The 144,179-nt window shown below is 37.2% G+C and overlaps 2 protein-coding genes and 2 long non-coding RNA genes across 4 annotated transcripts; 1 reads left to right on the plus strand and 3 right to left on the minus strand.

Moving 5' to 3' along the window:
* Positions 1–33,693: 33,693 nt before the first annotated feature.
* Positions 33,694–54,125, minus strand: LOC145241277 (uncharacterized). The gene is made up of 2 exons (XR_013862529.1): positions 53,077–54,125; positions 33,694–36,210 (listed from the first exon to the last, which is right to left on the minus strand). It is a non-coding gene; the product is annotated as an uncharacterized LOC145241277 (long non-coding RNA).
* A 28,696-nt stretch (positions 54,126–82,821) lies between these two features.
* Positions 82,822–102,376, minus strand: LOC145241278 (uncharacterized). The gene is made up of 3 exons (XR_013862530.1): positions 102,267–102,376; positions 89,985–90,158; positions 82,822–83,037 (listed from the first exon to the last, which is right to left on the minus strand). It is a non-coding gene; the product is annotated as an uncharacterized LOC145241278 (long non-coding RNA).
* On the minus strand, positions 86,137–89,977 carry LOC145241276 (uncharacterized). The gene has a single exon (XM_080104016.1). It carries the CDS (start codon positions 89,326–89,328, stop codon positions 87,940–87,942), a length of 1,389 nt encoding a protein of 462 aa, XP_079960142.1. The 5' UTR covers positions 89,329–89,977; the 3' UTR covers positions 86,137–87,939.
* A 34,842-nt stretch (positions 102,377–137,218) lies between the features above and the next one.
* Positions 137,219–137,626, plus strand: LOC145241676 (uncharacterized). The gene has a single exon (XM_080104803.1). It carries the CDS (start codon positions 137,219–137,221, stop codon positions 137,624–137,626), a length of 408 nt encoding a protein of 135 aa, XP_079960929.1.
* The last annotated feature ends 6,553 nt before the right edge of the window (positions 137,627–144,179 follow it).

Raw genomic sequence — 144,179 nt, forward strand, 5'->3', positions numbered from 1 at the left:
TCTGATATCGTCAGAACACCAAGGTACGCATTCTGATCACTTTCACAGTCATCCGAGCTTGGTTTAATTTCATGCAGCCTTCTCGTGTGGCAGCACCGAGCATAGTGGCCAACCTATCACAATTGTGGCAGGTGGCTGAAATGGCAGGACACGTGTGTCTCTGATGTTTCGCTTTGTTACCACAGCGGTGGCACTCAGCCTCTAGTCTATGCTGCTGCATGCGCTCATTTTTTTTTTTTGTTGATTCTCATAGTGCAGTTCTCGCCATGTCATGTGTTTACCCTGACCTTGTCAGCGAATTCTATTGTAACTACCATAGTAGACTGCAATATTATTGTCGGCCGAATCTTCACCAACGATGTGTTCTAGAGACCGCAAGAGATACTGTTGTGATTTTATTGTTTCACTCTGTCGTGCGCATCTGATGGCCCCGTCCAAGGTGAGGTCTGGAATCATTTGCAGACAGTGATAGCTTAAGATCTGTGCACCCAACTACAATTCTGTCACGAATTAATTCCTCGTGCAGTTCTCAAAAATTGCAGTTTTTAGCTAGTGTGTGGAGATTAGTGATGAATGAATCAATGGACTCACCTTCCTCTTGACACCTCTGGTTGAATCTGGCCCGTTCGTAAATTATGTTTGTGTCGCCTTTGAAATGGTCATTGGACTTTGCTACCACTATATTGAAGTTATGGGCTTCCTCGGGTGCAAGTTTGAATGTGGCGAAAATGTCTTCGGCTTTATCACCCATACAATATATTAAGGTGTCCACCTGACAAGGACTTGGTTTTTCATCAAGGCTGGACACTGTCCAGTAACGGTTGAACCATCGTATCCATTTTTCCCATAACTCAGGTTAGTCGAACAGAAAGGGTTCTGGTGGGCTCACGTGGCTATTCATTCTGAGGGGTTCTTATGGAATTTCACTTCTTTTTTTTAACGGCTCTAAGGCTCGGTATTTAGTATAAGTCTTTCCCCGTATTTTGCTCACATTTGTTTGTAAATCCCTTGTTCTGACGCCATGCTTTGTTATGTTTCTATTAATAACAACAGGACAAGGATATATCATCGTTCAAACCAACATGGCCGACTGACCAAGTTTATATATTCACGTTTATGTCCGAGAGTTTACATTATAAAACATTGAACAAAGGGGGGGGGCAACTCCCACCGATCCAAGGGACATAACAGTATGATGACTCTGTCTGCATACATTAAAGCCTGTGAACAAATAGAAAATGGTGAAAGTTTTTAGCTTTTCTTTGGCTTTTCATTTAACTGCACCTGTTTTTTCATTTGTACAATGAATTAATCTGTTTCTGCTGCCTTATTGATGTCATCTAGAGTCACTGGTAACTCTCGAATCGTGTTGCACAGCAGTCCAGAGAGTTCTTTTACCTCTCTCGATGCAGCTATCATTATGTCCTCTAAAGGTACTGCACACTTTCGAATCAGTCTGGATAGTCCATCTTCGTGTCCGATATTTTTGGATGAAATGTACTCGATTTTAAAATTATTGCTCAACAGAATTATGCTCCATCGTTGAAGTATGTTTGCAGTGTCAGTGGGTATGCCATTAGAGCCAAAAATGGTCAACAAGGGCTTGTTGTCAGTCTGCAAGATAAAAATCCTGCCATGATTTAATCTATGGAAGTTTTTAATTGCATAAATGATTGCAAAACTTTTTTTGCAATTTGCAAATAGTTTCTTTCTTTAGATAAAAGTGATCTGGGAGCATGAACTATTGGCTTCGTTGATCTGTCTTCAAGTCTATAAAGAAATACTGCTCCTATTCCGTAATCTTACGTCACAATCAATTCCTTCTGTGGATCAAAGTGTGTTAGTGCTAAATCAGATAGTAGGCATTTCTTTACTCTCTTCAAATGCACTTTGACACTCCTTTGACCAAATCCACTTGTCTTTTTTTAACAATTCGTTAACTATGTATTATTATTATGTATCAACTTATGTATTTTGGGGATATAAATAGCATAATATTGTGCTAAACCCCCCAAAAATGATTGTAATTGCGCAACATTGTTAGGTGCTGGCATCTTCTCAATGGTTTCTATTCTCTTGGTCTTCTGCCTCGACTATCAATGGTTTGACCAAGATATTTTATTTGTTTTAAAAAAAAATTCATATTTTTTTGGCACTCAGTGTGAAACCAAATTCCTCAATTCTTTGGAAAACTGCTCTGATGTGCTCCTTATGTTCCTGCACATTTTTACTCTTTACAAGAATGTCATCCAAATATGCAATTGCAAACCTAAATTGGCAAACATTGTGTCCATCATTTGCTGAAATAACGCTGGAGCTACTTTCAAACCAAAAGGGAGCCTTTTAAGTCTGAAGAGTCTTAAATAGGTATTAATATACAAATACTTTGAACATTCTTCACTAACTGAAGATAAGCTTCAGATAAATCAATTTCAGAGAAAAACTTTTCCTCAATTGAGCTTTGTAAAAATGTCTTCAGGGGATGGGAGTGGATAACTATGATCCATCAGACAGTTATTAAAGCCTGTAGAAACATCAGTACATACCCGAATCTTCTTATTTTTCTTTTTAACATACACAATGGGGCTTGCCCACTCAAAATAGTTAACTTTTTCGACTACGCCAATTTTCCAGCAATCTTTGTAGTTCAATTCCAATATGTTATTTTGAAGAAAATGACGTGTTTCTTTTTGGTTTAAAAACAGGTTTCACATTTTGTTTTAGCTCAGAATTCACTTCAGTCTTCGTGCACCTACCTAACTTCTCAGAAAAAAAAAACATGGGGAATTCACTTTTTAAGACAGTAAGAAAATTCTCATTTTGTTTGAAATTGTTTTCCAGATACACTAACACTGTTACAAAATGAATTTATGGGTAGCTTCCATAAATCAAACAAAACGATCCAATCAATTCTTAAGAGGCAAGAATTTAATCGGTCAGTTCTTTTGCCAGAATTCTTGTAAACTGATACTATAGGAGCAGTTTTCCAGCAGTCAGGAAAGCAAGACTCGTTGAGGCATTTGTTGTATAGTTTGGAGAGGACTGGAGCAACCTTGGCGGAGCATTTTTTTTAATAGCACAGCTGGGATGAGATCGGGTCCACATACTTTTGAGGTGTCTAGGTTTTTTATGATAACATGTACTTGAGAAGGAGCGATTTTCAGATCATCTAGTATGTCATCTGTCCACAAAAGAAAAGTAAGGGAGGGAATGGTTTGCTGGGTCCAATGTGGAGTTTGAGGCAAATCGACTGGCAAGTATGTTAGCATTCTCAGTTGTTGTGCAAACAACCTCATGATTATTGGATGTTGTTGGGGGGATTGTTGATTGCCCATTATTTACTACACTGTTGTAGATTTCCCAGAAATCACGGGTTCCTAATTTCAGTATATTTTCTCTTTGCTGTTGCTATTTCTTTTTTACAATTATTTCTAGCTTCTATAAACTTTTGTCTGTTTGTACTGGACTGATTTCAGTTAAATCTGCGGTATGCACGCTACTTTTGGGCAATGGCAACTGCATAAGTAGAAATAAACCATTGAGGAGAGTGGGGTTTGCTATAGAATTTCTGCATGGGAATATGTGCTTCAATTACTGTTTTAAACTCAAACAAAACAAATATGCCTCCTCCCTTGGGGCTTACATTCACGAATATCTGCTGGTTTAGAATTCTTTTTTTTTTTTTACATGGAAGTCACCACTTATCAAGGCCCGGAGGCCACTCAGGGATAAGGGTTATTGCGTGTACAGTAATCACTGGGACAATATCGTAGTAATCGTTAGTAATGGAGATCTGATAAAGTGTCAATTACTTTAGGGGACGGCTTATCAGAAACTTGTTTATGTTTGACTTGAAGACATCCAAGTTGTAGTCAGGTGGGAAACAGGCAAATGGAACAGAGTTCCACGGGTGTGCACTTCTAAGAAAGAAACTTTGTTCATGGAAGCTACGTTTTGATTAGGGCACAAATAAAGAGTAGGGAAAATTACTGACAGTGGTTTCAGCTACACGGGTGTTTTTCGTGAAAGGGGGGGGGGCAGAGATTGGAGCTCAGATGAGCACTTTAGATAACGTAATTTAGATTTTTTATAAATTTCACTATGCAAACCTATAGAGTGATATTAAAAGTTGGAATTATTTGAAATTCGGGTATTTATAATATTTTTGCACCCTAAATCTTATTTAGACAGAAAAAAATTATTTTGTTCAAAAACCTTTTTTCTTTTTTTTTTTTTTTAAATAGGCACTTCTGCATGTCAATGACATGACGCGAATGTGTGCATTTTAGTTTCAAGAACGGCCGGTAGAGGGCGTTTGTCAGTCTAGAACAAGGTCGATAACTCATACTTTTATTTTGATATGTGTTTATACAATCTTACTGTGAAGAAAAAAAACGAAAAAAAAAACCAATCTTTCTGTACAAAAAAAGTATTCTTAAACTGGCACAGCAAAGGTTCACGGTTTTAATATTTTTAATTATTATTAGTTATTAAAAGCATAAGACAACAATACACTTTGTTTAATTTTCGAAGTTGTTTTATTTTGTATATATGAATTTATATTTTGTTACGTGGTTAATTACTGCAGATTTTATTGTTTTATTTTGTTATTTTTTTCTGTTAAGGCAATAATACAATTTCTTATAATTGTTCCGTTTTTCTGTTAAATAAATAGTTATAAATATATAAAAATGTATATTCGATTTGTTTAATTTATTTAATCCAGTGACGGTGTAAAATACTGATATGACCCTTCTAGAGCTGTCGAACTTACTTTCGACTTTGCCGGGCGTAAGTGCAAGACTGCCAGTTTAAGAATACTTTTTTTTGTACAGAGAGATTGTTGTTTTTTTTTTCTTTTTATATCTGTGCCTAAATCAAAACGTGGATTCCATGAACAAAGCTTCTTTCTTAGAGCTGCACGAGTGCACGCCTGTGGAACTCTGTTTCGTCTGCCTGCTTCCCACCTGACTACAACTTGGATGTTTTCAAGTCCAACGTTAACAAATTCCTAATGACACTTCATCAAATCTCCACACTAACGTAATGTACTTGCAATAACCCTTATCCCTGAGTGGCTTCCGGGCCTTGATAAGTGATGATCACTGTGTAAAAAAAAAAAAAAAAAAAAAACGCGTCGCAAATTTACTGTTTGCATGGTATTAACCCCTGAACCCTCGCACTATTTTGTGCCAACTCACCGCCATCTTTATGGAGGGGAGGGTTATTCAATTATAGAACTCGTAAAAAAGGTGCTTGCCCCCCCCACAAATTTACCGTAAGTAGCGCACCGACATACATCGAGCAGAAGAACTGTTTAATTTTTCACAAAAATTCTATTTACATTGGAGCCGGGGCCGTGGAGGGGCGGGGGCTGGGGGGACGGGTGTGTTGTCGGAATTTATCTTGCTTCCAGATAAATTCGACGCTAAAGTAACTAGGCTGAAAAAAATGCATGAAACAAAAGAGGGGGAGGGGTAAAGAATGAAATATAAAGGTCTTCATTTGAAACGAAGAAGAAACTTTATTTACAATAAGTTGCAAATTTTTCCCTTTGCGGGCATTAAACTTAAACGCCAAGGTAACATATGAAAAAAGTAACATGTAATGAAAAAATAACAACACTGCTGGTTCTTATAAAGAAGTTGTGTGTATCCATTAACGAATACAACAAGAATATACAAAATAGTAGTATCTCCTAATCACACTCGCATATGAAATTAATTTTAGGAGCGTACTCACAATTGAAAGCCAGTTAGGCACGTGCCTTTTTCTTTTTTTTTGTTTAAAGTTCTTTTAGAATTTTCCTTCCCTCCATGTTGCATGAAAACCGTAGACACACATGCATTACAGGAGCAAGACCGGATAGGAAATTCCATAATACCTTGTCACATAAAAGGTATTTTCTTTAAATCCCACTCCTTGTAAAATAAATACGTGCAAAACCGCAGCCACGTAGTTAATTTCCAGAAGTCTGTCTCGTCACAGCCGGGTATTAACTTCTTGCCGGGTTTACTTCTTTGAAGAGGTTCATCAAAATTCCATTTTCAGCGCCGGGCAATGAACAACACGTTCACTCTCCTCGTCAGCAGAATTTCAAAAGAGAACGAAATATGCGCTGAGCTCGTGACGTCATTACAGAGCTAGCATTTCTCTTTTCTCCAAATTAAAGGGAGTTTCGTACAAACCGAAAATATACGAAACTAAAAATCATAATGGATACAAAATACAAAAAATCATATGTAAGAACCAGATAAAAAATAATAAACGTAAACAGGGGGGGATGCACCATTATTGGTACAAAAAAAATTCCAACATTCTCCCCCAACAGGAAATGGCAGTCAACCTACAGTTGGATGACACCTATAAAATTTACAATACAAAAAAAAATTTTTCTTCATATATACATATACTACACAATGTATGGTCAGGAGCTCTCCAGGAAACACATATTAGAACAAAAAAGCAGAAAAATTCAAATAGGCTCATTCTATAAAATTTCACATGAAAACATTTATGTTTTTGGTTAGAACAGAGGAGTACATAACCAAATTCAAAAATTTAAAACTAATGCTACGATGCTAAGTCACAACAAATGTTTGAACTGAGAATATTATGCCAGGTAATTGACTATTTGTATATAAGACTATAAAGGTTTGAGAAGTTCACTTACCATCCAACCTCCTCATCCTTCTATTATCTCTGGCGAACACCAAAATATCTCAGCTCCCTCGTAACTACAAGAGCCCAGTGAGATCCACACCGGTGCTACAAGAGGGGCGAATCCAATCAACCCTATCCCTTGATAAGTTCTTCAACTTGGTGGGATGAAGTAAAACTGAAACCCAAATTCTGCACAAATTATGCAAGGCAATTGCAGTTTAAACGCCTGCATAGCTATATACATATAGCTAAACAAACAAAGTTGAGTATAGGTGTCAGAAATACCTAGATAGCTGGAGATGTAATATTTATGGAAGACTCCTATCAAGGAGAGATCTAATCTTCTTGTGTTCAGCACTGAAACAAACATCTCAGCATTAGAAAAATCATTTCTAACTAAGTATAGAATGGTTCTGAGCGCCTCAGAAACACCCCTGGACAAATCAAGCTTGACTTCGATAGCTCTTGCAATACTGCAGTAGGCTACGTCAAGGCAGATCTTTACAAAATATTCAAAACCAATAACACCTGCATGTGACTCCCAAGCAGGAACCGTTCTATTTAAAGGAGCCACTTCATAGAATGAGGGTTCTGCAAGTGATATCTGCACAACATATATCCTACACTCTCATAGGAACTCAGAGAAGCTGAACTACACACCATGTAGTCAGCAAATTCAACAAGATTCCTCATGGGATTCTTTATCGAGTTACACTCAACCTGAATCTGGACGCCCCTGCCAACTTGAGTTCACGTAACTCTTCAAAAACCATTCTCCTGGTTTTTACACGTTCACAGGTGGATATAGTGCTTTCTGCCCTATACCCTTGATGGAGAATTTCTCTCCCAATGCTAACATTAGCACTTAAAGTGCAAAAAACTTGCACTTTCACACAGGATAGACTCCTGTCCTTTAACTACTGACCATTATCAGAACCACATGACCGGAGTAATATCCCACTGACATGATTAAGCTCCTCGGTATTCTGACAAGGTTGTGGAAGATAACCACACATGCGAGTTTTCGAACTCACATGGTTAGAGGGCAAAACAATTCCAACATCCCATGGAAATCCCTCCATAAATTTCATAATATTCATGCCCACACTTACCAAGTTGTGGACACGACTGGTATCCTTCATGATACCTGGGAATCTCACTCCCAATACCTTTTTCTTTAGAATACTACAGGCAAACTGCCCGCCAGAAAAATCAAACTTCAGCGCCTGACTACACAGGTAACGTACCGGTGATTAGGGAAATTAGTTCCTAGGGTTCCAGATTATTTTTCCACCTAAACTACAGTCTTGCCCGGGCGTAAGTGCAAGAGAAGACTGCCCATTTTTATACTGTAAAAAAAAACAAAAAAAAAAAACAAATAATTCAAAAAGAATCTAGAAATGTTTCATGTTTTTCCCATACTTTTTTTATTTTCAGTTATTAATCACTCATGAAAAGATACTATTAAAACTTTTAAATTATGTTTTGATATTGGTAATGTTGAAGATTTGCCTTCCTTTGTTTACAAAGCCATTTGGCGGAAGTGATGTCTGACATATTTTTAGCTACGGATGTCCAAAACTGAATAGAATGAACATTTTTTTTTTTAGAAGTTTTATTTAAACAGTGTTGGAATTTTTTTGTGCAAATAATAGTGCCCCCCCCGTTTACATTTATTATTTTTTATCTGGTTCTTATATTTGATTTTTTGTATTTCGTATCTTTTATGATTCTTAGTTTCGTATATTTTGGGTTTGTACGAAACTACCTTTAATTTGAAGAAAAGGGAAATCCTTGATGACGTCACAAGCACAGCGCAAATTTCGGTCTCTTTTGAAATTCTGGCGACGAGGATATTGGACGTTCGTTTCATTGCCCGGCACTGAAAATGGAATTTTGACAAGCCTTCTTCAAAGAAGAGAACCCGGCAAGAATACCCTAGACATGCGACGAGGCATGCTTCTGAAAACTATCTACATGGCTATGGTCTGCACGTATTTGGAAGGAGTGTAATTTAAAAAAATCAAACTTTATTTTGCGTGGCTATGGTTTGCACGTAAATGGAAGGAGAGAAATTTCTAAAAGGACTTTAAACGAGAAAAAAAGAAAAAGGCACGTGCCTGACTGGCTTTCAATTTGTGAGTACACTCCTAAAATTTATTACATATGAGAGTGTGATTAGGAACTACTATTTTGAATCTTATTATTGTGTTCGTTCATGGATACGACATTTTAATATAAGAATCAGTGTTGTTTTCTTCATTATATGTTACCTTGGCGTTCTTTGAAGTTAATGACCGCAAAGGCAAAAATTTGCAACTAATTTTATTGTAAATAAAATCTCTTCTTTGTTTTGAAACAAGACCTTTATATTTTATTCGTTAAACTCCCCACCCACCCTACTTTTTATTTCATGCTTTTATTTTTTTCAGACTAGTTACTTTCACGTCAAATTTATCTGGAAACAAGATAAATTTCCGACAAGTCTTTATTTGAACTTGATGGACTTTTTTTATTATTATTATTAGATTTATGAACTGTTTCCCCCATTAATGTTTATGAACGTTTACCTAACTTTTATAAAAGTTAGGCAAACGTCGGTATCGAAATTTTGAAATCAAAGTTAGTTTTATTTAAAAAAAAAAAAAAAAAAGGTGTTTTAAACTTTATTTGAACTTTTCAACAAACTTTTACATACATAAAAATAGACTTTATAGATAAATTATAATAAATTTTTTTTAATATATTTAACAAAAAGGTTTTTTTGTTGTTGTTGTTGGCATTTCTCATATATTTAATCAAACATCATAAAAAAAACCGTATCCAATACATGATATTCCCAAAATAATTCTTTGTTTATTTGAACTTTTTAACAAATTTTTGCATACATAAAAAAAAGACTTTATTGATCTTTTATAACATGAAATTTAAAAATTTCTTTAAAGAAAAAGTTTTTGTTTTTTTCATTTGTGCTGACAAAAAAGAACTCTCTAACTTCTTTTAACTTCCGTTTCTACTCTCCGGAAGTGAGTTACTTCCCTTGAGTATTTCCTTCTTTTCTCTTCCTTTCCTTAAAATAACAGATCTCGTTTCCCGGGTCTGTTCTTAGTAAAATAAAGCTTCTTAAAGTTCACTCCATATCGAAGTTTTCATTACAATTTATTTTACTAAGAACAACTAAAACACAAACAATGGAGAAGTTCCTGAAACCTGAATGGCTGGATTTGGATCCCACAAAAATGGACGCTGTCGACACGTGGATACACTGGAAGCGGTCATTCACGATATTCCTAGAAGCGGTTAACGGTCCACCCCTTACGGACGAGTCAAAATTAAACCTGTTGATCAACTTGGCGTCTCCGACAATACATAAATATATCTTGGACATCAACGACTATTGGACAGCCATGAACGCCCTTGAGGAGGTTTTTGTTCAACCCAAAAACGTCATCTTCTGTCGGCATTTATTGGCTACTCATCGACAACGGACAAATGAAAGTGTGGACCAGTATCTACAGTCATTGAAAGAACTTGCCAAGGACTGTGAATTCCAGGCCGTTGTCATGCCGTGTTAAGCATGTATGTGTAATAATAAGACAAGAACATGTGTGTTTGGTTGTAAGAAAGGAACTGAATAATGGCGCCCGCTTTATTGATTGATTGCTATGCGCATGCGTGAGTGCATACAAAAGTTGGATCAGGAAACCGAGATGAAAGGGTCCATATAAAAATAGCTGAAACGAAAGGCGATATCATTACATCTCCCTTTCTCTGAAAACAAAGATGACTTATGCATGTAAAACATGTAACGTGCATCCAGGAGATAAGCGCCCGCGTGTTTGCGTGTTGTGTGGGTACGTGGGAGAGACGGATGAGGGGAAAAAGACTTACCTCGAGACCAGCTCAGCGTTACCGACCAAAAATAGAAAAGAGGGACCAAGATGGCGACCGCCGTCTTTTGTAAAGTATGATGTCTCGCAAAGTCACACGAATTCTCGGAATATGCAAATTTAGCCGGCCTAGAACGACGATAAAAGCGGGTGAGGGGAAAGACGTGGGGGAGTGACGATTGAGTTGGCTGGGGAATCGTGTGGCTGTTGCTTCTTGTGCCGTGTTGAGGATATCTTACCGTGTTAAAGAGAGAGTCAGCGCAAGCTTGAATTTTTCCTTACATTTTTTTTCTTACAAGCTATTTCGGCCATTTGGCCTCTAGGACTATGACCGAGTCGAAATTTGACTTAAAGCTCCTACCCGAGTTTGACGGGACCACGTCCATCGTCGACTGGGTTGAAAGGGTCGAGCTGACGTGCGACCTTTGTGAGGTGAAAAGGGTACACACTGTAATTCCCCTGAGATTGGCTGGGGGTGCCTTGAGTGTATATCAGCAACTCAGTGCTGCCGAAAAGGGAGATGTCACCGCAATTAAAGCTGCGCTGTACAAGGCATTTGCCATGGATCCTTGTACGGCCTATGAAAAATTTGCTTCCCGAAAACTTCTACCGGAGGAAAGCGTGGACGTTTTCTTCGCTGAGTTAAAGAAACTCGCAGTTCTGTTCGGTGGAGGGGTGTCGGAGCGGACGCTTGCGTACGCGTTTGTGGCGGGCCTTCCCACTCGGGTGAAGCAGCTACTGAGAGCCTCAACCAGCGTTTCAACAACGACCATGGAACACTTGATGGAATGTGCTCGAGCCATCATCAAAGATGAGGAGGACCTGGGGGAACCAGTTGTGATGGCGACACAGACAGGCCAGATTGGCGCTCGGGAGATTCCGAATCAGAACCCTGCAAGCAATGGGAAATGTTTTCGCTGTGGCCGACGCGGACATTTTGCAAGGAATTGCACCAACAGGGGGCGTGTGCGCTGTTTTAAGTGTGGCGGTTTGGGGCATCTAGCCCAAAACTGTGCGGGAAACGTATCAGGGGAGAGGACGTCAGCGCCGCTCTGCTCCCCGAGCAAAATTTGAACAAGGCGCAACCAGTAATAACCGTCTACGTAAACAGGATACCCTGCTCAGCACTTCTTGACTCAGGCTGTTCGCATACTATAGTGAGCACCAGGCTGTGTCCAAGTTGGACTAAGAGGAAGATCAAAGTCACCACGATAGGAGGCGAGACCCAGACATGCTGTGGAGCTGGAACTGTCAAGATCTACACGGACACCGGTGCAGCCACTAAGATCAATGTGCTCGTGACCCAAGGAAATCTCCTGGGGTTTGACCTGTTGCTCGGATACGATGCCATCAAGGCGCTGGGGGGAGTCGCAATTCATCGGGATGGAAAGGTGCGATTCTTAGAGGCCCCAGTGTGTGCAGCGCTCCGTATCGATCGGCCGGATTTTACAGTGGACTACGACTCGCGCAAGAGGGCCTGGATTGCATCTTGGAAGTGGACCGAGGGAATGGCACCGACTAAACTCAAGAATGGGGTTGCAGAGTACCCTATACCCAGTGAGGCCCGAGCAGAATACGAACGGGAACTAAAGGCGTGGATCCAAGATGGCTGGTTAATCCCCTACCCTGAGGACAAGCTTGGGCCTCCGAAGGGTCTAATACCCTTGATGGCAGTAGTCCAGCATAACAAGTCGAAAGTACGGCCCGTGCTGGACTATAGGGAGCTTAACAAGCATATTGAAGCCTACACTGCCGATGCTGACGTATGCGCCAGTAAGTTGAGGGAATGGCGTCAGAAAGGCACTAATGTCTCAATATTGGATTTACGAAAAGCCTATTTACAGGTGCGAGTTGATGAGACGTTGTGGCCGTTCCAGACAGTTTGGTTCCAGGGGCAGAGGTACTGCCTTACACGCCTTGGCTTCGGCCTAAATGTGGCACCACAGATCATGAAGACTATTGTCAACACAGTATTGTCCCAAGAAAAGCCCATGAGGGACTCAACGTCAGCTTACATTGATGACGTATACGTCAATGAAGATGTACAGTCTGCGTCGTGTGTCAAAGAAAAGTTGGCTCAGTTTGGTCTGGAATGCAAGAATCCCGAACGTTTAAGGGAAGGAGCACGTGTATTGGGATTGGATGTTTATGAAGAGGATGGCACCCTACAATGGAGGCGTGGCAGTGAAATTCCAAGCATCCCCAACCTCGTTACAAGGCGGACCGTTTTTTCTTGGTGTGGAAAACTTGTTGGTCACTTACCGGTCTGTGGCTGGCTCCGCGCAGCTGTTGGTGTGATTAAACGCAGAGCAAATTTAACAACCACGGGTTGGGATGACATATCCGATGATGTCCTACTAACTCTGATGATTAAAGAGACACTGGAGAGAGTGAACAAGAAGGACCCTGCCTGTGGGCGGTGGTGTGTTAACGGAGACAACGTAGGTGTGTGGGTTGATGCCAGTTCTTTGGCGTTGGGAGTATCGTTGGAGCAAGGAGGAAACGTGTTCGAGGATGCGTGTTGGCTGTGGCCCGTAACAGATTCTCAGCATATCAACCTGGCAGAGCTGGACACTGTTGTAAAGGGGGTAAATCTGGCCCTGCAGTGGCAGTCTAAGAAGTTGACCTTGTACACAGATTCTCTCTGTGTCTACCACTGGGTGTCTGACACACTTTCAGGACGGACACGAATCCGTACCAAGGCAGCAAGCGAAATGTTAATACGGAGAAGGCTAGACACGCTAAAAAACCTGGTATCTGAGTATGGGCTATCACTGAGCGTCACTCTGGTGCCATCACATTGTAATCGTGCTGACCAACTGACCCCTGTACCTCACAAATGGTATGAAGCCGCGAAGATGGGAATGGAGATTACTGCTCGATCTTGTGCAGTTGCAATCGACCCATGTCAAATACAAAAAATTCATGCACAGAGCGGACATCCGGGTATCAAGAGGACCCTTTATTTTGTGAAGCGTGCATACCCAGCAGTGACCAAGATGGATGTCAGACAGATCGTCAGAAATTGTGAGGCTTGCCAGTCTATTGATCCTGCACCAGAGCGATGGCAGAAGGGTCGCTTGGAAGTTGAGAGTGTGTGGCAGCGGCTGGCCATGGATATTACCCATTACAGTGGCAAGCCCTTTCTAACTCTCATTGATTGCGGGCCTACGAGATTTGCGGTGTGGCGGCAGATGACCAGACAGGATTCAGCAAATGTTGTTCGCCACCTATCATCCATTTTTTTTGAGCGAGGTGCGCCGGAAGAGCTCCTGACTGACAATGATGCAGCGTTTTGTAGCCAGCAAGTCCGGCAGTTGTTAGATGAGTGGGGCGTCCGTCTACGGTTGCGATGTGCGCATGTGCCATCAGGAAATGGCATTGCTGAAAGAAGCCATCGCAGCATCAAGAGAATTGCTGCCAGGAAGCGATGTACTATTGCGGAAGCAACATATTGGTACAACATTACGCCAAAGGACGGGACGTCCCCTTCAACCGCACCTGCGAATGCTATTTACACGTACCGAGTCGGAGTGAAGGGAATCAACACTACGCAGCCAACCGACAAGGGAACATATAACAGATATGAAGTGGGAGATCCAGTGTGGGTGCGGCCTCCAGGAAATCGGTGCACCGACAAGTTTAAGCGAGGACACATATCTGGAGTGATTAGCCAGCAGTCTGTTTTGGAACCCCACGACATGTGCGAGATCTTCGCCCAGCTACCGAGGTGCATCATACAACTACAGAAGAAAGCAGTGAAGCGTCTAGCGATGAGCTGCCGATGCACGGATTCAGTGAGCCCCTTCCAGAGACTGATAGCGATACTTCATCTGATGAGGCGGAACCAGATCCAGAGCCCGAATCTGAAACAGTGAATGTACCTCTTCGCAGAAGCACACGCACTAAAAGGCCACCCCCCCAGTGCTCTCTATGTGATCATCAGATCAGGGGGGAGTGTAACGTGCATCCAGGAGATAAGCGCCCGCGTGTTTGCGTGTTGTGTGGGTACGTGGGAGAGACGGATGAGGGGAAAAAGACTTACCTCGAGACCAGCTCAGCGTTACCGACCAAAAATAGAAAAGAGGGACCAAGATGGCGACCGCCGTCTTTTGTAAAGTATGATGTCTCGCAAAGTCACACGAATTCTCGGAATATGCAAATTTAGCCGGCCTAGAACGACGATAAAAGCGGGTGAGGGGAAAGACGTGGGGAAGTGACGATTGAGTTGGCTGGGGAATCGTGTGGCTGTTGCTTCTTGTGCTGTGTTGAGGATATCTTACCGTGTTAAAGAGAGAGTCGGCGCCATCTTGAATTTTTCCTTACATTTTTTTTCTTACAAAACAAAGCAAAGAAAATGGAGAGACTGGTTCAGGGTAGACTGCCAGAACAGCTGCAGCGAAGCAGGGGATTATTTTGCCCCATGAGATGCTTGCTGGGAGGTTATGAGTGTTTGCTCATCACAAGTTCATTTTTGATGGTGGTCGTACTACGGGTACATTTTTGAGTGTCATTTGATATGTTTGGGGATGCACACACAAGTGGATCCACAGACGTCGCACATTTTTGTGGAGCTGTGTTGGGGAGGTCTTGCGACATTTGTGGGGTAGGCGTCACTGGAATACCTCTTATGTGTTGTCGGTTTCTTCGCAGCACATGCCCATTGACATTCTCCAGGAGATAGGAGCGGTGACCATCTACCTGGGATACTACAGTCGCTGGGTCCCAGCTTCCAGACACAGGATTCTGTACCCTTACCCGTTGACCATGGTATAGGGGTGGTAGATCCTCCTTAAGTGCATGTCGGTCAAAATACCTCTTTTGGTTCTGCTGGCGTTGTTGGAATGCGCTGTATATCTGATCCTGATCATGGTTGTCGTTTCTGATTTTGGTGATCAGTGGAGATTGGATTCGTCTACCCATGAGTAGTTGTGCAGGGCTTGGTATGACACTTGAAATTGGGGTGCAGCGCCAGTGCAGCAGAGCGATCTCAGGAGTTGTTCCTGACTGTTTGGCTTTCTTGAGAATATTCTTAATAGTCCTTATTTGACGTTCTATGAAGCCATTCCCTTGTGGTCTCCGAGGTGACGTGGTCTCATGATGGAAGCCCCATTCTTTGGCGAATTCGCGGTAGAGATGACGTGAAAAGTGTGGTCCGTTATCGCTGACTATCTTTGATGGTATGCCAAACTCTGAGAAGATTTGGCGTGTGATGTTCACTATGACACTGCTTGGTGAATGATCAGGTAGGCGTTTGACTATAGGATACTGTCACGCTGTGTTAGCTCGTGTTGTGTGGTTGGTTAATAGAGAGAAACGAAAAGACGCGTGTTGTTAGTTTTAAATATAAAACATGGAGGCCTTTATTTCCAGTGCGCATGCGTGGTTGTTACAAAACAAGGATTGTCATGAAACGAAATGATAACGTTGTTACAAAACTAGGATTGTAATGAAACGAAACGATAACATCGTTACATCCCCCCCTTTACCAATATGAATATTATGATATTGAGCATATTCAATATATGATAAAAGGTAAGGGCTAATTCAGGGTAGACTGCCTGAATAGCTACAGCGAAGAGAGGATTATTCTGCCCCATGAATTGCTTGCTATACTTCTCTAGAAAATGTTCACAAGGTCATTTTTGATGGTGGTCGTACCATCCTGCCACTGCGAGTGTATTGTTGGGAGTCTCTTTGTGGAGACTGAGTTGTACATGCAGGTGGTTCTGCAAATGTTACATGCTTTGGCGTTTGTGGTGGTGTTGGCCTTATTGGAGCACTCCTAATATGCTGCCGGTTTCTCCGTATCATATATCCGTTTGCAGTTTGTAGGAGATATGATCGGGGACCATCTGCTTGATAAGCTACGGTTGCTAAGTCCCAGTTTCCGTGTGTAGGGTTTTGTGCTCTTACCCTCTGGCCAGGATATAAAGGTGGTAGGTCTTCCTTGAGCGCATGCTGGTCAAAATATTTCTTTTGCTTGTGTTGCCTTTGTTTAAAAGCATCATATATTTGATCCTGATCTTGGTGGTTGTTTTCTATTTTTGTTGCAATTGGGGATTGGATTCGTCTACCCATGAGTAGCTGTGCGGGGCTGGGTATGGCGTTTGAGATAGGTGTGCAGCGCCAGTGCAATAATGCAATTTCGGGTGTTGTCCTAGATTGCTTGGCCTTTTTGAGGATGGTCTTGATGGTCCTTATCTGGCGCTCTATGAAACCATTTCCCTGTGGTCTTCGAGGTGAGGTGGTCTGATGGTTGAAACCCCATTCTGTGGCAAATTCGTGGTAAAGGGCGCTTGAGAAGTGCGGCCCGTTGTCACTAACCACTTTTGACGGTATGCCAAACTCCGCGAAGGTTTGTTGCGTTATTTTTATGACAACACTCCTTGGTGAGTGGACAGGTAACTGTTTGATAACAGGGTACTTGGAGTAGTAGTCTGCTATGATCAGCCATTGATGTCCATGGAGCTCGAAAAGGTCTGTTCCAACTACATCCCATGGCTTTGTCGGAATGTCGTGCTGCAGAAGAGGCTCTGACATTTGTGATGGCTGATGTTGTTGACAGATGCTACATGAGCTTGTGAATTGTTCGATGTCTCTGTTTATATTTTTCCAATAGACAGTGTCTTTGGCTAGGAGTTTGGTTTTCTCCTGTCCTAAGTGAGCGGTGTGGAGTTGCTTTAGGATATCTTCTTGGAGGGTCTGAGGAATGACAATTTGTTGTCCTTTAAGGATAAGGCCGTCATCAATTGATAGCTGATCTCTTAGGCTCCAGAATTCTCTGATATCGGTAGGCAGTTGCTTGATTGTCTCAGGCCATCCCATGACAATGGTATCTCTTAGCTGGTTAAGCAGAGGATCAGCTGTTGTGCAGTCTCTCAGTTTTTCAATGCGGTCAGCAGAGAAACAAATGGTGTCAACTCGAACATCCAGATCGATAGGGTCCGAATTACCAGGTGATGGCAGGCGTGATAACCCATCAGCCAATATGTTTTCGGATCCCTTGTTGTAGGATAATCTGAAATTATATCCCTGTAGCTGGATGAGCATTCGTTGTAGGTGAGCTGGAGCTGAGGTGAGAGGTTTGTCAATGATCGTGACAAGAGGTTTGTGGTCAGTGACAATTTGGAAACCATGACCGTATAAATATGTGTGGAATCTATGTGTGCCAAACACGCTTGCCAGTAGTTCCCGCTCGATACATGCGTATCATTGTTCTGTTTGTGTCAGACTCTTGCTTGCGTATAAGACAGGCATTAAATTGCCAGCTGAGTCTGGTTGTAGAAGCGCTGCTCCTATTCCATGAAGACTTGCGTCACAGTGTAAGTAGATTGGGCGCTTGGGGTCAAAGTAGTGAAGCAGGGACGTTTCAGACACTTCACTCTTCAGGTTTTTGAAAACCGTCTGGTGGTGTTGCTCCCACTGGAATTCTGACTCTTTGTGAAGTAAGTCACGTAATACAGTGGTTTTTGAGCTGAAATCCTTAATAAAGCGGGATAGGTATGTCATTACACCTAGAAACTGTTGCAGTTCTTTTTTATTGCGTGGTTCTGGCATTTCCTGTAGGTCTCGTACCTTTGCTGGGTCAGGTTTCATTCCAGAATGGGTGTATATATTTCCGAAGAAGGAGATTTCCTGGCGTTTTATCTCGCATTTCTTGGAATTCATTGTGAGGCCCTTTTGTGTGGCGACTTACATGAGGTGCCTTAGGTTGTTGTCATGTTCATGTTCTGTTGAGCCTTATACAACAATATCATCCGCTATACCGCATGCTCCTGTGCACTTCTCAAGTATTCTGTCCATCTCGAGCTGGTAGATGTCTTGGCTCACGTTTAAACCAAATGGAAGTCGTTGGAAGCAGTACCTTCCAAATGGTGTTTGAAAAGTGGTCAGGATCTGGCTTTCCTGGTCAAGCTTTATAGACTAGTATCCTGCCTTAGCATCCAGTTTTGAGAAGTATTTTGCACCTGCAAACCGGTGATTGAGTTCCTCAACTGTTGGGATTTGATGATACGGCCGCATTAGGGCTTTGTTTAGTGCCCTTGGGTCTAAGCAGACCCTTATTGTGTTGTCGCGTTTGGTTACATATGTAAGGGAGCTTACCCAGTCAGTTGGCTCCTCAATACGACGAATGACATTCTGTGACTCCATCTTGTCTAGTTCAGCCTTGATCTTCTCCCGCATGGCTATTGGCGTTCTTCTTGGTGCGTCTATGTGGCATGGAGTGTTAGGGTTGACAGTGAGCTTGTGTGTTTTCTTGAACTCCCCAATGCGGTCGAATCTGTCGGGGTATAAACACATCAGATCATCTATGCTGTTGATAGGTTGTTGCTGAATGGATATGGCACAGTTCATTGTCACAACGTTGAAGGCTACAGATGTTGGCAGGCCCAGTATAGCTGGTCCTGGAGTGTTGACCACATAAAATTGAGTGTTGAGCCATGAAGAGTCCTTGTATTTGCACCTGATGTTTGTGGTGCCATGGCATTTGATTTCAGTGTTGTTGTATGCTGTCAGTACGCATTTCGTTGGGTTTAGTGATCCAGGTATTGGGTTTCCGGCTTCGTTTATGGCGGAGGGGCACATACTGCAGAATATGCGTAAAGGTAGTGTGTTTGCCTGTGCACCCGTGTCTACCTTCAGTTTGAGGCTGTGCCTACCTGGGTGGCCTGTCAATATAACGTTGATATTGACAAACGCTTCATTTTGTGTTGTTTTTTGTTTGTGCAGTGGATGTTCACTGTTAATAGTGCTGAATGTGAGGTGCTCCATCGCTGCATGTAGTTTTGTTGTGGCTCGGTCGTCATGTTCAGCAATGCTGTCGACTTTTCGGCCTGTTCCATGTTGTCTGTACCTTGGCTGGCTGCGGCTTTTGTGCCAGGGTTTTTCTTGTTTCCTGGGTCTGAGTCTCGCTGAGAAGCACGATTTGGCCCAATGGCCCATTTTCTCGCAGGAGCTGCATATATCGTTCTTGGCAGGGCAATGCTCCTTGCCAAAACGGTGGTCCCGTCCACAATTTTTACACAAATTGCTGGTATTTCTGTTGCCTTTCTGGCGTTCACGACCAATGCGATTTATGGTGTCTATCTGTGACAGGCCATGTAGTTGGTGTAATTTGTTTATATACACGGCTGAAGCCTCATATGTGCGTGCTAATTTCACAGCCTCTTCTATTGTGTAGCCCTTCGGCTTGTTCAACAGTTCCTTTTGTAAGTCCGGTATGGGCGTGTTGGCTATCAGTATTTCTACTAAACGTTCGTTCATTTCATGGGCTGTGAAATCGCATTTCTTCGCCTGTAAGCGACACCTGTTTAGAAATATGTCTGTCGTCTCGGTAGGTTTTTGTTGGTATCTACTGAGTTCGAGCCTACATATACAGTGGTTGGTTGCCGGTTCCAGCTGCTCCAAAAATGCGTTGAAAATTTTGTTGGCATCTCTCCGGTCTTCGTTTGACATAGACCAACTGTTGTATCTACGAATTCCTTCCTCGCCAGTTGCGAGTAGAATGATAGGCACTTTCTCTTCTTCTTTAGTTCCCTTCACTGTGAAATAAAGTTCCAAACGTTGTTGGAATATCTTGAATGACTCTGCAGTGTTAGGCGAATCCCAGTCGAGAATGGGAACTAGTATCGATATATTAGCCATAGTAGTAGTAGTGTTGTTGCGAGCTTCAATGAGCGTGTGTGTGTGTGTGTGTTTTACGAAGTTTTGGTTCGAAAAGAAAAGAGAAAAAAAAATATATATATATATATAATGTCTTACTTTTATCGTTGTTTTATTTTATTTTTCCCTTTATCTCGCCGCTGTCACCATGTCACGCTGTGTTAGCTCGTGTTGTGTGGTTGGTTAATAGAGAGAAACAAAAAGACGCGTGTTGTTAGTTTTAAATATAAAACATGGAGGCCTTTATTTCCAGTGCGCATGCGTGGTTGTTACAAAACAAGGATTGTCATGAAACGAAATGATAACGTTGTTACAAAACTAGGATTGTAACGAAACGATAACATTGTTACAGAAACTTTGAGTAATAGTCAGCTATGATCAACCATTGACTTCCGTGGAGATCAAACAGGTGTGTGCCAACTACGTCCCATGGCTTTGTTGGGATGTCATGTTGCATTAGCGGCTCTTGCATTTGGGAGGGCTGATGCTGTTGACAGATACTGCATGACTTTGTGAACTGTTCAATGTCTTTGTTTATGTTTACCCAATGAACAGTGTCCTTGGCAAGGAGTTTTGTTTTCTCTTGTCCTAAATGAGCAGCATGTAGTTGTTCTAATATGTCTTTTTGTAGTGTCTGGGGGATGACGATTTGTTGTCCTTTGAGGATAAGACCATCATCAATTGAGAGCTGATCTCTTAGGTCCCAGAACACTCTAATGTCAGTGGGCAGCTGCTTGATTGTCTCTGGCCATCCCGTGATGATGGTCTCTCTCAGCTGGTTAAGCAGAGGATCCGCTATCGTACACTGTCTTAGCTGTTCGATGTACTTAGTGGAAAAACGAACTGTATCAACTCGGACATCAAGTTCGATAGGGTCCGCATTACAAGGTGGTGGTAGGCGCAATAATCCATCAGCCAAGAGGTTGTCAGATCCCTTGTTATATGTGAGCCTGAAGTTGTATCCTTGGAGTTTTATTAGCATTCTTTGCAGATGTGCCGGGGCTGAGGTGAGCGGTTTGTCGATGATCATAGTGAGGGGTTTGTGGTTAGTGATGACTTGGAAATGGTGGCCATAGAGGTATGTGTGGAACCTCTGTGTACCAAATACGATGGCCAGTAGCTCACGTTCGATATATGCGTATCTCTGTTCTGTCTGTGTGAGGCTCTTGCTTGCATATGTGACTGGCGATATATTGCCATCCTCATCTGGTTGTAGCAGAGCTGCACCAATTCCATGTAAACTCGCATCACAGTGCATGTATATCAGTTTTCTAGGGTCAAAATAGTGGAGCAGGGACGTTTCAGATACTTCACTTTTTATCTTTTTGAAAGCTTCCTGATGGTGTGGTTCCCACTGGAAAACAGAGTCCTTGCGTAATAGGCCACGCAACACTGCTGTCTTGGAACTGAAGTCCTTGACAAAACGAGACAGGTATGTCATCATACCCAAGAATCGTTGTAGTTCCATCTTGTTATGTGGTTCAGGTATTTTCTGTAGGTCATGTACCTTCGCCGGGTCTGGTTTTAGACTGGTGCATGTGTACAGGTTTCCAAAAAAAGATATTTCACGGCATTTGATCTTGCACTTCTCTGAGTTCAAGATAAGGCCTTCTTCGGTAGCGACCTCCATGAAACATCTTAGGTTTTCGTCATGTTCCTGCTCTGTCGAGCCATATATGGTGATATCGTCAGCTATACCACAAGCACCAGTGCCTTTCTCGAGTATGTAGATATCCTGAATGACACACAAACCGAATGGCAGTCGTTCAAAACAATATCTTCCAAATGGTGTTTGGAAAGTTGTTAGTGGCTGACTTTCAGGGTCGAGCTTTATAGACCAGTAGCCAGACTTAGCGTCCAACTTTGAGAAGAATTTTGGGTTATCTTTCAGATGCAAGGTTCCTTGTTTACTTGCGGTTGTAACGATGTAAGATTCCGTTGTACGGCAGACCAAATCGGCCATAATTTAAATATTTAAATTTATTTACTGAATTTAAATATTTAAATTGATATACTGTTTAAATAATAATATACGTCTACGAGGTTTTTATTGGCGCTTTTCTTATTTTTTAATAACATTTTTTTGCACCATTTACAAGTTTTTTTTACAAATATTTTTTTTAATACTGTAATAGTAAAATAAAGTTACATTTATTAATTATACGAAAAAAGTATCTCGTAATGTTTTCACACGAGATTTTTTTCCTATTGATTTCTAACTTCATTTAATCATGAACAAATTAGTCGATGTGGTACAAATTTCTAATAAAGATTATTATTTTTTTTATTATTAAAAATACATTTCATGAAAACACTCATTATAAAATGTTCACGTTGTTTAATTAAAAGTTCTCAATTTTAATCTAATAGTTTTATAATTTTGTTATTTTGTTACAAATTTCTAATAAAGATTATTTTAATTTAAACGGTAATTTGGTTTTCATTATAAACTTCGTCATGTTAAAGGCTTTAAAATCACTTTAAATAGTAAATCAATTTTAATATTAAAAAAAGAAGAGAAATCAACAGGAAAAAAATCTCGTGTGAAAACATTACGAGATACTTTTTCCGTATAATTAATAAATGTATCTTTATTTTACTATTACAGTATTAAAAAAATTATTTGTAAAAAGAACTTGTAAATGGTGCAAAAAAATGTTATTAAAAATACGAAGAAAAGCGCCAATAAAAACATCATAGACATTTTGGCCGATTTGGTCTTCCGTACAACGGAATCTTACATCGTTAAAACCGCAAGTAAACAATGAACCTTGCATCTGAAAGATAACCGAATTTTGCTCCTGCAAATCGGTGGTTGAGCTCCTCGACTGTTGGAATTTGGTAGTATGGCCGTATGAGAGCTTTGTTTAGCGCTCGTGGGTCTAAGCAAACCCTAATTGTGTTGTCACGTTTGGTGACATAAGTGAGAGAGCTTATCCAGTTTGTAGGTTCGTTGATGCGGCGAATGACTCCTTGCGATTCCATCTTGTCGAGTTCCGATTTGATTTTTTCGCGCATGGCTATAGGTGTCCTTCTCGGTGGGTCTATGTGGCATGGTACATTGGGGTTGACAACAAGCTTGTGGGTGTTCTGAAATTCACCAATAATACGGTCAAATCTTTTAGGGTATATGTGCATTAGGTCAGCTACACTATTGATGGGTTGGTGTTGGGCTGAGATGGCACAGTTCATTGTCACTACCCACAGAGCCACTGATGTTGGCATGCCCAATATGGCTGCTCCTGGTACATCAACCACATAGAATTGGGTATCCAGCCATGAGGAGTTTTTATACTTGCACCTAAAAGTTGTGGTGCCATAACAGTTTATCCTAGTATTGTTGTAGGTTGTTAACATACATTGTGTTGAGGTGAGTGATCCGGGCATTGGGTTTCCAGCTTCGTCTATACCGCTAGGGTACATGTTGCGGAATATGCAGATAGGCAATGTATTTGATTGTGCCCCTGTATCTACTTTCAGCTTGAAGGTATGAGTGCCTGGGTGGTCCTTTATCTTGATGCTTAGATCAACAAATGCCTCATTTCGCGGATCTTCCATGTTTGCTGGCTTTCTGCTGTTGGTTGTGATGGAGCTAAAGGTGAGGTTCTCCATTGCCATGCCTGTGTCAGCCATGGCTTGGTCGTCATGTTTGGCAACGCTGTTTATTTTCTTGCCAAACTCCCGTTGTTGGTTATGACTGTTATGCCAGGGCCTTCCTTGTTGTCTCTTGGTTTTGTGCTTCCCTGAGATACAAACTGTAGCCCAGTGACCTGTTTTGTCACATGTGTGGCATATATGATTTTTGGCAGGGCAGTGTTCTTTGCCAAAACGGTGACTGCGTCCACAATTTTTGCAGGTTTGGCCGCGTTTTTTGGCCAATCCCTTGCCACTGGTGTGTACCATGGCTTATTGCGGCTATCTGTGGTGATTCCTGTAACTAGTGGAGCTGGTTGACATAAACCGCTGAAGCCTCGTGTGAACGGGCTAATCTAACGGCTTCCTCGATTCTGTAACCCTTCGGTTTGTTTAACAGTTCTTTTGCAGTTCGGGTATAGGTGTGCTGGCAATTAGTAACTCGACGAGGCGTTCGTTTAATTCGTTGGCACTGAAATCACATTTCTTTGCCAACAGTCGACATCTGTTGATGAAGATGTCTGTTGTTTCATTTGGTCTCTGCTGGTATTTTCCGAGTTCCAGTCTACAAACGCAGTGATTTGTTGCCGGTTCTAGCTGCTCCAAAAATGCAGCAAATATTATTTGTGGATCTTTGCGATCGTCATCCTACATCGACCAACTTTTATACCAGCGTAAACCTTCTTCGCCGGTCGCGAGAAGTTAAGAGGGACTTTATCCTCGTGTTTTGTCGCTTTGACGGTGAAGTAAAGTTCCATTTGTTGTCGGAATAGTTTGAATGATTCGGCGATACATCTCGAGCCCCAATCAAAACTAGGGACTTGTAATGAAATTGTGGCCATGATGGTAAGAAAGTGTGATGAAAAAAAGGTACAGACAATTTGTGTAACGTGGGAGGTTAGAAATTAGAAAAAAAAAAAAAATTCGTTCAGCGTGCGAGAAATTAAAAATAATCGTTTTTTGTTTTGTTTTTTTTTTCTTACTGTCTGTGACGTTATAAGATTGTGTGTTGTTTGATAATGCCGCTTGCCACCATATCATGTCGTGTTAAGCATGTATGTGTAATAATAAGACAGGAACACATGTTTTTGGTTGTACAGAAAGGAACTGAATAATGGCGCCCGCTTTATTGATCGATTGCTATGCGCATGCGTGAGTGCATACAAAAGTTGGATCAGGAAACCGGGATGAAAGAGTCCATATAAAAATAGCTGAAATGAAAGGCGAGGGACGAATACATAAGGGGCGCGTTCATAAACGGGATTTCATCATCCCACATAAGACAAAGACTTTTAGAAAACAAGAGACTCGACTTACACACGGCGTATGACCAAGTGCTCACGTTGGAGTCCGCTCAAAAACAGCTATCTACTTACGCTCAGTCAGACTCTTTGACTACGTCCATATCTGCTGCTAAAAACGAAGAAGACAAGAACAACCAGACTGGGCATGAGGAGCAACCCACGGCAGCGGCACTCCCGGTGCAGAAATGCTTCTTCTGTGGAAAACCAAAGCATAACAGGGCGAGTTGTGCCGCCAGAAACTCGATATGCAAAAACTGCAAGAAGAGGCATTTCGCACGTGTCTGTAAATCTCCAACGGCGGCTGCTACAAATTATGGTGAGTCTCTTCTTGCTTCTTTGGTTCCTTATTTTAATTCCTCAAAAAGCCTATCTCGTTCGTCATTATGGGGAAAAATCAGAGGTGAATCTATGAGTATACTCGTCGATACCGGGAGATCCGAAAATTTCATCCACCCTGATAAAGTTAAGAAGCTCAGGTTAGCAGTCTTGCCATGTTCAGAGAGAATCTTAATGGCTAGTAGTTCTCATACATCTACTACTCTTGGACATTGCGTTGTATCTAAAAGGAAGGGTGTACAATAATATCAAACTGTCAATTATGGCAGACTTATGCAGTGACATTATTCTCGGGCACAAATTTTTAAACTGACATTCGTCAGTAGAAATACCTTTCGGAGGACCCCTTCCCCCTCTCTCTGTTTGTGAGCTAACCGCCATTAAAAATGTTCCTTATACCTCTCTCTTTACAAACCTAACCGCCGACTCTCGCCTAATAGCCGTTAAATCCCGGAGACATACCCTACCTGATGCCGAATTTATTAAATTTTTTTTTTTTTTTTTTTTTTACACAGTGATCACCACTTATCAAGGCCCGGAAGCCACTCAGGGATAAGGGTTATTGCAAGTACATTACGTTAGTGTGGAGATTTGATGAAGTGTTTACATAAGGGGGCGGTTCATTAGGACTTTGTTAACATTGGACTTGAAGACATCCAAGTTGTAGTCCGGTGGGAAGCAGGCAGACGGAACAGAGTTCCACAGGCGTGCAGTTCTAAGAAAGAAGCTTTGTTCATGGAATCTGCGTTTTGATTTAGGCACAGATATAGAGTGGGGGAAATTTTTCACAGTGGATTCAGCTAGACGGGTGTTTTTCGTGAAAGATTGGCGAGGGGGGGACCAGAGATTGGAGTTCAGATGAGCACCTGCCATGGAAATAACGATAAAACAAGGATAGGCTCGCAATGTCTCTTCTGTGGGAGAGAGGTTGCAGGGTAGAGAAAAGGGCACCCCCCACTAAGCTACGAAGTCTATTTTGTACTCTGTCAAGGCAGGATAGGCTGTTTTTAGCAGCTCCTGCCCAGATATGGCAACAGTATTCCACCCTTGGATGTACTTGGCTTTTATATAGATAGAGAATTGCATCAGTAGTGAGATATCTTTTGGAGCGGTAGAAGGATCCCACCATCTTTCCAGCGACCTTGGCAACAGACTTGATGTACGTGTTCCATTTCATATCAGGAGTAAAGGTCAAACCCAGAAGCTTGTCAAAACACGGGGCTTCACCCAGACGAGAGCCATCCATCACAATTGATGCCAGATGGGGATCAGAGCGTTGATGATGTAAGGATAGGAGTTTGGTTTTGGATGCATTAAAGGTAACCAGCCACATCTTCCCCCACTGAACCATCAAGCATCAATTGAAATGGATGGCTCTCGTCTTGGAGAGGCTCCATGTTTTGACAAGCTTTTGGGTTTGACCTTTACTCCTGATATGAAATGGAACACGTACATCAAGTCTGTTGCCAAGGTCACTGGGAAAATGGTGGGATCCTTCTACCGCTCCAGAAGATATCTCACTACTGATGCAATTCTCTATCTGTATAAAAGCCAAGTATGTCCAAGGATGGAGTACTGCTGCCACATCTGGGCTGGAGCTGCTAAAAACATAGTACAGAATAGACTTCGTGGCTTAGTGAGGGATGCCCTTTTCTCTTCCCTGCAACCTCTCTTCCACAGACGAGACGTTGCGAGCCTGTCTTTGTTTTATCATTATTTTCATGGCAAGTGTTCGTCCGAGCTCCAATCTCAGGTTCCCCCTCGCCAATCTTTCACAAAAAACACCCATCTAGCTGAAACCACTATCAGTAATTTTCCCCACTTTTTATCTGTGCTTAAATCCAAACGTAGATTCCATGAACAAAGCTTCTTTCTTAGAAGTGCACACCTGTTTCCCCCCTGACTACAACTTGGATGTCTTCAAGTCCAACATAAACAAATTCCTGATGAATCGCCCCCTTAAGTAAGACACTTTATCAAATCTCCAATACTAACGATTACTACGATACTATCCCATTGATTACTGTACATGCAACAACCCTTATCCCCGCGTGGCTTCCGGGCCTTGATAAGAGGTGATCTCCATGTAAAATAAAAAAAAAAGAAAACAAATTAGCACCCTTAGATGAAATGAATTTTGTTTTGATTTCTTTTGTTTTTACAAGGGGATCAGTGATTATTATTGATTCGCAAAATTGACTAAGCGACATATGGTATTTAGAATGAGTGGAAGTGCAATGGTTTGTTTTTATTGTTTGCTTTTATAATAATAACAATAAAATTATAGTAACGAATCGCCTACCTTACATAATGTCTTGTCTTGTGCGATCTTAACATCTATGAATTTGACAGTATTTCCCCCTTTTTTAATGTATTATATTGTTGCAGGGCCAGTCGTCCGGGGACAATCGACCCAACAACTAACAAGGTAGAGACAGGAAAACGGTAAGCAGCAAAAAGGCAAAGAAGAATGACAGACACGGGTTGTTTGGTTAAAGGCGAGGGTTCACCTTTTATTTTTTTAAAGGAAGCAAAGAAAAGAAATAATCCTTGGATCTAAAATATTGATATTGTGGAGGCACCAATATCCCGGTGCTCTGAAGCTATCTCTGTCCAACCTAAATATATATCAGCATATATTATGTATTTTCATCCAGTTATGTTGAAGATATCTGACTGTTGACTGGAAGGGGTAATCTGGGTGGACAAGTGGGAGTATGAGTTCTTTATGATTTGATGGGGCAATATTGTAGCAGCGTTTGCATTGGTTACATCTTTCTTGCAATTGTACACCCATACCCGGCCGAAAAAAAACATTGTTTAGCATTGATGGCCAATATGAAGCTGGTTAATGAGTTCATAACATAATGTCTTGGAGATTAATACGTGGCCTTCCTTGAACACTAGAGATTGAACAGTGTACAAATCATTCTGCATATTCCAGAACTCTTTAAGGTTTTGATCCAGATGATCCTTATGTTCAGGGAACCCATTTTCTATTGTATCTATGAGGCTCAAGTATTGGTTATCTACCTTAGTAACTTTGCTGTATATGTGCCATTTTGATTGGTGATGTTTCCTGGTTGTACCAAGACTCTATTCCAGCTTGTAATGCTTTGTCAATGTTGTCCGATTCAGCTTCTGTAACTTTGGTGATAGGTGCAGGAATGCAAGACATAACATTTGCTCCACCATTAGTGTTGCCTGGTATGGACACTCTCTTAAATCTATACTTCAGTGTCTGCTCCCTGGTGTCCAATATCCTGTTGTATTTTATTTCGTCCAGGTCACAATCATTGAATATCGGCACAAGGGGTTTGTGGTCGATGGCGAGTATCAGGTGGGGGCAGCCCAGAACATTTTGCAGCTTTCCAAACCAAACTTTATGGCTAAAGATTCCCCTTCAATTTGTGCATAACGACTCTCAGGGTCTAGTGAATCGGGAATCAGCATATACAACTTTCTAGTGTCCTGGCCCACAAAGGTGGTCCACTGTGGATGTGCACCCACAATGTTTTTGAAGTCCTATCTTCGTTTGATTCCAGTCTGTAGTCAGGCAAGTTGGGTGATTTATTTCGAATGTTTGAACGCCATCCTGGATGCTATCTACAAATGTTATGGTTAGACTGTTGAAAGAGTTGCTCCAACATATTCCAGTAAAACCTGCTGTTATGCTTAAGTAACTCCCTGAAAGGTGACACGATAGGTGCTTGGGAAAAAGCATATGAAACCTGGTTAATCAGACCAAAGAAAGATCTGACTCCTTTATATTTTTAGGGGGGGGTGGAAAGTTTCTGATACCCTGAACCAATTTTTGGGATGGTTTATACCCTGTCAGGCTGATGTCAAAACCGGCAAACTCCATATTGTCTTTTGCAAAATGGAATTTGTCTGGGTTGAACATGATCCCATTTTTGGCGCAAAGCATGATGTATATAATAGTTTGCCAAAAAGATGTTGCTGTATCATCATCCTATAAAATTGAATCAACCACACAATGGGTCACACGAGGGAAACCTTCCGTAATGGTGTTGAATCTCTTTGTGTAGCCATCATTCGATGCTTGAAAACCCCATGCGGAATTCCCTCTTCTTTTAGTCACCTGGGCTGCATGTTTATGGTTGATATGAAATAGGTGCCATCACTTTGGTTGTCATCAGAGTAATCCTCCATTATGACATTGGATAATGCTTTGCCATGGCATGTGCTTGAAAAGTGGTTTTCTCTTCTACATTTGTGGCATGATTTACTCCAACTGGAGCATTGCCTGCGGCCCTTTGGGTGTGCTTTGTGATCACAACCTTTACATTTGTTCTCATTAGTTGTCTTATTCTGTGGCAGTAATTTTTGTGATGATGCAGATCTGATTTGGGCTATTTGTGGAGTCTCAGCTGACCGGAAGTGGCTCGATGCTCTAGCAGTAGACTCTAGAGTCAAGAAACGTTTGGTTAGGTTGCTTAGCTTTGGTAATGAATTAATCTCTGTCAAAATTTTGCTTTAGTGGGAAATGTCCTGTAAGCCGGCAATGATCTGGGATTTGATCATATCCTTAGAGAATTAGTTTGTACATGGTTGGTTGTCGCAACCATATTGTCTTTCAAAAGCACAAAGCATCACTTGCGACTTCAATCGGGAAATGAAAGATGTTATAGTCTCCCCATCACATTGCTTCATGACAAAAAATTGTTGTCGGTACACCTCAGGCTGGACCAATTTCACTGCAACAGATTTGATGTCTCCTAGCAACTGTTCCTCTGGCAGTATTTAAAGCATCTGGGCCGATGAAATTGAACAGCATTTTGTTGATAGACGAACTGCATGTGGAGCATAGCTTGTTCTGGATTTCTGTGGGGTCGGTGAGTTGTGTCATCTCTTTGTAACAGAGCCATGCATCTTTGAAGATGATCCATTTATTGTCTGACGAGTCTGGTTCTATGAATGGATGGTCGGGTTTAATGCTTGGATGACACAAAAATGGTGTGGGCGTGTGTTGCTCGGTAGATAATAAACATGCCATGAGTTGTATCATTTGCTCCTGCATGGAGAACTGCTGCTGTTGAATTTGCATCATGAACGCTACTGAGTCAATTCCGGTCTGTTTTGGTTGGGGTTCACGTGGTTAGACATTTTCAGTAGTTGTTGTATGTCAAAATGTGTAAAATGTATGAGGCATTTACAATTTAGGTGTAAATGTGAGGATATGGGTTTAAAAGGTATTCAGACTCACCCACGTGCATCTGTTGTCCTGTAATTTACTCCGTTCTTCACTCGGAATGGGCTGTTCTATTAATGATTTATTTATTCATTACATTCCACTCCTGATACCATGTATAATTAAAATATGGGATATTTTATGTGAGGGAATTACAATAGGACACTTCATTTGTAAGAACTTAGCATGGGAGGACGTGCCTTTATTCAGGTCGCCATGACAGCTTTCTGTTACCTATGCCAGGGAAGTGGCCCCCAATGCCAAGGTAGCCGAGTTCCTATCAAGGGCACATAACTTGGGTAATATGTTAACAACATGAAAATGTACAGTTTAAAAAACGGGGCTTGATTGATAGTACAAAACCTATTAGGTATGCGACTCTTTTGGAATTTGTTAAAAAGAAAGAGATTAGTTATTGATAAATCAGCCCACATGTGCCACCAATACTCCATGCATTGATGAATGGTGGCTTTGTAGAAATATATGGAGACGTTATTTATTGTTTTCATAAGTAGAATTTTTTGTGTTAAAATCTTAGCATTCAAAAATGATAAACACAGCAATGATTTTACAGAATAGCCAACCAAGCAAAAAAGGGATTGAAAATAAATACACAACAAATGCAGGCTAAGTTACTTCTCTACTTACCTATATAAGTTTGTGTTTTAACTTATTTTAAAGTATTTTTTTAATTAAAAGTAGTGTAAACAAAACAAAATTGTGCTCTTAATGGAACCATAGTCGAGCCTCAATAATCGCTCAACAATCAAAAATTAAACAAAATACTAGTAGAATATTACATTTTTTGCATGATTGGTGACATTTGTGAAATGGGTTTCTACCAGTAGATGATTTCCAAATTGAAAGCTGTTATAAAGTAGCCTGTTTCTTTTACCTATTCTCCTTTAGACTGAAAAACAGTACTAATACCTGAATATAGAAGTTGGTATTAAACTGGATATCAGTACTCACAAACGTGTCTAGAGTTATTTTGTTTGGATAAATTCTTCCTATTTAATTTTTCATATATTTTCTAAGTATTTTTCATATTTATCAAGATAAAACTGATAAGTATTCTGCATAAGATTTCAATTTTCATTCTCATTGAATTTATCTCTTTCTTTTGTTTGATAGTATTTTACAGAGATTATGTCCATTGGCTGTGCTCTATCTTATTTTGCTCATTGAATTATGATGCAGTTGGTCTGACAGTTGTTTTTTCTGCTGTAAAGTTGAGGTATGGTTTTGTGTCCTACAAAGATCTACACTCCCAGTCTTTATCTTCTCTTTCACAAGAATTTAATTAATTACAATTTTGAATTTTTGAGATGAGAGCTGATTGTTTATATTACCTGTTTGATCAGACTATTGTCCTCATCTTGAGTTTTATTCGTGCAACTTTTAGAGGTTCCCAAATGCTATTAATTTCTAAGCTTTGTCTGCTTAGTAATTTAGTTTATTACTAATCATCTGGCATTATTCTATAAATGGCATAATCACACTGATTCTTATCAGATTATTAACATGAAACAATATTGAGACTGACCATTACCAGGTGGGTGACTATTTGGGAATACCAGACACTGCATGCAGGAGGATGTCAATACCTCCCTGCAAGAACTGCAAAAACCTAACATCGTCATCTTCTATGATTGGCATATATATGTGAGTGCGAACCAGCTCAGCTTTTTTTTTATTCACCGGAGACATTTCTACCAAGATTTCTTGGAAGAGGTGTCTCGGATTGAGATGACTGCTCAGACAGTTTTGTAGATCAGAATGCACTTATTCTAGTACTTGCTTTAAAAACACCTGATTTTATGTCTGACCTCATGGCAAGGAAGTAAATTAAATAATGTTATTTTTATTTTGGTAGGAATACACAAGGCGGAGAGCTATCTTCATTTGGAATGTTTCAAATATAAAATTGTCTTCATTAGTGAGTGATTAGGAAGGGACATAGCAGTTGTCGGACATAAAAGAAAAGCCATGAGAATAGTTAGAAATGAATCATCAAGGCACACAAAGGCAGTAAGAAGAATATCTGAAAGTAGGATTGGTAGTCAGTTGGGCATGGCCGACAAAGACAAAATTTCTGAACATAGAATTTCTGATCTTAAAGTCAATATATTTAGAGTTAGTTTTACACAAATCTTTAGTTTGCGACAGTTTGTGACTTGGAGCAGATCAGGCAAAGTTTTAGCAGATAAGATGAACTGATCGACCGACTTTCAAAGATAGCTTGACAAAGCTTGGGGTAAGGGTTTGGATTTATCACAATTAATTTATACACTATCTGCCAGAATTTGTGTTTTCTCATGTGAGTTTGCATCGTTTAATTTTTTATACTGGGAAATCAGTGTTTGTGCTCTTAGCAATCACCAAGATTCCACAGCCAGAATTAGAAGGGGAATAGAAAATCAATGCAAACAGCATTGGGGTTGATAGTTTTGAGATGCGTGGTACCGTTAACCCTCTGTCAATCTTTCCTACCAAATTAAAAATAGCGGTTTGTTATTACCTTTCTTTTGATAAACACCAACCGAAAATAAAATTACAAAATACATATAGCTTAACACATTAAATACTATGGTTAATTTCAAAACATTGTTGAACAGGGTACAAAAATTTCTTAAATTGTTGCAATGTTGCATCACTGTGCTTGTTTTATAAGTATCTTAATAGAGCATTGTTTGTACAATTGCAGAATGAGTTACTTATTTTTACTTTTTACCTTTACATTAAAATATAAAAAATAACAAAACCGTTTTTGTAAAATGAGTTTACAAAAACACCAAAAACATTATGCAGTTTATAAACAGGATAAGAAAAAGAATATACCTGCTGCAATTATTTTAATCATATTAGAGTTTCTAATTCTTCACTGGTCATTTTCTTTCATTATACAAATTGAACTTCGTATGAAATGAAAAAAAATTGCATAATCATTTTCATTTCTTTTGTCTAATAATAACAGAAACCCATGTAATATTTTGTAAATTAAATTTATTAAAATAATCGTTATTATAATTGTATTCTACCATGACTATATGTTATAAAAATATAAGAACATGTCTAAGTATAATAACAAAATGTTTACTAAAACACATTTTTTATAACTATATAAAACTGTAGCAGTCACATATTTTGATGTACTATTTTCTGTTTATGTAAGTAGATAGGTTTAAAAAGACTTTGTCTCATCTGTATATACTTTAGTGAGTATGAAAAAGAAAAAGACTCCAGCCAATTTCTTATGAGTTCAATTAAGTTTGCCTGTCCCAAAATTTAGGAAAATGCAGATCTATATTTTCTTTAAACACGTTTTTTCAGTTAAAACCAGACTAGAAAAAATCGTGGGTTACTTTTAGTAGCCTTGTAACTCTTGTTTCACTTATTTTGTCATTTGGTTCTCAGATTTATGCAATGTTTTTGACAAAGAGAGGAAAATTACTGTTTTCTCTGTCAGAACTTATCAATCTGACAAATATCTTTGGTAGAATTTTTTAATTTTTAGCTCCTTAAATCAAGTGTTTCGATACTTTGTCTTGCCTGAAATGATTTCCAGAATTTTTTTTATTTTTTATGTCTGAAATTTGGAAAACTACAAAGAAATACTTTTTTTAAACACGTTTTTACTATACAGATCTTAGATTGATAATTGATCAATATAGCTTGAATTATTATTTGAGGGGTATCTTCCTTGGTCTTAAATTAGATGTCAAAAATCCTTTCTCAAAAAGGCATTTATATGATTAAATCAAATGTCTAAATTTTACAATATTCTGATGTTTCTAGTGATTGTTAACATGGAAAATTTAATATACAAATATTCAGATCAACAATCTTTTTATTTTAAGTGAGATCAAAAGATCCTTTCCTGATTACATTATAAATATCTATTTTTTAGATCTCAAATATTATATTTTTTTATATGACTTTGATTCTTGAGTAAATAAATGTATACATGTAAAATATGTTATAGAAACCACAGTGATGGATAGTGATTGTAGTGTTAGGAATCAAAAGAGTAAGCTGATGAAAAAGCTTCCATTATTAATCAGCAGCTGAAGACTGAGAGAAGAATTTCTCGTATATGTAGACAATGTGATGATGTATGTAAGCAGTTTTATTTCTAAGCAGATGTATTTCAATGTGTTGAAATAGAAGGAAAGATATAAGATATTCAGTTATGGAATCTCATGAACTTTCAAAATCTAAGTTTTGTGTGGATTTTCAAATTTCACTGTGTAAATGCCGTTCGTAAATGTTACAAATATATGACTTCTGAAAGCTTTATATCTATTTTTTTTTAACTTTATACATGAGGTTTTTCTGTCTGTCTTCTCAAATCATGATGTTTATTTTTTTACTCGAATAGGTTTCAGAGACCACAGTGATGATCCATGGTGTAGTTTTAATAGTGAATAAAATAAACTCATGGAAATGTTGCAATCATTACCTAAAAGAGAATTACAATGCAGACCATAGGAAAGCACATTAGTATTTTCCTTTTATGTCCTAGTGTGTAGCAATGCCAAAAGAAGCTTTTTCTTCTAATAGACAAACATATTTCATTGATTTTTTTCTTGTGTACTTTCAAAATTTTTTCTTTTTCATGTGTGTTTTCATGTGCGTTTTTAAATTATTACTCTGTGTAAACGCAGCTGCACAAACATTACAAGTATATGGTTTCTCACCTGTATGGGTTCGCATGTGGCTTTCCAGGTGCTGCTTCTGTGCGAATGCAGTCTCGCAAATGCTGCACACAAATTGCTTCTCTCCACTGTGAATGCGCATATGGTTCCTCAGACTTGAATCCACGGAAAATGAAGATCCACAAATGTGACATGAATACGGCTTTTCTCCGCTGTGAATCCGCATATGTTTTATCAAACATGACTTCACAGCAAACGTTGAGTCGCAAACCTGGCATGAAAATGGACGTTCGCCTGTGTGCTTGCGCATGTGTGTTTTCAAGTTGCCTTTCAATGTGAACGAAGACCCACAAACTGTGCATGGATATGCCTTGACACCAGTGTGGGTGCGAAGGTGCATTTTCAGATTGCCGCTCAGCGAAAATGAGGACCCACAAATTTCACAAGAATATGGTTTCTCTCCTGTGTGTACGCGGACATGATTTTTCAAATTGGATGGCAACGAAAATGTTGCGTCACAAATGTGACACAAATACGGTCTCTCACCAGTGTGTGTTCGCATGTGCGTCTTGAGTGTAGAATTCTGCGAGAATGATGTGCCACATACATCACATGGGTAGGATCGCTCTTCGGATTGTGTTTGCAGTTCAGTTTTCACAAAAGTATCCATAATCTTCTCCAGGATATTTGCAAGTGCTTTTTAAAAATAATCCTTTTAAAACATTTCCACATACAAATTTGCATGCATTTTCTTATATAAGATTCATATTTGGTTATAAATCTACTCTTTCCTGCAGATGTCTGCACATTCTCTCTAAAATGTGTCCAACTTTTAGAATGGTTAATATCTGAAAATAGAACAAAAGTATATATAAACACAAATACTATCAATATTTACATAAAAGTTATGGTACATTACATTTAGATTTATGTTCAACATTAAATTGCATTGTAGACTGATATCCTTTTATATTATGTAGTAACATAATCATGTTGACACACCGATTCTCACAAGATCACCAAAGTTCAGAAAAGATGAGTTTGATAGGCAACCATTTGGGTATACTAGGTGCTGCATGTGCTCTCTACTTATCACACCATTGTTTCAAATTGTTCTGAACATCCATTTGCAACTGGAATTAAACACTGCTGAGTCAGGAGAGATGTTGTTGAAGATTGCGCAACTCTTGCCAAAAAAATTTCATGTGCAGACATTCTTCAATGGGTATCCATAGTCTGTTTACAGTAAACAGCAGAAGTTGCCAAAAAAGCTAATGCAAACACATTCAGGTGAGAAATTCAAATGCTACAAACATTAACACAAAGAGATAAGACTTACTATAAGTTTAATTATATGAATGAAATATTTTTATTTTTTTAAGAGTATATTAAAAAATTTCCTGCAACAAATGTTTCAAATAAGTTCTTTTTAAAAGATGAAAACATGGGCACAACTGTTTACTTTCATGGAAAGTATTATATTTTCATTGAAACAACTATGATCAAAAACAATTATTTTCAAAAATGTATCACAAAAGTGATTTTAGGGTAAGGGTTATTGTTTGCTGACAGCTGACTGCTAATCATGTCAGCTTTCTCCAGTTGCCTGCCATAAATGCCAGAAGATACCAATACAAAATTAGTCAGGTTCTTGATCAGTACAGAAATCTTACTAGAGAGTACACATTTAAAGGATCATATGTTTTTTAAAAAAAAGAACAGTGTATGCACTATTTCCTTTCATGAAAAATTCAAACTCTTACACCAAAATTATATTTTATAGCTTAGAGATTGTTTAAAACTTACAACAAAATTATATTTTGTTTAAATATAAGCATTAACATTTTCTTTGCTATAGAACATGAATAATATAATAAGTTTAAAATAGATATAATGCTATGGAATTTTGGATATAATGATTGATAATTTATATTCGATTTGTTCAGACTACTGTTCTCACCTTTCATGTTATTCTAGCAATGTTTCAGCTGATGTAACTTTTGATCTTCTGGTGCACCTTGTTGAACTTCACAATCTTCATGTTAAACTTGGGAATGTGTAAAGAATTTTGAACAAAATGAAAATAAGAGGTATTTTAAACATGGGGTAACAGGTATATTGCTAAACAATAATCGGTTCCAAGTGATAGTCTTCTGGAGGTTGAAGGTTCTATGTTGACGCCTGCTGTATCATTATTCAATTAGATTTTTTAGAATTTTGTAAACATGGTCGTTTTGGACAGATATACAAATGGCATCATAGCCTTATCACTTGAAAGGAATGAGAATCCAGTATAGTATATATCAGGTCACAGAGGTGATGTTTGAAGAGGAGCAAAGAAGGTATTTCATTAATAATGAAAGACCATCTGGGTTAGGGAAAATAACAATGTGTCCCTATGCAATGTTAGATAGTAAAGTATTTGGGTGATGTCTCTTTGATTTGTCCTCCATTACAACTGTCATCAATTTATGATCAGTGACATTTATGTGGAAGAAACTCATGAGAAATACATATTTCAAGTGCCCATATATCCATTTGTCATCCATGCAAAGTCCTGAAATACAAAGCAACTTCCTTATGGAATAGCAATCAGAGTTTGTGTTTGAACATGTGCAATACTCTTAAAAAAGTAGAAAGCCTATGTCTTTTTGCTCAAACCTAACAGGTTTACATGTTATAATTCTTTTTGAAGTATGAAAATATGTTAAAAAGGATTTACTGTTTGACATTTCCCCCAAAAAAAGCTTTAAGAATATTGCCCACAGTACTTGATTGATTTAGCGAAACTAAGATGTGACACCATTTTTGGATATTGCTGATCACATTCAGCATATATTTATGAGAATGATAGGTTGACAGAATTTGAATTATTTCTATTTTTGCTCAGTGTAAGAGGTTAGTAAATTTATGATTAAATGCATCCTTTATACCAGACATTATCAACTAGGGTACACATGGACCCCAAGAGTGGAGATAAGTTTTAGGGAGACCTATAAAAACGCTTTCTATATATTTTGCTTTTATTTTATTACTGGATTCATTTATTACAATTTTCAAGATTTTTATTTGGACTTTGTTATGGGATTTGTTTTTTTATTTTTTCACAATATGCAAAGTGAACAAATTTCTGATTGAATGCATTCATAATACCAAGGATTACTAACCAGGATATACATAGATCCTAAGGGTGCAAAGTAGTTTTAAGAAGGCCTATAAAAAGTTTCAATTTATTTTGTTTTTATTTTGTTATTAGATATATGTGTTTATGAAAATGACGACGTGATCTGAAGGCAATCAATGTGAATAATAGCTGGAAAGAATTGCAATTTTGTTTAGTGTTTCACAGTGTAAGAGTCTAACAAATTTATGATTAAATGCATCTGTTATGTCAGGATCCAGAGAACTTTTAAGGAGGCCCATGAAAACATTTTGTTTTTATTTTGTTTGTTTTGTTAGGTTTTATGGCATGTCAACCCTTTAGGTTATTTTATGGTGAGTGTCTATGGGTTCGGGAGCCTTTGTCCCCTGCTCTAGCTGTTGCATAAAGGGTTCTTTTAAAATTTTTTGATAAAGGCCAATTTTTTTAAGATATGAAAGTATGATGTGAGGATTGTTTTTATTGAATAAATCCATATTTTTTTCTTTGTAGAAATTATTCCTTGTTGTTAAAAAATTAGTCTATTTAATTAGTTTGTGTTTTTTTGTGAGTTGTGTTTGACAATGTATACAGATGGGTTGGCTTTCTTTTTTAGGAGATATGAGTGGGTTAAATGTGTATGGCCTATTTTTATTCTTGTTAGTTTGACTTCTTTTCCATTTAGTTTTGTATTTTGTGTTTTTTTCAATTTGGGGCATTATTTCGTGAAGTTTGTTGTTAGAATATTCCTTCCAGTAAGTTTGTCATTTCTCTGTGCATGCATTGATATGTCTTTTAAGATGTGTATGGAATTTTAAAATTTGCATCAATTGGGAGATTTAAGGTGGTTTTTGCTACTGAATCAACTAATTCATTACCTTTGATACCAGAATGGCTCAGTATCCAGCAGAAAATGATTTCTTTTTGACTGTTTAATTCTGTTCACTTGTGGAGTAATTTTGTGTAGGGGGTTGTTCATCTTTTTATTTTTTGATAGCTTTTAAAGTAGATTGTGAGCCTGAAAAGATTATGAATTTGGATTCTTTGTTATTAGAGGCTAGACTGAGAGCTAGGATTAGAGCATGTATTTCGGCACTGAAAATTGATGTTTCTTTTGGGAGGTTTGTTTGTTTTTGGTTGATTTATTCAGTATTGCTGCACTGGCTGTTGCATTATTTTGTTTAGACCCATCTGTATAAGTGTGTGGTTTGGATATTTTTCTTTGATTTTATTGAGATCATCATGATAAGTAATTGGGTGGGTATATTTCTTTTCATGTTTATTTAAACTTAGATCGATGTTGAGGGTTACGATTTTCCAAGGAGGGGTTTTGAGTAGGACAGTTTCATGGATTTTGGTCACGGGTGGATTTTCTTTGGAGATCGGTTTTATTCTGAGTCCAAAAGTTTTGATTGTATTTTCTTTTTGGTTGAAAAGGTATTTACAATTTGGGTTTTAAGTGCTATTGTGTGCTGGGTATGTGGGGTTGTTTTGTGTAGTACTTTAGATCAAGGTTTTAGTTTCTAAGCATTGGAGGGGCTTCATAAGCTTCTGCATATAGGCTTTCTACAGAGGAGGTTTTAATGACTCCTAGTGCGTCTTAGTCCAGAGTGGAATATTGTGTTGAGGGTTTTTAAATATGACTTTCTGGTAGATTAATATATAAAGCTGCCATAGTCTATTTTAGATCTGATTAGTGCTCTATATAGTTTGAGTAATGTGTTCTTGTTGGCTCCCCAATCTGTATGGGTGATGACTCATAGGAGTTGCAGTGTTTGGTTTTAATGTAATTGATGTGTGGAATGAAGTGTAATTTTTTTGTCAAAAATGATTCCTAGGTGCTTGTGTTTGTTTACGAATGGAATTTTTTCACCTTCAATCTGTAAGGTTGGGTCAGGGTGGTTACAGAAATGAATACTTTTTGTTTTAGTTTGGAAAATGTACAACTATTTCTTATTTCCCACTTATTAATTTTATTTATGTTATGTTGTAATTTTCTTCCGATGGTGTGAATGTATTTTGATCAGTAGCTGATTGAACATTCACCTATGTATAAGGAGCTTTATAATGTTGTTGATTTTGATGTTGAAGAGAGTTGTTGACAATATGCTGCCTTGAGGCATTCCTTCTTGATTCTGTGAGTCTGATAGTCTATGTTAACTTGGAAAGATCTGTTAGGAAGTTTTTTATGAATTCAGGTACTCTAAGTCCAATGTTGTGATCTTTTATGATGCCGTGTTTCCAAGAAGTTTTGTATGCTTTCTCAAGATTGAAAAATAAACAGATGTTACATGTTCCTTATTAATGAAAGCTTCTCTGGTGTAATTTTTGAGGTTAGTGATGTGCTCTATACATTCTTAATATTTTTGGTATCCACATTGAGTTTTTGAAATTATTTTGTTAATCTAAATACCATATAAGACGGTAGTTGATTATTCTTTCAAATGTTTTGCATCAGCAGCTTGTGAAAGCTATTGATCTGTAGTTTTCTAGGTTTAATGTATCTTTTCTCAATTTAGGTATTGATATTTCTGTTGCTTGTTTCCATGAACTTGGGAAATCTTTATTTTCCCACATCTTATAAATTTTGAGAAGGAGGTTTAATGGTTTGGACAGAATTTATTTAAGGAAGCTGTAGTGCACTTCATCTGGTCCTACAGTTGAGTTGTGGGATTTACTGTTGATACTATATGACGCATTTTTAAAAAGAGCATTAAGACATGTTAAAAAAGAAAGAGACCCCATTCGATTAATAATGAAACTGAACTTTATTCAATATAAAATATAAATGTTATCTATGTAAACTGACATAATTTTAAAGTAATATACAATCTAATACTGATAAAACTGAATTATGAATTTAGGGAACAAACAATTAAAGAAACATAAAACACAAACAATTCTTTGCCTTCGGGACAATATCACAGTGTAGTAGTATCTGTTCTGATGCTATAATTCACCTTTTCTGTCCTCAGACGATCGAGGAGAAATCCTTCATGACTGAGACAATTTTCATTTTTGTTCTTATCCAGAGTGCTCCTTATTGGGAGCTGGATTTTCTCCAAGATTATATGTTGAAATATTTAAATAACTTAGTTTTAATACAGACATTACATTTAAAGTTTTGGTTTTCTGTTCTTCTATGTTCATTTTTTCCAAGCTTTTCATCAGAATGTATAGCGTATTTTCATCAGTTACATGGTTAGGAATCCTATACTCCACTATAGTCTTCATTTTCATATCAGTGCACAATACATGAATATGAAAATGAAGTTCACATAACTAAAGAAATAATCTAAAAGATAATCATATCATAATGTGAACATTGGTTAAAAACTAAGAAAAAATCTACAATATTAAATCAGGGTAGTGGTGAATTTGGGAGGGGGATATTATTTCACTCATTATGAGTTGTCTCACAGGCCATCATAAGTGTTCTCTCACTGGCAGTAACCTGTGGTATTTGCTGGAAATTGCATCACAAGTCTCGCAAGATTTCCAATGTTCTCCACCTCTTCACCACTTGTACAGATGATTGCACGTTATCACAACAGCCGTTTGCCATTGATTTCTCATTGGCATTGCCCATTGGTGTTTCCTGAGTTTGGGTGACAAAATGCCTCCTCAAGGTACCAGATTTGAACTGTACACTTCCAGTGGAGATCTAGTTAGTACTCTCCCGCCTTGGACTTTCCATCCTCCCCTGACCCTTCACAACTAGTTGGTGTGGTTCCAGTTGATGTCATCTACAGTGTTTTGGGCACTTCACAGGGAATGTGGATCCTGCATAAACGGGTTTTAATTTAATGGCTGCTCTAGGAGGTTTTATTTCACTTTCTTCGCATATATCTCATACACTTTTTTGTAATCGAGCGTGTATTTTATTTTTTTGAATTTCTTTAATTAAATTTGATTCATACTTTTATTTCGTGCTTGTTTATATTTTATTTAATTTATTTTTATTATATTATATTTTCCACACTAATATTTTTTTCTTTTGTTACATTATTTTTTCATACATATTCAAATAATCCTTTTGGCCTTTTTTTGCCTCAAATAGTACCTTCAAAAAAGTTTTTTGTGATTAAATAAACCAATGAAAACCTTTTGTGCATGTGCATTAGGGAGCAACCATTAAATTAAAACTTGTTTCCGCAGGATCCACGATCTCCGTGAAGTAGCTTTTTTATTATTATTATTGTTGTTGTCATAATAATAATAATAATAATAAGTGTTTGTACAGTGTACGCACTGTGCTATATTTTAGATAAGATTTTCAAGTTAAATTTTATGGTATCTTTTTTTTCATTAAATTGTTAAGTGAAAGTGCAGAATAGTTAGAACCTCCCCTCTTAAGAATGGCTTTCTAAATAACGTTAAAATACCAAACCATATTAATTTATAAGATATACACAAGAAAATATGTTAACTAAAATTTAATGTACTCTTTATTCATATCAAAACTTTAATTAAAACTGATTAGTTAATAAATTTTTAAGATGAATTTTTGTTTGTATGTCTCAGAAGAGAAAAAAGAATTTCCTATTTCATTTCCCATTTCAGTTATGTAAATTATTTACAGATAAAATGTTATAAAACAAACAAACAAAAACTTTTAAGTTTTAAATTTATTTCAAATAAATAAATTACGCTCAGTGTTAAAATATTGAATTCATCGATCATTTTAAAAAAACAAAAACAAAAATAAAACAAAAAACTGTATTGAAAAATGCTTCTAACTTTAAAATATTTGGAAGTACATTTTATTTATTATTAAAAGAATGGACTGAAAAATATTTTCATAACAATTTTTGCAGTTTAAAAAATAAATAAAATGAAATATTCAACTTCCTTCGATAGATATAAAAATTAAAAAACAATCCACTTACTGTTATATTTTGTTAGATTAAAATTATCCCAATGTGCAATTATTATAATTCCAATTATATAATTATCCAAATGGAGAATTTTTTTTTCTCTTTAGGAGAATAAAAAACATGCACTATCTAAGGCAACGAAAAATATTTTTTTATGGCCATCTGGTTGAACACCAGAAACTTTCTTTACCTACATGTTGATCTGATAATGACATCATGCTGTCATGTTCACTGGCCTACTCTTTCGGTAGCCGTGATGCTACTCCCATAGATTAAATAAAGGGTTGTTTTAAATTCTATGCAAATTCCTGAGTAATTCCAAGTTTAACAAAATACACCTGACGATACTTTGAAGTTATATGTGCAAATAACACTCAAGATGAAAACAGTAGTCCAAAGAATCCAAACATAAAAACGTTTGTCAAATTAAAAATGAAAATTATATCTGGTTATATTGAAGTGTTCAGCTTTTAAAGTGGTTGTGATTTAAACATTATCTTTACTAAATGAGTTATTTTATACAAATTTTGTTTAATCAACATTATTATGACCAAGTAATACCCTATAGAAGTGTAACCTAATTCTTATTAAAGTATTATTTGCTTATTAAATAGTAAAAACTTACAAGTCATATTTACATTTATAAGTAAAAAAATCAATAAAATATTTATAGTCGCTATATTCAACAATAAATACTATGGTTATATGTAAATGAATTATAAAAGATTAAAAATACTTTCCATCCATAAAAGATGTTTTAATATTGGTGACATTAAATACTTCTTTTACAAGGAGCATTCAATAAGTAATGTCTTTGACTCACTTCCAGCTGTCTGATCTTGTTAACATTTTTTAGATGAAATAATTTACATCTTTATGGGATATATAGCTAAGAACTAATTTTGGTTTCTGATTTACAGGTGCTTTAAGTGAATTAGGTGTGAAATAGAACCTGTTGAGTGTTATGCAGTGAACCAATTTCTGTATTTAAAAGGACACACACCATAAATTTGATGAAACTAAAGAAACATATGGTAATGATGCTCCATCATATGACCTTGTATAATTTTGGCATCATGAATTCAAACACTGCCAGAAATCTGTGGTAATAGCTCCCAAATCTGGTCACTATTGATGAGATATATCTGTTAAGTCTGCCATTTTGGAAGATTAACATGTGAGTATTCAGCCAATACTTCAAGAAATCAAGATGTGCATCTGCATAATGAATTCCCAGGGTACTGATACCTTTCCAGGAATAAGTGTTTGAGGATGAATTTAGACATGTGTCAAGAAAATGAATCCAAGTTTTACAAAACTGATTATACTGAGATCAGAATGGAGTAGTGATGACAGATTTCCTGACAAAGGGTACTACAATTACAGAACCTATTATGCTTCATTCTGAGAAAATTAACAGGCAGAGTAAGATCAACAAAGGTATCCTTCTCATGCAAGACAATGCTAGGTCCACCAGGTACATGTTGCCAAATCAGAAACATGAGCTTCTAACTATGAAATGCCTCATCCTGATATTCTCATGATTTTCCACCATTTGACTTTTGGCTCTCTCAAGCTGTGAAGTTGTTTTTGAAAGCAAAACATTTCCTAAATGATACAGCCTTTATTCTGTCAATCACATCATAATTGGAGGACAATCCTCAGGTCTTCTACAAAAAATGTCTCCAGAGCTGCATTAAATGATGGGAGAAATATGTATTCTTAGATGGTTCCTATGTAGAGAAAAACTAATAACTGTGTCAAGTTTTGTTGCTCTACAGCTGAGAAGTAGGTTAGAAGCATTAATTATTGAATGCTCTCTCATAAATGTGTATGCAATGTTACACAGGAAAAAACATCAACCACAAATAACAAAAACAAATATTAATTCACGAAAATGCATATTTCATATATATATATATATATATATATATATATATATATATATATGAAATATATATATATATATATATGAAATATATATATATATATATATATATATGAAATATATATATATATATATATATATATATATATATATATATATATATATATATATGAAATATATATATATATATATATATATAAAGAGCAAACAGTTAATAAAACATGTTAAAAACACTTTGAAAAAGAGTTAAAAACATATTTAATCTGAAAAGGAAACACTTGATAAGTGGATAGTCCTTAATCCGTGGAGTTTTGAAGAAATACTTTCCTTCTCATCAAAGGGTAGGAATTAGCAAAATGCGGGATCGGATTTTGCATACAAAAGTATTTGATGAAACTGCAAGTAAGTCAAAGATCTTAATTGATAACAAAAAGTTAAGCAGAGGGAATATGGTGAAGAAAAAGGTGATTACACGTGAATGGATAGTCTAGTGAAAAGTAAATAATCCAATGACAGTAAAATCCAAAAATATAACTCCAAGAAAGTTAATTGAGTTTCCATTCGCACAAGTAATTACCATTTTATCTGTTTAGTTACACATGTTTCCGCTACCGAATCGTATCAACGATCCAGTAACTTCGTCAGACTTGGGCAGAAGTGGTTATTATGATTTGAAAAGACAATATTAGAAGAAGACGATTAAAAAAAAATGGAGGGGGGGTCTCCATCGAGATCGACAAACTAGTCAAAAACATTAACACCTCTAAGTCATTGTATGTCAAAGCCGATAAAACACAAAACTTTTGCAAGATCCATAAGCAAAAGTATCAAAAACTACTTAATGAAAACATTATCAACAACTGTAGAAAATCAGATACAGATCTAATTAAGGACATTGATATAGACAGCAAAAACATTACTGACACAGTAAAAATTAGCAACAGAGTCGGAAAACTTTCAAAAAAAGAAGCATACATTTTGATTAAGGATCATAAACCCAATTTTGAAACAAAGCCCCAAACTTGACTTATAAACCCCACAAAGCCTGAAATAGGAAGAATAAGTAAAAAAAAATACTAGAAAGAATAAATCTACAAATTAAAACCAAATACGAATTAAACCAATGGGTTAACACCAATGACACCATTAAAGGGTTTAATAATATCCAAAATAAAAAAGGCTGCTTTATAGTTCAATATTGCTAGTTATTATCCTTCCGTATCAAAGGAACTATTTAATGAAGTTTTAGATTTCGCCTCTCTACTTTCCACCTTACAACCCTCTGAAATAAACATTATTAAAAATTTAGGAAAACCGTATTAATTAGCCAAGACACCCAATGGACTAAGAAGAACAAATCCGGATCATTTGACATTTCAATGGGCTCTTTAGACTCAGCAGAGGCAACTGATCTAGTTGACCTATTTATTCTATACAATCTCACAAAAAATCTAAACAATAAAAATATAGGACTATATAGAGACGATGGCCATATCATAATTGAAAATCAAATGGCCCTAAATGTGAGAAAATAAAAAAAAAACATTAGCTAAGGAAATGAATAGAATAGGCCTAAAAGTAGATATTAAGTCTAACGTAAAAACTGTCAACTTTCTTGATATAACTCTCAGCCTCTTGAATAACGCATATGAACCATACGCCAAAGATAATACCTATCCACTATATATACACCCACTATCAAACCATCCAAAACATATCATTAAACATATCCCCAATTCAGTGGAAAAAAGACTCAGCACCAATTCTTCTAAACCTGTAATATTCAATAAACATAAACTATTCTATGAAAATGCCCTTAGGAAAAGTGGATACCGAAATCCCACCATTAATTACACTAAACCGAACTCCTCAAATACTTTTAAAAAGAAAAATAGACCTAGAAAAGTCATCTGGTTTACCCCCCCTTCAATATAATGGTTAAAAACAAACTAGGTAAAAAAAATTTTCAACTTATAAACACCCACTTCCCACCTAACCACACACTACACAAAATCTTTAATAAAAACACAATTAAACTTAACTACAACTGTACTGATAACCTGGAAAAAATAATCAAAAAAACATAATAGGAAAATACTTAACATGGATAAAAATACAAACAATACTAATTGTAATTGCACCAACAAATTAGAATGCCCACTTAATCAACAATGTCTACAAAAAGAAGTAGTGTATAAAGCTACAATTGCCTCCACAGAAACCCAAATGACAAAAAATACTATATTGGCCTAGTCGCCACTTCTTTTAAAGAAAGATTTAGAGTACATAAATGCTCTTTTACAAACTCCAATCATCCCAACAAAACCTCACTAACTTCCCATTATCTACATCTAATCCAAAATAACCATACACCAACAATTACTCGGGAAATCCTCAAAAAATCTAGCATATGTAAATCTTTAAATTCTCCATGTCTCCTTTGCCTAAACGAAAAATCTTTTATCTCTAATTTTAAAGATAGAGATAAATTACTTAATAGGAAACATGAAACCACCATAAACTGTCGTCATTACAAATCCCACCTCTTTAGCAATTTTGCACCTTTCTGAAACACTCCACAGACAAGGTTTTTACCATCTACCACATAAAACTAATTACTGGAACATCTACACAATTAAACCCCCTTACCCCACTTTCTCTGTACCAGACCATACTCTACGCTTTTATCCTACTACCCCTAAATCAAACAAAACACAGACTTCCGAATATTATCAATTTAAACCCCACTTAACTTTTTACCATGCAACTACCTAGTAATTTACGTCCATTGCCATTCTGAGTTTAATTTATACACCTATTCCCAATATAATTTCCCCAACTTGTTGGAAAATATTACATCTATATACATATGTATATACCTTATACAGATATCTCTATATTAGTACGGGCACGGAATAGTCTATAATGAACTTTATTTTATAATATAGTTAAAATACATCAACCTAGGGCCATAAGTGAAATATTCAACCAACATAAAATTACCCTCGCCTTAAACTCTATAATTATATATTCCTGGGTACTATCCTACCCAACTATTAACCATATAAGCATCTAGAATCCACACTCCCTCCCTAATGCTAGGAATACAGCCTAAAATACTCCTAAATACCCATAAGTTAATTATATTACCAATTCACCTACTTATTTATGTATTCACACAGATATACCCAGAACACCATCATTATTAATACATCGTACTCATTTTTCTCTTACTAACTTCAGGTTATTTACTTGGTCCCCAAGTCTATATGTATGCATGTGTTCGCACGTCTATATGCTCCTGTATGTTCTGTATGTATTTGTATGTGTGGGTATATGTATGTGTATATATTTATTTATATGTATGCTTGTATTTATTTATTTGTATATGTATAAGTATATGTATGCACGGATCATGTATATGTGTATATATGTGTCCATATATGGGTGTGTATATGTGTATATATGCACTTGTATGCATGTGTTTGTATTTATGTATGTGTACATGTATTTATGTATATGTCTATGCAGATATATGTATGTGTGCTTATTTATACTTGTGTACACATGTATATATGTGAAATATTTGGTACCAAAATCACCTAATTAATTATACTCACATATATCTCACCTCTATCTTAACCTCCCCTTTTTATATATAGATCTGTATGTACATATATATTTATATATGTATGTGTATATGCTTGTGTTACATGTGTGCATATATATTTGTGTGTGGATGTATGTGTGTTTATATGAAATTTAGTTTGCTTCTGTGTACAATGTATGTACCTGTGTTACATTTGGCATTATACCTGCCTAGTTAATTATAATTATATTTATTTGTATCTATTTATTTGTATTCCACCTCTATTTCTATTTATTGACCACAGATTTTTATTATCCTATTAGTATCGCTCTCTGTTACTATTATAATCTTTATTATTATACTTAATAATTTTTTTTTATACTACTACTACTATTACCTATACACATAAACTGAATTTCTTTACATATTTTATAACTATCAAACCCATGCCCGGTAATATTTAACTTAATTTTCTCTTATAGACAATTACAGCAAATGCATTTAAATAGGTAATTCACTTAAATTGGACATAACTTTTGCTTACCTTAAGAAGATGCATCTTAGTTACCCCGCCACAACTATCCAAATAAATCCTTAATGCATGTCAAACCTTCTGACATCAAGACAATCGTAATAATTACCTATCTGTTTCATAGGTATCTCCCTTTCTCTTATTAAACTGTTAACTACTCTTCTTTCTCTCTTCATTTACCCCCTCCCCTCTCTCCATCTATCTCTCTCTGTCTCTTTCTTTACATATACTGAAATCAGTGTCATGTCTGGTTAAAGTTTTCTTTAATTCAACCTCACCCCTTTTTTTTCTTTTTTCTCTTCTTTAGTTGTTAAATCTTAAAAATTAAATGTTGTCAGATTTAAATAGAGATTTCCCCCCTTTTCTTTTAATCGTCTTCTTCTAATATCGTCTTTTCAAATCATAATAACCACTTCTGTCCAAGTCTGATGAAGTTACTAGATCGTTGATACGATTCGGTAGTGGAAACATGTGTAACTAAACAGATAAAATGGTAAAAAAGTAAAAATATGTATTTGCTCTGCAATAGTATTGAGCACCTTCTTCAAGTTTTCACTATTTACCAGTTTTGATATATATATATATATATATATATATGTGTGCATACATGCTTCTGCTATGACTTAATTCAAATATTGATCAATTTATTAAAAGAAACATTTGATGAACAAATAATTGCAACAAAATGTATCTGCCTACTAACTACCTCTTTTGTATGATTTAACCACATTAAATTATTTTCTTTGAGAATATGTAGAGTCCTAGATGTACACTGATAAACCAAACAATAGACAACTTGGAAGTTAACATTCAATATGTTATTCTTGAAATAAAGCCTAATTTAATACGTAGAGTTTGTGAAAATTGAATCTCTAGATAATGTCATGGATGCACAAGCTACAGGGGCTATATGCCCCAAATTGTATTTAAATTATAAATGCCAAAAATTAATCTTTGGAAACATCCACATAATTGTATGAAAAATTATTTTTCTGTGATTTATTTTAATTTAAAGTTCCCTACCTGTAATAAACATAGGGAATGCTTCAAACTGCTTTTAGGCCATCTTGCATAAATTGAGCATGTTTTCCAGTGGTAGAAGAGATTCAAGGAAGGCAGGGAGTCCGTGAAGGATATTGAGATGTGTGGGAGGAGTAACAAAGTCAGAACACCAGAGTTGATTGGCCAAATAAAGAATTTCATGGATAAAGACTGTTGTAGGTCTATAAAAACAATAAGTGCACAATTTGATGTCAGTATGGGGACTGTACACACAATTATTCATAAGGAACTGAAGATGTGGAAAATTTGCATGAAGTTTATTCCAGAGGTGTTCAGAGAAGATCAAAAAAAGATGTTGTCATGACCAAAATGAGTCTCAAGGCAGTTCCTCACCTTCCCTATCGTCCAGAACTTGCTCCGTGACTTTTTGTTATTCCCTAAGTACAAGGAAATCCTTAGAGGCTGTCATTATCAGACACTTGAGGAGATGAAAGGTGCTGTGACGAGGGTCATTAACACACTCACATAAGAGAACTGCTATGGGGCCTTCCAAAAGTTGTTGAAATGGTACAAGTGCATTGCAGCTGAAGGAGATTACTTCAAAGAGGACTAGAGTTTCATGTGTGCACAATCAATAAAAATGTCCGTATCAAAAAAGTTTGGAAACTTATTGAAGGCACCTTGTAACATAATTAATGTATTTATTAACATATGAATTACTGTAAAAAGAAAAAAAAATCAATAAATATCCAAAAATCTCTTTTGTTAATTATTCCTGACGATGAACATATATGGATGTGAAAAACACTGAAGTCAAAAATGACTATGGCATTTACATCAGCCAGTTTTTGCCAGAAACAATAAAACTAATAATAACATTAGAAAGAATCAAATCTAAAATATGAAGATAGGAATTGTCTATATTATTTAATGAAACATGACTAATGAAAAGAATGATGCATGTGTGTGTGGTGTATATTATATATATAAAGATGAGGAATAAAAGTTACATATAACTATTATGTCATCAGATAAATAAGGAAGAGGAGGAAATGAAAGAAAAACCTTTTTTAGGCCATAACATTTCAAAGCTAAATGTTTCTCATCAGAAGAGGAGAATTATACAAATATAAGAATATAAAAACAAAAACTGACTTAAGAACATATAGATTAGAAATGAAAAATATTTAAAAATTTATATACAGAAATAAATAAACATATGTCGATATGAAAACGGTTCTATGTAAGATTTCGGCATCATCTTTCATTTAATAATCGTGCAGAACTTTTACTATCTTGATAGGTTTGCTTTGTTAATTATATCTTACTAGGTTCATCTATAATATAAATCTACCCCTGTCTGTATGTATGTATGTTTATATCTGCCTAAAACTTTCGACAAAAACGACGGATTTTCACAAGATCGATATCGTTTTGAAACTCAACCCTTCAGATGAAAAATATCCAAATATTGACCAAAAACATTCATTCCTTTACCCTCAACTGGCCACTTTTCTACAGGGAGGCGAGTGGCTTTTTTCGCCAATATTTTCGAAAGTCACCCCCTCTTTTTGATTGTCTAGCCTTAATTTAAATCTACGTCACTTTTGGTTTGGTGATGGGCACAACAGCAAATATGTCACTTTTTTTTTTTTTCATATTCTTTTCCTCCTTTGCAGTATGGGTTCGAGTCTGCCCGTGTACTAACACTTTTTTTTGGGGGGGGGGGGGCTCAGCACACACCTCCAAACACCCGCGCAATGCCAGGCACCTAGGCTAGTTTATATATAAATATGGGTCTAGATAAGGTAGCAAAGTCACCTCCATAAGAAAGGGTTCCTAAATAAAATTATTATTCCAGAAACTCATTCTTAACATGAAAAGGGCGGTAAAGGTGCATTTTAGGTGCATAAAATACTCGACGTAAAAGCTATTTTTAGAGTTTTTATAGTATTTTTAATAATAATAATAATAATAGCAGACCTAAACAAGAATCACTCCCCTATATATTAGTGTCCAATCAATAATAATCCACCAAAAAAAATTGCAAAAAATCGAAAGCTGTTCTTAACATCGGGAGGTTGTGGGTGTTTATTCCGAAAGTCATTCTGGGGGGGGGGGTCGCGTTCAGGTCCGCCATAATAATAATGAAGCTTTTATGGTTTTATTGAAATCTTTGGGTCTAATAATGTTTTACCAAAAAACGAAAAAAAAAAAAAAAAAAGAAAGAATAGCTTTTTATGGTTTTATTTTTAACTTTAATAATTAAAATAAATGCCCGCAAATGTTTGACGTGATTTATTACTGTTTTACATTTGGGTCTAACAATAGAGTATAATAATAGTTCTAAATATGAAACTTTTATGGATTTCTTCAAGCTTTCGGGTCTAATGTGTTTACTCCCCGCCACCAAAAAAAAAAAAAAAAAATTATTTTATGCAAGTTTAATAATTTACGCACATGAAATGCACTTTTACCAACTGGGCTTTGCTAACTATGCTATAACTTTACTGAACCTAAATCTCAAACCGAAAATTGTTTACATTGAATGTTGCTTCTTTAAAGCAAATATCACACGCTATTCTCAAACGGTTTAGTTAGAGAACAAAGAGTGATTATATTCTTAATTCGTAAGAAATTCTTTAAACATGATAAAATGAAACAAATTCAAATTTCATTATACTTACGTTTATCCAATATTCTTTTATGTGGATTGATTTAAAGAAATAAAATTAAGACGAGTATACAATTTAAAATATAAAGGATGAGTGCTGATTCGTTTGCAAGTATTGTTTCAATAAAAAGATGTCGACCGGAAAAACAGCTTCGCAGAAAACTTTTTCTAAAAATTATTGAAATAGCAGAACAATAGAGTCGATGGATTTCAGTTTTAAAAGTCAAATTATTTTTAGGTAAAACTTGCGGAGAATGCTCTGTTTTACGGTTGTTGTAAAAATGGAACAGAAATTTAAATAATTTCGTTCCGTTTTAATCATTTTTTTTTTTTTTTTTTTTTGCTATTGTGTCCCCCAAAAACGGAAGTAAGCGAAAGAATAACATTCAACAATCGTACTTAAAACAAAAGATTTTTCATAAAAATAAACTTTTATTGCCGAAAACGAAAAAAGTCAATTTGGTATACCTTTTTGGTATTTTTTTTTTTAATTTTATTTTATTATTTTTTTTACGTGTTTACTTCACTGTTCACTTGGAAATGTCGACTTTTACCGTGGCCTTCGTTATAAGACGGTCTTGCTTTTACACGTTTTCGGGTATGCTTAGAATGAACAAACACCCCAACCTCCACATGTTAAGAATGGCTTTCGGAATACACCCCCACCCTTATCAGCATACCTGAAAACCTATGAAAGTTGACGTGTCAAATGTGAACGATGAGTTGAACGTAATGTAAAAATGTACCAAATTTAAAACGAAACGAAATTTAAATTTCTGTTCTATTTTTACAACAATCGTAAAGCAAAGCATTCTCCGCAAGTTTTACCTTATTTTAATTGTATTTATTTTAATATTTCATTATTTTATCATTTTAATGGAAGTTTAAGTAAATTGCTAAGCACGTTGGTATTAATATAATGCTAGGATCAACAAAATAAATAAATTAATAAACGCCTTCTTGAATTATTCAACAGTCAACACATGAAAGTCTAAGAATTATTTGAATGTTGTCCAGAAGTTACCCTATATTAAACAACAAAAGCGAAAAACTTGTATGGTTGTGAAGAAACGAAAATTCACGTAAAAAAAAAAAAATTATTATTATTTTTTTTTTTTTTTTATAAAACAATAAAATTTTATGAGGAAGAGAAGAGCGGCTGTTTTGTCCGTCATATAAAAAGCAATCTAAAAGCAAAACAAAAACCCGATAACTCAATAATTCAAACTGCAGCAGCATTAGGGACTGCCAAAATTCACCACAGAATTACCCCACCCCCACCCTATATGTAACACGATGTAACCTTATTATAAATTAATATTATCAGTATAACTTTTGTACCATTTAAAAGAAGGGCAAAATAAACCAGTAATAATTTTTACAAAATTTTTTCATCGAACGAAAATAATGAAATTGCGAGACGAAAATCGTGTTTACATGATTGGCGTTTTAAAATAACCTTCCCATATATAGTAAACATTCCGAACGTGAAAACATACCCGTGTTTAATAAATCTAGCAAAAATCAACTAGTGGTCACAGATTTTCGTGAAATTTTCAATACTTATCAATTTTAGAATGAAATTACATATAAAAATGCAGTTTCCGTAAAAAATATATGAAGGGAAATATTTTTTTAGTGCGTGTCCCCACTCCTATTTATTTTTTCGAAATTCGAACAAAATATATTTAAATCTATCGAAATTTTTATTTATTATGAAACATAAGAGTTCAAATAAGTAAAAAATATTTATTTTTTAAAAGTTTAAGTACACATATTAAACAAAAAGTTACCTTGCAGTTGCAATTAGGAAAATGATATAAATTTAATATTATTGTTTTTTTTTTTTTCTAAATATATACTATAATCAGTTGAATTGTCAAGAAAAAGAAACTTCGTAAACATTAATTAATTTTTAAAAGATTAAAACGATAAAATTCCATTATTTCAAAATGTTCCGTTACGACATAGATTTTTAATTAATTGTGTTTAAATTTTTTTGTAATATTAAGTTTTTTACATAAACATGGCTCTTGTCAGCTATTTCGCCAGATTAAAACCGATTTGAAAATATTATTGCACAAATATTAAGCATTTTGTATCCCCCCCCCACCTAATATTTTGTTCGTCTCCTTTTACCGAACAAAATATGGAAACCCGTAGGTAACCAAAAGAACATTCAGCAAAGCCGTATTTCATATTTAATATAAAAATGTTTATAATATTATTAATCATTAAACCGTGTAAATCTTGAAACCTAACAAAATTATAACAAAGATTAATTATTAATTGCAGTTTGAAGAATATAAACAAAGATTTTTAAAAATTAGGTACGGGCAAAATGAATGCCACTGCTCAAAATGTATAAACATTTTGACCCCTCCCTTTACTTAAAAATTCACCAAAAATCAGGAAATTAACCAATTTTAATGAAATTTTCAGTATTTATCAACTAATGATCACGGAATATAATGAACTAATTATTTTTATTTAAAATCTTAGTGAAGTGTATTATTTTGTTTAAACAAAAAATACCTTTACTAAAGCTATGGTTTTCAATAGTAAATAAAATACGCAAGAATTTATTTTTGCTTTTTTTTTATATATAAATAAAGCATCGTAATTTGTAACAATAAAATAAAAATAAACTAATTTTTACAGGAACATTACGAAAAAAGCCCCTGAAGTCTGTATTAATGAATTCGATATAACTCAAAGAAAAATTTATTTCTCGAACTACGAATATTATCATTGAATGAGGCATTGTTTATTTAATATTTTCACAAAAAAAAAAAAAATTATAATTGCAAAAATTATTTCTACTTTTTTTTTACGCTTACATTTTTAAAGTAATCTTTACATGTAAGATTCTAATATTTCCAGTGCACGCAAGAACGTATAATTATCAACGTAAAATAATGTTCATATAATGTTGGAAAATGAAGTAAAAAAAAAATAATAATAAATCGAAAAACAGGTACATAGAAAAATTATTTCATTAAAAAATGGCAAAAATCATACGAACGTTCCATGTCGGTAGTGCGCCGTGCGGATGTACAGAGTTGAAAAGAAAACCAGTCTGTTTTGCCCACCCTCCTCCTCTTTTCAACTATCCGCCTGTTTGTGTTTATCAACTTTAAATTTCACGTAAATATTATGATAAATTTTAACGTAAGTCTGTATTTTTTCAGTGTGTAATTTTTTCAATGATTATAAATTGTTTTCTTAACCAATTGTAATTCTGTATTAATATTAAAAAATAATGGTGCTAAGTTTTTTTTTTTTTTTCAAAGAATAAATTGTCAGTAGTATAATTAATGAATTTAATTAACTTTTATGCATTTTTAAATGAAGGAAGGAGGGTCTGCGACTCAAAAAAAAAAAAAGAAAAAGTCGCCCTGTATGTCGAAATAATGTTAAATAAAGGCATAAATTATATCTAATTTGTCCTAGATTTAGCCACTCTGATGAGTCGTAGACGACGAAACACGTGTCAGTGGATAATTATATTTTAAAAATAATATATATGCCGCTCCCCATTAAGGGGGTACCAGATTGGTCAATGGGAAAATTATTCCCAACAAGCATTTAGGTAAAAATGCACTTTCGTATAAATACTTGAATTCATTCAAGAAAGTATCGCTAACAAAAACAAATAAAAACATCTACATAAAAACGCGATACATTTAGTAGTCAGGTGAGGCAGCCGCGTGGTAGAGGTTCAAGCTTCTTATCATGGGGTCCCGATTTCGAGTCTCGCTAGATTCAGCCACTCTGATGAGTTGTAGAAGACGAAACACGTGTCAGTGGATGATTATATTATATATATATATATTATATATATATATGGCATTACCCTGCACTGATGATTCGCGAAAGGATGAAATATTAGTGTATGTAGGTATTTAATAATTATTATAGTAAATAATATATATATATATATATATATATATATATATATATATATATATATATATATATATATATATAGAATAAATGACAAAAATTTATATTCACAAAATACATGATGTTGACAATTTTATATTTTATTCCTTTAAATCAATTGATCCTTACAGTTCTTGACAGTATCTGTTTCGTAGAGCAAAATCAATCAATAATTATATCAATTAGTGAATATTATGCCCTTAACTCATCAGAAAAAATAGCAACAATCAATCCACCAAAAGGAATTAAAACGTGATACGACATGGCGAGAATCCGAAAATTTGGAAGAGAAGCTGCAGTCACCTTTATATTTTACCATTACGCCATCTTGGATTTTCTTCCAAATTTTCGGATTCTCACCATGTCGTATCACATTTTATTTCCTTTTGGTGGATTGATTGTTGCTATTTCTTCTGATGAGTTAAGGGCATAAAAGTCACTAATTGATATAATTATCAAGTGATTGATTTTGCGCTATGAAACAGACACTGTCAAGAACTGTACGGATCAATTGATGTAAAGAAATAAAATATAAAATTGTCAACATCATATATTTTGGAATATAAATTTTTGTCATTTATTCTATATATTGGTCTGTATTCACATTGAGCTTCTTACATAAGGATTTATATATAATAAGAAAAATATATTTCTGCAGAAATATATATATATATATATATATATATATATATATATATATATACTAGCAAAAGTACCCATCGTTGACTGGGTTCAAAAACAGCCTACAGAAAATGGACTCTGATTTATGAAAGTATGATAGGTTATAATAGGTTATGAAAATGAAGGGTTGTAAAGAGATAGCTTCGAATTTGGTGCTATCAAAACCAATGCAAAATATGATGAAAGTAAAAATAAAATAGATAAACCCTATAATTTATTATACCATATCTGTTCACACTGAAACACTTGTCACAATATTCTGTGGATCTATATTAAAAAACCTTGTTAAACTTTGTGACACATTTCCATTCTATGGAGGTCAGGCACGAACGAACACCCCATAATTTTATTATACCATATTTCTTCAAACTGAAACATAATTATCAAAGTATATTTACGTAGATAGATATGAAAAGTCTTTATTAAAGTTTGTGCCTATTTCCATTCTATGGAGGCCAGGCGCGAACGCAGACCCCACAATTTTATTATATCATCCCTATTTAAGTTAAAACATACTTATCAAAGTACTCTTATGTACATCTATATCAAAAACACTTGTAAACGTTTTTTTTTAATTTTTAATTTTTTTATTTCCATACTTTGTGAACCAGGCGCGAACGCAGACCCCACAATTTTAATGAACCACTGTTCTGCCAGATCAAACATACCCATTCCTGTCTCGATACATCTTCTATCATTATATGTAATCAGTTTTTTAAAATAGTCAACCATATAGGAGCCTTCGTGACCAGACACACACTCATACACAGACATTCAGCTTTATATTATATTATATTATATATATATATATATATATATATATATATATATATATATATATATATATATATATATATATATATATATATGGAATTAAGTTCTCATGATAAAAAAAAAATTCATTTAATTTGATTAAGTAGTTTTTTTTTGCTTTGTTTTTTTTACAGAGAAAAATCAAATTTTAATGAGATCGATCGTATCCCGCTGTCTTGCTTATTTCGCAGACGAGAAGTGGGGTGTCTTTAAACGAAAAAGAGATTAACAAATGACAAAATGAAAAAAAAAAAAAAAAAAGGACAGAAAATCTGTAAAATAAGTGAAAAAAAAGTAAATATTTATTTATATAGTTTTTTTTTTTTGTCTGTTTTAAAATAATCTCGTCTTATTTTAACAGACTTGGTGTTATCTCCTTTGGCGACCCCCCCCTTCTCGTTTGCGAAATAGGCAAGATGACAGAATACGATCGATCCCATTAAAATTTAATTTTCCTCTGTAAAAAAAAAGAACTACTTGATCAAATTAGTGAATGGCAACTTAATTCTATAATGGGTACGTACAATATAATTTGTTTTTCAATATTTTCATTTTTTTTTTAATGTCTTTATTAAACTAAACAAGTATCAGTAGTTTTATTGTTTTTGTTTGCTATTCAAGAAAATCCAATTTTACGCTCGTTTCGATAAGGGTGAAAAAACTAAAATCAACGAATAATCGGTAGACAAGGACACACAACTCTAATGCACGTGGGAAATCAAAATTACCTCCCCTCAGAGAAAGGTGGCCTCATCTGTCACTTATCGGTAAAAAAAAACGGCAAATTTGTTTTTCGTAAAAAACAAACAAAAGAAGAAGTCTATCATAAGTCAAGGTCATTAGTTACCCGACTAGGGTATTAAGGGTAATATCCCTTCAAAGCGTATTGTGGTTATATGAGAAAATTAAGCTGTGTACGCATTATAAATGTTTCATTTCTGTATCTTACGTTATACATTAGTACATTAAGGGTCATTTTGAGTTAAAAGTTTATTTACAGCACCCATCTGAACTAGTGAAAATCATGATTAAAATGTGTCTCGTGTAAATAACTAACGATGAATATGTAATATGGCCTGTTGAACACCTTAATTCCTTCACTGAGTAAGCAACTGGAATAGTCTCTGTTGCTCGGAGACTTCTTCTGTTAACCTCTTTTGATTAAGTTATGTCTTGGAAGAGGCCCACCTGTGCTTCTACACACAAAGCATCTGCAACAAAAGAGAGAATTAGAGACACTTTAACAATCTGGCCTCTCTCTCTCTCTGTTTGTTACCCATCAGATTGGTCTGTTCCCAAAGGCTCCTAAGAGCAACACACATTACCCCTCACTCATATCACCTGCATACATCTTTCCCGAAACAAAGTTATCAGTAAAACTAAACAATTAAATCATCCTACACACTGATCACTTTGTAAAGTACCTCCATCACCAAACAAAAACTTAGTTTACTAAAACTTAAACATAGTAACCTTTCCTTTATATTGACGCCTTTTTTTTTCTTTTTTTCTTTTCTCACAAGCTTGTTAGAAATGTCCTTTTTAGAGCACTTCACATAACTTGGAGCTATTGGCTCCAAATTTTATTAACACATTACTAAGTTGGTTTTCACTCTCAATCCACTCAACATCAATTTCCTGTTTGTCTATGGATTCTCATATGCTTGCGATTTTGAATTGAAGACGTCTATCCTCGAGATGATTGTGTGAATGAGCAGCATCGTATAAAGATTTGTTATCCGTTAAGCAAGTGATGGGTAGAGAGAAATCCTTTCCGCCAAATATGATTTCGGCAATTAGTTTGAACCATAAATATGCATGATCAGAACCTTCAGCAAGAGCCAAGGTTTCAGCTGCTAGTGCAGATTTTACTACTCTTTTTGTTTTCGAGGAACTCCAGACAATGGGGCATGATAATTCACCATTTGTTAAAAATAAAATGTAAGCAGCCTGACTACCACCGCCTTTTGTACTGTTAAAGCTTGCATCTGAATATACCTTCAGCATCAAGTTTGACAGTTTCAAACCTTGGAAATAATATTAAGGAAGGCCTTGACTTAATTTCTCTTTCTAATTTATTTAGGTTTTTTATGTTTTCTATAGTTGGTGCTTTTTGAGAGATACTTACTTGGTGTACACTGAAACTTAGATCAGGTCTTGATGTATTTGCAAGCCAATTAATTTTACCTATTGTGGATCTGAGTATTTTGATTTCTTCAGTATTTAATGGAGAAGATTTATCTGCAGATCTGTCTTTTACTATAGCAATTTCAGACAAACTTTGGCCATACTTATTCTGATTGATACAGATTGACTTATCAGCATTATTGAGTTAACTCTATTCCAACATATATAAAGGCACTAGTGTTTTCAACACCCACCACAAACAACGACCTCAGCTTTTCAATAACTTCCTTTTCAAATTGCTGTGTACCGCCCCACAGCTGATCATCTACATAAGTGACTAATATTCCTTCCAGATTGTCATTATTATGCCAGAAAAACACACCAGGATCAACCGAACTCTTCCTACATCCAACGTCAAGAACAGCTCTTCTTAAGGTAAGATACCACTCGCGACGTGCATCTTGAAGACAATACACGGACTTGTTCAAGTGCCAAACTTTTGATGTTTTTGCTTCTTTAGGTGGTTGAACAAAGATCTTTCTTTCAAGCTTTTGATTCTGAAGGAAGGCAGTTTTGTAATCAAGGGAATGCAATTTCCAACCCTTAGAAGAAATGATACATAACGCAACTCTTACACTCCCCTTTAGGCAGGTAGGACTGTCTGTTCTAAAGGTGGCATTTTCTTCAAAGCCCCTAGTGACTTTAACAAGGTGTTTGCCATCAATAATTTTTGTTTTTAAAATCCATTTTACTGATATAAGGGTTTGACCTGTATTATCAACTTCGTTGTAAACATTATTTGATTTCCAACTGTCTAGTTCTTTCTGTTTTGCTGATAGAATTTCTTCTTTAGCTTCAGTAATATAAGTATAGCACATAAAGATTTCATCACCAATTTCATTACCAACCTCCTCTTTTGACTTAAGTTCTGTGACATCCATTTTCCAATCTTGAATATCACTATCAAAGTCAATAACCGTAGTCTGACCATCCTTCCACTCATTTTCATATTTTCCACTTACTTTTCCAGATCATGATACTAATTTTATAGCTTCTCACGACTCAGAATTGTTCTTTTTGATGTTTAATTCCATATTCTTCTTAAGTTGTGGAGAGGTGGTAGTCATTGTTTTGTTCACAGCACCTTTTAATGATCTATCTTGGAGTTGTAGATCATTGCCAGAGCTTTCATTTTTGTTGATGCTTGCTGCTGGAGCAGTATTATTATTGACACACTGTTTGCTTTCTTCACTATTGCTGTCACTCAGTGAATCATCGTCTGATATATCTTCAAATGATGTTTTATTTTCTGTTACCTGAAAATAAGAGTCTTTAGATTGTTCATCTGTAGTAGATTCATGTTTCAAAGTTGCCGATTTCACTCTGCTTATCACCGATTTTGTGGGCTTTTCTAGTCGAAGGCAAGAAGGATGTACTCTGATATATGTGCTACCATGTTTCACCAAAATTTGCTGACCATCCTGACCCAAAACAGTAGCCGGCCCCCTCCACCTCCTTCTGTCCAAACGTTTATAATATATAATGTCACCAGTGAAGTACTTGATGTCTCCTGAAGTTCTAACATTGTGTCTAAGTGCTCTCTTCAGTTTTTCTGAATTTTCCGTAGCAATAAATGCTTTCCGAGCTGAATGCAATGCATTTAAATTCTCTCTAATGATATCACTGGAAACCTATGGGTTCAGTGCAAGGGGTTTATTTGTTAATAGAGATGGTAGTGTAGGATTCCGAGAAAAAACAAGCTGAAATGGGCTGAAACCATGAACATTTATCAGACTGTTCTTTGCACAGAGACACCACATACAAGCAAACTCAGATTAATTTCCCCCATGATATGATTGTGTCTTTCTACTAAGCCATTTGACCAGGCAGATTCAGCCGCTGTTGTTTTTACATTAATATTCAGTTGTTTGTAGAACTCTAAAACTCCTGCATTTGCAAATTCCCCTCCATTGTCAGTAAGTAAACTACAGGGAGTACCATAAATTGAAATCCAAACTTTGAAGAACTCTCTGACAATTGTAGATGGAGATTTATTTCTTATTACTGTTCCTCCCAAAAAGTCTGGTAGCATGGTCAACCAGATGCAGCAGATAAACCTTCCCAAATTGTTTGAGGTCCACAGCTACACACTCATTGAACCTAGTTGCCATGGGTAAGCCAACAATTGGCCTTGGAGGGGCTCTTTGATATTCTTTGCAGATGTTACAATTCTTCGATATCTTATAGATTTCATTAAGAATTTCTTGATTATCATTTCCCTCACTATGTAGCAGTTCAATGATTTTCCTCAGAGGACAGTGAGAAAACTGACGATGCAGTTTCAGGGCAGCATCCTTTGGAGACAAATGCTTATTACAAAGTGTAACCTGGACCTTTGGATTCCTACTTGCTTGAACAAGAATTTGCTTTTGTTTAGACAAAGGAAGACAGTAGTGACCACTACTAGCTATATATAGCAAAAGTTTTTGTCCCATAATTATAGCGGTATCATCTTCACAATCAATTTTTGCTTTTGTAGATTTCAACTCATCTTGAGCCAGCAAAAGGGGAATGTCTGCATCTATAATATCAGTGATGATAGAGGTTTCAATCTTGCCAATAGTGACCGGTATACAGGCAGTCTTTGAAGCAGGAATCTAGTTGCCATTACCATTGAATTTGTTATGGCTATCTTTATATTGTACACTTTTTCTATCATTTTCTGATAAGAAATCTAAATAACATGAGAACCACACTTGTCCACAAATTGTTTTGTGGCACCACAGTCAAGAACAGCACTATTCATAGCTTCACCAACCAGACCCTTCATATCTTCAGAGCTGGAAAATACATCCTGAAACAAGGTTATTTCATGATAAGTGTCCTCACTGGGATGATCTTGATAATCACAATCATCAACAACTGATGTGTATGACGTATTTCTGACACTTGAGATTATATCTGGACAGTTTTGTACCCAGTGACTCTTTGAGGCACAATTGAGACATCTAGTAACTTGACCATATTGATCTAGGGGATTTTTGAAATGTCTTCTCTCTGTTACTTCATGATGATGACCAACAGAAAAAGAGTCACTTTTAAAATTCCGTGGGGGCCATCTGCCTCTTCCACGTTGGCCTCTACTTCTGCTTTGAAAGTTTCTACCAAAAAATGTACCATGTACAGTGGGTTCTTCTATGAAATCAGTTTCTACTTTGATATTGAACTTTGAGTCTTGAGCGGCAGTTCCAAATATTTTTTTCATTTGTTCACACATCTTATCATAATTTAATTCAGTGACTGTGGCTCTCACTAGTTGTTCTTGATGTTGTGGTAAGTGTGCCGATTTCAGCAAATGATAAGCAAGTATATCTGTTGACAGTCATGCCATGTGTTTTTGCTTTATTCCGTTCAAGTTCTGTTATATAATTTGGAATAGTAAGAGACTGTCTTTTGTAAAGGTCAAAATTTTCATATGCTTCAAAAGCGCTGATAGCTTTGTTTTTTTCAAAGAGTTTAGACAATTCTAAAATAACTTTATCTGAACCTGTATCTGTAGTAATATCAGTATTTCCTACTGCTTCTAAGACTTTATCTTGAGTCGCTTCATCTAGGCGTAAAATCAGCAATCCACCATGTTTCTTTTTGTTGACATCTGTAATTAATTTCCAAATATTAAATTTCTTCAACCATTTTTGGTAATCATCCTTCTCTTTATCAAAAGGTGGAGGCGCCTTATCGGTGAATACATGTGCTTGGGCCATTTTTTTTTTTTTTTGATCGCTGCTCTGCTACCACTGTTGACACCTTAAGTCCTTCACTGAGTAAGCAACTGGAATAGTCTCTGTTGCTTGGAAACTTCTGTTAACCTCTTTTGATTAAGGTATGTCTTGGAAGAGGCCCACTTGTGCTTCTACACACAAAGCATCTGCAACAAAAGAGAGAATTAGAGACACTTTAACATGGCCGACGTTCAGAAGACGTTCTGGAGACCAGACGAGTGATCAAAAGTCAGATCGAGCATACCAGAAAACAAAATGAGACCACAGAAATGAAATCAAGTGATGCCGCTATAGTGAAATACGCATCCACTCCGATACTGTGCGCACTTCGTTCAAGGAAGCATTCTTATTTCGAAGGAAATTTTGGCCTTTTTTTTTTCCTTCATATTTTGGCTTGAACTTTGTGCTTTTCTAATTATTTAAAAACATTAGAAACACTTCAAACATTGGGGAAGGTACTTAAACCATAAAAAAAATAACGGTAACATAAGTACATATGCACCAAAATTGTTGTTGTTTTGTTTGTTTGTTTGTTTGTTAAATTCGGCTAAAAAAAATTAAAAAAATTAAAATTAAAATAATCCGAAAACTGCAAAGTTCAAGCCAAATTGAAATTTTTATTTCTTACGTTTGAATAAAAAATAATTATTAAAGCAAAAACAATGGTGTTCTCGTCGAATAAGTTTTTTTTTTTATTATTGAAGAAAATAAAAAGGTACAAAAACGTATCCCTCTCCAAAAAAAAAAAAAAAAAAAAAAAAAAACACGGTAAAAAAAAATCCACCCAAAAAATAAAAAAATAAAACCTAACAAAATAATCAGAAAAACGCAAAGTTCAAGCAAAAAAAAAAAAAAAAAAAAAGGCCACACACGGATTAATGAATGCTCCTATGAACGAACTACGTACAACAACATCGGAGCCAAGCAACCCAAATAACAACTTGCTTAAATTATTTATTTTAAAAACATTAACCATTAAAGTTTTTTCATTTTAGAATTTCTGAGTTGTCAATTTGGTCTTATTTCGTTTTCCAGTACGCTTGATGTGACTTTTGATCACCCCTCTGGTCTCCACAACGTCTTCTGAACGTCGACCACAACACATATTTATCATGATTTTCTCTAGTTCAGATGGGCGCAGTAAATAAACTTTTAACTCAAAATGACCCGTAATGTACATAAGACATAGAAAAGAAACATTTATAATGTGTACACAGCTTTATTTTATCATATAACCACCGTACACTTTGAAGAGATATTACCGGTATTAAGAACATACGCTAAGGTTTTGATCCTCTTCGATAGAAGATCAAAAGTAGAAATACTTGATCAATTTTATGATTTTCTTTAATATACAATCTTCATTCCATGACAAGGAGGTATAAAAGTTTTCTTTATTTTTGTTTATCACTATAAGTGCCAATCTGAATAAGCACCATTTTTTTTTAATTCATTTTAAGTAAAAATGCTATTACGTGCATGTCGAAATTATTTAAAATTAAAAAAAAAAATGCTCCAGTAGAAAAATAATTATAAGTAAAAATAAAATGTATCGAATTATAAACGTTTTTCTTGCATGTTTTAATGTGAAAGAGTTCTAAAATGCAGGGGAGGTCACTACGATCTTTCTATTTTGATTTATCACCCTTGCTTTCAATGAAACTCCGAAATTTCAAAATAAAAAATGTCGGACTGTAAAGGTCTATGATTTTTGTAAAAATAAGTAGATCTAGCACATTTTCTACTGGAGCATTTTTCTTCATTTAAATTTTTTTTTTAACTTATTTCGAAATAACATGTAAGAACGTAATAGTGATTTTTTTTGGGGGGGGGGGGGTTCTACCTTAAATACATTTGCTTGAAATCCCATTATACTGCAGAATCACTCTCCAAAAATATTGAAGACAGTGTAGCAACCCGTTATGCCCGGCTAGAATAAATGCTGGGCAAGAACATTGTACACTTATCACCACTTTGAAACGCCTACGCATATGAAAAACGCGTAACTACGATATTGTGATGCGACCACACATACATAAAAGAAAAGGTATGCTCCCTTGCGTATGAATACAGTAAACAGGCTGGAATGTTTGAGAAAGCTGGTATATAAAGATTAATCTGGCAAAATTTAAACAGTCCAGGAAGCAATTCCACAAGTAACCATCACCGCTGCACATGGGTATCACATATACTACACTCCGTCTATTTAGACGTGAAACAGCATCGCCAAGGATGCTACAGAACAGTCAGTTTTTCTCTTCAATTTCTTAAGTGCAGCAGCACAGCACGTGTTCGAATAAACTGTCTTCAGGAGACGTTAAAAATACCCGTCATGATTTTACATGCGACCCAGATGAACTTCAATATCCATCATGGAACTTTATCAAACCTGCTTTTAAATATTCGTCTTTCAAACTAATGTTCTTCTTATTATTATTTTTATTTATTTATTTTTTTTTTTTTTACAGTGATCACCACTTATCAAGGCCCGGAAGCCACTCAGGGATAAGGGTTATTGCAAGTACATTACGTTACTGTGGAGATTTGATGAAGTGTTTACTTAAGGGGGCGGTTCATTAGGAATTTGTTAACATTGGACTTGAAGATACCCAAGTTGTAGTCCAGTGGGAAGCAGGTAGACGGAATAGAGTTCCACAGGCGTGCAGTTCTAAGAAAGAAGCCTTGTTCATGGAATCCGCGTTTTGATTTAGGCACAGATATAGAGTGGGGGAAATTTTTCACAGTGGATTCAGCTAGAGGGGTGTTTTCCGTGAAAGATTGGTGAGAGGGGACCAGAGATTGGAGTTCAGACGAGAACCTGCTATGGAAATAACAATAAAACAAGGATAGGCTCGCAACGTCTCTTCTGTGGGAGAGAGGTTGCAGGGTAGAGAAAAGGGCATCCCCCACTAAGCTACGAAGTCTATTTTGTACTCTGTCAAGGCAGGATAGGCTGTTTTTAGCAGCTCCTGCCCAGATATGGCAACAGTATTCCATCCTTGGACGTACTTGGCTTTTATATAGATAGAGAATTGCATCAGTAGTGAGATATCTTCTGGAGCGGTAGAAGGATCCCACCATCTTTCCAGCGACCCTGGCAACAGACTTGATGTACGTGTTCCATTTCAGATCAGAAGTAAAGGTCAAACCCAGAAGCTTGTCAAAACACGGAGCCTCACCCAGACAAGAACCATCTATCACAATTGATGCCAGATGGGAATCAGAGCATTGATGATGTAAGGATAGAAGTTTGGTTTTGGATGCATTAAAGGTAACCAGCCACGTCTTCCCCCACTGAACTACGCTCTCGAGATCAGAGGAGAGAGAATCCAAGAGAACTTTGTCGTTTACAGCCTTTGATGTGTTGCCGTAGATGGTCGTGTCATCAGCATAGATGTCAACGAATGATTTAAGTATGTGTTTAGGGAGGTCATTGATGTAGATCAGGAAGAGAGTTGGGCTCAGGATTGACCCCTGAGGGACTCCAGCATTTATATTGCAGGCCTCCGATTTTTGTCCATCTACCACTACTCTTATGAGCCTATCGGAGAGAAATGATTTAATGATTGAGAAAACATTTCCAGTTATACCGTAGCTGGAAATCTTGTGAAGTAGACCCTTATGCCATACCTTGTCGAAGGCCTTTGATATGTCAAGAGCAATTGCCCTAGAAAGGAAGCCTTTGTCAAGAGATTCACTAATCCTGTGGGATATAACCGTCAGCACATCTGCGGTAGATCTTGCAGAGCGGAAACCATATTGTGTGTCACTAAGAAGGTTATTCCTGCTGAGGTGGTTGACTATTTCTCTATTTAATATGGATTCCAGCAACTCACTCATAACACACAGGAGACTTATTGGTCTGTACTGAGAGGGAGATGACTTATATTCTGAATTCTTAAATACAGGGCAAACTGATAAGGTCTTCCAGGGAGTCGGAAAGCACTTCTCCTTAAGGCAGCGCTTAAATAGTTTCGTAAGTATGGGAGTAAGTTCTGGTTGAAGCTTTTTTAACACTATAATTGGGATGCCATCAGGGCCAGTTGCTTTACTGGAATCTAGGTTCTTGATTAGCTTGGCGACCTCATGCACGGATATTTGTATGTTACCTAGCTTGTTCTGTGTTATAGGAGGAAATATGGGGAGTTGATGGCCTTCGTCGCATAGGGTAGAATTAGCTGCAAATTTCTTTGCAAATAGTTTGGCCTTGTCTGACGCTGACGAGATGACCTCTGGTCCATTGATAATGGTTGGGATAGAACGCACACTTCTGTTCAGGATCCTATTTGTTATTTGCCAAAACTGGTGGGAACCAAGCCGCTGATCAGCTACCTTGGACTTAACAGACTGGGCATATAGCTCTCTTGCATTTTTTATTACTCTTTTACAGTGGTTGCTGGCAGTCCTGAAAGCAGCTTTAGTCTCAGTGCATCTATTACGTTGGTAGCTATGGAAAAAGTGATTTCTGTGCGCGATAGCAGCAGCACATTCAGGGGAGAACCATGGCTGGCTGTTAGGTTTTTATTGGAATTTTTTAGATGGTATGAATTGGTCTATGCCTACAATTAACCATTCGGTCAGATCTGATACTATAGAGAACACTTCCTTTTTAAACATGGAGTGCAGAGGTAAATCAGATATGAATGTACGGAAGCTATCCCAGTCAGCCATAGAGTATCGGTATACAGTACGGTGGAGGGGTACGTCTGGGGACTTCTTGCATTTCGTTTTTATCTTAACTGATACGACGGAGTGGTCGGAGGATCCTAGAGGAGAAGGAACGGAACATGAACATAGCTCAGGGGAAGTTGAGAGAAAAAGGTCTAAGAGGCTTGCATATTGACCGGGTATATCGGGCACACCGGTGGGTTCGCGAACAATCTGAGTGAGGTCATAAGCAATGGCAAAATCATGACAAAACCTCCCCTCATCATCTGTCTTATTTGAATGGGTCAGCCATTCCACGTTATGGACGTTGAAGTCACCACAGATGTGGATGTTAGCCGAGGGATGTTAAGACAGTATGTGGTCTATTTTCTCAAATATGCTCTTAAAGATAGTAACTCCACTGTTGTGGGGCCTATAGAGGGCAAATATAAATGCAGTGGTGTTAGCAAGTGCAACCCTGAAGCACATATAGGGTAAATTAGGATCTTTTCTAGAGATATCCCTACCACACGGGAAGCCATCCTTAATGTAGGCACATATTCCATGCCCATGACGATCTTGGGGGTCAGATTTAGCTGTTAAATTAGAGTATCCGTTAATTATGAACTCATCTAGGGAAGTGGTCGGCCCTATTCCAGTTTCACTTAGAACACTTAACAATTTAAATTAATATTCCTAACACATAAATAAATGTTGTTTAATTTGTATCAATTCAGTGATTGTTGAGTGCCGGGGTCACGCCACGAGTCACGTAGTCAAAATGACATTCATTACCGGGTTCCCGGAAGAGATATTGAAACGTTTGCAGCAGGTCCCGGGAGTGGAGATGCTGGATGTGAGTGAACTGCTCAAAACTGCAAAGATCTTGGTGAGCACCCAGCCCACGGAGTCTGGAGGGACAACAGCAACAGTACAGCAGGATGTGGGCAGGAGTCTGCCAAACCTGAGGGTGGCATGCTTCGAATGTGGGAGACCACACATGAGAAGAGACTGCAGGAAGTTCTTGCAACGGACAGTGTGTTATAAATGTAATCATAGAGGCCATTTAGCGGTGAAATGCATGAGTTCGGGAAACTGGCATGAGGAAGCCGATGCGCCAGCGGCCGCCCCGATTCGGGAATAGCAGAAGACTGTGGTGGAAGGACGGGGAGTTATGGCCCTGATCAACACTGGCTGTACCACTACCATGGTGCACACAACCCTGGTTGGAAGATGGAAAGGGATGGTGAAGTAGTGGCATTTGATGGGTCGCGAGTGAAGTCTCGAGGGAGGAAGACCGTCACTATTAATATTGCTGAACACCGGATGAGGGTCCATGCAATTGTAACCAATCATCTGGTGCCTGGTGTCCAAGCCATCATTGGAATGGATGTTATATGCCGACTTGGAGGCGTTACCATCACATGCAACAACGTGAGGTTCGGACTAGCTGAGTGCCCAGTGACAGAGCAAGCTCCTAGAGGGACCAACAAGGCCGGGGAGGAAAGAAAAATATCGATAAAAGATCAGGACTTCCGAGCCGAATTCGACGGAGAGTAGTGGACGTTGGAGTGGGCATGGAAACATCAAGCGCCATTGCTGACAAACAGGGTGGCGTGCTACACTAATTTGCTTAGAGGAGGGGCGAGAAAGGAGTTTGAACAAGAAGTGGACCGATGGATTGAGGAGGGTATACTGCTGCCTTGGACGGATGACGTTGAGTTGGGCATTTTGCCATTGATGGCCGTTTTGCAATCAACTAAAGGGAAAGTAAGACCGGTCCTGGATTTCCGAGAGCTGAACCAACATGTTAAGTGCCATACTGGAGGCGACACTGTAGATGTGTGCAGTGAGACCATTAGAGAATAGAGGCAGATGAATGGCACGTCTACGTTGGTAGATCTAAAATCTGCCTATTTGCAACTCCACATCGCCAAGAAGGTCTGGAAATACCAGTTAGTCAGGTACAAAGGCAGAACTTACTGCCTTACGCAAGTGGGGTCCGGGTTGAATTCGGCACCCAAGATCATGTCAACCATCCTCAGGAAGATTCTGGAAACAATGGGAAAAGGAGATGGGGTAGTGAGTTCATACATAGACAACATTCTTGTGAATGAGACTCTGGTAACTGCCAAGGAGGTGGTGGCTCATTTGAAGAAGTTTGGGTTGGTCGCCAAAGCACCTGAAAAATTAGATGGAAGGGTTGGTTTGAGGCTAAGGCTGAAACGAGGTGCGTCGGGCAGCCTAGAGTTTCGCAGGGGGAACGAAATCTCACAACTGAAGCAAGAGCTCAACAGATGAGAACTTTTTTCCATATGCGGGAAGTTGATCGGACATTACCCCATTGTTAGCTGGCTTAGACCAGCATGCAGCTACATAAAGAGGCATGCCAAAGGAAAAGGATGGAATGATAAAGTGGGAGGAAGAACAGTCGCTATGATGGAAGAGCTCCTGAAAGAAGCAGAACGGTAAGACCCAGTCCGGGGAACCTGGAACGTACCGCGAACATTGATTAGAGTCGTGTGGTGTGATGCAAGCAACATTGCAACAGGGGTCGTTTTGAAAGTTGGAGGAGTGGTTGCAGAAGATGCGGCCTGGTTAAGGAAGAAGAATGATGTCAGCCACATCAATGTAGCGGAATTAGATGCGATAATCAATCTGGCCTTGAAATGGGGACTGCATGACATCTGCATCAAAACAGACTCTGCTATGGTGTTTGCTTGGCTAAAGTCCCTCATTTTAAGCGGAAAAAGGATAAGAATGAAAGGGCAGCAGAGATGTTAGTGAAGCGCAGGCTTGAGATACTAGCTGAACTGATGCAGGAGTTTTGTTTGAAGCCTCGCGTAGACATGGTGGCTTCTGAGAAGAACCGAGCAGATGCTCTCATGAGAGTGAAGAAGAGTTGGCTTTTGGCAAAGAAAGATGCTGTTGCTGCATCGGATCTAGATGATGTTGGCGTGCAAGAGCTGCACAATCTGCACCATATGGGGGTAGAGAGGACATGGTACTTGGTGAAGAAAGTCGACCCGAGTGTCACCAAGGAGCAAGTGAGACAAGTGGTCAGGACATGCGACAGATGTCAGTCGATTGATCCTGCTCCAAGCACACATGAAGCTGGTCAATTGGGGGTGAGTGGGGCCTGGGAGAGACTGGCATGCGATGTCACCCATTACAGGGGTGGACTTTACCTGACCATGATTGACTGCGGGCCCGAGCGATTTGCCCTATGGAAGAAGCTACGTGGAAAAACAGGCAATGAAATAGCGGCAATCCTCGATGAGGTGTTTTTTGGAGCAAGGTCCTGTGGAAGAGTTGTTAACTGACAACGGGACCGCATTAAAGTCAGTAGCAGTGACAGAAGTAATGAAGAAATGGAATATCCAACAATTTTTCAGAGCTGCCTACAGACCCAGTGGCAATGGGATTGTGGAGAGAAACCACCGCACCATGAAGGCAGTTGTGGAAAGAGGAGGCACCTCACCTGAGCAAGCTGTCTACTGGTATAATATGTCGCCTAGATTGGGACAAGTGACAGAGACGGTTCTGCAACTGTCAACGTTCGCATATTCCTGGAGACATCCCAGGGTTGAGCCAGCAAGCAGAGAGGAAGAGGCCACAGGGACCATTAAACTCGGGGATGAGGTATGGATGAAGCCACCGGGGGCATGCTTTACCACACAATGGAGTAGAGGTCGCGTGACTGGGAGGAACACTAGAAACAACATTGTGGTGGACAGAGTACGGAGACATATTCTCGACATCAGACCAGTAGAAGGCGAAGCAATTGAGGGGAATGTGCAGCAACAGGAGGAGGACGAGACACTTCAGAGGCCAAGTAGAGAGAGGCGACCGCCACAGTGGATGAGAGACTACAAAATATGATCTTGAGATCAGGGAGGCATGTGATTCTTAGAGTAGGTGCAACGGGAGTGGAGATACTTTCTGAAATTATAATCCTTTTTTGTGTGTTTGAGGTGACCCCCCCCCCTCATTACGGAGGTTCATTTATATACACAGATAATCAGAACTGACTAATCAGATTGAACTATCCTCTATCACCAAATAATCAGACACCAAAAGCATTCTATAAAATATATTGAATCTTAAAATTCCTGCACAACACTTTTCGGTTTCTTCATAACTCCTTAGTGCAACTTTGAATTGATTAAAAGTCATGATTTTTTATTTTTTTTTATTTTTTAGTTATCACGATTGTAAACCGTTTGTAAATGCCTGGCAATCGTTTCAGAAACATAGAAATCATTAGGTTGTCACTTATTTAGCCAGGCATTTTTAATGAAGCTGACATTGTTTCAGCCCTTATAACAGTCTATAATTGTCTCAGCTCCCATCTTTTAGAGATCTCGGTTTTCTATATAGAGAAACTTTTGTTTTTACCCTTCCATAAAGAATGCTCTCTTAATATGTTCAAGGTTTTGTAGACATCATCTAAAAGATAAACTTCTGTCATGTAAGTATTGTATCGATTCCACAAAACTAGTTGCACTCTTTTCAATAAATTATGACCATTTGCATTTTCAAGTTGTGTCTGAATGGCTTTGTGTAGTTTTTTTCTATTCGAAAATAACCCCAAAATGACACCAGCTACAATTTGAATTTTGATTTCGATCCATCGAAGTAAAGTCGACCTCTAGGCCTATAACCTCTTGCATTGTTTAGTTTTATAAGAGAATAGAAATGTTGTCCTAAACAAAATGGCAGTACCAATGCAAAGAAGTTTGAATTGTAAAAGCTTGCAGATGAAGACAAAGAGTTTTGAGTAGGTAGCTAATCCGAAGAAGTTTTGAATTGTAACAGTTTACAGACGAAAATGAAGAGTTTCTGGTAGGTAGTCAGTTCGAAGTTTTGAACTGTAAAAGCTTGCAGACAAAGACGAACAGCTAAGCTCCTTGCCATATAATGATGAAAAGTTATGGACAGAATTCTAAGATTAATTATGTATAATGTATTTTATGGGGTGATTCTGGTTTCTGATTGGTTGATACCAGAGTGTGGTTCCATCTGACTTGCCAGTTCTTATTACCCCTTGTCTATAAATAAAACATTCCTATTTTTTGTAACAAGACTTTCATTACATCAAAAATATTGTACCCCACCTTTTTTTAGCATGATGGAAAAGTCTTTTCAGTTTTGATTTTGTTCCAAAAAAATAAGTGTGTAAAAAATCTAGTCAAACTAAAACAAACAAAATAAAAACAGGAAAGTCATTTTTGTTTTAATTTTTTTTTTGTTGTGCAAAGATAACACGATGAAAGGAAGGTTTTTTTTTGTTTTTTTTTTACACAGTGATCACCACTTATCAAGGCCCGGAAGCCACTCAGGGATAAGGGTTATTGCAAGTACATTACGTTAGTGTGGAGATTTGATGAAGTGTTTACTTAAGGGGGCGGTTCATTAGGAATTTGTTAACATTGGACTTGAAGACGTCCAAGTTGTAGTCCGGAGGAAAGCAGGCAGACGGAACAGAGTTCCACAGGCGTGCAGTTCTAAGAAAGAAGCTTTGTTCATGGAATCTGCGTTTTGATTTAGGCACAGATATAGAGTGGGGGAAATTTTTCACAGTGGGTTCAGCTAGACGGGTGTTTTTCGTGAAAGATTGGTGAGGGGGGGACCAGAGATTGGAGTTCAGACGAGCACCTGCCATGGAAATAATGATAAAACAAGGATAGGCTCGCAACGTCTCTTCTGTGGGAGAGAGGTTGCAGGGTAGAGAAAAGGGCATCCCCCACTAAGCCACGAAGTCTATTTTGTACTCTGTCAAGGCAGGATAGGCTGTTTTTAGCAGCTCCTGCCCAGATATGGCAACAGTATTCCATCCTTGGACGTACTTGGCTTTTATATAGATAGAGAATTGCATCAGTAGTGAGATATCTTCTGGAGCGATAGAAGGATCCCACCATCTTTCCAGCGACCTTGGCAACAGACTTGATGTACGTGTTCCATTTCAGATCAGGAGTAAAGGTCAAACCCAGAAGCTTGTCAAAACATGGGGCCTCACCCAGACGAGAACCATCCATCACAATTGATGCCAGCTGGGGATCAGAGCGTTGATGATGTAAGGATAGGAGTTTGGTTTTGGATGCATTAAAGGTAACCAGCCACATCTTCCCCCATTGAACCACGCGCTCAAGATCAGAGGAGAGAGAATCAGAGAGAACTTTGTCATTTACAGCCTTTGATGTGTTGCCGTAGATGGTCGTGTCATCAGCAAAGTTTCATTTTATTATTTCAAAGCAACTTTATTGGTTATTGTCGTTAGTAAGAATATGTATGAGAGAAATGGGTTAGTAGTTTAAAGTGTTCTTGTGTGTAAGGATATATTGAATATTATACAGGCTCGTTGAAGAAGAGAATAGTTCAGTGTACACATGTTGTAGTCAGTAGTAATCAGGACAAAGGATTAGACAGTCCTTAGACGTAGATTAGACAGGCCGGTTAACGGAAAAAGAAAGAGAAAAGTATTCAGTGTGTTTAAATTTTTGTGTGCACCGCCTGTGGAGAAAGTATTAAAAAGTGCCATAGCATGAGAAAGGTCGTGTGTGAAGATAGCCATGTTGGCTTATGGTACTCACGTTAGCCTGGGGCCAAAGCCCCAGGCGATGTCTGCTGCCAGCCAGAGCAGGAAAAAAGAGAGTGTTGCCGGTTTCACGTTTTATACACTCAGTCAGAGCTGGCTTGTGATTGGACAAGCCAAGATGAAGGTAGATTTAAAATCTCTAGCCACGAGATTTCACTCCCACCTGTGCTTGTAGCAATTTCCAGCTGCTACAGTTGTTTCAATTTTTTTACACATGTAAACATGTAACAAAAACTGTCCCATCCCAGAAGGACTTTTCCATCACAGATTAAAAGTAGAAAAGTTGGTGCAAATCCATAACTGTCGGAAATTTATCCACTTTCAGATAAATGCGACATGAAACGAATAGCATGCACAACAATAAAAGGATAAAATTAAAAATGGGGAAGCAAACGAATAAAGTACAAAGAGGTTTCATTTAAAAGATTTTAAAATGAAGAAAGATTTTATTTACAAATAGGTCGCAAATTTTTCCCTTTGCAGCCATTCAAAAACAAAAAAATTTTTTTAAAAACGCAAAGTAACAAAACATAGGAAACAAAAAACAAACTGGTTCATAAGTTGTAAACATCCCTACTACGAACGATTATCATTAAAATGAAAAATTACGAGCAAGTACTTCCCAAAACACGCATACAATAAATTCAATAAATTTTAAGGAATGTACTTACAAGGTTACTGTACAGTCCTTTGTCTCTTTTTGTCAGTTTAAAAGCTTTGAAATTACTCCTAATTTCTTTCCCTCAAAATACATGCATACCATTGCCGAGTATATAAAAGTTTAAGAAAGTATTCACCTTGTCACAATTGGTCCTTTCTTCTTGCCTTGTTATACTTTCAGAAAGAAAGGCTCAAGAGACCTTGTCCATGGCAGGCAATGAGTCACACATCCACTCTCCTTGGTGGCAGGATTCAAAAAGGAAGATTTTCATGCTGGTTTCAGTGACGTCATTTAAGGAGCTAACCTTGCTTTTTATAAAAAATTAAAGGTAGTTTCGTACGAATATCAAAATGTACGAAACAGAGTTCAATAAAGGTACAAAATATGGAAAATAAAATATTTGAACCAGAATAAAAATATAACAAATATATATATAAAGGGTACACAATTGTTGGTAAAAAAAATTTCAACATAACTCCTCCCGGACGAAGTATGGAATAAGGACCCTGAAAGATATGGCTCAAGGAGGACCCTTTTCAATTGATATTGGTTGACTATTAACGCACGTGTCATTTGTAAACAAACATACACAACCTGAGTTATTGGTTTTATTTGTTGATTTTTGTTAGAATATTTTTTGTACCAATAATAGTGCATCCCCCCTGTTTACATTTATTATTTATAATCTGGTTCTTGTATTTGAATTTTTGTATTTCGTATCCTTTATGATTCTTAGTTTCGTATTTTTTGGGTTTGTACAAAACTCCCTTTAATTTGAAGAAAAGGGAAATGCTAGCTTCTTGATGACGTCACGAGCCCAGCGCGAATTTCGGTCTCTTTTGAAATTCCAGCGACGAGGATATTGGACGTTCGTTTCATTGCCCGGCGCTGAAAATGGAATTTTGACGAGACTCCTTCAAAGAAGAGAACCTGGCAAGAATATCCGGACATGCGACGAGGCATGCTTCTGAAAACTATCTACATGGCTACGGTCTGCACGTATTTGGAAGGAGTGTAATTTTTAAAAAAACTTTATTTTGCGTGGCTACAGTTTGCACGTAAATGGAAGGAGAGAAATTTCTAAAAGGACTTTAAAGGAGAAAAAAAGAAAAGAAAAAGGCACGTGCCTGACTGGCTTTCAATTTGTGAGTACGCTCCTGAAATTTATTATATATAAGGGTGTGATTAGGAACTACTATTTGGAATCAAAATATTGTGTTCGTTCATGGATATGACATTTTAATATAAGAACCAGTGTTATTTTTTTCATTATATGTTGTTTGTTACCTTGGCATTCTTTGAATTTAATGCCCGGGAAAAATTTGCGACTAATTTTATCGTAAATAAAATCTCTTCTTCGTTTTGAAACAAGATCTTTATATTTTATTCTTTACCCCTCCCCCTTTTTATTTCATGCTTTTATTTCAGGCTAGTTACTTTCGTGTCAAATTTATCTGAAAGAGGATAAATTTCCGACATTTTAAATAAAGAAAGATTTTTTAAAAAGTGGAGGAAAATATTTTTATGCAGGGTGTGTTTTTTTTGGGGGGGGGGCTTTCCTTTTTTAACAAAACTTTTCAATAAACGAACGTAAGTTCTCGTTTTAAAATAAATTTATTCTCTACGATTATTCAATTTTGTTTTGTTCTTTTTTAAACATTTTAGAAAACCAGGTTGATTTTTTTGTTGTTTTTTTTTTCTTGGTTTATCTCTGTTTTTACTCTTCCATTTTTTTTCCTTGATTACTAAATTTAAAGTTATTCTAACAAACTTAAAAGTTCTCATGGACCTTTGATAATTGATTAAATAATTTGAAATAACAAAATGTTATGCTACGCGCTATTTTTTCATTGTATTTTCAAGTTAAATCCAATTCTTCCGTTACTTTTGTTTATTAAATTGCTAGTACAGAATAGTTACAAAGCACCTTCTCCATGTTAATATTGGTTTCTAAATAATAACGTTATTATTGCAGCGGCAGTGCGATGTCAGTAATTTCTTTTTTTTTTTAATTTCGAATTATATAATCAAGTAAAAATTCTGTGTATAAGTAAATATGAATAATTCAATTTTAACCTATAAATACGAATCCAGTAGATGTTGTTGAAAAATTATATATATATATATATATATATATATATATATATATATATATATTAATCAGCGCAAGTTTTCACATACATTAGTTTAGGAAAAAAATTACATAAATAAGTATTTAATTATTTAAAGACATTATATGTTGAAAATATAGTGACGAGCATACATGAAAACACTCAAAAATTGTGCGCCAGTGTATGAGTCGGGCCTACCTGTGGCGAAAAACCTTTTGATTGCAAATTAAAAAGCTTACCAATGAGCTACATCCATCCTACCCACAGCGACGATTGAGTTTCGCCTAAGGGCTATAAAAAACGAGCTAATGAATCATTCGGGTGGGGGCAGTTGAAAAAGACAGCTGCTCTGTCGTCATCCGGTTACGCTTGTAATAAGATTAACTAGCCTTCTTGAGCTTTTGCCCAAGTAAAAGGTTTTTCCTCAAAAGGGCCGACCCCATTTTTTGGGTGTCTGGATCTGCATGGATTTTTTTTTTTTTTTTTGTTATTGTTGTTTGTTTGCCCTCACCGTTTGTTGGGTCAGTTACATTCATTGCATCTGAGTCCGACTTCGAGAGACCAGCAGTCTTGGACAGGCTTTTGACACCTTAACTTGGTCCTGTTTGCAACACTGACGAATATTATTAGGTAGAAATCTATGGAATTCAACTTAGCTTCTTTAAATACGAGGGGCATCATATCCAGAAGCAAGGCTGCTCGCATGCTGCAGGATCTCATGGCCCTTGAGGTAGATGTAACTGCTCTCCAGGAGACATACTTCATTTCATACAAGGACTGCAGTGTGCTGACAAACGATTTTGACGTGCAATCAGCATATGGCAATCTTCATAATTGTGGGATATCTGTGTTAGTGAGTCACACCCTATCTGCAACAGTGTATGTAGCCCATGCAGATGCTCAGGGGATGCAGGTTGTGGTTAATGTTGCTGTTAAAAGCGGTAAGTTCCGGATTGTGGCAGTTTACATGCCTAATATCGCTAGCAAGAGGGTTTCTTTTTTACAGTGTGTGGATGTGTTTCTCTTGGGTCCAGAGCAGGCAGTGTTAATGGGGGACTTGAATGCCATCCTGGCCCAGAATATAGAAAAGATCGGGGGGAATGGAGGGTCAGATAGGTGTGAAATCAGTCTGCCTGACTTATGGCCTTGTGCGATGTTATTGACAGTTTTCATCTGGATCAGTCAGGGAGGGAGATGTGGATGTGACATGCTAATGTGGCCTTCTGTCTGAGTACCTACCTGAACAGAATATTAGTTAGAAGGGGCAATGTAAATTTTCTATCTTGTCCCACATTCCACTGGCTAGGTCATTCAGACCATAAATTAATTATACCCTGTTTGAAGTGATAGTCCTAGGTTGGCTGGGTACTAGAAGTTGAATGCTTCCTTGCTGGAGATGGTTGACTTCTGGGAACAGCAGACAACATTAATTCAGCAAGATTTAATGGGGGGGTATCGGGAGTAGCTGGTGGGTTAAGCTTAAGGCCACAATTAGGTGCTTTTGCATCCAATATAGCAAACGCCTTGCTCTAACTAGGGCTTGGACAAAAAAGCATGTAAAGGATAGGCTGACCTGGGCGGTGGCTGGGGGGGGGGATGTCCCCTACAGATAGCATCAGTTTAGGGGGACCTTAATTGCTTCACTAGCCAGCGATATGAATGTCAAATAGTTAAGGCATGGTTAAACAGTCTCTAATGAAGCTGTTAAGTATAAGGCCATCTTATACTGCTGCTCAGATGGGTACATTTGGAAAATGAAAAACCTAGAAAGATGTACTCTCATATCGACTTGCAAGGGGTTTTGTGAGCATTTGGAGGAGCGCTTCATCGACTATCCAGACTCCACGGCCAGGAGTTTCGCAGCTACTTAGCTGACTTGCCCCTTACTGCAACCTGAGCAGCTAGCTGTGATGGGATGGTTACGAAGCATGAAATCATTACTGCCTTGAAGCAGGTTGGCTAAAACAAATCTCCAGGGCCTGATGGTCGGGCTCACAAAATGTATTTGGGGCTGTCACCCATGTTTGTTCCTCTCCTAAAGGATATGTGTAACCACTGGTTTGTTCAAGGATCCATCCCTGGGAAGGTTACCAAAGGAGTGGTCATATTACCGAATAAAAGAGATCGTCATGGTGGGGAGGACTTTGATGACTATAGGCCCATCACTTCACTAAACACAGAGTAGACAATTTTGTCCGGCATTCTTGCAAACCGATTGCAGGTTATTATCACTGACTTGATCAAACCAGATCAGGACTATGCTGTGAAGAGCAGATCAATTCAAAAGACTGCACTTGGTGTGCACAATCTTAGACAAGTTAGAAGATGACACAGAAGCCACGCTGATCAATTTAGATCAGTCCAAAGCGTTCGATAGTGCCAACCATTGTTTCTTGGAATCTGTTATAGAGACTGCCAGTTTTAGTCCCAACTTCCACAAATGAGCCTCTGCCCTGTATCTCAGACAGACGATAGCAGTGCAAGTAAATGTTAGGCTCTCGGAGTCGTTTGGGATCTCTTGGTCAGTATGTCAGGGTTGTCCACTGTTGCCTTTGCTTTATGTCCTGGCTTTGGAGTCATTCCTTCACAAATTAAGGGACAAGGTGGTGAGACAGTCCTGTACGGCATTACTCTACCTGGCGGAAAATATGCCAGGGTGTCCGAGTATGTGGACATCACCGTATGTGTATCTCAATGCAAAGACATAAAAGCAGTGACTAAAGCACTCGCTGAATATGAAAATGCTACAGGGGCCTTGTCAACCATAGCAAGTCCGTTGGTCTGTGGTTGGGAGCCTGGTCGGGGGTTTTAATACTTCCAGGCGATTTCAGTTGGATCGACAGCCCGGTTCAGATTCTTGGAGTATGGTTCGGACTGGGTCTCCAGCTGGATAAGAATCGATTGGAGGTACAGGCTAAGGTCGAATCATCTGTGGGGACTTGGATTCAAAGGAAATTATCCTTGGTCGTTCCAGAGTGAGACTGACTGAAACTCTTAGTTTTCTCTCGTTTGCAAACAGGACTCATGTCATGAGTTTGGCCTTCTGACTGCCACCTAAACATGTAACCCATCTCTGGGTACAATTCAATTTGAAGCAGGTTATCCTGACATGTACTAATGTGATCTTTATCTAACTTACTAAATCACTACTTAATAGCATAGGGTCCTTAATGTATAAGATATCCATAAACTTCATCGCTTTATTATTATCGTAACTTTTTCATGTACATTTAGAAGTTTAGATTCGTCTGACCCCCAAGATCGCCATGATTGCCTACATTAAAGATGGCTTTTCATGTGGTAGGGATATCTCCAGAGAAGACCCCAATTTACCTTATATGTGCTTCCAGGTTGCACTTGCTTACACCACCACATTTATATTTTTATATTTGCCCTCTATCGCCCCCACAACAGCATAGACACTATCTTTAAGAGTATATCTGGGAAAATTGACCACATCCTGTCTGCTCATCCTTCGGCTAACATTCACATTTGTGGTGACTTCAATGTACATAATGTGGAATAACTGACCCTTCAAATAAGACAGATGATGAGGGGAAATTCTATCATGATTTACCCATTGCCTATGACCTCACTCAGATTGTTCACAAACCCACCCATGTGGCCGATACTACCAGTCAGTATGCAAGCCTTCTAGACCTTTTTCTCACAACTTCCCCTGAGCTATGTTCATGTTCCTTCTATCTCCTCTGGGATCCTTTATGGCTGACTTGGATAGCCTCTGTACATTAATATCTTATCTACCTTTGCATTCCATGTTTAAAAAGGATGTGTCCTCTATAGTATCAAACCTGACCAAATGGTTAATTGTAGGCATAGACCAATTCATACCATCCAAAAAATTCTACCAAAAACCTAACAGCCAGCTATGGTTCTCCCCTGCCATCGCGCACAGTAATCACTTTTTCCATAGCTACCAACATAATAGATGTACTGAGACTAAAGCTGTTTTCATGACTGCCAGCAACCACTGTAAAAGAGTAATAAAAAATGCAAGAGAGCTATATGCTCAGTCCATTAAATCCAAAGTAGCTGAGCAGTGGCTTGGTTCCCACCAGATTTGGCAAACAGGATCCTGAACAGAAGCATGCGTTCTATCCCAACCATCACCAATGGACCTGAGGTCATCTCGTCAGCATCAGACAAGGCCAAACTATTTGCCAAGAACTTTGTAGCTAATTTCACCCTATGCGATGAAGGCCATCTACTCCCCATATTTCCTCCTATAACAGACAACACGCTATCCAACATACAAATATCTGTGCATGAAGTCGCAGAGCTAATCAAGAACCTTGATTCTAGTAAAGCAACTGGCCCTAACGGCATTCCAATTATAGTGTTGAAAAAGCTACAATCAGAACTTGCCCCCATACTTACAAAACTGTTTAAGCGTTGCCTTAAGGAGAAGTGCTTTCCAACATCCTGGAAAACCTCATCAGTATGCCCTGTATTTAAGAATTCAGGTGAAAAGTCATCTCCCTCAGTACAGACCAATAAGTCTCCTGTGTGTCATGAGTAAGTTGTTGGAATCCATATTAAATAAATTTCACTCGTGTGTGTGTGTGTGTGTGTGTGTGGCTGGGATGATCTACAAAAATATCAATTAAAATGTTATGGGGTTAAATGGTAATAAATGAAAGGAACACAGAATTTTTAGGAAACGAACATGTATTCACATAAATTATAGGCAAAGTGAGTTGAGCAAATCCATTCCTCACTGGTAGGACGTTTGCACATGTCCTGCTTGGTCGCGTGCCAATCTCAGACTTCTAGGCACTGGAACTCGATACCGGAAGTGATGTCACTAGAGGAAATGACATCATGAGATAGTCCATTATCCCACGGAGGGGTGTCTCCAACACACCTTTCCCAAGCGTTTTGTTTGTAAAAGCTGTCAGTGCCTCTTCCTTTTAGGGTTTACCCTCAATGACTCAGCAAACTTTCTCTTAGGGAATGACCGCCATAGTTCAGGTGTTTGTTGAGGAGGTTCAAGATCAAAAGTTTTGAAGACAGTGTCTATCGGCTCATCTTCCAATGGTGGACTGTCACTAATTTCAACTGATCGACATTTTCTTAGTTGGTTCTGGTGGTGGTGTGAGTATATGTTGGTCCTTGGATGATATATACCATGTCACCGACTCTCTTAGTAATTGTACACACTCCCAGAATGATGTGTTGTTTTTATAACTTTTGAAAAATACTCTTTCACCTGACCTGAACGTTTACTGGGTACATAAGTGGTTACTAGTGGCCTTAACTGTTTGGGTAAGAGCTTGTCAAAATTGGATCTCACTTTTCGTGCAAACATCGTTTCTGCAGGTGAGAGTGCTGTTGGAGTGTTCAGGTTATGTATAATCCTATACACATATAGAAATTGTTGAAGTGCTTCATCTGTTGGGGTAACGAGCCTTCTTCAGTGCTCTTTTAAGAGTGTCCATGAAGCGTTCTGCTTGCCCATTCGACCATATATGGTATTGGAGAGTGGTGACATGATTAATTTGGAACGTATCACAAAAACTTTTGAACTCAGCAGACGTAAACTGGGTTCCATTATCACTTAAAATGCAATCGACTACACTGAAACGTGTGAACAGTTCATGTAAGAAATTTATAGTCGTTCCAGTTGTTGGTCTTCTGCACCTCAATTCCTCAGGCCACTTGGTGAAACTATTGACTACGAGTAAGTACTAATTGTTCTTGAGCAGACCTGCAAAATCAATGTGCACCCTAAGCCAAAGCTGGTCAGTCTTTGGCCAAGATTTAAACATAACCGGTGGTGATTTAGCCGCAAGAGCATAGCCTGTGCACAAGTCTATCTTGTCCTTGTCCATATTAGGCCAGTAGACATAGCTCCTCATCAAACTCTTCATACCATTTTTTCCAGGTTGTTCTGTGTGAAAATCCCATAGAATTCGTTTTTGCGGACATTTGGTAATCACCACTCTTTCGTCATATAGTAAAACCACATCGCAAAGCAAAAATACTTCTGGAACATTGCCCTTTGTGGCGATCTTATTTTTATGAAGTCATCCTTGTCTGCTTCCCTTTTAATCTCTGGTAGAGACACCGGAAGTTCTCTGATTGTGTTGCCCATCATCGTTTTTATTTCTGCATCCATCCGAAGAGCGGCAATGATGGAATCTTTAAACGGATCCCTTTTCAATGGTCTCAGCCTAGATAGGCTATCCACATGGCAAATTTGTTTTGAAGATAAGTACTCGAGGGTGAAATAATAATTCAGTTATAATGTACCCTATCTCAACAGTCTATTAGCCGTATATATCGGTAAGCCTTTTTTGGAACCAAACATTGTGAGTAACGGCTTCTGATCTGTCTGCAATGTAAATTTTCTGCTGTGTAAATACCTATGAAACTTTGTCACAACAAATATAATACTCAAGGCATCTTTTTCAATTTGAGAGTACTGTCTTTCGGCTTTTAGTAGCATTCTAGATGCATGTGCGATCAGTTTCCTGGTACCGTCAGGCATTATATGAAGTATGCAAGCTCCCACACCAAATGAGCTTGCATCACACCTTACTATTCTTCTCAACCTTGGATCATAGTGTATCAAAAAAGATCTGAAGTTAACCTCTCTTTGATCTTCTCAAACACCGTCTGGCATTCTGGCCTCCAGTGCCAGGCTGTCTCTTTCTCCAGCAATTCATTTAGTTGAGCGCGCAAATCATGCATATCTTAATGAATTTTGATTTCCTGCCTGCTTGAAAACTGGTTCTGTACTACCAGTTTTCACGAATTTTGGTGACAGAACTGACCCAGTAAATTACCGCCCCATTAGCCTACTTCCACTTTTTGCGAAAATATTTGATGAGTCTATTATTAACCAAGCTCTAGTCCATCACCTTACAGACACTAAACTTCTGAGCGACCAACAATATGGATTTAGGCAAGCCCGTTCTACGGCAGACATCCTAATTATAATCTCTGAGCGTATATACCATTCACTGGACAAAGTAGGGGAGGGTATCTGTATAAAAGCCAAGTATGTCCAAGGATGGAGTACTGTTGCAACATCTGGACTGGAGCTACTAAAAACAGTCTATCCTGCCTTGACAGAGTACAAAATAGACTTCATGGTTTGGTGGGGGATTCCCTTTTCTCTTGCCTGCAACCTCTCTCCCACAGAAGAGACATTGCGAGCCTGTCTTTGTTTTATCATTATTTCCATGGCAAGTGCTCGTTCGAGCTCCAATCTCTGGTCCCCCCTCGCCAATCTTTCATGAAAAAACACCCATCTAGCTGAAACCACTGTCAGTAATTTTCCCTATTATTTATCTGTGCCTAAATCAAAACGTAGATTCCATGAACAAAGCTTCTTTCTTAGAAGTGCATGCCTGTGGAACTCTCTTCCGTTTGCCTGTTTCCCACCTGACTACAACTTGGAAGTCTTCAAGTCCAACATAAACAAATTCCTGATGAACCGCCCCCTTAAGTAAGACACTTTATCAAATCTCCAATACTAACGATTACTATGATACTATCCCATTGATTACTGTACACACAATAACCCTTATCTCCGAGTGGCTTCCGGGCCTTTATAAGTGGTGGCTTCCAGGCCTTGATAAGTGGTGACCTCAATGTAAAAAAAAAGATAAGGATAAAAGAGAAACAGAAAATTCAACAAAATAGTGACAAAAAATAAGCAATAAAAATAAGGAAGTAAAGCTCTAGTGAGTTAACAGACATCAACATTTTATTATTATTAAAATAATGGATTTCAACCAAAAGGAGGATTCACATTCATGGAAAATTTTAGTAAATCAAGCAGAATTTTTTTTTCTGCAGTAAAATACAGAATTTCACTGAAATGGAAACTTCATATTCTTTAATTTTTCCCCCCCTTCTTTAGGTACTTCTGCAGTTTACCAACCTCGCTATTTTTTTTAGGATTTTCAGGTTCAATTCATTTTACAGCAACTTTTGTTTATTACATTGTTAGGTGAAAGCATAGAATAGTAAACAAAGCACCCCTTCGCCATGTGAAGAATGCATTACTAAATAAAAACATTATTTCCACATGGTCCATAAATTGCAGAAGTATCATATATTCAATATGTGGAATTTTGGAAAATACAAGAATATACCATCTGAAAAAGTGTATAGATTAGAAATGGTGATTATTATTTTTCCTCAGGTTTAATTCATATGATAAAATCACCTCTATGTGCATTATAATAGTTACTCTCATGTTCTTGTATTAACCACCTTACCGAATTGTGGATCATCTTGACTTTCTATCTTTCATTACACTAGGTAGGTTCTTTATACTCAACATTATTTCTGTGAATTCAATACGTTTTAGCATCAACAAAAAAAATCGTCAATGATGATTTTATTGTAGACCGTTTTTATCATAGAACAGTCACCTTTCCATTTGATATCACTGAGGATTGATGCTGCATCTCTCTACAATCTTCCAATGGAGGTATTGACATAGTTTTTATGTTGGACAGTTTTAAGGCTATCTGCAAATAGTATTTGGTACCCAGACATTAGGTGGCCTGGGCTCTCAATCACTGACTGACAAAACCTGCATCAGCCATTTTTAAAAATTCATTTGAGAGTAAGCCTGGGCCTTGACCAGCTAAAATAAATCTTTGTATGTATCTAAAAGTGGAATTTTAGGTGATTATATTATATTACAAGAATTATGGCCTTTTCTTGTGTGCATCTACCTGCCTGTATCTCTTTGTCATAGAACACTCACCTTTCAAATTAATCTTATTGATGAATGTTCATGGTCCTAGATTTTTTACAATCTATCATGCTATGTATCTTTGCAAACCTTCCAATTAAGGTATTTATATTCTTTGTTATGGCAGACAGTATAAAGACCATCTCCCAATAGTATCCAGATATTAGCTCACTGGAGCTTACAATCACGAAATGACAAAACCTGCTTTGGCCATTTATTTATGTGCCACCTAATTTCTATTAATCCTTTTATGAGTAAGCCTTTTTTATTTTGTTCGTCTCTGATGAGTGTTTCCTTGTCATATAGAAGTCTCCTATTCTTCAGCCACTAAAATGAAGACTTACCACCTAAATATTTTTGGTTAATCTTATCCAGTAACATTCCTACACTCTTATGTTCTTTCCATATATCTTCTAATGGTGGTATGTACATACTTTGTTATGTTGAGCAGTGTAAGGGCCATCTCGAAATAGTATTTCACATCTAGTCATTAGGTGAATGGGGCTCTCAATAACTGAATGGCAAAAGCTGCACAAGTCATTTGTTTATAAGCCACCTATTTATTAAATCCACCTGTCTTTTCTTGTCATATAAAAGCTTGTCATTCGTGAGACATTATAGTGAAGCTTCTTTGTCTATATACTCTTGGTCAAGCTCTTTTATACTATATATGTGCTTTAAAATTAGAATCACCTAAAAATTCAGATTTATAAATTTAACAAGAACACTATTTCTCTTCCATATCCAGTTGATTGTCAGAAAGGCAGACAAGTCTCAACTTTTGAGTGCATCTTTTGTGTGAATTTTCATGTGCGTTTTCAAAGTTGATTTCTGTGCAAATGCAGTCTGACAAACTTTACAAGAATATGGTTTCTCTCCAGTGTGAGTTCTCATGTGTTTCTTTAATGCATCGTTCACATAAAATGCAAAACCACAAATCTCACAAGAATAAGGTCGCTCACCAGTGTGTATCCTCATGTGTTTGATTAGGCCACCAGTCTGCGTGAATGTCAACTGGCAAACTTGACAAGAATATGGTCGCTCACCAGAATGTGTTCTCATGTGCCTTGTAAGTTGCGATTTCTGTGCAAACGCCGATTGGCAAACTTTACAAGAATATGGTTTCTCTCCTGTGTGTGTTCGAATGTGACTTTTAAGTGTGGAACTCTGTGCAAATACTGATCCACAAAGTTTGCAACAAAATGGCTTCTCACCAGTGTGAGTCCGCATGTGGCCTTTCAGTGCATAATTCTCAGAAAATGCCGATTTACAAAGTGGACAAGAATATGGCTTTTCACCTGTATGTCTGCGCATGTGTGTTCGCAAACCAGAATTCCCGAAGAATGACGCGCGGCAAATCTGACATGTGTATGGCTTCTCACCAGTGTGTACACGCCGGTGCCGGGCCAAACCTGAACTATCTGCAAATGCAGATCCACAAATCTCACAAGAATATGCTTTCTCTCCAGTGTGCACTCGCATGTGTTTGCGCAAGCTGTCATTGCGTAGAAACGCAGATCCACAAACCTCACAAGAAAATGGACGATCGCCCGTGTGCTTGCGCATGTGGTTTGCCAGAGCAGATTTCTGAGGAAATGGAGCTTGGCAAATGTCACAAGAATACGGATACTCTCCAGTGTGCATAAGGAGGTGATTCTTCAAAGTAGACTTTGCTGGGAATGAAACACCACAAAATTTGCAAGAATATGGTTTCTCACCTGTGTGAGTTCTCATATGACTTTTCAGGTGGCAATTCCGTGAGAATGCTGTTCCACAGACGTCACAGGAAAATGCTTTCTCCCCTGTATGCATTAGCATGTGATATTTTAATGTGGATTTATGATAAAATGTAGCTGTACAGATTTTACAAGAATATGGTCGATCTCGTTTTTCACTCGCGTGCCTCTGCATGTGGTTTTTTAACGTTGACTTCAATGAAAAGGCTGATCCACAAATTTGACAAGAATATGGTTTCTCACCTGTGTGTACACGCATGTGTGTTTGCAGATTAGTTTTCTTGAGAAAAGCATGTCCACAAATTTCACAAGAAAAAGGTTTCTCTCCCTTGTGGATGCGCTTGTGGTTTGATAGATTTGAGTTCAATGTGAATGCAGTTCCACAAATGTCACAGGAATATGGTCTTTCTTTTTTACTCATCTGCATGTTTTCTGTGATACGTTTAGAAACTTTACAAAAATATGTGCATATATATGTGTGTGTGTGTGTGTGTGTCTTTACATATATAACTAGAATAAGTAAGATCCAAAATTAATCAACATCAACTAAATATTAACTAGTGTGCATATTGTGTACATTGGAAGAGTTGGGAAGAAAGACATATTTATATAAATGTAATTGTTTTATAAAAGGATTTTCATGTGCTTTGAACCAGGAAGATTTATGATTTAATGATTGCTTTACTTCTGAAGTATTTCTCCAAATGTATATCGTTTATTATTAGAGCTTCCACAAAAATACTTATCAAGGTACGTAAATGCAATTCCACAAATCTGACAGGCATATGAATGATTTGTTTTTTATTCATTTGCATTTTTGTTTTTATTTATGATAATTTTGCTTCGAGAATATAATCTCTTGTTTTGTAAGATGATTTTCATATGCTTGTAAACATGAAGATGTTTGTATTATATTATGTGTTGAAGCATTTAGCAAATCTCATTTGGGCTTTTGTAAAACTATCTGACAAGTGACATAGATGAGTTAGCACATGTCTAAAAGAAGTGGATTTCTATAAACTTTCTCACAGGGTAAATTACGGTTGCATGTAAATATTTACTCATAGAAAAATAATGCTTTACCAGAAATTTTCTGCAGATCTTCTGAATAAGATTTTCTCCAAATGTACTACTTTTATTATTGGAGCTTCAATAAAAGTACTGATCAAAATACATAAATGAGTCAGCACATGTCCAAAACAGCTTTCTTCATTCTTAGCTGAGTTAGAAAACCAACTTTTTTGTAGTTCTTTGCATCTATAAATAAAAGAGACATAATATCAACACAAATATATATGAATTTCTTATGACATGAATGTTTACATATGTAAGTATTGAAGATACATAAACACATTAAACTTTATAACATTGTTTCATTTATCTTCAATGATAAAATTTTCCTGCTACCGTTCAAGACTCTATAAAATATAATTTGACATGAGCACTTTCATTTTTTATTGAGGATATTTGATACAAAATTCTTTAAAATATATCTTTGATATTATTTATAATACTTTTCTGACAAGAATATATATGAATTTATTGCAGCATGAATGTTAACTGAAACAGATTTTTATACAATTATTCATATCTGCATTTGATAATCATCTTTTTCTTCAATTGCTTACATCAGGAAATAAATAAGAACTGACATAAATACAAATACAATACCTTTATATTTAGTCTAAGTTTATCTTTTACTGATGTTATTACATTCTTAAATGTTTAATGATAGAGATGGTTATAAACATTGAACACTTTAATCTATAAACGGTTTCTTATATCAGGATTTTAACTTTGCATAACAAAGAATTTAAGTGTAGACTCTAAAATAATAAACAAAAGCTGTAGAGAGTTTGGTAGAGAATATCAATTATAGTTTTCTTTTGCTAGGTTTGTGACCGATAATACCAGTGTTGTTCTGATTTTCTGTAATATAGATAACCAAAATTAAGCAGTGATAAATCTGGCCAATACAAGATCATTTAGGGATGCAAGGCATTGTATATATTTCACCAGGATATAGAAATTTCCAGGTTAATATCTGTAGACACATTAATATCACTGGGAGAGAGGCACTCTCAGTCTTGAATTGACATGCATCTAGAAATAAAACTGATATAAAAACTGAGATCTACTGACTGTTCTGTCCATGGTAACTAATTGTACCGACAGAGATTAGCAGTTATCCTAAAAAGCGTACATGGTTTACAAAGCCATCAACATCATAAACAAATGATCTGTATATAGTTTTAGACAACTCAGTTGTTGTGTGAAGCTCATACATCGACAGAAATGGGAGAGTTCATATATATATATATATATATATATATATATATATATATATATATATATATATATACATATACAGGTTAGTTGCATTACAGTAACCTAAGGAAAGAGTTGAATCACAATCATTTTTGTTTATCTTTTAACTTGATGAATGCCCATATATATTTTTTTTACTGTCTTATACAAATTTTGCAACTTGTAATGAAAAATTATTTTCGTTGGTGTATTTGCCTAATCTCTAGACAATGTTTTTAATTGCATTTTCGCTCCAAACAAGGCACAGTGCCGCTTTCATGTAGGGAGCTACTATCTGGGACATAATTTTCAGGGATACTATGAAGGAAGTTGAACAGCAAGATGTTTGTTTACATTACAGAACTCCTGCATGTCAGTACAGTCCAGGAAACAGGAATCTGGAAAGGAATTCCAAAGTCTAGCAGTCCTAGAGAAGAAACTATTAGAGTAGAAGGCTTTCTTACATATAGGGATTTCTACTATGTAGAGTGAGACTTTGCTGTTTGTCAGGGGAATTTATGTTGAGGAGGGACAAAGACTTATTAATCATCAGAGCACCTACTATTAAAATACTTGCAAAACAGGCAGAGCCATGCAACATTTCATTGATGGGACAACGGTTGAAGCTTAGCTAATAGTGCAAGACTTATTAGATTGGTGATTCTCTTTGGAACCCTGTTTAAGAGGGAGAGACTAGGAGCAGATGTACCAGCCCAAATCTGACAATACTCCATACATGGACAAATGAAGGTCTTGTAGGATACTCTCAGATGTAATTTTTTAGTATGGTAGAGAGAACCCACCTTCTTTCCAATCGACCATATCTGGCCTCTTGCCACCAATGTCACACCACACAATCTAAACGTCAGCAACACAGAATACTTTTCAAGAGATGTTCACGACTCTTTTCTTTTTCTGTCTTGCAGGGAATTTTTCCCAGCTTTTATATCCTCCTATCAAGAAAAAAAGGAAAAGACAAGAAAAAAAATAGCTTCTCCCACCATGCCCTGTCTTCCCAAGATGCCCTTCGGGCATATAAATGAGCTTGCCAGCCTTTCCTTTTTCTTTCCCAAAGAGTGATGCAGACATGCCCGGTACGTTGTATATTACTTTTTTTGTTGTTTTTATTTCTAACCATAACCTAGCCTTTAACGGTACCTTTTTTTATCCCCTTTCGCATATACCCCACAGGAGGCTAATGGGACGATAATTTAATGGGTCAGTTCTTTCACTAGAATTCTTGTAAATTGGTACCACAGAAGCAGTTTTCCAGCTGTCAGAAAAGCAAGATTCTTAAGGTATTTGTTAAAAAGTTTAGGGAAAACTTGAGCAACCTCAACGGAACATTTTTTTTAATAGTACAGCTGGGATGAGATCAGGTCTATGTGCTTTTGAGATGTCTAGATTTTTATGATATCATGTACTTGAGAAATAGTGATTTTCAGATCATCTAGTGTGATTTCTGTCTGCAGAGGAAAATCTGGGAGTGGCTTGCTAGGTCCAAAGTAGAGTTTGCGGTAAACTCATGGGCAAGCAGATTAAGTTTTTGGTTGCCATGTAAACAACTTCATTATTTGCTGAATGTTCTGCAATTATTTATATCTAAATAATGAAGAGATGAGATTAATGCATTAAAACGACTTCATATTGTTTAATCATTATTGATAGAACATTAACATAAATCGGGCACTTTTCTTTAAGGAAGGATCTGTTTTTTGGGGTCTTTTTTAGACACTTATATGTAACTTTTTGTAGTAAAAAAAAAAAAAAAAAAATCGTGCAAACCTTTTACCACTGGCAACGCCCGCTTCAGAGAGTGAAAGAAGAAAGAAGAAGAAGAGAATGGCCACTGCGTCTATTTATAGACTAGAGATCATGGGAAGAGTATGCAAATAACTTTGGACGGTTTTGTCCTATAAAAAGCCTGTATTTGGGAGAGAGGGCGTCTTTTTTGTTTGGCAGAAGCAATTGCTGTCAGAAGTGCATTGGACTGCAGGATTGAAGAGTGAAGATTGAGTTGTGGGGTCATTGTATTTAACCACAAGCTATTCCGGCTAAGAACAGATCATGGAATCTGGGATGTTGAGATTGGGAAAAGATGTGATACCACCTTTTAGTGGAGAAGGTGATGTAGTCGGATGGATAAAGAAAGTAAAACTGGTGGCTAAGCTTCAACATGTGCCAGACCTTGCCAGTTTTATTCCACTTTTTTTGCAGGGAGATGCACTCGCTCTTTATCTTGAGATGAATAATGCAGAACAAGAAGATGCAGAACTGATAGAGATGAGACTCGTGACCGCCTTCACTGAGGGGCCTTTTGAGGCATACGAAAAACTGCAACGATTCAAGTGGACAGGAGAATCAGTGGATGTTTATGCTAATAAAATCAAAAGATTGGCTGGACTGGCGGGATATCTGGGAAGAGGGCTGGAACATACAGCCAAACTGGCATTCATAACTGGATTCCCAGACGATGTATCTGTGGCATTACAGCAGCTACCGAACATAGAGAGAATGGATGTCAGCAAACTGATACCGACTGCACGGCTTTTAGTCAGCAAAAGGGTCGTAGAAACTCAGACATTGGCCGCAAGTGCGCAAACTAATGAGACTAATAAGGGAAAGAAAGAATCAAGCCTTCAGTGCTTCAGATGTCAAGGACCGCACCTAAAAAAAGATTGCACAGAGATCCCTAGGGCCAGGGCAACATGCTACAATTGTGGAAAATTTGGCCACATTGCGAGATATTGTCCTCAGATTCAGGGAAACGGGCAAGGGGGAGCTTCTGCGCCGCAAGCTACCCTAGCAATGAAATGAAGGCGCGATACTGGCCTCTTCCTATAATAGAAGTAGAGGTGAATAATTCTGTAATGACTGCACTTGTCGATACTGGGTGCACCACTACTTTAATCAATTCCAAACTTTTGAAGGGATATGGAAGGAGCGGTACAGTGAAAGCAGTTGATGGGAGGAATATAGAATGTAAAGGAGCCAGACAAGCGGAGATTAGGGATGCTTAGAGAGTTTATGTCTGAATTGAAACTGCAAATAAAAGCAGTGTCTGTGCCTTCTGAAAGAAACAAGGCAGATGCGCTAACACGGATAAAAAAAACAGTGGTTAATTGAGAAAGAGGAGGCGCCGATATGCTGTCTTGGAATTGGAGAAATTAAAGAGTTGCATGACATGCATCACATGGGAGTGGAGAGAACATTATATTTGGTGAGGCAAGTGGATCCGAATGTAAAACGGGAAGAAATTCAGATGATAATAAAGAACTGTGTTCGGTGTCAATCGATCGATCCTGCCCCAAATATACATAATCCTGGGGAAATTGGAGTTTTAACGAACTGGACGAGACTAGCTATTGACATAGCACACTACCGAGGGGGAGCGTACTTATCAATAATTGATTGTGGGCCAAGTAGACTGGCGATATGGAAGGAACTGCGAGTGGAAGCCGCATCTGCAGTTGCAACTGAATTAGAAAAGGTGATGCTTGAACGAGGTCTAGTAAGGGAGGTGATAATGGACAACGGCACTGTTTTTTGCTCAGAAATCTTTGAGATGATGCTAAAAAAATGGAAGATTAAAAGTTATTACAGGGCAGCCTACAGACCTGGAGGAAATGGCATTGTGGAGCGACATTATCGGACTGTGAAAGCAATAGCTGAGAGAGGAAGAATATCGCCTGAAGAGGCCACATTTTGGTACAACATGTCCCCTAAGGTCGGGCAAAGAGATGACACAGTACCACATAGAGCAATCTTTAATTACGAATGGAGGCATCCTAGAGACATGTCACCGGAAATTAATGATCAAGGACCAGCCAGAATCCAAATAGGAGAAGAAGTTTGGGTGAAACCGCCTAATGCCCGATGCACAACGCAGTGGGGAAGAGGAGTGATAACAGGAGTGCAATCCCCAAACAACTTAAGTGTCAATGGAATGCCACGACATGTTTTAGATTTAAGGTGTGTGGTCCATTTAGGTGATGAGGATGGTGGTACTGAGCCAGGGAGTGATGAAGATGAACCGGTGCCGATGCAGAGACCGCAAAGAGAACGCAATGCGCCGATCTGGACACGTGATTATGAGATGTGAATGATCTTTAATGATCATGGGGGCGTGTAGTAAAAAAAAAAAAAAAAAAAAAATCGTGCAAACCTTTTACCACTGGCAACGCCCGCTTCAGAGAGTGAAAGAAGAAGAAGAGAATGGCCACTGCGTCTATTTATAGACTAGAGATCATGGGAAGAGTATGCAAATAACTTTGGACGGTTTTGTCCTATAAAAAGCCTGTATTTGGGAGAGAGGGTGTCTTTTTTGTTTGGCAGAAGCAATTGCTGTCAGAAGTGCATTGGACTGCAGGATTGAAGAGTGAAGATTGAGTTGTGGGGTCATTGTATTTAACCACACTTTTCAAGGAATTTTGTTTGATAGGGAGCTGACCACTCAGACTTAGCATTATTGTTAGGGCTAAAGAAGGTTTTAGAAGGAGGAGGAGGCTTGCCACTCGTACCTAGGGTTAGAGGTAGGATTAAGGGAGTTTTTTTTATTTTGAATGGGCGTTTAACACCCATATTTATGGTTAGTGGTTCATAATTATTGGCTTTTGAAAATGTTATGCCTTAAGTTTTGAACATCAAATTACTTTTAAATATGTAAACTTACAAAAATGAGATGTGTGAAACTTTACAAGAATTACGGCAAACAGACAAAAATTAATTTTATTTAAAACAAATGACGCCACTCTAACAGAAAATGTGACGTTTGAAAAAGTATCAAGTATTTTTTGCACACCTATTTAAATATAAAAAAAACTCTTTTTGCTAAAGCTGACAAATCGTTCACAAATTTTGGATGATTTTGATTTTTATTTTCAATTACATTTCTTGTCCAAGCGACATGTTATTTCCTTAAACTTTCCATTTTAAGACATCTTTTATTTCTTAACTACATTAGAAACTGATCACTCACTACAAATATTTAAATATTGATTTTGCATTTTGTTTATATAATTGGGTAGATAAGTGTCAACTTAATGTATTTTTTACAACAGTACTCAGTGTAGTATAAACACCCTCAACCTCCCTATGTTATAATGTTTTTTGGAACACTCCTAACCTTGAAAGCCGTTCTTAACATGGGGGGGTATTCCAAAAGCTTTTCTTAACATGCGGAGGTTGGGGATGTTTATATTACACTGGATACTTTCGTAAAAAAATTGTAAAAAAATGAAAATGAAAAAAATATTGGGGGTGGGGGTGGGAGTGGGGTACCACTTGCAAACGTGAACCAAATAAATCATTTTACATTTCTGATTGTTCAAAACAAATCACTGTTTAATTCACACTTAATAGCTAATGCAATGGATAAAAGTGCACGTAAGCTACATATTTACAAAGTTTATTTTCTTATCTTTTCAACCATATAAATATTTTTACCAGACTAGTTGGGATTGCTTTAATTATATATTTCAGATAACCGAATAGCTCTAATAAAGCTAATTATGTTCTGATAATAAAATAGCTCTAACTAAACATGTAAGAAGATTTTTTATATTCATATTTTCATTTTTTTTATTCGTTCTGAAATAAAGTTAACAAAAAACCGTCTGTTTACAGCCATGCTATTGCTGATAGTATTGTCGCTGCTGTGCTGCTGTTATGGCTGCTACAGATAGGTTTTAGATAGTTTTTTAACATAGAAAGATTTTTTCCGGGTATCATGATTTAAAATTGCTAGCTAGCAAGAGAAAACAACATACAATTATACTTTTAATTGATAAAAACAGTAAAAAGATTGATTTATTTAACAGTGGATGTCCGAAAAAAAACTTTTTTAAAACTTTCAATACTTATCATGTTGAAGTTTTTTTTTAACACAACAAAAAAAAACGAGTGGTTAGAAGTATTTCGGGCACCCTAAATTATTAAAAGTGATACCTATTCGAATTAGTTTCCAAATTTCATGACAAAATTCTTACAAATGCGGTACTAGCATTTAAAAATCGGGGGGGGGGGTCATTACAAAACCTTACTGAAAATGCTGTTTTTTGAGGTTAACATTTTTATCACTTTACTACTTAAAATATATAATGTATATTATTAATTATTAATTAATTTGAAAGTATATTCATTTCTGAACAAAATGGTGGTATTTGGAGGACTTAAAGTGCTTTGGTTTTTCAAATATGACGATTTTAGCAGAACCCCCTTGAAATCCGTGATTATCCAAAGCGTTTTCTCATCTGTGTGTATTGTTAGTTGTTATCAAACCCTATTGAGCAGGTCGCTTAATGAGCATTTCTTTTTTTTTTTGCAACCCTGACTATTGCCTGCCGTCTTTGAATATTGCTCTTCAACTTTTTTCTGACAAAATCTTTTTTAAATAAAACTAAAACAGCATTTTAAGTGTGAAAACAGTCAATGAAAATCACTGATTACACTAACAATGTATTCATTGAAAAAATAAGAAAAAAAACAATTATTTATCAACAATTAAATAGAATACAGTAGAATGCAAATCCTGTGTGTTTCTTTTCTTTTTTAACAATTTTGTTCATCCATATTTGTCTAAATAAGTCGTTAATAAAATAACATTTTTTTTAATTATATTTTCTTAGTTATTCTGGTTTTTTTAATTTTCAGGATTATAAAAAATTCTTACACTGATGTTTACACCACCATGCATACAAGAAAAATATTATAATATTACATTGGACATTTTTGTGGGAATTGTTATCATTAAAATCACATGAACTTTTTTTACAATTATATTATTTTTGAGGTGAACATGTTGAATAAACAATGTTAAATTCAATGATAATATTGATAGTTTGATAAATTAATTTTTCTTCAAATTATATTGATTTTATTAACACGGACTTTATGAACATTTTTTTTATAATGTTCCAGAAATATTAAAAAATTTTGTGGTAAATTTGCACTGCTTGTCCAACCATAGACTTTCCTTTATAATGTTGACTTTTAAGGATATATAGGGGTAATCCGGCCAGTTACAAACAAATACCGCCTTTAAATTTATCTCTGATAATTAGTTTGAAAGATACAACAAAATTCATTATCTTATGTTTTCCTGTAGTAGTTTTGCCTGGCAGCCATATTCTTTTAGCTTTAGCAGCTAAGAGAAACTGCAGGTTGTGCACATGTGCAAATGAAAAAAAAAAAAGGAAAACTTTCTGAATACAGAAAGAAACGAAAAAAAATGGGGTCAATTTGTCCTGGTTGTCCCACTGAAGTCTTACCTGCAAAGGGAGCTTATTACTAACGCCATTTTAACATGGGGAGGTTTGGGATGTTTATTCCAAAAGCCATTCTTAACATGGGGAGGTTGGGGTGTTTATTCCGAAAGCTGTTCTTAACATGGGGAGGTTGGGATGTTTATTCTGAAAGGCATTCTTATGTGGAGGTTGAAGATGTTTATTCCAAAAGCCATTCTTTGGGAGTGTTTATTCTGAAAGCTGTTCTTAACATGAGGAGGTTGGGGGTAATACCTGCAAAAAGCAATTCTTTCAGATAAGTCTTCTTTATTTAAGAATAAAAAAATTTAAGAGCAAGCTGGTTGAATTCTTCTATTTTGATGGAAACTTTCTTCAATTACAGGTATGCAGAAAAAGTAATACACTTGTCGCTTACTACAAAACTCAAACAGCATTTGCACATGCTCTATGAATAACTTCTTTCCATTAAGGAACATGGCAGATAATTCAAAATACTAGAAAATAACATTGCACACTGAATGCATTAACACTAAAAACAATCTACTTGTCAACGATAAATTTAAAGGCGATATTCGTTCATAGCGGGCCAGATTATCCCTATATATCCTTAAAAGTCAACATTCTAAAGGTAGGTCTTTGGTTGAACAAGCAGCGCACATTGACCAATTTTTGTTTAAATTGTTAACACCTACAGTGATTTATTTTATTAAAAAAAAAAAAACAAAGATAAAAACTTTAGCAAACGTGTTTTTGTTTACAAAATATAATACATTTTCACTAAAATTTCTTAAAAAAAATGGTTCATTATATTTTGTTAATCATTGTTAATCATTAAATACTGAAGATTTCATTAAAATTGGTTGATTTCTTGAATTTTGGTGAATTTTTAACTGTTTATGTATTTTAGGGATGGGCTATTCATTTTGCACGTACACAGGGAAGAACCAATGCCATGAGGGGGATAGGGATTCGAGAGGGTCGGTTCTACCCTAAGGCATCTTCAACTTTGCCATTTCACATCTGAGGGGTGATTAGTGTATATGTACTGGGAGGAGTGGTGTGTGGTGCTGCCCCTTGGATATATATTGAACATGCCTTGGGCTAGTTGAGAGGTTAGTAGGTTAGTTGATGTACACCACTGCATTCTATAGAGTTCTGAAGAGTGCTGACGTCATCTGTGTTGTGCAGTGTTCCCTGTCGGCCTTATAGCTTGTTACATTGCACCTATTTATGTGACTTGATAGGGTGCTAGCAGTGCCTTGGTGAGCATTTTATCTGTTACTAATTGGTTGCCGATGTACATGCACCACACTCAGTTTGCGTGTGATAATGAGGTATGTTGCAAACAGGGGCCTCTTCAGGATGTGGGTGTTGGTTCCTTTCTGAGTTTGTACAGCAACTCACCACAGAGTCGACATGTCATCTGTCATCATCTAAGTATTAACTGACTTCCAAGTTGGGGTTGAAAAATAGCGATCATTTCGCAATCTTTTATACTGGCCCCATCTCGGAGCAGCCCAACTTGAGTCGGAATTAAATTTTTCGATTTCAAACTATTATTTGTTATATATTTGTTTCTTGACCACCTTTTCAATTTATTTGTCTATACTAATAAATTCCCACATAATCGATGGCATGTTACCACACTAAGGGTTACACATTAGCCATTAATATAAAAATAATCACAAAGGAGAAACGTTTTTTGTATCACTTTCTTTGCAAACAAGAGGTCATTGAATGTAAGTATAACTTTTTCTTACAAAACCTAAAACAGGATTCGTCGGACTACTGTTCTCATCTTGAGTGTGATTGCTCGATGTAACCTCCGACCTTCTTTAGGTGTATATTGTAAAACTCTGGGATTTGGACGGAATTTAGAGTGAAACCCTTCATTAATTTCACAGGGGCAGAGTGCTCTTGTTCCGTCAGCCATGACTGGATAGAGGTCCTAAGTAATTCGTAATTGTATTTTTTGATCGCCCATACTGAGGATTGAACCTTCAACCTTCAGGAGAAAATCACTTTTTACAACTGATTTTTTCAAGTACTCTAACCACTGCACCATGGGTAGCAGTATCAGAATTTTTGTAGGAATTTTTGACACCCCTAACACGAAACTGCGAATACAATATAAAAATCTCGTAATTTCTCTGTTAAAAGTGGGTTATTTATTTTCTTTATGGATTATACTTCCAAAATAAACTATTACAGTTGTTTTAAAAGTAATAGAAATATTTTTTTTTTTTAAAAACAGTAATGAATTTTCCGAACTCAATATTTTTCAATTTTTAAACTTTAAAAATCTATCAAAATTTTTCTATTGATTCTATTTTTACGATATTTTCAGGGCCAATGTGAAATTTTATGTTCTTTCCAATAAACCGAATATAATATTTTAGACAAACGTTTTTTTTTAAATTCACGCCCCCCCCAAGTGTCACCCATTTTGAAATGTCTATTAAAAAGTAAATAATTAATTTATGTCGCACAAATTGAAGAGAAAGGGTCAATAAATAATATATTCAAATTTAAAACAAAAAAAAAATCGTTTTTTTAGAAATTTATCTGTAAAGTCCGAAGTTTAAAACCTTATTTTATAAGAACACATTGTTTTTTTTTTTGTCTTTTTTTTTTAAATGAAACCTTGGTCCTTGCTCCTTTAATTGAAAAAATAATTAGGGCTTGAATTACATTTTTCGAGGAGTTATAAGCTTGAAAAGACAGGGGGTCGAATAATTCACGCCTCTCATTTTGAAATGTCTATTAAAAAGTAAATAATTAATTTATTTTGAATAGTTTTATATATCACAAATTGAAGAGAAAAGGTCAGTAAATAATATATTCAAATTTAAAACAAAAAAAAAATCGCTTTTTTAGAAATTTACCTGTAAAGTCCGAAGTTTAAAACCTTTTTTTTTTTTTAAAAACACATTGTTTTTTTTTGTTTTTTTTTTTAAATAAAACCTTGGTCCTTGCTCCTTTAATTGAAAAAATAATTAGGGCTTGAATTACATTTTTCGAGGAGTTATAAGCTTAAAAAGACAGGGGGTCGAATAATTCACGCCTCTCATTTTGAAATGTCTATTAAAAAGTAAATAATTAATTTATTTTGAATAGTTTTATATATCACAAATTGAAGAGAAAGGGTCAGTAAATAATATATTCAAATTTAAAACAAAAAAAAAATCGCTTTTTTAGAAATTTACCTGTAAAGTCCGAAGTTTAAAACCTTTTTTTTTTAAAAAAAAAACACATTGTTTTTTTTTTGTTTTTTTTTTAATAAAACCTTGGTCCTTGCTCCTTTAATTGAAAAAATAATTAGGGCTTGAATTACATTTTTCGAGGAGTTATAAGCTTGGAAAGATGGGGTGGAATTATTCACTATTTTCACGAAATTTCTGACACTGCTACACCATGGGTCCTTACTGTAAAAAGTGATATTCTTCTGAAGGTTGAAGCTTCAATCCTCAGTGTGGGCGACCGAAAATACAATTATGAATTACTTAGGATCTCTATCCAGTCATAGCTGATGGAATAATAGCACACTACTCCAAGAATGTAAATAAATTCCGTCCAAATTTTGGAGTTCAACAGAAGAGACCGACAAGATACACCCGAAGAAGGTCGGAGGTTCATCGACTGAAACATTGCGAAAATTACACACAAGATGAGAACAGTAGTCCGCCAGTCCGGTGAATTCAAATACGAATAACCAATCCTCATCTCAAAAATTCAGAAACGTCATTAAAGGGGATGTTATAAAACTCTTTAGAAAATAGTAAAATAAAATAAATTAAAGCAATATTATACTTACGCTTATCCAATATTCGTCCGCATTGCTTGTTTTAAAGAAATAATATTAAAACTATAAGATTTGAAATTTGAGTGGTTCTGGTTCGATTAGTTGTTTTGTTGTAGTCTAAATTCAAGATGGCGTCGTATAAAACAGCTTCGCAGAAAAATAAAATTTTAGAAAACAAACAGAACGATAGTGTCGATCGATTTCAGATTCAACAGTCAAATTATTTTAATATTTTAATATTTTCACGAGGGTAAGAGAGTCAAGTAAATTATTTAAAGTAAATGGATAAGGCTATTTAAACGCCACTTCCGCTTTTTTCCCAAGTTTTAAAGTACACTATTTTTATGAAATGTACATAAATCTGGAACATTCACATATACAGTATTGCTAATTTAGCGGTTTTCCCGCTGGATCAGGAGATTTTTTTTTTTTTTTTTTTTTTTTTTTTTTATCTAGCGGCTAGCGGTTTTTTGTAGAAAATCTGGAGATATTTGACACCCACACACCCGCAATTTTAAATTAAAAAATATATAAAAGCGCTTGAGAATACCTTAAAACATAAACTGAACGCATTTAGGTAGGTAAAAAGTAGCGGGTTTGTATTACTGTACACATAGATTCGAAAAAGTTGTCAAAAAAACAAATGTAAGTTACTTTTCTCCCTAACTGGATAATTTTCTAGTGTTTTTATTTAATGTAACATGTTTATTCAGCTCCAAAATCATACAGTGTTTACCGATGTATTGGAAAATTTAAAATGGTGCCCGGATACAATAAGTTTGGGAAAGGAGTTATAAATAAATTTAAAAAAAAAAAAAAAAAAACTAGACAAAATACTGTTAGAAACTCGCTTAATATATGTTACCGTAACATAGGCTGACATATATTCGGTAGATTTTTTTAACAGTATTTAGCATATTTTTTTATTTATTTTTTACTCCTTTTCCCAAACTTACCGTGTGAAAGAGAGTTTTTCCAATACATCGGTAAACACTATGTTTTTCGAGCTGAATAAACATGTTACATTCGATAAAAACACTAAAAATATATCCAGTTAGGTAGAAAAGTAACTTATCTTGCCTTTGATAACATTTATTTGTTATATATTTGTTTTTTGACAACTTTTTCGAATCTATGTGTACTTTACAGGTGTATCAGAATTTTTGTAGGAATTTTTGACACCCCTAACACGAAACGGCGAATAAAATATAAAAAAAAGCTCGTAATTTCTCTTTTAAAAGTGGGTTGTTTATTTTCTTTATCGATTATACTTCCAAAATAAACTTAATACTATTTCTATTACTTTTTATTCAACTTTAATAAGTTGTATAAAAAGTAATAGAAATAGTATTTTTTTAAAAATAGTAATGAAATTAATTGAATTTTATGAGTTCAGTATTTTTCAATTTTTAAACTTTAAAAATCTATCAAAATTTTTCTATTGATTCTACTTTTACGATATTTTCAGGATCAATGTGAAATTTTATGCTCTTTCCAATAAACTGAATATAATATTTTAGACAAAGGTTTTGTTTTTGTTTTAATTCACGCCCCTATTTTGAAATGTCTATTAAAAAGTAAATACTTAATTTATGTGCCAAAGTTTTATATATCACAAATTGAAGATAAAAGATCAATAAATAATATATTCAAATTTAAAACAAAAAAAAAAGAACAGTTTTTTGGAAATTTTCCTGCAAAGTTCGAAGTTTAAAACCTTAAAAAAAACAAAAAAAAAAACACGTTTTTTGTACTTTTTTTTAATGTAATCTTGGTCCTTGCCCCTTTGATTGAAAAAAAAAAATTAGGGTTTGAATTACATTTTTCGAGTAATTATAAGCTTGGAAAGACAGGGGGTCGAATTAATTCACCCCCCCCCCCATTTTTAAATGTCTATTAAAAAGTAAATAATTAATTTATGTGCCAAAGTTTTATATATTACAGATTGAAGATAAAAGATAAATAAATAATATATTCTAATTTAAAACAAAAAAAATAACTTTTTTAAAATTTACCTGTAAAGTCAGAAGTTTAAAACCTTTTTTTTTAACCACATTGTTTGTATTATTATTTTTTTTTAATGAAATCTTGGTCCTTGCTCCTTTAATTGAAGAAAATTAGGGTTTGAATTACATTTTTCGAGTAGTTATAAGCTTGGAAAGACAGGGGGGTCGAATTATTCAATATTTTTCACAAAGTTTTTTTTAAAATTTTTTTTTGTTTATTACATTTTCACCCCAAACAAGGCAAATTGCCACTTTGGTGTAAGGGGCTACTATCAGGGGCAACAACTACTGGGGTACTATGTAGGGATTTGGGCAGCAAGGTGTCGGTTCACGTTACACTTGAAGTTCTGCACGTCAGTACTGTTGGGGAAGCAGGGACCTGGAATGGAATTCCAGAGTCTAGCGGTTCTGGGGAAGAAACTATTGGAGTAAAAAGATCTTTTACATCTAGGGATCTCTACAGTGTGGGGGTGGGATTTAGCAGCCTGTCGGGTTTGTCGAGGGTGCTCACGTCGTGGGGGTACAAGTGATTGCAGTTCGTCAGAGCATTCACCACTAAAATACTTGTAGAAAAGGCAGAGGGATGCAACATTTCGTCGATGGGACAGAGGCTGAAGCTTAGATGCCAGTTCAGGGCCTATCAGGTTTGCGACTCTCTTTTGAACCTTGTCAAGGAGCGAGAGACTAGTAGCAGATGCACTAGCCCAGATGTGACAGCAATACTCCATACATGGGCGAATGGTGGCCTTATAGAGGTACAGGATATTTTCGGGTGTTAGTAGTTTTCTAGCACGGTAGAGAGAGCCCACCTTCCTTGCAGCGGCCCTGGCAATGCCTTCAATGTAATTGTTCCAACTCATGTTTCCTGTGAACGTTAGGCCAAGGAGTTTGAAAGATGGACTCTCAGATAAAGAGTCGTTGACCATTGCTATGGGTGGTAGAGAGGGTTTCTTGTAATTATTGAATGAAACTAGTTTAATCTTGGCAGCATTGAACGCGACCAACCACTTTTGTCCCCATTCCACTACAGATTGGAGGTCTTCCTCTAGTGTTTCTGCCATTTCTTTAGAAATGTGTTCATTCGTCTTTCTGTCGTGCCTGCCATAGAGTGTAGTGTCGTCAGCATATATACCCATCTCAGAGGCAATGTTGTCGGGGAGGTCATTTATGAATATCAGGAACAATAGAGGTCCAAGGATAGAACCCTGGAGCACCCCCGCATTTATATGATATTGTTTAGATGTACGACCGTCGAGGACAACCTGGATTTTTCTCTTATCTAAGAAGGATTTAATTATGTTAAGTATTCTACCAGTGATACCGTATGATCTGATTTTACTGAGGAGACCCTCATGCCATACCCTGTCAAAAGCCTTAGATATATCTAGAGCTACCGCTCTGCCCTCCCACGCTTTGTCCAGTGAATGGTATATACGTTCAGAGATCACAGTTAGGATGTCTGCTGTGGAACGGGCTTGTCTAAATCCATATTGTTTGTCAGTCAGTAGTTTAGCATCTGTAAGATGATGGATTAGAGCATGGTTAATTATGGTCTCAAATATTTTGGCAAAAAGTGGGAGGAGGCTAATCGGGCGATAATTTGATGGGTCAGTCCTTTCGCCAGAATTCTTGAATACTGGTACAACAGAAGCAGTTTTCCAACAGCCCGGAAAGCAAGCTTCATTAAGGCATTTGTTGTAGAGTTTGGAGAGAACTGGAGCTACTTCGGCTGAGCACTTTTTTAATAGCACAGCTGGGATAAGATCGGGTCCACATGCTTTTGAGGTGTCAAGGTTTTTTATGATAGCATGCACCTGAGCAGGGGTGGTTTTCAGATCGTCTAGTGTGGCGTCTGTCCGCATAGGAAAGTCAGGTAGGGGGTGGTTGGAAGGGTCCATTGTGGAGTTTGAGGCAAACGGACTGGCAAGCATGTTAGCCTTGTCGGTTGCTGAGGAGACAACCTCGTGATTGTTGGTTAGTGGGGGAATTGTTGATTGCCCATTATTTACTACACTGTTGTAGATTTTCCAGAAGTCTCGAGTTCCTAGTTTTTGTGCTTCGATGCACTTTTTAGTGGTTTCCGTAAATTCTCTCTTAGCTGTCGCTATTTCTTTCTTAACGTTATTTCTAGCTTCTATATACTTCAGTCTGTTTGAACTGGACTGATGTCGGTTAAACCTACGGTATGCATGCTACTTTTGAGCAATGGCAGTTGCACAAGTCGACGTAAACCATTGGGGAGAGTGGGGCTTACTATAAAATTTCCGCATGGGAACATGCGCTTCGATTGCAGTTTTGAACCAGTCAGTGGTCTCGTTTGCACATTGTTCAGCAGGGAGAGAGAAAATATTTTTCCATGGAGCATCTCTAATTAGTTCCCTGATGGCTTCCCAGTCAGCCTTATTATAATATCTCGTTGTTTTGAACACTGGCTCTTCAGTTTTGGGTCTAGAGTTTAGGGCGATTTCAACCATTATCACTGCATGATCAGCGTTCCCGAGTGGGCTGTGGGCCTTCGTTATGCAGTCATCGGGAACTGTGGTCAAAAACAGATCTAGAAGTGATGCGTGTTGTTCTTCCTGCGCTAGTGTCGAGGGACAGTGCCGTGTCTATGCTGTCAGATACTTTGTTTATTATGGAGCAGTCCTGAGTCGAGGGAGAGCGGTAGAGAAAATAATAGTAGCTAATATTGTGTTGCATGTTTAGTCTAAAGCACATAAAGGCTTGATCAACTGTTTCTAGGTTTGTTTCTCTAGTCAAGGGAAGGGTATTACGAATGTAAACTCCAAGTCCGTGCATATGTCTGTCAGAGTCCTTACGGCAGAGTGGGAGATATCCAGGCATGTTAAAGTGGTTAGAGGGAATGGAGGAGTGTAGGTTAGTCTCACTTAGTGCTAAAATATCCGGGGTATTTGTTAAGAGAAATGCTTCAACATCAGCTAAGTTAGTTCTAAGCCCACGGATATTTGTGAATGAGAGCCTCAAGGGAGGAGGCAAGTTGAATTTGTTTGTCCCTAATCCTGGTTTAAGCTTATTTTTAAATTGTACTGTCGTCATATTTTTTTTTAAGAGTTTCGGTAAGGGGGAGCTAAACAAGAGGTTATGCAGAGCTTCAGACATGCATCACAAGTAGACCATCAGCTGACCTTTCTCCAATTAGGATTATGGCCTCAGGAAAGCCCACCGGGGATGAGTGCAGGGTCCCTTTCCATGCGCGTCATGGCACTACAAACAACCCGATATTATTCAACTGTTGATGGAGCAGCCGCTCTAAGCGCTACCAAAGAGTTAGAGGTCCTGTACTACCAGTCGGGAACAGCAGCCAGGAACTGTCAATCCGGTACCCTCAACCCATTAGAAGAAGGTCAACCCAATCTAATCGCTCAGGCATATCTTATACTCAAGCACTCCCAAATGTTCAGTTTTAGGGGTGGGGCGTGCTGGGAATGGGGAAGAACGGCGTTCGTTGCCCTAGCCAGGAAACAAGATCTACCGCTGGGTGTTTCTGTCGAATCACCGAGATAGTGTCTCTGCGCTTGACTAATAGGCAAAGAAGGAGTATGGAAGCCGGGCGATAGACAGAGCCTATCTACTCCTTAAGCAATTTAGGTTTGCAAACCAGTGAATTTGTTTGAGTCACCAGCTCTAGGAAGGTTGTCATCCAAGACTGAAGAGGCCTCTCTCCCCTTTGGTTTAGTTTCAGAGTTTTCCTTCTCCTAGACGGATGATCTGGGAAGACCTACTGGGTCCGTCAGCCCTGAGAGGGTTTTCTCCGCGCCTAGGTTCTAATTCAGGTATTTCTGCGACCCCGCGTGGTTAGTGTTACTGGGTTAGTTTGTGGGGGATTATATCTCTACTGATTAGTTACTCTCCTCAAAGTGATTTAGGGACATGCTATTTACTTGTTAATGGATAAAGGGGGTGGGTGAAGTTCATGCAGTGTAAGCGTCTATGATTGTAAGAGGGCTTGTTAGGGAGGAGATAATGTGATTTTAGTCTTACCTTTTTTTTAATTTTATTTATGTTAGCTTAGGTCTAGGATAATGTTACAGTATGAGTAGGTATTAAGAATTGAGCTACGAGTTGTGCCCGAGCTATTTTAGATGATAGGAGGGTTAAGATGTAAGTGCAATATAGTATGGATAAGACAGCAAGTTTTGAGTCATGCGTAATTAGGTGAGTAGATATATGGGCAGGTTTTCAGTAGGTGCGAATAGAGTTGAAGTTGTAGTTATTTTCTAGTAAGAGTCATGGGGCATTTTGCATAACAAGGAGTGTCGTTTCAATAACGTATTAATCATTGCAAAACTCGAGGAGACAGTTGTGTAGTGCAGATCGCTTTGTTTCTGGGTACTTTGGCTGTTAAGTACCTGCCTCTGTGTGCATAGGCTGTTAAATCCCTTACTGGATAGGAATGAGCTGTAATGCATGCCTTAGAGGTAGAAATGTATAGATGTTTAGTGATGGCTATTAAAACATTTTGCATGTGAGGGGTTAGGGGCTGGAAGTTAGCGATTCCACTACAGATGCGGGGCAATGTGGGAGTTTAGTGGCGGATAGGTTGGAAGGAGTACATTGTTAGCGTTCAAGAGAAGAGGGGTTATTTATTTACAGATAGATTTCCATTAGGATTTTGAGTTACAGGTAAGGTTTAGTTTGAAGAAGAGGGAGCTTTTATTTTTTTTTTTATTTGCATGCAGGTAAGACAAACGCAATCGTCTTGGAGGTAAAATGTATAAGATTTCGTAGCTAGCTATTAGGTTTTTTCCTCCCAGTTATAGGAACAGCTAGTTCGTTGGGATTTGGAATTGTAGTCATTAAGGTCAGGCGCAGAGTGTTGCATCTACTCAGAAAATTAGCCCTAGTATCACAGCTGAGCTGGGATTATGTATATTGCAGTTACAAATATAGTGACAGTTAAATTATGAGCCACGTGCAGTGGTTTGGTATGGTATGGGTATCATGGAGGACACTTTAATACAAGCAAGCGTACGGTGATTGCATATATTAAGTATACTACTTAAATAAAGTTCTTCTGTCTTAAAGGTATTCCTAGCTCTGTTCTGTATTTTTGTATAGACTATTCGTTTCCGAGTAAGTTCTGTCCACAAAACGGCTCGCATGGAACTAAAATGTTAAAGACCATTTCTACGCATATGTAATTAGAATGCATTGAATAAATAAATTTAAAGAGGAGGTATAAACAGGTGGTTAAAGCTAAAAGAGAAAAAATAAATAAAAAAATAAAAACAATAAAAAGATAATAGAAACAGCTCGCATGGAAGCAAAGAGTTAAAGACAATATATGCGCATATAATTAAAATACATTAAATAGTCTAATTTAAAAAGCAGTTGCCATTTTGGTAAGATTCACTATTTGTTTTTGCTTTCACTATTTTTTTCGAATAACCATCTTTAAAACTCATAAAATCGATGTTTCCAAGTACATGTTTTTTTTTGTTTCTTTTTGCGGGGTGAGTGGGGGGGGTCCAGATTCAGTACATTTGCCGTTTAGTTGTACATTGTACAAATGGCCTCGAACCCATTATCACAAAAAGGGGCACGTTACTCGGCACCGGTATATACCGCTTAATGTAAACAGACGTTTGTTTATATTTACGTTATTATTGAAAATGTAATCACATGATTAAAATTTAGGCAAATGTGTATTTCAGCGGCGTAAATTATTTGCCAGACAAAAATTTATAAAAATTATTTCTTTTTCTATAAAACACATTATTAGATCCTAAGATTAAAATGAAACCCGAAAAAAATTTAATTTTTATCATTTTTTCAACATTTTTTATTAGACTAAATGTACGACAATCAAGTCTGCCGCCATCTTGTTTGAAAATTTGGCCTTTCTAAGGCGTTTCAGATTGGCTTTTTTGAGACCAAATTCGGCCTTTTTTACGCTCATGATTTCGATCGCCGTTTTGTCTTTTTTTTTTTTTTTGTATTTTTTCATGTGCACTTCAAATGCGTAAATTATTGTTAAGACGTTGGTGGCCATTTTTTTTCTTTTTTTTTTCATATTGCCATCATTTTTTCAAAATTATGTTTTTTTTGGAGGGGGGGGGATATTTTCATGGAATTATAGTCCGAAAACCTATAAAAGTCATCATTTTAAAGAAAATTGTGGAGGAGAAACCAATGTAAAAATTTACTCCCCAAAAGTATGAAAAAAAATAATGGCCCCATGAAACTGCTTTGAAAAACAAAACAAATAAATAAATAATGGGCACAAGTGTCTTAACAATAATTTTTGCACATTTAGAAATTAAAAAAAAAAACGGCGACCAAAATCAAGGTTCCATGCAAGAGGGTAAAAAGGCCAAATTTGGCCCCAAAAAGGCCAAGCTGACACGCCTTAGAAAGGCCAAATTTTCAAAACAAGATGGCGGCAGCCTCGATTGTTGTACGTTTAGTGTATTTATTTGCTTCCCCACCAAAGCAAATTAGGCACAAGGCCGTTTTTAATGTGGAGTAAAAACCAGCTTCCCTAAAAGTAGGCAAAAAAGGGGCACTCTGGTTACCAAAAATAATAATTGTCCCAGTATAGAGGGTTTCTCCTCCATTGACTGGTACAAATTATCTTAAGTACTACTGCAACTGCACTAGCCTGCAGAACAGATACTACACTTTGATCCCGGCCCGAATTGTCGTACATTTAGTCTAATCAGAAATGTTGAAAAAATGATAAAAATTAAATTTTTTCGGTTTTTATTTATTAGGGTCTAATAATGTGTTTTATATAAAAATAAATAATTTTATAAATTTTGCCACAATTTAATTTAAATTAATCACGTTGCTTAATAAAACAAAAAAAAAAGAAAGAAAGAATGAAAGATGAAGTTTTAAACTTCATCTTTCATTAATTCTCTTTTTTATTTGTTAACAAACAAAATATTATTTGTATTGTTCAATATTTAAAATTTTTAATTATAAAATAAAACACATGTAATCATTTTAAAACTTTATTTTTATTATTATTTTTATTATTATTATTTTTTTTTTATTTATTTATTTATTTTTATTTTTTTGTTAAACAACGTGGTTTACATTAAGTGCTATATACTGGTGCCACCCAACCTCAGAACCTGTCCCTTTTTGTGTTGAGTTCGAGCGTGGCTACCGAGAAAGAAGGCCGATGCATATGACAGCGCAACGTCACTTCCTGATTAAGTTGTAGGTATAGACAGCTCCGGTGTTCAACCACGTGTCCATGCTAACAGGCATAAAAAAAATATGGCTAATAATATGTGTTACTGATTGTCCATGTATGTTCTAAAGAGAAAGAACAATTCTCCATTCGGATAATAATAATTATCATTGCACATTTGGGATAATTTTAATCAAAATATCGTAAGTGATTTCATGCTTGAACTTATTTTTATCGGAGAAAGTCGAATATTTCATTTTATTTATTTATTTACTGCAAAACAAACAATTTTTATATAATATTTTTCATTCCGTTCTTTTAATAATAAATAAAACTTTTCACTGAGTATTTTCAAATATTTTAAAGTAAGCATTTTTCACGACAGTTTTTTTTTTTTTTTTTTTTTTTTTTTTTTTTACGATCGGTAAATTATCAATATTTGGACCAAATAAAGAATAGATACCCTGTAGCAGACGATGCCGCCTGGCGGTGCCCGGCCCGACGTATATTTCAACTAACACCGGTGATTCGACCTTGATATTGGCACAAGCACATGGCGTTGGTTGTTTGTAAACACGTCAAATAGCAAACATGCTCGAATATTCGCCAGCAATTTTTTTTAAAAATATATTTACAAAACTTTTGAAGATTAAAAAGAAAAAGTATATATTTACAAAACATTTTTTAAAGTAAGTAACAAAACGAACGTATTTAAATAAAAGATGTTTTAATAAATGGGTGTCTCTTTCTGTTTGGGATTTTTGCGACTAAGATTGATTTTTATGTACCGTGTTTTTTTTGGGGGGGGAGGGGTCTGCGTGCGTTTTTAAGACAATTTAATATTTATTTAATTATTCTTTAAAACATTAACTTCAGCGACAATTAATATAGTTTGAAAATAATATTTTTAAATATTAAATTTTGTCGAATATTCGCGAGCAAGATTTTTTTTAAAAATAAAAGATATTTAAATAAATGGGTGTCTTTCTGAGTGCGTTTTTTTTAAATAAAAATTAAAATTATAAAAAGATTTCTATCTTGTGATACTACATTTCATCTTTATAAAAATAAAAGTTATAAAAAGATATGTGAATAACTTTTAACATCTCGATTGTTTATACTTGTGATTTTATTATGCATAAAAATTGCCTCGACCTAGAATGATTTCTCCTTCACTGACCACGGACATAAATCGCACTGTACATAAATATTGAATTGTATTAAAAACGTACAAAAAAATGGCTAAAACCGTATAGAATGAACCTTTTTTTATGAGTTTTATTCAGTCTTTATTTAAACTTAATGGACTGTTTTTGTTGCAATATTTTGGAACAATAATGGGGTATTTATTTAAATGCTGCCCACATCAGCATTATTTGGCACAAGGCCTGGAAAGTGGGAACCCCGCAGGCTCCCCTAAAGGAGAGTCACTCCTGCAATTTTAAAAATTGCCTGAGTAACCCCGTCAGCATTCCCCGGTCGGGGCGCATCAGGCAGCAAGAAATAAACTTGCCCCACCAGAAAGCCCGGTGGCATGGCCTGGGAGGGTGGACCTCCTAGGTATTACCAAGGCGGTGTACCTCAGTCCAACAGGTGCTGGGCCGGTTCCGGCCCATCACCTGTTGGGCTGAGTGTCAAGTGACGAATCCTTGATGTGTACTACCCTGTCCCCCTGCAGCCGAAGCCGCTAGGAGACACATCCCATCAGAAGGAATTCTAATGGGGTATTTATTTAAATGCTGCCCACATCAGCATTATTTGGCACAAGGCCTGGAAAGTGGGAACCCCGCAGGCTCCCCTAAAAGGGGCGCACTCCTGCAATTTTAAAAATTGCCTGAGTAACCACGTCGGCATTCCCCGGTCGGGGCGCCTCAGGCAGCAAGAAATAAACTTACCCCACCAGAAAGCCCGGTGGCAAGGCCTGGGAGGTGGACCTCTTAGGTATTACCCAGGCGGTGTACCTCAGTCCAACAGGTGCTGGGCCAGTTCCCGGCCCCTCACCTGTTAGACTGAGTGTCAAGTGACGAATCCTTGACATGTACTACCCTGTCTCCCGGCAGCCGAAGCCGCTAGGAGACACATCCCATCAGAAGGAATTCTAATGGGGTATTTATTTAAATGCTGCCCACATCAGCATTATTTGGCACAAGGCCTGGAAAGTGGGAACCCCGCAGGCTCCCCTAAAAGGGGCGCACTCCTGCAATTTTAAAAATTGCCTGAGTAACCACGTCGGCATTCCCCGGTCGGGGCGCCTCAGGCAGCAAGAAATAAACTTACCCCACCAGAAAGCCCGGTGGCAAGGCCTGGGAGGTGGACCTCTTAGGTATTACCCAGGCGGTGTACCTCAGTCCAACAGGTGCTGGGCCAGTTCCCGGCCCCTCACCTGTTAGACTGAGTGTCAAGTGACGAATCCTTGACATGTACTACCCTGTCTCCCGGCAGCCGAAGCCGCTAGGAGACACATCCCATCAGAAGGAATTCTAATGGGGTAGATATTTATTTGCTGCCCACATCAGCAAAATGTGGCACAAGGCCGGAAAGTGGGAACCCCGCAGGCTCCCCTAAAGGAGGGGCACTCCTGCAATTTTAAAAATTGCCTGAGTAACCCCGTCGGCATTCCCCGGTCGGGGCGCCTCAGCTAGCAAGCAATAAACTTGCCCCACCGGAAAGCCTGGTGGCAAAGCCTGCGAGGGTGGACCTCCTAGGTATTACACAGGCGGTGTACCTCAGTCCAACAGGTGCTGGGCTGGTTCCCGGCCCCTCACCTGTTGGGCTGAGTGTCAAGTGACGAATCCTTGACTTGTACTACCCTGTCTCCCTGCAGCCGAAGCCGCTAGGAGACATCCCTTCACAAGAGTGTGTAATGGGGTATATATTTAATTGCCGCCCACATCGGCAATATTTGCCACAAGGCCTGGAAAGTGAGATACCCGCAGGTACCCCTAAAGGAGGGGCATTCCTGCAATTTTAAAAATTGCCTGAGTAACCACGTCGGCATTCCCGGTGGGGGCGCCTCAGGCAGCAAGCAATAAACTTGCCCCACTGGAAAGCCCGGTGGCAAGGCCTGGGAGGGTGGACCTCCTAGGTATTACACAGGCGGTGTACCTCAGTCCAACAGGTGCTGGGCCGGTTCCCGGCCCCTCACCTGTTGGGCTGAGTGTCAAGTGATGAATACTTGACGTGTACTACCCTGTCTCCCTGCAGCCGAAGCCGCTAGGAGACACATCCCATCATCAGAGGTTTTTAATGGGGTAGATATTTATTTGCTGCCCACATCAGCAAAATGTGGCACAAGGCCGGAAAGTGAGAACCCCGCAGGCTCCCCTAAAGAAGGTGCACCTCTGCAATTTTAAAAATTGCCCGAGTAACCCTGTCGGCATTCCCCGGTGGGGGCGCCTCAGGCAGCAAGCAATAAACTTGCCCCACCGGAAAGCCTGATGGCAAGGCCTGCGAGGGTGGACCTCCTAGGTATTACCCAGGCGGTGTACCTCGGCCCAACGGGTGCTGGGCCGGTTCCCGGCCCTTCACCTGCTGGGCTGAGTGTCAAGTGACGAATCCTTGACTTGTACTACCCTGTCTCCCTGCAGCCGAGGCCGCTAGGAGAAATCCCATCATAAAGGAATTCTAATGGGGTATATATTTAATTGCCGCCCACATCGGCAATATTTGGCACTAGCCTGGAAAGTGGGATACCTGCAAGCTCCCCTAAAGGAGGGGCACTCCTGCAATTTTAAAAATTGCCTGAGTAACCACGTCGGCATTCCCGGTGGGGGCGCCTCAGGCAGCAAGCAATAAACTTGCCCCACTGGAAAGCCCGGTGGCAAGGCCTGGGAGGGTGGACCTCCTAGGTATTACCCAGGCGGTGTACCTCAGTCCAACAGGTGCTGGGCCGGTTCCCGGCCCCTCACTTGTTGGGCTGAGTGTCAAGTGACGAATCCTTGACTGGTACTACCCTGTCTCCCTGCAGCCGAAGCCGCTAGGAGACACATCCCATCATAAGAGATTTATAATGGGGTAGATATTTATTTGCTGCCCACATCAGCAAAATGTGGCACAAGGCCGGAAAGTGGGAACACCGCAGGCTCCCCTAAAGGAGGGGCACTCCTGCAATTTTAAAAATTGCCTGAGTAACCCCGTCGGCATTCCCCGGTCGGGGCGCCTCAGGCAGCAAGCAATAAACTTGCCCCACCGGAAAGCCCGTTGGCAAGGCCTGGGAGGGTGGACCTCCTAGGTATTACACAGGCGGTGTACCTCAGTCCAACAGGTGCTGGGCCGGTTCCCGGCCCCTCACCTGTTGGGCTGAGTGTCAAGTGACGAATCCTTGACTTGTACTACCCTGTCTCCTTGCAGCCGAAGCCACTAGGAGACACATCCCATCATAAGAGGTTTATAATGGGGTAGGTATTTATTTGCTTCCCCACGTAAGCAAAATGTGACACAAGGTCGGCTTTATGTGAGGTGAAGGGGGAGGGGAGGGGGAGGGGATGGTACATATAGGGTTGCCCCTACATGTACCAATAACCAATTTCCACAAGGGCAATGATCACAAAGTGCAACATCTGCCGGAACAGATATTACACTTTGATCTTGACCCGAACACAGTCGGACGATTCTATTTATAAACGATGCTGCTAAGAACTGATGAATCAAATAAATTCACGTTCTGCTACCAACCAATCAGAAACCAGAATTGCTTCCTAAATATTAAACCTTTTCTGGAGCAATTTCACATGTTCTTTTCCCGCGTTTCGACACGGTAAGAATATTGTGTTCTGTGGAACTGTCTACTACAAACAAGTCACCTCCCAGGACTTGTGTGTAACAGCGAACCATCTGAAACTGTTCTGAAACTCAAAATGGCTTACACATCTAGAGTTTTTTTTTGTTTTATTTTGTTTTGTTTTTTTACTGTCTTATGCTTTTTATCAAACAAAATAGAACTTTTATAATGAAATATGGACTATTTTTCAAACATCGAGATTTTAAAATTAAAGTATTATTTAAAAAAAAAGACAAAAAAAAAACACGAGGCGTTTTCTCTTTTCGAGATCATTTTTTTTTTCGCCATTTATTACTTTGAAATTTTATGCAACAATGAAATGATAAAAAAAAAAATTTTTTCGTTAAATATATTTTTAAAAAATTATTATAAAATATCTATAAAATTTATGTTTTATGTCTGTAAAAGTTTGTTGAAAGTTCAAATAAAGTTTATAATTTAATTGAAAAAAAAGCACCTGGTCTTTTTTATTTTATTTTTATTTTTTTTAAATAAAACTAACTTTAATTTTAATATTTCGATGTTTGAAAAACAATCCATAATATATATGTGATTATAAAAGTTCTATTTTTGTTTGATAAAAAGAATAAACAGTTATTAAAAAGTTCTGTAAATATATTAAAAACGCACTCAGAAAGACACCCATTTATTGAAATATCTTTTATTTAAAAAAAAATCTTGCTCGCGAATATTCGTCGAAATTTAATATTTAAAAATATTATTTTCAAAATATATTAATTGTCGCTGAAGTTAATGTTTTAAAGAATAAATATTGAATTGTCTTAAAAACGCACACAGAAACCCCCCCCCCCCCCAAAAGAACACGGTACATAAAAATCAATCTTAGTGTCAAAAATCCTAAACAGAAAGAGATACCCATTTATTTAAATATCTTTTATTTACATTCTTTTAAATCTTCAAAAGTTTTGTAAATATATATTTTTTTAAATTGCTGGCGAATATTCGAGCATGTTTGCTATTTGACGTGTTTACAAACAACCGACGCCATGTGCTTGTGCCAATGTCAAGGTCGAATCACCGGTGTTTGTTTGTTTTTTGCATCAGGCGTAATTTATTTCTTTGAAATATATTTAAAACTTCAATTTTTTTTTTTTATAACATTTTAAATGTAAATAATTTGTTTCTTTAGAATGGACACACGTTGTAGTGATTTAATGAAATAGCAAAGATGTTAGAGAAAATATTTCTGCATTTCGTGTAGTATTAGCTGCATTCCTCATTATTAAATTAACTTGATGTGCATAACAGTGAATGAAATGAGCATTACTATAAACTGATTTTATTTTTACTTAAACTCCAGCTTTTTTTGCCTTTCATGACATTTGCGCCATCAAATGTCTGAGTTACCTACCAGTTTTTTTCTATTTCCTTGAAGGATTATGTTTAATTGTTCTAGAATACATTTTAATGTGCCACCAGTGGTACGATTTTCTGAATTAAAGAATCTCCAAAACTGTTCAAATATTTCTCCATCCAAGACGTACCGTAGAATAACCGTTTGTGTCTTCAGACGCATCCATTGTATCATCAGCTTTGATAACTGCAAAAGAAAGCTTTGCTAATTTTTACTCTTATCTTTCCATAGTATACTTGTAGAAGACTGTACTGGTTTCTAAGTGATTCTTTAAATCTGGATCTAATTTAGATGCAAAATTTAATAATCCTCTAAATCACCTGAATTTATTGAATCATCCTTTTCATCATGTTCTCGTAAGGGCGTTCCAAAGTTTCCTCAAAAGAAAATACAATCGATTATTTTAGATAAAATGTCATGGTTCTTCTCACCTTCATATTATGATGATTAATTCAAAGTTCGTAGGCATCGCCAAGTTTCTCATTATTTATGGGTCCCAAAATTGACAGTGAAACCACATTGTCAACATGCTTCTTTGACTTCTCATGTTTTTCAGTTCAATCTTTCATTTTACTTATAGTTCTAAAACCATCTTTTGTCCACGTTATATCAACTTTTACCAGCAAGAGTGCACTTTTTGATTCACAGCCACGGGTACCATTAAAGCTATGAGTATATATTTTGTTGTTGCTAATGCCTGGCTGAGATATTTGAATATCAGATGTTGAACGGCCTCTTTGTTGATATATATTCAATTGCTATAGGGTTATCTGCCCCTTTCCAAAACCCTTTTACTGTGGGGATTCTCTCCCCTTTTATTGTAACTCTTCAGTTCTCCATGTTGTAAATAAAATACACACACATTGTGTGCGTCTTAGTATTTCGTCAAACAAAATGTGTTCATAGTAATTTTTAAAACCTTTCTGGATGTCGCAGGCTCCGGTGATGAGGTATGTGTCCCCACATTTTTATTAAATGATTTCCACTTATTTTCAACATTGGTTATGGGCCCAGTCTACGTGATAACGTCTTGAAAATAATAGTGAGCAAACACGTGTGGTAATTTTTCGCCATCTTGGATTTTTTTTTCTTGTCGTCGAAGTTTTGTATTGTTTTTTTCTTTTAAGTTAAATAACAATGGAAACAAAACTAAGCAACTTGGTTCCACTAAATGGTTCAAACTATAATACCTGGAAGGTCCAATGCAAAATGGCATTAATTAAGGATGGACTATGGAATATAGTTAATGAAACAGAAATTGTTCCGGACAAACGAAATGAGCCAGCATCCCACGTGAAATATTTATCGAGAAGAGACCGGGCTTTAGCGACTATTGTGCTCTCAGTAGAAACCTCACTACTGTATTTAATTGGAGACCCTGACGACCCTGCAGTTGTGTGGAAGAAATTGGCAGACCAATTTCAAAAGAAAACATGGGAAAATAAACTAGCGCTAAGAAAATTATACTCCCTTAGATTAAAAGACGGCGACTCTGTCCATGAACACATAAAGACTATGATGGAATTATTTGACGAATTGGCTGTCATTGGCGATTCCATTGACGAGGAGGATAGAGTTGTTCACCTTCTGGCTACTCTCCCAGACGATTATAATATGTTGGTAACAGCACTTGAAGCAAGTCAGGACGTTCCTAAATGGGTGTTTGTGACTGAACGCTTGTTGCATGAAGAAAGCAAAATTAAAGAGAGGGAAATTAACAGTACGGAATTGAAAGCCATGACATCAAAACATCATGTCAACAAACGGGGACCTAAATGTTTTCACTGTGGAAAAAATGGACATATTAAACGTGACTGCCGTTTACTTGAAACAAAGAATGTTAAGTCGAACCCTCCAAGAAAGAAAGTTTTCTTTACTAAGAAAATACAGGACAACTCCAGCGACTCTGGTGAGGGTGAGTGTATTGGTCTTTTTACACATCATGCATTATTGTCTAATGGAAAAAGGAGTGACTGGATTGTGGACTCTGGAGCCACATGTCATATGTGTAGTGATATTGAAAAATTTTCTAACTTTCGAAAATTGGATGTAGCTGAGGAAATAACCCTTGGTGATGGATTCTCAGTTGAGGCAATAGGAACAGGAACAATAGAGCTAAAAGTGGGTGTACCGGACGGGAAACACCAGAAATGCAGGTTGTATGAGACCTTATATGTTCCTAAATTGTCCTACAATCTTTTGAGTGTGTCCACAGCCACTAAATCTGGAAAAACCTGTATCTTCAGTGACTCAAATTGTCAATTTTTAGATAACAAGCAAAAGGTGGTGGCTACAGGTTCCAAAATTGGGAACCTTTATTATTTAAACTGTTCTGATATAAATGAATCAACCCATGCAGCAAACTCCTGTTTAGATGGTAACACAAAGGAGGAGATTTGGCATAGACGCTTTGGCCACCTTGGAGAAAAGAACTTGCAAAAACTAGTAAAGGACCAACTAGTTACTGGCCTTGACTATAATATAAACAAGGAAATTAAGTTTTGTGAGCCTTGCTTGGATGGAAAACATCATCGTTCATCGTTTCCAAAATCTGGAGGAAAGCGACCAACTCAGCTTCTTGAAATTGTGCATAGCGATGTTTGTGGAAAGATGTGTGGTGGTGCTGAATATTTTGTTACGTTCATTAATGACAAATCCAGATTTGTGTGGATATATGTGCTCAAAAACAAACGAGATGTCCTCCCAAAATTCAGTGAATGGAAAACTATGGTGGAAAAGTTCACTGGTAAAAATATAAAGGTTTTACGAACCGACAATGGAGGAGAGTATACTTCAAAAGAATTTGAAAACTACCTGAAGAAGGAGGGGATTAAGCACGAGTATACTGTTCCAAAAACGCCAGAACAAAATGGTGTTGCAGAGAGGATGAACCAAACATTGGTGGAGATGGTTCGATCAATGCTATCAGATTCTAAGCTGCCTAAGAAATTTTGGGCTGAGGCATTATCAACGGCTTCGTATATTAGAAATCGGAGCCCAACAAATGCAGTAGAAGGTATGACACCATATGAAGTGCTGAAGGGACGTAAGCCTAATGTGAAACACCTACGCATTTTTGGATGTGATGCTTTTGTCCATGTACCGAAGGATGAAAGATTCAAAATGGACTCAAAAGCAAAGAAGTGCAAATTCCTTGGTTACGGGATTGGTATAAAAGGGTATCGACTCTTTGATACCAGAAAATCCAGAGTGTTCCATAGCAGAGATGTCATCTTCAATGAATCAGGTTCAATAGCTGAACAGGAGAAAGAAGAAATTGTAAATCCATCTCTGGTAGAAATTGGCCACCAAGATAGCTCCGATGATGAAGACAACCCACAAGAGCTAACAGGACCCCGAAGATCATCAAGGCTAAAGAAAACCCCAGATCCGTATGGCGAATGGGTTTACATGGCTCATAACTTAAATGACCCATTGACCATGAAGGAAGCACTTTCTGGTCCTGAAAAGAATGAATGGTTGAAGGCAATGAATAACAAAATTTCTTCCTTATATTCTAATACAGTATGGGACCTGACGGAATTGCCCAGTGGACGAAAAACTATTGGTAGCAAGTGGGTGTTCAAGCAAAAATACCATGCTGATGGTAATATGGAACACTATAAAGCTTGACTTGTAGCTCAAGGTTTTCTTCAGAAGCAAGGAATCGATTATGACGAGACTTTCTGCCCAGTTGTGAGATTTGAATCGGTGCGAACAGTTATTGCACTAGCAGCACAGCATGATCTGAAGCTGCATCAATTGGACATAGCCACTGCTTTCCTGAATGGAGAGCTGAAGGAGGAAATCTACATGAGGCAGCCAGAGGGTTTCAAAGTTAAAGGTAAGGAACATCTTGTCTGTAAATTGAAGCGAAGTATTTATGGCTTGAAACAGCCCCCAAGATGTTGGAATGATGCACTGCATGGTCAGCTGAAGAAGATGGACTTCAAACAGTTGGAAAGTGATCTTTGCATCTACATAAAATCTTCAGGAGGAGACATTTTCATAACAGCTGTTTATGTTGATGACATCATTGTGGCATGTAAATCCACAAGTCTTATTGAAGATTTCATGAAAGCGATATCAAAGATTTTCAAAATAAAAGATTTGGGAAAACTACACCATTTTTTGGGTGTGAAGATTATTTATCCCGAAGCAGGAAAAATATGGATTGGACAGCCTACATACACAGCAGATGTCTTGAGAAAGTTCCAGATGGAGAATTCCAAACCTGTGTCTACTCCAATTGATCCCGGAACAAAATTGACAAAGGCAACGGAAACAAGTAAACTGGTCAACAAAGAGTTGTATCAGTCTGCAGTTGGGAGCCTATTGTACCTGTCGACAAGGACACGACCGGATATTGCTCATGCCGTTGGAAATGTTTCGAGATTCTGCTTTCAACCTACAATGGAACACTGGAAGGCTGTGAAACATATCCTCCGGTACTTAAATGGTACACAAGGATATGGTTTACTTTATGACAAGAAGAAAGCCACCAATCTCCTGGGGTACTCCGATGCTGACTGGGCTGGTAATTTGGATGATCGCAGATTAACATCTGGATATGTTTTTAAGCTGAGTGGTGCGGCAGTCAGCTGGAGAAGCAAAAGGCAAACCTGTGTTGCTCTATCAACAGCCGAAGCTGAGTACATGGCATTGGCAAGTACAGCACAGGAGGCTGTTTGGATGCAGAATCTTCAAAGTGCCTTGCTAGGGTCTCCAGTAACACCAACCCTTATATATGAGGACAACCAGTCAACCATATGTATGGCAAGGAGTCCACAGTATCATGGAAGGGCCAAACATGTGGACATAAAGTTCTACTATGTTCGAGAACTGGTCGAGCGGGAAACTGTTAAGCTCGAATACTGTCCAAGTAAAGAGATGGTAGCCGACCTGCTAACTAAAGGACTTGGAAGCACACAGTTTGTAAGGCTCAGGGAACTTTTGGGACTCCATAAACTATAATGCAGACTGTCAGCAATTGAGGAGGAGTGTTGATATATATTCAATTGCTATAGGGTTATCTGCCCCTTTCCAAAACCCTTTTACTGTGGGGATTCTCTCCCCTTTTATTGTAACTCTTCAGTTCTCCAGGTTGTAAATAAAATACACACACATTGTGTGCATCTTAGTATTTCGTTAAACAAAATGTGTTCATAGTAATTTTTAAAACCTTTCTGGATGTCGCAGGCTCCGGTGATGAGGTATGTGTCCCCACATTTTTATTAAATGACTTCCACTCATTTTCAACACTCTTTTCTTAATTTCAACTGTTTATCATGGATAAACAGTTGAAAAAAATCCAAGCTGTTCACTTATCATCACAGAATGTTTTTCCTGGGTATGCAAAGTTAAATTTTTGTTTCATAGAACACACTATCCTGAATGAATGCAGACTATGCACAATGACTCGCAGTAGCCAAAATAGTTATGAGCAGCCAGTTCCAGAATTAGTGACAAATGCTATAGATCTGTGGACTGAAAGTAGGTTCGATGTCAGCTTTGTTGGCCTGTAACCATGTCTACTGCTGGCCACTCGAGCATTTTCACCTTAGAATGGTTCTGGAACTATTGCTTCATGTATGAACTCTATATTGCAGTGTGCAGTGTGATCAAACCAATAAATTCCCCTCTTGAAACTCGTTTGGCTTGATCCTGCATTGCATCCAGATTTGTACATAGGAGCCAGCAAACCTGCCAACCTTTCGAGATCCACAGCTCTCATTGGCTAGATTTTACAGACATAGCAAAGATCGTTCAAACAAGAGCCTGATAAATATGAATTTTCGTACCTATCGTGATTTTGGGACAAGACTAAAGACAAGGTTGCAAGCATCTGAAATCGTGCCATGCATGATTGATTTGGACATCGATGTTATTGTACTTCTAACTCATAGGCACAAACATTGAGCCCAAGTATTTGAAGTTATGGATCTCTCCTAGGGTTTCCTCATTGAGAACAATCATACTTTTCTTGGAGACCAAGAATCCTGTTTTCATAGCCTTTACCTTCACACCAATGTTAGACAAGAAGTGATGTATTTTTGGTTATGTCTGATTGGATGTCAGTAAAGTTTTCTCCAAGTATGGCTTTATTGTCAGCATAGCCAAGGTTATTCAGCACAAAGTTGCAGCTAATAGAAACACCAGGAAACTTGGCAAGTGCATTGTGAGTATTCCAGTTAATGGCATAATTAGTGTGGACGAAAGAACACAACCCTGTCTAACTTCAGAAGAGACGTCAAAGAATTCCTGACCATAGTAGCGAATTTTTTAAACTGCATTGACTGGAATTGATCATATTTAAGAGTAGTGCCACAATTGTCGTTTCATAATAATCGGTTCAAAGGTAAAGTAATTATAAACAATTTAATGAAAAAAAAAAACGTTTCCAGTTATGTTTTTTAGTAATTTCTAAGAATTTTGGACATGTCAAGAATTATTGAAAATCTGTTTTAGTAATTTTTTGCAGACCTGACGTTTTGTACACTGAAATTTTGTCAAGAGTTAAATTATGCACAATGTGTTGAGATATTATATAATAAAACAATTAAATCGTCCTTACCAATCTTGGCCTTGTGCATACCTTTTTAGAGCTAGAAAAACCACTTGATGTCTTAAAATTGAATTGATGTTTCTGTGGAGAAAGAAGTGGCTTACTGTTAAAGCGGCTGCGCGTTTGTGCCTGCAGAGCACTAATTGAGAATCAAGATGGCGCCCGCATGCTTGATGTGGTAAAAAGTCTCGTGGAATCTCGGAGAATCTCATACCCTGATTCCATAAATAATGAGGAAAGAAAAGCAGGAAGTAAGACGATTTTGAGTCACTGAAACGAACGGACGTGTGTAAAGGAAGAGGTAGAAGAAAAGAGTGTGGTGAACGAAACAAACAACGACTCGGTTGAAAGTAGAGTTGTAATGAACACAAGCTATTCCGGCATGACATCAGGATTTGACCCCAAGCTAATTCCCCTGTTTGATGGCAGTAGCACTGATCACTCAGTGCAGGAATGGGTGGAAAAAGCAGAATTAATATGTCAGCTCAGTGGGGTGAAGCGTATGGAATGCGTGGTCCAATGCGCATCACTGGGGGAGCATATGCAGTATACCAGCAGTTGGCTGATGAGAAGAAAACAGATTTTGCCTGCATCAAGCGCGGCCTTTGTACAGCATTGGCGTTAGATCCAGTTACTGCATGGAAAGAATTCATAGCCCGAAAATTACATCCCGGGAAACGGTGGATGTGTATCTGGCTGAACTAAAAAAGCTATCGGTCCTTTTTGGAGGGATGTCAGACAAAGGCTTGGTGTGCACCTTTGTTGCAGGATTACCTAAGAGTGTGGAAGATCTGCTCCGTGCCTCATCCCAAGTGGACGAGATGGACATATCGGAAGTATTGGCGTGGGCACTAGCAATACTAAAGAAAAGCCCTAACACTATAGACCAAGCGGCAGCTGTACAACTATCACAGGTTGGATTGCAGGACCTGGGCGCAGCTACAACCTGCTATAAGTGTGGAGGACCCAACCATTTGGCCCATGATTGTCTTTCGTCACGTCAACCAACTCAGAAACTTGACGGGCCGCAGTGCTACAAGTGCAAAAAACGCGGATACCTGGCCCGCACCTGTCCGGGAAACAGGCAAGGAGAAGAAGCTACAGTGCCAGTCTTCTCCCCAGATTGTCATTGAGCAGGGCACTACCACTGTAAGCATACACATTAATGGAAGCGAGCGCCTCGCGCTTGTGGACACTGGGTGCACCCAGACTCTTGTAAGCAAGATATGCTGTGCCACTTGGAAAGCAGAGAGAATTCTGGTACTAACTGTAAGCGGAGGTTCACTAGCCTCTTGTGGGGTGAGCATTATCCACGCAAGCATCAACGACGGGCCTGCAGTAGCCGTGAGAGCCCTGGTTGTGGAGGGAGAGCTTCTCGGGTACGACCTACTCCTGGGTATGGACTTGATTACACAACTGGGTGGAATTACTGTGGACAGAACCGGCAAGGTACAGTTCTCCCAATGTGAGGAACATGTTTGTGCTGCCATAACTCTCGACGAGCCTGACTTTCATGCAGAGTATGATAGAAACACCAATGCATGGACGGCGTCTTGGAAGTGATCAAACGATCAGCCACCAATATCCTTGCGGAACCGGTTATCGGAATATCCTCCACCCATGTGGCTAAGGGAACAGTATGAAGAAGAACTGCAAACGTGGATCGACAATGGCTGGCTTCTTCCATACCCAGAGGATGAGGTTGGTCCCCCGCGAGGGCTGATTCCCTTGATGGCCACCGTACAAGAGACTAAACAAAAGGTCCGCCCCGTCCTAGACTACCGTGAGCTCAATGAGCATGTCAACCCATATACAGCAAGGGCTGATGTGTGTGCACTTAAATTAAGGGAGTGGCGACAGCAGGGATCGAACGTGGCAACTCTGGACCTACGCAGGGCCTATCTGTAAATACGCATAGAGAAGAAATTATGGCCATTTCAGACTGTGGAAATTGGATGAACCCGATATTGTCTAACCAGGCTAGGGTTCGGTCTAAATGTGGCACCAGGCATTATGACAGCAATCATGCATGCTATCTGGCAGAAAGATGAGGCAGTGCAAGAGGCAACATCCTCATACATCGATGATATATTCGTCAATGAGAGCCTCATGTCAGCGCAATCAGTTAGAATGCACTTTGAGAGCTTTGGACTGACATGTAAAGAACCAGAGCGTCTGTGCGATGGAGCAAAAGTTCTCGGCCTGCACATGTGCAATAGCAAGTTGGGACTTTGCTGGAGAAGAGGAAGTCACGTTCCCAAGGTCCCATCAAACATCACTCGACAAACACTGTTTTCGCTTTATGGAAAGATGGTAGACCATTTCCCTGTGTGCGGTTGGCTCAGGGTGGCCGTGGCGGCCATAAAAAGACGTGCCACAGCCGTGTCGTCGGGATGGGACGATGCAGTACACGATGTCACCCTAAGGAGCATGCTGACAGAGACTGTGTCCAGGGTGACCAGTGATGACCCCGTTCAGGGAAAGTGGTGCGTCAGCGGGAATGAGTTCACGGTCTGGGTGGATGTTAGTTCACTGGCCCTTGCAGTTGCCCTTGCAGTTAATGATTCCATTATTGAAGATGCCTGTTGGCTTCGGCCAGAGAATGATTCGAGGCACATAAACCTGGCCGAACCTGATACCACATTGAAGGGCGTTAACTTGGCGCTTCAATGGCAAGCCAAGGTTCTACATATCATGACTGACTCGGCATGCACTCATCGGTGGATAACCAATGCATTAAGTAGAAGAGCACGGCTGACGACACGAGCATCGAGTGAGATGTTAATTCGAAGACGGCTTGCCACCTTGGTCGACACCATCACAGAGTACGACCTGACCGTGGATGTAGTGTTGATCAGGTCTGTGCTCAACAGAGCATATTCTCTGACAAGAGTCCCTCAACGATGGCTTCTAGCTGGTGCTCGGAGAGATTCTGATAATCTGCAAAACACATGTGCAGCAGTTGTGTGTAATGTGGATGCAGCGCGCATCATGGACATTCATCGACAGTGTGGACATCCTGGCATCAAGCGGACACTGTACTTTGTCAAGATGATTGATCTAGGCGTAGAAAAAAAAGATATCCGGAGAGTGGTGGAAAGTTGCGAGGCCTGCCAATCCATCGACCCAGCTCCAGCATGATGGAAGAAAGGGGAGTTGGGAGTGAGTGGTAAGTGGCAGAGAGTGGGCATGGACATTACACACTATGGTGGCAACCACTTCCTTACCCTCATTGATTGTGGGCCTACACGTTTCACAGTCTGGAGAGTCCTCGGGCGCCAGGACTCTTGCAACATTATTCGCCAGCTGTCATCCGTGTTCTGTGAAAGAGGTGCACCCGATGAAGTGCTGACGGACAACAACCCAGCCTTTTGCAGCCATCAGATGAGGCAGTTCTTACAAGAATGGGGTGTGCGGCTGTGGCTTAGATGTGCTTATGTGCCTTCTGGCAATGGTATAGCTGAGAGAAGCCATCGTAGCATCAAAACAATTGCAGCCAGGAAGCAGTGCACCATCGCAGAAGCTGTGTACTGGTATAGTCTCATGCCGAAGGATGGCGTGTCTCCAGGAACGGTGCCTGCAAACACAATCTATCAGTACTGTGCCTGAGAAAAAGGAATCCACCCCGATACAACTGTGGCCACTGAGATAGAACAGAATCGATATGCCAAAGGGGATGCTGTCTGGGTGAAGCTGCCAGGAAACCGATGTACTGACAAGTATAAACGGGGCACAGTGACCGATGTGGTGAGTCAGCAGTGTGTCCAGGTTCATGGCGTACCCCGTCACGTTAGGGACCTACGGCCGGCGACACATGTACCACCTCCAGTGGACGATGAGAGTGACTGACTCTGAGACGAGTGGGTCATTGCTTTGGTTTGCACCATCCCTATCAAGCAGTGACTCTGATATCAGAAGCCTCCATGGAGATGAAGCCTTCCCCGACCATCAGGCGGTGAATGAGAGCGCATGCGAAGATGAGAGCAGCACTGTCCCCCTTCGCAGAAGCACCCGATGGTGGTGATCGCCACCTCCCTGCCGTCTCTGTGATCAGGGGGGAGTGTGGAAAAAGAAGTGGCTTACCGTTAAAGCAGCTGCGCGTTTGTGCCTGCAGAGCACAAATTGAGAATCAAGATGGTGCCCGTAGGCTTTTATGTGGAAAAAAGTCTCGGAGAATCTCGTACCCTGGTTCCATAAATAACGAGGAAAGCGGGAGGACAGACGATTTTTAGTCACTAAAGCGAACGGACGTGTGTAAAAGAGGTAGAAGAAAAGAGTGTGATGAACGAAACATACAACGACTTGGTTGAAAGTAGAGTTGTAACGAACACAGTTTGTATTATTTGTTTATATTTAAGAAATGTCTTTCCAGTCAGGACTGTCAACTTCCAAAATAATCTGTTCAATAGTAAGTGAATTATAAACACTTTAATGAAAAAACGTTTTTAGTCAGTTTGAGGGTAATTTCTTATAGATTTAAAGCTTTGGACATTGAAAATTTTGAATATGATGTTAAGAATTAAATCATGCCAAATGTGTTGAGTTACTGTCAAACAAATGCACCACCATTTTTAAAGCTAGAAAAAAAAAACTTGCTAATTCCCCAACAAAAATTTACCTTCTGCTATGCTGCCAGCGTACAGTGTCAAGTATCTAATTATAACCAATGAATTAAAAAAATGAACAGATTTATATTTCGAATTAACTATGCAGTATAAGTAATGTAGCAACCTGTGACTTTCTCTGTACTTATTAAATGATTCAAAACAGTTTTATGCATTAGAAGTGTGAGTAGCTAATGGTAAAACAAAGTTGAAATGAAAACGAATTTTGTAACATAGCGGTGGTGCAGTGCAAATATATTAGGAAAAGGAGACAAAAAGTCATTTATTTCTTTTATCTTATAATGAACTGTTTGAAGTCTCAGTTTTATTTTCAGTTTTCAGAGAGAACTTTCATCAGAAGGAAAAGAAAGGCAAACAAGATGAAGTGAAAAAAATTTTAAAAATTGAAAAAACTTAAACAGTAAAATTTTAGCGATTTGGCAAAAATCGATTTTTTTAAAAAATTTTTATTTTTCAACCAAAAAGCGAAGAACTTACATTCATGGGAAATTTTAGTAGTGTAAACAAAATCTGACTTAAAACATGTCTGCCTCATTTATAAAGAACAGGAAAGTTTTAATGTTAATGGAATTTGTTTCAACAGAAAATTAATAGATATAAAAAGTTTCTGAAGAAAGAACATGTGTTTTCATGTGTAAAGTTAAATGTGATTTTTTAGAAAAAGTTGCTGTACATACTTTGCATGAAAGATGTTTCTCGCGATTATGTATTCTTAAATGAACTCTTAAGTTCGATTTATCAGAAAAGGCATAGCCACACACTTCACAAACAAATGGCTTTTCACCACTGTGAATCCGCATGTGCGTCTTCAAACTGGAACTCTGAGAGAATGTCATTTGGCAAACCTCACAAGAAAATGGCTTCTCGCCCGTGTGGATGCGAATGTGCACTGTCAGCTGAAATTTCTGCGAAAACATTGATCCACAGATTTCGCAGGAATACGGTTTATCACCAGTATGTGTGCGAACGTGCCGTGTCAAAGCCGATTGGTCATAAAATGATGATCCACAAAATGTACAGGAAAATGGTCGATCACCTGTATGAGTTCGGATGTGTACAATCAGCGTAGATTTCTCGGAAAATGATGATTTGCAGAAATCACAGCTAAATGGTCGATCACCTGTGTGTGTTCGCATGTGAACAGTCAGCGTAGATTTTTCGGCAAATGCCGTTCCACAAACTTGACAGGAAAAACGTTTCTCTCCACTGTGTGTGCGCAGATGAACTGTCAGCGTTGATTTCTGAGCAAAAGCAGAACCGCAGATTTCACAAGAAAAGGGCCTCTCTTGAGTATGCTTCCGGATATGTTTCGTCAAAGCGGATCGATTGGGAAATAAAGATGCACACATTGTACAAGAAAACCGTTTCTGTATTTTATGAGTTTTCCTATGTGTCCTCAAACTTGAATTATCTGAACACGCAAACCCACACAATCTGCACGAAAACATTTTCACTTTTGCTGCTCTATGTATGCGCATATGAGTTGTTAAATGAGATTTCTTAGAAAATGCAGATTCACATAACTTACAAGAAAACTGTTTGGCATCTACATGTAACTGCCGCATATGAACGCGTAAATTAGATCTGTCCAAAAATACAGACCCGCAAATGTTACAAGAACACATTGTCTCTCCGGTGTGTATTAGCATGTGTGTTTTTAGACTGAATTTCTGTGAAAATAAAGATCCACATATTTCACAAGAAAATGGTGTCTTTCCCATGTGTGTTTTCATGTGTATTTTAAGATGAGAGTTTTGTCGGAATCGAGAACCACACACGTGACATACAAATGGTCTCTCACGTGTGTGTATTTGTGTGTGCAGCGTTAATTTCGATCGCTGCGAAAATGCACAACCACAAATGCCACAGGAAAATGGTTTCTCGCCAGTGTGTTTTCGAACGTGTTTTGTCAACGATGATTTGTCATAGAATGCATAGCTGCACACTTCGCATGCAAATGGTCTCTCGCCTGTGTGGATTCGCATGTGGACAGTCAGTGTAGATTTTTCCGAGAATGCAGATTTACATATATTGCATGAAAATGGTTTCTCCCCACTGTGTGTTCGCATATGTCGCGTCAGTTTTGATTTATTTGGAAATTCACGTGTGCACACATCACAACAGAATGTTTTGTCGACAGTTTGTACTTGCATTGTTATATTTCTAAACAAATTCTAATTAATAACGTTTTATTTTTTATAAATGTATATTGTTGAACTTGGATGATTTATCAATTTGATTAAAATCAGATATGCCACAAAGTTTAACATTTTCTAATAATACTAATTGAAGTTCCATATTCACAATAAAAGCATATTTTGTTTCCTGGTGCAGTTATTATCTGTGTGTATGATATTTGAGCAGCTAAATCCAAGTTCTTAGGAGTGAGGCCTCAGGCGATTAGCAATAACTCCTAAATATCATGTCATACTTAGTTCAATATTTTTTCTAATTGCTAGATTTCTTCAATATGTACTTGCATAGTTATTCTTCGAAATGAATGTAATAAAAACGTTTTATGTTTGTAAATGTATATCCACACTTTTCACAAAGTTCTTTCCTAATTTTTTCGAATTTAGATTGTTTTCATAAGGTAAAATCTGCAATTTTTTTTTTTTTTACTTTGAATTAAATATTCGTCAATAAACATTAGAAAGTCTGCAGGTTTATATTCAGTTCTTGAAAAAACATGCTTTGTTTCCAGGTGCAGTTATTATTCAAAATGACTTCTATGCAAAACAAAAGTTTCTTTCTCAATTTTGTTAATTTTAGATAATTTTTACAATTCTTTAAAAATACATATTTTGTTTCCTGGTAAATCTCTAAATATACCGGAGAACTCGGCATTGAATTGTTGGAATCCAATTTTTTCTGAAGGGGATAACATGTCATCTGGATCAATGACCATGCAGGAAGTAATATCCTCTTGGTGTTTGTTTGAGATTTGATAGACACTTGCCATACCAGAAACGTTTGTTGCTGGAATCAATGTGGTCACTGTGTGACAGATGTTGAAATCTCCAGATCTCTTGCGATCCACTGGTGGCATTGGCAAGTTGCACTCTAGTTAAATCATGCAAAGAAAATGAATTCTTCATGTTATGTATCAATTGTTAGTTTGGTAGTTTGTCTGTTTATTTCTTTGTTTATATTAACAAAACGATTTCTATGCAAATGAAAATGTTTTATGCACAAATGTATCTGAAATTGACCCCACCATTTTTCACTAAATTATTTCTTAGTTTTCTGCATTTTCAATCAGTTTTTTTATTTCGATTTAAATTAGATATACCGCAATAAACATCAGCATATCTGATAATATTAAATTATGTAAAGAAAATGTTTATTTTTTATGTTTATAATAATAGTTCTAAAAATTGCATGCTTTGTTTCTTGGTGCAGCTATTACATATTATGAAAATGTATTCATTTCGGTACATGATAGAATAATTTCCATTAAAATTCACTTGACATGAATACGATTTTGGTCCTGTTTTTAATTATGACTCATTGTTTTTAGTTGAAATCAATATAATCTGAATGGAAAAAATATCCATATATATACATCTTCAAAACTGTTTTTTTTTCCACAATTTCCATCTGTAAAGAAAAAAAGGTAAAATATTTGATTATGAAAAAATAATCTAATTCAATAAACTTAAATATTTACTACCATTCATGTTTATTGATACCCAAAATGTTTTATTTAGATTTGAAAATTATACTAAGCATTTTTAACATTATATAAGAATCGGATTTCTTGCCTGTTAAAAACCAGCAAAAGTTATTGCATGTTGACTTAGAATTAGTGCTTTATGCACTATTGATAGTTGAATATTGTTAAATTTGAGCTCATTTTGTATTAAATAATAATCATTGTCAATTCCTCAAATCAAGCGGATATCCTAATACTTAGTTCTATGCACCTTATGCAAACAAATGTCTATACAAAATTTCAGCAAGATCAGCCTAGTAGTTTCCAAAACACAGTGGAAGTAACAGATGAAGAGAAATATAATATAGATAACTGGAGCTATAAGTGTACAGCAAAGTACAGTAGAAATTTGCCCTAAATGTGTTCAAAAGATGTTTTTAAAGAAAACAAATTTTAATAAAAGCTATGCAAAATCATTGATATTTTACAAATTTTTGTTTGTCAAAAATTGACAATCTATACTTTGTGGGAGTTGACAATGTGTAGATGAAACAGGTTTTTAAAAGATTTAGTATAAACAAAATCTATTTGCAACTGAAAAATTATTCAAAATGTTTTGATTGAAATATCAAAAATATTTACAAATAAAAAGAGTAAGAAATCAAGTTTTATACCGACTCTAACTACTTCTGTAAAAAGCTCTCTCAGTTTCAATTCATTACTTCAGAATGGAACAAAATATATATTGTGGTAGTATTGATTCTTTAATGGAAACAGTAACCAAGTATATCCGGAAAAATCATATTGATGTAGCAGTTCTCATTAGATAACTGAAGTTAAGAACCTCTTCAGTGCAGCATGGGTGACTATTAGGGAATACCAGGTGTTGAATATAGGAGGATATTGACATCTCCCTGTAAAGAACTGAAAACATGATGGGAATATGCAAGCAACTGGAGATAGTTTGTGAATTTAATATTTCCATGAAACTTCCTCCTTCAGAGGATGCTGGTTCAATCCATTTAGGATGAGTACCATTTCACTATGGTACATTAATGGTAATCAAGTGCTCATCTATGTAGCTTCAGATGAGATCTGTGATCATCTTTGCTGTATGTGCGTATGGAATTGATATGTGTTCAATTTTGATGTACAGTTATTATGATTTTTATTTGCTTGGGATTTTTAATAATAGTAGCTCAAAATGTTGAACAGCAGTCAACTAGTTAGGAATCAATAACTTATCTTTCCAACAAAAATGTCTGTCTAGTCTAGAAGACAAGATCTAAATTTCAAGTGGTTCCTGATTCAGAAGTAGGGAATTTGTATAGTTTTGCAGAAGTCAACAATGTACAGAAATAAAGAGCTGGTTTTTAAATGTTTTAGCATAAACAAAATATATTTGTAAATAGTTTTGCATTTGAAAAAATTATTCAAAAGGTTTTGATCAAAATATTGAAAAATGCTTACAAATTAAAAAATATTTATGAAATAAAAAGAGTAAGAAATCATTTTTTTTCCAACTCTGAGTCTCAATTTCAAGTCACTTTTAGTAAAATTGATTATTTAATGCCATATGTGATCGAATGATCATCTTTGCTGTATGTACATCCTGTCCAGAATTGACATGCGTGCAGTTGTAATGCTCTCAGCTGACCAGAAAAAGATTTTTATCCAGATGTGTGATTAATAATGATTTTAATCTGTTTGCAGTTTGTAACTTACAAGATTTATACATTAGCTCAAAATGAATTAACCAGAATTAAACTTGTCTTCTTTATTCCGGCAGTAGTTCACAACCCCAACCAACAGGTCTGTACAGTTCAGAAGTAAAAACCTTACTTTTTTAGTGCTTCTTGGGCCTCAAAATCTGACTGACTTATATAGATTCTGAAATATGCTTTCCATTTAGACCAAAAGCTCAAGTATCTCTTGAGATTCCTTAAAGACAAATAAAACCTAATAATATGAAGACATTAAAAACGGTTCCCAACAGTTGTGGCAATCATAAGTGGACATTTATTTCTTCAGCAGTAACAATTACAAGAAACATTTTCAACTACTAATTGCCATGACTAATAATACACTCCCTGAAAGGTCTTTGTTTAAGCTCTGTGGCTTAAAATTCAAAAGCAACATAAATTGGAGTAGATATATGAAGGAGATTGCTAAAGCTGCTGCAAAGGTGTATCCCACATGTCTAAAAAGCCACCATTTGCCAATACATGGAGTATTGTTGTCACATCAAAGCTGATACACCTGTCACTAGTCTCTCACCTTTAGACTGGGTTAAAAAAAAAAACTCTAACCTAATAGGTCGCACACTATCAATCAAACTCCAATCTCTGTCCTATCACCGAAATATTGCATTCCTGTATCTATTTCAAGAAATATTCTCTGACAAACTGGAAGTACTTATACCCCTTGACATAAATATACTCGACAAGCAGTAAAATACCACTTCTATACTGTAGAGATATATAGATGCTGGAGTGTAAGGGGTAGTACCTTTGGCAGCATGGCATGCTCCGTCCTGCCACTGGACCCCATCCACCTCCTAGTCTATCACATCCTGACTCCAAGTGTTACACCCTGGTACGCCGCTTCAGCTGGCGGGCTAAACCAAGTGTAAAGGAATAAACCTACTAAATAAGGAGTGAAGTCCCAAAGGCAAATCAGCATGCTATGCTACCTGACTCTGGCAGCTCCTGCAACCAAACTGGTGATAAACGTACTGCTCTGCTTTCCTTTGGAACACGCTAGTGTGGTCGAGAGGGGGGTCTTAAGTACTGGGCAGATAAAGCTCAAGTGACAGAAGCAACACAGGAGACAGCAGTTATGAGTTATAAGTCTTGAGCATAGCTTGGATGCTATGAGTTGTCTCCAATGGTGGGAGGGATCATCGAAATCTCGAATAGTCAGCCATCGCCCGCCTTAAGCCGAGCAGCCCCTGGTCAATTAGATGCTGACGTGCCACAGTTCATTTGCTTCATTGAGTGAGGCTCAACACTGACATTGCAGTCCTGCAGGAGACAAGACTTGCAGACAGTGGCGGCATCAGAGAACAGGATTACACTTTTTTCTGGCAACGCAAGGAACCAAAGGAGCCATGCTTACACAGTGTTGGATTGGCAGTGAAGAACAGCCTACTGTCTGCAGATGAACTTCCATCGAAAGGCACACCAAGAATCCTCCCTATGTATTTCTCAAAAAAATCAGGCCCAGTGAATATCCTGAGTATCTACGCTCCCACTCTCAACTCTAGTGCTGAGGTAAAGGACAAGTTCTACAAGGAGCTAAAGAGCACTATAACGACAATTCCTGCTTCAGATAAACTATACCTCCTTAGTGATTTCAATGCCCATATTGGAGTCGACCATGACTCCTGGCCTCGGTCATTTTGGCATTAGCAAGATGAATAAAAATGGACAGAGACTCCTCGAGCTGTGTACATTCAATGACTCATGCATCACAAACACATTCTTCCAAACAAAACCATATTAGAGAGTGTCTTGGCGGCACCTCTGTTCCTGCCATTGGCACCAACAGCATCTCGTCATCATCAGAAAATCTCATTGAATTGTGTCCAATAAATACGTAAGAAAAAAGATGGGGACACATTCGTGAGACCATCTACAATTCTGCTATGAACACTTTTGGTAAGTAGGAGGAGAAGAAGAATCCAGACTGGTTTGAAGCAGGAATCACTGAACTAGAGCTAGTTATCTTAGCTCAATGTGTTGCGCTGCTTGAGTATAAAAGAGACTCTTCTAAGAAGACACTCAATTCACTTAGGAAGGCCAAAAGTGACTGCCAGATGCTGCACCAACAAATACTGGCTGAACCTATGTAGCAGCATCCAACTTTCTGGTGACTGCAAAAACGTCCGTGCGATATATGCATGACTGAAGGTGGCTTTCAGCCCAAGTATAGTTAAGACTGCACCACTGAAGTCAGAATCAGGCAACATCATCACAAACTGCAGAAAGCAAATAGAGAGATGGGCTGAATACTATCAGCAGCTATACTCACGTGAGAATATCATCACTAACATAGCAATTGAAGGCATCCAACCCCTGCCTGCCATGGATGAGCTAGATAACCCCCCTCCCCTGACGAACTTACTGAAGCCATTGACACTCTTGCTAATGGTAAAGCTCCAGGTGGTGATGGCATTCCACCTGAAATTATCAAGGCCAGCAAAAATACAGTTCTCCTTGATCATCTCTATCAACTTCTACTCCAGTCCTGGGAGGAGGCTTCGGTTCCACAAGACATGCACAATGCCAACATTTTTGCTCGTGTAGTATTGAACAGACTCCAGTCACTTGAAGAAAGAGTTTATTCAGAGGCGTAATGTGGTTTTAGAGCAGAAAGGTCAACTGTTGACATTGTGTTCTACTTAGGACAACTACAGGAGAAATGCCAAGAGCCGAGGAAATCACTGTATCTCGCTTTTATTGATCTCACAAAGGTATTTGACCTGGTTAGCAGGAGCAACCTCTTCATGCTACTACAAAAAAGACGAGATGTCCCCCTAAATTCCTGAGAATGATAACCTCTTTCCATGAAGACATGAAGTGCTCCATCAAATTCAATCGATCACTTTTGGAATCTTTTCCCATCCTCAATGGTGTGAAACAGGGCTGTGTTCTTGCCCCAACTCTTTTTGGCATATTTTTCTCACTTTTGCTATTATACACTTTTCATGAAACTGAAGTTGGCATTTATATTTGCACAAGAGGAGATGGAAGCCTTTTCAACCTGGCCTATGTACATGCCAAAATTAAGTCTGCATGGCCCTCATCAGGAAAATACTGTTCACAGATGATGCAGCATTAGCGGCACATTCTGAGGAAGCCCTCCAACAACTCATCGACCACCTTGTCCATGCTTGCAACAAGTTTAGTCTGACAATAATCCTCAAGAAAACAAATGTCATAGCTCAAGATGCCAGCAAAATCCCCTGCATATTCATTGGTGATCACACACTGGAGGTGAACGACTTCACCTATCTAGGCTCCGTTATTTCCAACAATCTCTCTCTAGATGCTGAGCTAAACATCCACATCGAGAAAGCAGCAACAGCTATGGCTCGCCTGACCAAGAAAGCATGGAGTAACAACATGCTGACCATAAAAACAAAGATGACAATACATCAAGCCTGCGTCCTCAGCATCTTAGTATACTGCAGTGAGACATAGACCCTTTACATGTGTTAAGAGTGCAGACTAAATGCGTTCCACCTGCATAATCTAAGAAAGATCTTAGGCATTACATGGCAGGACCACATTCCGAACAATGACGTTCTTGCCAAAGCAAATCTTTCAAGCATGTTTGCCCTCCTCTCCTAGGGCATGTTGTTCGCATGCAGGATGGCTGAATCCCCTAAGACATCCTTTATGGTGAGCTCTCAGCCGGCAGCAGACCACCCGGAAGACCACTCCTCAGATTTAAGTATGTGTGCAAAAGGGACTTAAAATCCAGCAACATCACAACTGTTGACTTCAAACCCTATGCTGCTGACAGTCACTCCTGGAGGGTGAAAGTCAAGAAGTACGCCCGGCTGAGCAAGGAGAGAAGAAATGAACAATGGGAGGAGAAGAAAGATATGCACAAAAGGACAGCATCAGAAGAGCCTGACAGAAGGTATCCCTGCAGGAAGTGAAACAGAATCTGCCGCTCCCGCATTGGTCTGCTCAGTCACAGCAACAGTTGCTACCGTCATGACAACCTTCAGACATGATTCTCCATTGTCTTTCTAGACGGAAGGACGCCAACAATAACCATAGATGCTGGAAAGCCTTCAACTCTAATAGTTTCTTCTCTCAAACTGCTAAACTTTGGAATTCCCTCTTGGGACCCTGTTTCCCTGCAGAAGTTCACATGCAATATGAACATACATTTCGCTGCCTAACTCTCTACAATGTCCCTGTAGATTTGATCCCAAATAGTAGTCCCTTGTGTCTAAGTTACATAGTACCTTAATTTGGGTGAAAAAAAAAAACAGTAATACAAGAAACAAAAGACAATAATTCACATCAAAAGAACGATAAATCTTGTATCATTAAATTGAAAATTGTTATTTTGTTTTCTAATCACATTTTAAATACTATTGTTCAATTTTTGGCGATCTAGCATATTTTCTGATTCAAACGAATTCCAGTTTTGAGACTCATCAAATGTAAATCATGTTAATTAATCAGAAGACCCCAACAAAAATGTAGTTCAACAAATAAGAATATCCAGAAACTGATTATTTCATTGAAATATGTTTATTTACAGAAAACGTTTTAAAAATAAATATGCTTTACAGTAGGTACAGGCAAAATGAATGCAGATGCTCAAAATGTATAAACATTTTGACCCCTCCCTTTACTTAAAAATTTACCAAAAATCAGGACATTAACCAATTTTAATGAAATTTTCAGTATTTATCAAATAATGATCGCAGAATACAATGAACTAATAATTTTTATTTAAATCTGAGTAGAAATGTATTATTTTGTGTAAATAAAAAATATCTTCACTAAAGTTGTGGTTTTCAGTAGTAAATAAAAAAAATGCAAGAATTTATTTTTGCTTTTTTTATATAAATAAAGCATTGTAATTTGTAACAATAAAAAAATAAAATAATTTTTACAGGGACATTACAAAAAAAGCCCCTAAAGTCTGTATTAATGAATTTGATATAACTCGAAGAAAAATGAATTTCTCAAACTACCGATATTACCATTGAATTAAGCATTGTTTATTTAATATTTTCACACAAAAAAAAATTATAATAGCAAAAATATCTATTTTTTTTTTTTAAATGACAGATTTCGCATAATTTTTATATGCAAGATTTTAATAATTTTCTTGCTTGCAAGAATGTGAAACTTTCGGCATAAGATAATTTTTATATAATCTCGAACAATAATTAAAAAAAAATTAATTAAAGAACAGGAACATAAAAAATAATTAAATTAAAAAATTATAAAAATTGATACAAACGTTCAGAATAGGAATGCATGGATGCACGTCTGGAAAAAAAAAGAAATCTGACACCCCTACCACCTTTTACTATCATGACTTCATTTTGAAACAGTGTTTCGATTGGCTGAAATTTTGGGCCTCCTTATAATCGTGTTTGCAAAATTTTAGTTTGTTGCATTTTAGGCGAGTGGTTGGTAAATTACTTGCTTTTTGAGGGCTAATTAAGTTATTTTTGCACAAACAAGGTGTTTTTTATTTTCATTTAATTCAATATCTTAGGACTTTACTAATTATCTTTGAAATAGACACAGAAAACTAATATTTATCTTTTAAAGGATTTTTACAATGAATTTATTTAACTTCAAAATTCAGCTGAATTAGTTAGCTCGTCGTGAAAACATTTTTCATAGCTTTTTTTTTTCACGTGTACCAATATGTTTTTCCTTTAGTAAATTAACTTCAGTCTCTAATCTTTCAAATACAATCAAAAAGTAGTCAAAAACCTACAAAAAAGTTATGATAAATCGGCTTTCAAAACTAGGCCCCCCTATTTTTGCTCATACCTACTTTACAGAAATTTTTTAAAAAAAGCTTTACATCATTTTTATTTTTTTAAAATAAATATGCTGTACCGAATTTTTAAAATAAATATGCTTTACATAATTTTTAAAATAAATATGTGTTACCAATTTTTTTTTAATAAATATGCTTTACATAATTTTTAAAATAAATAAGTGTTACCAATTTTTTTTTTAATAAATATGCTTTACATAATTTTTAAAATAAATATGCGTTACCAATTTTTTTTTTTTAATAAATATGCTTTACATAATTTTTAAAATAAATAAGTGTTACCAATTTTTTTTTAATAAATATGCTTTACATAATTTTTAAAATAAATAAGTGTTACCAATTTTTTTTTGATAAACATGCTTTACATAATTTTTAATAATAAATATGCGTTACCAATTTTTTTTTTTAATAAATATGCTTTACATAATTTTTATAAATATGGGTTACCAATTTTTGTTTTTAATAAATATTCGTAGCCTCGTAGAAGATGTCCTTTTCTCCTCCTTGCAACCTCTATCTCACAGAAGAGATGTTGCGAGTTTGTCTCTGATGTATCGTTATTTTCATGGAAAGTGTTTGACTGAGCTTCAATCTATGGTCCCCCCCTCGCCAAACTTTCACAAGAAACACTCGTCTAGCTGTACACACTATCAATAATTCCCCCCACTCTTTATCTGTGCCTAAACCTAAACGTAGATTCCATGAACAAAGCTTCTTTCTTAGAACTGCACGCCTGTGGAATTGTCTTCCGTTTTCCTGCTTTCCGGCTGACTACAATATGGTTGTGTTCAAGTCTAACGTAAATAAGTTCTTGATGAGCCGCTCCATATAAGTTATCAAATTTACCAAATTTTCATTACTAATGATTACTATATTGTCCAATTTCTACTGTACACTCTTTAACCCTTATCCTTGAGTGGCCTCTTGGCCTTGATAACGTGGTGATGCCTATGTAAAAAAAAAAATATACTTTACATAATTTTTAATAATAAATATGCGTTATCAATTTTTTTTTAATAAATATGCTTTACATAATTTTTAATAATACATATGCGTTACCAATTTTTTTTTTTTTTTGATAAATACGCAATACATAATTTTTTTTGACAAATATACCTTACCGAATGTTTTATTTACTTTCTTTTTTAATAAATAGGCTTTACAGAAAATGGTACTTGTGCAGTTATTGAACGGCGCTATTTTTAAATAGTATTTTCAAGTTAAGGTTTTACGATATCATTTTTTATTTAATTGCTTGGTACAGAATAGTTACAAAACACCCTATTCTCCCCATGTTAAGAATGGCTTTCTAAATAATAAAGTTATTATTTTAGCACAGTTCAATAAGTGCACAAATACCCAGAAAACTTCTTTTTTTTAATAAATATATTTTACACGAATTTTTTTTCTTTAAATAAATATGCTTTACAGAAAACTAAAGTGTTCATGCAGTAGTGCAGTGAGTGCACTTACGTTATTTTTTTTACATAGTATTTTCAAGTTAAATTCAAGTTTCACGACACTTTCTTTTTATTAAATTGTTAGGTATAAGTGCAGAATAGTTATAAAGCTCTACCCTCTCCATGTTAAGAATGGCTTTCAAAATAATAGCATCATTATTTCAGCACGGTAACATAAGTGAATAAGTACCGACTATTCTTAAATAGAATTTTTTTAATAATGTTTTACAGAAAACTTAAATTTACGAAAATTTACGAGAACATTTTTTAATAAACGTTTGCAGAAAATATTTACAGAAATAATACTGAAAGTAAAATATTTTTAAGCATAATAAATTAAAATTAAATGGGAAAAAAATGCATGAATGTTTACTTAATATCGGTAAAAAAAAAAAAAAAAAAAAAAATCGGTGCTTCTTTACAATAGCTCGTCGTCCTGGACGATGCGCTATTGTAAAGAAGAAGCACCAAAAAATATTACCTTTTTAGTCACGAATAATAAATTCAATAAAATAAACGTGGCGGGAAAGGTGACAGTCTCATGTCGCTATCTTTCTTTTTATTTTAACTTAAGCTCTCAGTACTAATTGCATTTCAAACTAAAAAACGCTTTAAAATCAGTTAAAACACCAAAAACTTTTCTAGGTAGGTAGAAGAGTAACTTCTATCGCTTTTGGTAACATTTATTTGTCATATTTGTTTTGTTTTGCTTTTTTTTTACTACTTTTCGCTTTGTTATCTTTATGCCCAACATAACTTTCTTTCGACTTATTTGTTTATTTTCATTATTTGATAAATAAGGAAAATGTAATACTTACGTATTCATCTTATTTCTTTCTGATTTTTTTTTTCTTACATCACATAATAAATGATTCTATACTGCGATTTTAAGCAAAAGTTAACGGATCCAATGAGTGTAAGAAGAAGAAAAAAGAATGTATGAATAGGGCAGCAATCGATTGCACGAATTAACTTTTTAAAGAGCGAAGTTCAAGGGACATAACTAGAGGGACAACTATATTCAGGGTAAAAATCCTGGGGGTTTTGTTTTTGTTTTTAAACAGTAGGTTGGTTTTGTCGAGAATTCACTCTACTCAATAATAAAATTATGATCAAAAAATAACGGTGATTTTCCAGAATAACTAGTAAAGTAAAAAAAAAGGGTAAATTTATACAAACACCGTGACAGCGAATTAACCCTAACCCTAACCCTAACGCTGTCACGGTGTTTGTATAATAATACCAAAAAAAGGGGGGGGGTAATAAATTACATCACAGATAAATGTTACCAAAGGCAACTTAAGTTATTTCTTCTACCTACCTGATTTTTTTTTTTTTTAATTTGTGTGTGTTTTAACTAGTGTCGAAATGGAGGTGGAGTGTAAGGTTTGTTTTGACGTAGTATCTGTTTACAAATCTACCAAAAATCAGGTAATTATCTAATCAAAATGAAATTTACACCGATTAAGTGAAAAATGAAATTTATAACGGTCGATATTTTTCATAAATTTTGAACTACGTTCGTCACGTGACTAAGCAACAGAATTGTAGAACTGGAACCTCCTTCACTCGTCCCAATGCACTGAGTAACCGTCTGCCTTGTAACGTCACCTGTTTAGCGTCTGACCAGCCAAAGCTCTCTCCCAACACACCTCCAAGTGACCTGCTCTATATTACATTCATTCATGTGAATCTCACGAGATTACATGAGACCGTTTCTGTTAAATATCACAGACTCCATCTTGCTTTTATTTTTTCCTGTACAACCCGCATGACAAGCAGACACGTAGCGCTTCTTCACAGGTAGGTCATGAGTATGTCCGTTTCTATTTCCCCCACATTCCCCCTGATCTCATGATCACAGAGATGGCAGGGAGGTGGCGCTCTCTTCCATTGGGTGCTTCTTTAAAGGAGGACTGTGTAGGCTGTGATGTCCACATCCCTATATGGCCATAACCCTAAGTGTTATCTACCCTTCGCTCTCTAATAAAGTAAGATCGGACGGCAGTTCTCTGGCGACCGAGCCGTTGTTAACACCTATGTCTGCATTGTCTTTCTTTCATACTGTTTGATTCCCGCCAGACGGGAGTCCCCAACATTATATCTGGCGACGAGAGATTATTTTTTGCAATGAGCTCACGCTACATAATTTTCGGAATTAATACAAAAAAAAAAAAAAAATGGTCAGCGGTGGTTTACCAGTTTTTCCCAGTTTTAGCATACATGCGGACCAAACCACAACCGCCGTTCGTTGGAAAAAATGGATAGACAGGTTGGAGAATTTATTTATCACTATGGACATTCATGACGATAAAAAAAAGAAAGCGACACTTCTCCACTACGCAGGAGATGAAGTTTTCGATATATTCCATAACTTCACAGATCAACAAAAGGACATAGGCACAACCAACATTTTGGACGATGGCTCTGTAGTTTTGGGCGAATATTAAACTACAAGAAAGTCACTAACAAATCATTTTACACTGCAAAAGAACACATTGTATGAAATTTTCAAGTTTCAACAGGCCATGCAAGACCCGGACGAAAGCTTAGACTCATAACATGCAAGTCTACGGACTCTAGCCTCCACGTGCGATTTTGAAGATAAAGACAGAAAGATCCTAGCCCAAATTTGCAGGGGTACACATCCTCTAAAGTTAGAAGGAAGGCTCTAAGGGATAACTCTATGCTAAAGCAAGTTCTGGACAAAGCTATGGCAATCGAACTGGCTTATACGCGTGCTGCA

Source organism: Euprymna scolopes, chromosome 20, assembly GCF_053919585.1.
Source record: "Euprymna scolopes isolate OS-2025 chromosome 20, ASM5391958v1, whole genome shotgun sequence".
Classification (NCBI taxonomy): domain Eukaryota; kingdom Metazoa; phylum Mollusca; class Cephalopoda; order Sepiida; family Sepiolidae; genus Euprymna; species Euprymna scolopes.

Excerpts from the sequence above, each read along its gene's own strand:
- LOC145241676 (XM_080104803.1), top strand. The coding sequence starts at position 137,219 with ATGGCCCTCATCAGGAAAATACTGTTCACAGATGATGCAGCATTAGCG.
- LOC145241276 (XM_080104016.1), bottom strand. The coding sequence starts at position 89,328 with ATGCAGATGAGTAAAAAAGAAAGACCATATTCCTGTGACATTTGTGGA.